This window comes from Doryrhamphus excisus, linkage group LG6, assembly GCF_037039965.1.
Source record: "Doryrhamphus excisus strain RoL-2023G ecotype Guam linkage group LG6, RoL_Dexc_Guam_v1.1, whole genome shotgun sequence".
Classification (NCBI taxonomy): domain Eukaryota; kingdom Metazoa; phylum Chordata; class Actinopteri; order Syngnathiformes; family Syngnathidae; genus Doryrhamphus; species Doryrhamphus excisus.
Window position 1 is genome coordinate 2,956,132 of NC_136362.1, and position 115,133 is coordinate 3,071,264.

General features: G+C 36.0%; 1 protein-coding gene across 1 annotated transcript; it reads left to right on the forward strand.

The window, feature by feature from the left end:
- Positions 1–1,201: 1,201 nt before the first annotated feature.
- Positions 1,202–65,961, forward strand: LOC131138355 (zinc finger protein 536-like). Its single transcript, XM_078791120.1, has 4 exons — positions 1,202–1,587; positions 23,739–25,401; positions 46,076–46,657; positions 65,134–65,961. Exons 2-4 carry the CDS (start codon positions 23,898–23,900, stop codon positions 65,373–65,375), a joined length of 2,328 nt encoding a protein of 775 aa, XP_078647246.1. The 5' UTR covers positions 1,202–1,587; positions 23,739–23,897; the 3' UTR covers positions 65,376–65,961.
- The last annotated feature ends 49,172 nt before the right edge of the window (positions 65,962–115,133 follow it).

Here is a 115,133-nt window from a genome sequence, read left to right on the forward strand (position 1 = left end):
TAATAAAAAACAACTTAGTAATAATAATAATTGTAATAAAATAAAATTATTTTTAGTTATTTTTAAAAGTCACACATATTATAGGAATAAAGTCATAATATTACAAAAAGAATATTTAAGTGGGAAAAAAAACAGCAAAAATGGAAGAAAGAAAGCAAAGAGTGCCAAGTTATTATTATTTTTATTATTTATTATTAGTAGTAATATTAGTTAACATATTAATACATATTAATATTACATATTTACATATTATATGGAGACTTAGGAGAATAAAATCCAAATATTAAAGGAATAAAATCCTAATGAAAAAAGTTGAAATAGTTGAACAAAATTTTTTTTAAAAAATGACATTTTTATGAGAATAGAATTTTTAAAAATTCAGAAAAAGCTACATTTTCTGACATTAAATCGGTACCATGAGGAAAAATAATTTTAATTCAATAAAATTATTTAATAAAAAATAACTTAATAATAATAATAATTGTAATAAAATAAAATTATTTTTAGTTATTTTTAAAAGTCACACATATTATAGGAATAAAGTCATAATATTACAAAAAGAATATTTAAGTTGGGAAAAAACTGCAAAAATGGAGGAAAGAAAGCAAAGCGTGCCAAGTTATTAGTTTTTTATTATTTATTATTATTAGTAATAATATATTATTATATTATAGAAACTCATTATTTTGTACTTTTTACTTTATTATGCTAACTATAACTATAATATAATATAAAACATTATTATATAAACTAATATATTAGTTTACATATTAATTAATATTACATATTTACATATATTATCTTTACATATTAATAAAATAACCTATATTACAATGCTGAGATGTATTTTTTCCTAATTATTATGTTTTACAAAATATCAAAGTAGCCTTTGCATCTTTTCATTTTCATGTGCCCCCCTCCCCCCACTGGAAAAAGTTTGTACACCCCCGAGTCAAGACAATCAAGGTTAATCAAGGTCATATTTATGACGCCAATGATGAAATCCATACCGTCAAATTCTAAACAATAAAACAATAACACGCCATATAACTAGTCATATTATCATATTATTAAATATAGAAATAACCATTCCCATTCATAACCCCCCCGCCAAACCGCCAAAGTGCTGAAAGCCGCCCCTGTCTAACCCCCCCCCCACATACCCCCCCCCTCCCCACGCACACACAAAGCGTCCAGTGTCTCCTCTTATCAAATGTGACATGCATAATAGCTAATTAAATATTCAAATAGACGCAAACAGCGGCATGATGCGCCACGGACGCGCCGCTGCACATTTTTACGCACGGCGCACGTCTCTTCCACTCGCACGTCAGCGTCCACATGAAGGAGACGCCAAAGGCGAGAACAACCTTACGTTAGCTCGCCTTTTTCCGGCGGAAATACCAGGCAGCAAAGAAGAAGAACTGTGCGCTTTCTCTGGTGGCGACATCATTGAAAACTCTTTTTTTTTTTTTTTTTTTTTTTTTTAGGGAAAGATCGGTTCCGACTTCCGTTTCTGAAGCTCGTTTAGTGTCGAGCTCGGCATCAGATCCCCGCGTCCCGGCTGACGACACCTGTCCAGATCCGGTAAGACTCCTGAACGTTTCATTAAGTTGATGGTTGAAAGTTAGTTTTTTTAAAAAGGTGCATTGAACGCAGCAAGTGTGTGGAAGCTTGTTTGGGGGCTTCCTTTATGCTCGGAATTCTGCATGGCGTTCCTGACGTCAATTCAAGTTTGGATCATTTGGGCTCTTAAGTCACGTAAATTATCGGTTTTTATTCGAGTCTTCATTTATTTTGGTCCTTGTTACTGAGGGAGGCTGGATCGATCCATTTATTGATAGTATTGATACCAAGAGCAGGGTAGAGTCCATGTTTTTTTTTTTTAGTTGTGGGCTATATTTATTTTCATAGATTTATGTTTTAGGGTTGGTGTTGCTCATATTGTGACATATTGATGAAAAAAAATATTTTATAAAAAATGTATTTAATTATTTTGTACTTTTTACTTCATTTTGCACATTTTTTTCACCAATAAATGGATTTTTTTCAGTAAAAAAAATTAAACAAAAACAATATAATTTATACATATACATATTGATTATTTTTAAAAAATTTTTTTGCACTTTTCACTTTATTTTGCAAAATTTAATAAAACATTTTTCACCAATAAATATTTTTTTCAGTAAAAAAATAAAAAAAACAATATAATTTCCTCATATACATATTGATGAAATATTTTTTTAATTATTTTGCACTTTTTACTTTATTTTACAAAATTTAATTAAAAAAATCACTAATAAATAGATCATTTTTTTCAGTAAAAAAATTAAAAAACAATATAATTTCTACATATAAATAATAATAATAATAAAAATGTTTTTCACCAATATATAGATAGATAATTTTTTTCAGTAAAAAAAATAAAAAAACAATATAATTGCTACATATACATATTAATGGGAATTTTATTTTTAAATATTTTGCACTTTTTACTTTATTTTGCAAAATTCAATAAAAATATTTTTCACCAATATATAGATAGATAATTGTTTTCAGTAAAAATAAAAAAAAACCCAATATAATTTCTACATATACATATTGATGAAAAAAAAATAATTATTTTTTTTCACCAATAAATAGATCTTTTTTTCAGTAAAAAATAAAAAAACAATATAATTTTTGCATATACATATTGATGAAAAAATTTTTATTATTTTTTTCACCAATAAATAGATCTTTTTTTCAGTAAAAAAATAAAAAAACAACATAATTTTGCACTTTTTACTTTATTTTGCAAAATTTAATTAAACATTTTTTTTCACCAATAAATAATTTCTTTTCAGTAAAAAATAAAAAAAACCAATATAATTTCTACATATACATATTGCTGAAAAAAAATGTATTTTTTTTTTCACCAATAAATAGATCTTTTTTTTCAGTAAAAAAAATAAAAAACAATATAATTTTTGCATATACATATTGATGAAAAAAATTTACATTATTTTTTTCCACCAATAAATAGATCTTGTTTTTTCAGTAAAAAAAAAAAAAAACAACATAATTTTGCACTTTTTACTTTATTTTGCAAAATTTAATTACATTTTTTTTCACCAATAAATAATTTCTTTTCAGTAAAAAATAAAGAAAACAATATAATTGCTACATATACATATTGATGAAAAAAAAAGTTTCATTATTTTGCACTTTTTACTTTATTTTGCAAAATTCAATAAAAATTATTTTTCCCACCAATAAATCTGCTGATATTTTTTTTCAGTAAAAAAATAAAAAAAAACAATATAATTGCTACATATATTTTTTATATATAGTAATACAAATAGTATCCAAAAAAATAATAATTAAAGACAAACAATTCCACAGCTGGATAATATTAGTACGGTATCAATACAGAAATTGTCAGTGTCGCCCACCCCCGCTTGTCACCTGTACAGGGTGGCACGGCCCCCTTTCAAAGCCTCCCTTAGCCTCTTGTCCCCCCTCCCTCCTGTTTCCAAATGCTCTCCTTTGAAGCGATGATGCCCCATCTGTCATATATGAGCAAAGGGAGACCACGCTCTGCTCCTCTCAATTACTGAATTCTCCTCATGCCAGCTCCGCTGGGACAGGGGGAGGAGCAGGTGGGTGGAAGTCAGTGCGATCAATCAACATGAAATATTCAGCTTTGAATACACACATCATTTACTCTGCGACTACTACTAGCGCTGGTGCCGCCCTTGTTAGAACGCCGGTGGCGGCATTTTGGGAAAGTCGTGGCACCTTGTGGGGCCACGTGGGGGGGGGGCCACGTGGGGACACTTCTGATTCTTTTCTGATGCAGTTTTACATCTGCGACTGCGATGAGAGGAAGTAACGCAAGGATGATGTGTCACCGTAGCATCCGTGACAAAGCTGGGGTTCGGGAGCCCCACCGCCCCCAAACCCCCAAGCCCCCCACCCTCCGACGGATACACTTGTTTGAACAGGGCACATGATCAGAATAGCATTTGAACGTTTTGGCACCTGACTGAGTCGGATTTTCTGTTTAGACGTTCAGCAAAGTTATTTGGGGGGGGGGGGGTCAGATTCTCAGATTCTCAGATTTTTATTAAAAAATTGAGAAAAAGAAATGACATGAAAATGAAAATAATTACGCAACCAAAGTGACGGCAACATATTTCAGCAATGACGTAATAGTTTCATCAACCAAAGTGTGGAAGACGTTGCCATCGCAACGAGGACACCAAGCCGAGCCCGGACTCAACCGCCACTAAGCGTGAACGGATAACCGCGAACGGATAACCGCGAACGGATAACCGCAAATGTATAACCGTGAACGGATAACCACAAACGGATAACCACGAACGGATAACCACGAACGGATAACCGTGAACGGATAACCACAAACGGATAACCACGAACGGATAACCACGAACGGATAACCGTGAACGGATAACCACAAACGGATAACCACAAACTGATAACTGCGAATGAATAAGAATGGATAACCGCGAACGGATAAGAACGGATAAGAATGGGTAACCGCGAACGAATAACCGTGAACGGATACAGATAACCGTGAACAGATAACCGTGAACAGATACAGATAACCGCGAACGGATAACCGCGAACGGATAACCGCAAGCGGATAACCTCGAACGGATAACCGCGAACGGATAACGGCGGACACATAACTGCAAACGGATAACCGCAAACGGATAACCACAAACGGATAACCACAAAAGGATAACCGCGAACGGATAAGAACGGATAACCGCGAACGGATACGAATGGATAAGAATGGATAACCGCAAACGGATAACCGCAAACGGATAACCGCAAACGGATAACCGTGAACAGATGACCGTAAACTGTTAACCGCAAACGGATAACCACGAACGAATAACCGTGAACGGATAACCACAAACGGATAACCGCGAACAGATACAGATAACTGCGAACGAATGACCGCGAACGGGTAACCGTGAACGGATAACCACAAACTGATAACTGCGAACGGATACAGATAACCGCAAACGGATAACCACAAAAGGATAACCGCGAACGGATAAGAACGGATAACCGCGAACGGATAAGAATGGATAACCGCGAACGGATAACCGCGAACGGATAACCGCGAACAGATAACCGCGAACGGATAACCGCAAACGGATAACCGTGAACGGATAACCACAAACGGATAACCGTGAACAGATACAGATAACCGCGAATGAATAACCGCAAACGGATAACCGCGAACGGATAACCGCGAACGGATAACCGCAAACGGATAACCGCAAACGGATAACCGCAAACGGATAACCGCGAACAGATGACCGCAAATGGATAACCACGAACTAATGACCGCAAACGGATAACCACAAAAGGATAACCGCGAACGGATAAGAATGGATAACCGTGAATGAATAACCGCGAACGGATAACCGCGAACGGATAACCGCGAACGGATAACCGCGAACGGATAACCGCGAACGGATAACCGCAAATGGATAACCGCAAATGGATAACCGCAAACGGATAACCGTGAACGGATAACCAAAAACGGATAACCGTGAACGGATAAGAACCGATAACCACAAACAGATAACCCCTGAGTCGTCTGTTCGCCACTTACCGCCACGTTGACTCATGTGATCGACATCACCGGGCACCCCCGAAGCGAAGGCATAATATCTGCGCCCCCCGGGGAGCTCGCAAGCTACCTGTTGGAGATCCCCCCCCCCCTCTCCGTAACCTTTCCTCGCCACTCCAACTCTTCAGGAAACTTGTCATCCGACAAAAACGCCTGCTTTGTAGTAATAATGTCTTTAGGATGTAGCCTGGGGGGGTCGGGGGGGGGGGGGCACGTTGGCCCCAAGTATTTGATCTATGAGGCAATAGAGTGAAAAGCATAGCCGCCATGATATGAGAACACAACGGTGAATAATTAATAACCTTGCTCCCAATTCCAGGAAAACAATAGCATATTGTCGGAGCGCCGCGCTCCTTTAAGTGGGAGACACAAAGAACTTTGGGAACGTTTTCCTTTTCGTGGTCACACGGCGGTTTAAATACAGACGTGCGAGCGCCGTACGCCGTCGGGTGTTTGCGTTTGAGACTAATCAGAAGCTATTAGATGCCCCCCCCCCCCCATCTCACCTGCTGGCACCGCGCGAAGGTGGAAGTGCACACGCAGGAAGCTATTTTCCGCAGGCCTCCTCTCCTTGGCTGTCAGCTCCCATTAAATCGGAAGGTGTCATATCTGTAACGCAGCTGAGTGCAGATGGCGGCGGGGATGGGGGGGGGGATTGGGGGGGGGGTGGCCGCCCCGATTTAAACAATGATTAATGAACAGAGATGGAAAACAAATTACATCGGACTATTTGGAGGCAGGGAATTGTTTTTATGGAAATGTTAATTGTTTCTGCCAGGCTCATACACGGAGAAAAGGGAGGGCCCAACCGGGGGCAAATCAGTCCGGGCTACTGATAGGGGGGCGTCTACGGCCCCCCCGGCTCCGTCGTGTGAACGGATAACCGCGAACGGATAACCGCGAACGGATAACCGCGAACGGATAACCGTGAACAGATAACTGCGAACAGATAACCGCGAACGGATAACCACGAACTGATAACCGCGAACGGATAACCGCGAACGGATAACCGCGAACAGATAACCGTGAACGGATAACCGCGAACGGATCACCGCGAACGGATAACCACAAACGGATAACCACAAACGGATAACCACAAACGGATAACCACAAACGGATAACCACAAACGGATAACCACAAACGGATAACCACAAACGGATAACTGTGAACGGATAACCGCGAACGGATAACCGCGAACGGATAACCACAAACTGATAACTGCGAATGGATAAGAACGGATAACCGCGAACGGATAACCGCGAACGGATAACCGCGAACGGATAACCGCGAACGGATAACCGCGAACGGATAACCGCGAACGGATAACCGCGAACGGATAACCGCGAACGGATAACCGCGAACGGATAACCGCGAACGGATAACCGCGAACGGATAACCGCGAACGGATAACCGCGAACAGATACAGATAACCGCAAACTTATAACCGCAAATGGATAACCACGAACAGATAACCGTGAACAAATAACTGCGAACAAATAACCGCGAACGGATAACCACAAACGGATAACTGTGAACGGATAACCGCAAACGGATAACCGCGAACAGATACAGATAACCGCAAACTTATAACCGCAAATGGATAACCACAAACGTATAACCGCGAACGGATACAGATAACCGCGAACGGATAACCACAAACAGATAACTGTGAACGGATAACCCCGAACGGATAACCGCGAATGGAAAAACGTGAACGGATAACCACAAACTGATAACTGCGAATGGATAAGAACGGATAACCGCGAACGGATAACCGCGAACGGATAACCGCGAACGGATAACCGCGAACGGATAACCGCGAACGGATAACCGCGAACGGATAACCGCGAACGGATAACCGCGAACGGATAACCGCGAACGGATAACCGCGAACGGATAACCGCGAACGGATAACCGCGAACGGATAACCGCGAACGGATAACCGCGAACGGATACAGATAACCGCAAACTTATAACCGCAAATGGATAACCACAAACATATAACCGCGAATGGATACAGATAACCACGAACGGATAATAGCGAATGGATAACCACGAACGGATAACCACGAACGGATAACCGTGAACAAATAACTGCGAACAAATAACCGCGAACGGATAACCACAAACGGATAACTGTGAACGGATAACCGCAAACGGATAACCGCGAACAGATACAGATAACCGCAAACTTATAACCGCAAATGGATAACCACAAACGTATAACCGCGAACGGATACAGATAACCGCGAACAGATACAGATAACCGCAAACTTATAACCGCAAACGGATAACCACAAACCACAAACGTGTCTTGAGACACATGCTAACTCGCAAACTAGACCGCTAGCGACCTAAACGGTAGCCTTCAAGTTATTTCCTTTCAACTTAAATCGCCAAAAACTTACCACTTCCACACGGATAGGGAGGATAACTATTAACAGTTATTTAACCTTTAACATGAACATTAATCAAACATAATATTTTTTTCTGGGTACATGATACCATACAGCATCCATATCAAACTTAAACTTTCATATCAAGGCGGGGGCCTCAAAGTATTGTCCTGCGGGCCACATTTGGCCCGCGGGCCGCGTGTTTGAGACCCCTGCACTAGAATGTACAGAAAGACTAGTTGGTAATTATTGTGAGACTATTATGTGTCCGTGGGTTTATTGTATTGTGTAAGGTGTCTAAATAAAGCATTCATTGTGATTAATTAATTACAGTCACAATTAATGCTTTTTTTTATCATATTAATCTATTTTTTATCGCTAACTGAATTTTTTTAATATGTCAACATTTTACAATAATGTCATGAATTTAGAGTTTTTAGGGCTCTGCTGTTTTTTACATTAGATTTTTAAAAGATTAATTAGATTAAATTAATTACAAATATAATTAATCCCTGCGTTAAAATATATATTTTGACGGCGCTAATGTGGTGGTAATTAAGCATTATTGCAATTAATTATATTTAGTTATTTCATTTTTTAATCGGGTTAATCTAAGTTTTAATCAGGTTAACTTCATTGTTTCTGTATGCAAGTTGTTTTTTTTTATAAAATCAGTTTTAAGCATTCCTATAGGGTTTTCTCAGCAACAATTTGGATTAATTAATAAATAAATAAATTAATTAAATTAATGAATCTCTCCATTGTATTAATCTGTATTAATTAAAGTATACACGCCATGGCTACATTGCATGTATTTGCTAATTCTCGTCATCTCATTACAAATATAATTAATCCAAGGCGGGGGCCTCAAAGTAGTGTCCTGCGGACCACATTTGGCCCGCGGGCCGCTTGTTTGAGAAGATTGAAAATCACTGGTTTAATACACAACACCACATTCAAAGCGCTAACGTGCTATAACTTTCAAGGTTTCGTTTTTTTTTTTTTTTTTTTAACGCCAAACCCCGCTAAGAATTGTCGCTCACCGCTCACCGGCCCGACGCACCGATTAGCGTTACCTTTAATAATAAGCGGTTGCAAGTGATGGGAGAAGGCGCCCCTGTTCTAGTTGTAATTATTGCAGGCGGGTGCAGCTGCACTACTTAGGGTGATGATGATAATTATTTGTCTTTTTTTTTTTTTTTATTTCCACCGCGGGTTGATTTTTTAAGAGCATCATACACTCATCAGAGTAATCAGGAGAGAGTGATTAGTGGAAATCCACGAGGCTAACAGCTGCCACATTAAACACTTGCCTCTGTTGCCAACACACCGAGGCTGCACGTCGGACACACAACGACAAGGCACTTCACCTTCGTGTGTTTGTCAGAAAGTCATGGCCGCCGACGCACAACACACACACACACACACACACACACACACTCAATTAGAATAAACAGGGCTCCTCCTGAAAGGCACCAAGGTCGAATTGCAGTGGAGTCCAGGAAGGGAAAGTTGCTGAAATGATACGTAGCTGCCGTTCAGCGACCTTGCCCCCCCCCCCCCAAAAAAAAATCATATATTTCCCATCACTCATAGACTTTGGGTTCAACTTTGAACGTAACTTCAGTCATTTTCCAACTTTAAATCAAATAACACATACGGCTTTCTCATTCGGTGTCATGACAAAGTGTCCAAACTTGTACTTGTACTCCAAATACTGTACTGGCCCATCTCAGATTACTTTATTTTCATTTTGAAGAAGTTTTTTTAAGCCAAGACGACTAAAACATGACAAGAATTAGCAAATACATGCAATGTAGCCATGGCGTTTATACTTTAATTAATACAGATTAATACAATGGAGAGATTAATTAATTAAATTAATTAATTAATTAATTATTAATCCAAATTATTGCTGAGAAAACCTTATAGGAATGCTTAAAACTGATTTTATAAAAAAAACTCGCATACAGAAACAATGAAGTTAACCTGATTAAAACTTAGATTAACCCGATTAAAAAAACGAAATAACTAAATATAATTAATTGCAATAATGCTTAATTACCACCACATTAGCGCCGTCAAAATATCAATTTTTAACGCAGGGATTAATTATATTTGTAATTAATTTAATCTAATTAATCTTTAAAAAAATCTAATGTAAAAAAACAGCTGAGCCCTAAAAACTCTAAATTCACGACATTATTGTAAAATGTTGACATATCAAAAAAAATCAGTTAGCGATAAAAATTAGATTAATATGATAAAAAAACATTAATTGTGACTGTGATTAATTAATCACAATGAACGCTTTATTTAGACACCTTACACATTACAATAAACCCACGGACACATAATAGTCCCACAATAATTACCAACTAGCGTTTCTGTACATTCTAGTGCGGGGGTCTCAAACACGCGGCTCGCGGGCCAAATGTGGCACGCAGGACACTAATTTGAGGCCCCCCTGCCTTGATATGAAAGTTTAATGTTTAAGTTTGATACGGATGCTGTATGGTATCATGTACCCAGAAAAAATTATTACGCTTTAATTAATGTTCATGTTAAAGGTTAAATAACTGTTAATAGTTATCCTCCCTATCCGTGTGGAAGTGGTAAGTTTTTGGCGATTTAAGTTGAAAGGAAATAACTCGAAGGCTACCGTTTAGGTCGCTAGCTGTCTAGTTTGCGAGTTAGCATGTGGCTAAAGACGCTGCAGTTGCGCAATATGTTGTAAATAAAAAAAAAGTATAAATGTGATTATAGTCGTGTTTTGTCATGTCTACAGGGCTCTAATAAGGCTTTGTTCATTTTAATGTGAAAAAAAAATTTGTCTACCCACCAACTATATGTGGTTTCTTAAGTTTTTATTATTATTATTATTATATTTATTTATTACTGATTGATTTTCTTTATTTTTGATTTATTTATTTTTCATTTTATTTTGTGTAGAAAAAAAATTAAGATATTTGAGAAAATCAAAACCAAAGCAAAGTTTATTCATTTTTCTGTTTTTTTTTTTTTTTTTTTTTTAAAACCAGTCTCGCCCAGACCCTAGCTCCAGTGGCCCCCAAGTAAATTGACCCCTTTTCTAGTGCGAAAAAACAAATCAAAATAGCTAGCATATAGCTAATATAGGATGTAGTGACCAGTTTCTATGCCCTAGACTGGAAAATATAACATGGTCGTTTAGCTATGCTAAAGTCCGGGTGCTAATTCTCTTAGCCCAGATGTTGCCCAGGCAAAGTCCTGGGATCCCACTGGGGCTGATGAGCTCAATCAGTGAAATGATGAAAAAATGATTTTTGTCCCTGTAATTACAGTGTATAAACTACTTAGCTAGGATTGCAAAGGAAGTCATTTTCTAATTACGTCGGTACCCCGTTGTCTAATGGCGGATGTTTTGTTGTTTTTGAAAAAGAGAGAGAGCGTGAATCGGAGAGAAAGAATATGCATTTAAGTGTTTTTTTTTTTGTGTGTGTTGTGTGTGGTTAAAAAAAAAAAAAAAAAAAAAAAAAAAAAAAAGACCATCACGAAAGCAAAATGGCTGCCAAATGAGGGCTCATTGAATTATCGGGCCAGTTAATGTTCCTTGGATTATTCTCTTTGTTTGTCATTTTTTTTTTTTCCTGTAGATGCCATAGCTTAATGAGATACTGTAAGTGGCATTACCCGACTCCTGCTGTGGTTTTGTGATGACTCGTTTAATGTCTTTTGTTTTATTGCCTCCGAGTGCTTTGGCAAGCGAAAGCCCCCGCCGCCGCCGCCGCCGCCGCATCTCCAGTTTCCTGCATTTTCGCCACCTCGGTGTTGCTTTGCGAATATCGAGCACGGCGCCTGACGTGATGTAAATCATGTCATTCAAGTTATTTCCTTTAAACTTAAATAGCCAAAACTTACCACTTCCACACGGATAGCGAGGATAACTATTAACAGTTATTTAACCTTTAACATGAACATTAATCAAACGTAATCATTTTTTTCTGGGTACATGATACCATACAGCAGGGGTCTCAAACTCAATTTACCTGGGGGCCACTGGAGCTCGGGTCTGGGTGAGACTGGGTTTTCCAAAAAAAAAAAAAAAATTTATTAAAAATTTTTTTTTTTTTTAAACTTTGCTTTGGTTCCAATTTTCTACAATAAAAGCTCTGATAAAACATTCCACTGTTCTCAAATATCTTAATTTTTATTTTTCTACACAAAATAAGATGAAAAATAAATAAACAAATCAAGAATAAAGAAAATCAATCAGTAATAAATAAAGAAATAAAATAATAATAATAATAATAATAATAAAACAGCAAATAAGAAAAACTTAAGAAACCACATATAGTTGGTGGGTAGACAAATTATTTTTTTCATATTAAAATGAAAATTAAAATTTAAATTATTTCAAATTAAAATTTATACTTTTTTTTTATTTACAACATATTGCGAAACTGCAGGGTCTTTAGCCACATGCTAACTCGCAAACTAGAGCGCTAGCGACCTAAACGGTAGCCTTCAAGTTATTTCCCTTCAACTTAAATCGCAAAAAAACTTACCACTTCCACACGGATAGTGAGGATAACTATTAACAGTTATTTAACCTTTAACATGAACATTACTCAAACGTAATATTTTTTTTATCTGGGTACATGATACCATACAGCATCCGTATCAAACTTACGCAGGGCCGCGCTAACATTAAAATTTCATATCAAGGCGAGGGCCTCAAAATAGTGTCCTGCGTGCCACATTTGGCCCGCGGTCCGCGTGTTTGAGACCCCTGCAGTAGAATGTACAGAAACTGTATTTGGTAATTACTCTGCATTATGCATTGGTAGTGTCTGTTTTTATCCACCTATTGCGTTGCTGCGATAACTGCGAACGGATACGGACAACCGCGAACGGATAACCGCGAACGGATAATCGCGAACGGATAACCGCGAACGGATAACCGCGAACGGATAACCGCGAACGGATAGCCGCGAACGGATAGCCGTAAATGAATACAGATAACCGCGAACGGATAACCGCGAACGGATAACCGCGAACGGATAACCACAAAAGGATAACCGCGAATGGATAATCACGAACGGGTAACCGTGAATGGATAACCGCGAACGGATAACCACAAACGGATAGCCGCGAAGGGATACAGATAGCCGCAAACGGATAACCACAAACGGATAACCGTAAATGGATACAGATAACCACAAACGGATAACCGCAAATGGATAACCACAAACGGATAGCCGCGAAGGGATACAGATAGCCACAAACGAATAACCGCGAACGGATAACCGTAAATGAATACAGATCACCGCAAACGGATAACCGCGAATGGATAACCGCGAACGGATAACCACAAAAGGATAACCGCGAATGGATAATCACGAACGGGTAACCGCGAACGGATAACCGTGAATGGATAACCGCGAACGGATAACCACAAACGGATAGCCGCGAAGGGATACAGATAGCCGCAAACGGATAACCACAAACGGATAACCGTAAATGGATACAGATAACCACAAACGGATAACCGTAAATGGATACAGATAACCACAAACGGATAACCGCGAACGGATAACCGCAAATGGATAACCGCGAACGGATAACCACAAACGGATAGCCGCGAAGGGATACAGATAGCCACAAACGAATAACCGTGAACGGATAACCGTAAATGAATACAGATAACCGCAAACGGATAACCGCGAATGGATAACCGCGAACGGATAATCACGAACGGGTAACCGTGAACGGATAACCGTAAATGAATACAGATAACCGCAAACGGATAACCGCAAATGGATAACCGCGAACGGGTAACCACAAACGGTTAACCACAAACGGATACAGATAACCGCGAATGGATAACTTTGAACAGATAACCTTGAAAGGATAACCGCGGACACATAACCGCGAAAGGATAACCGCGAACAACAAGAACTTTCTACAAGAAGTGCCTGTTCTTGTAGTGTCTTTTGGGAATTTCGCCCCATGATTCACAATCAAATTCAATGATTGAATGTATAAAAACAGACACTACCAATGCATAATGCAGAATAATTACCAACTAGTGTTTCTGTACATTGTAGTGCATGGGTCTCAAACATGCGGCCCGTGGGCCAAATGTGGACACTACTTTGAGACCCCTGATGTAAATTCAAAATTCAAAAGCGCTTGCTGTGTTCATTGAAATGATGACTCCATACCGTGTCTTATTGCCGACCGACCCCCCCCCCCAGAAAGATCCAAATTCTTTGGAGATCTGTGTGAGTTCTGCTGGAGTTGGCAGCCGTTCTGCAAGGGGGGGGGCCCACAACCATCTGATGCGGTGCCCGGCATCACGCGGATTGGCTTGTCTTGCGCAAGGCGTCCCCTACGCACGGCGCTTTGTTTGTGTCCAGGAAGAACAGGTGGCCTGTGCAAACACCAGCAACTGTTTACACATGAGTGATTTAAAATACATTCTATATACACATGCTTGTGTGTGTGTGTGGGGGGGGGGGGGGGCATGGGGGGGTGCACAAAGACACAGTTTGATGAGGGAGTATTAAGGATTACAGTGTTTGTATTACTTTATGCGAGCGCTATTGCAGGCATCCCTGGATGCTCCTGAATGCAACGTTTACATTTGACACACTGTTGCAAAATTAATACGTCATAATTTATCTTTAGTTTTTATTTTTACAATAACGTCATTTTTAGGGGAATAACAAACGCATTTAACAACGCAAACTATCATAGAATATAATATGGGATAATAGCTATAAAAAGCAATCTTCACTGGCTAAATGTACTGCAAAAAAAGGCCAGTAAGGATAATTCATAATGCCGCCTTTCAGAGAACATACTAACTCCTTATTTCTAAAACGACAAATACTTCAACTTGCTGATATAGTTCATGTTCAAACAGCTAAAATAATAATACATAAGGCTAAAAATAACCAATTAGCTAAAAAAACTATGGAATGGATTGAGTAAGGGAATCGAACAATGCGCAACGACGAGCCAATTCAAGAAACAATACAAGCAGTTGATGTTTGCTAAATATGAAGAGATAAATGAAGACTCTTGAACAGTTTTAATTTAATTTAATTTAATTTAATTTAATTTAATTTAATTTAATTTAATTTAATTTAATTTAATTTAATTTAATTTAATTTAATTTAATTTAATTTAATTTAATTTAATTTAATTTAATTTAAAAAAAATGAAAATTAAAACTAAAAAAACCCATAAAACTATATTAGGAAAGCAGGAAGTGAACAAATGTAACAGTTACTGATTGTAAAAGTACCAGATGGAAGGGTAGGATTTAATAAGCTTTGCTTCTTCCTACTCCTTTTCGGACATGTGGAACTGGGAACTGATTATGGGATGCACTCAATTGGAATCTGTAATAAAAACCATTACCATTAATAGTGACTGAGAATCAAACCCAGATCTTATGCCAGAGCAGTTGGGAACAGGGATGAAACTGAACTAAACTAAACAAAAAATTTAATTTAATTTAATTTAATTTAATTTAATTTAATTTAATTTAATTTAATTTAATTTAATTTAATTTAATTTAATTTAATTTAATTTAATTTAATTTAATTTAATTTAATTTAATTTAATTTAAAAACCGAAAATTAAAAGAAAAAACCCCATAAAACTATATTAGGAAAGCAGGAAGTGAACAAATGTAACAGTTACTGATTTAATAAGCTTTGCTTCTTCCTACTCCTTTCGGACATGTGGAACTGGGAACTGATTATGGGATGCACTCAATTGTAATCTGATGCATGTTCAAATGAAATTAAACCATTACCATTAAATAATGGTAATTATTATTATTATTTTTTAATAGTGCAAAAGCATCAATTGATTGCATCCTCCACAAATGTGTGTGTATTCCTTTATGAGTTCTTTAGCTATTACTCACAAGGAGCTAGTTTGTCAGTGCTGTGTGTGCTCTTTCTGTGCTCCCCCAGTAATGAATGGCGCTGGTTAGACTATTCTATCTCCGTCAGGCATTTGGGGGGGTCCTACAGAGAAGCTCCTATAGGCTTTCATTAATCTGCCTGTCAGAAAGTATATGGCTGCTATCTTTTTGTCCGGGTCGGGCACGGGCAGCTGCGTTACTACTGGCCCTCAGAACCCTGACGGGACGGTACACAGCCTGGTGGGATGGCGGGGACCCTGGGAGGGGCGGAGGGGGGGGGTGATATATGGCAGCCTGTGTAGGAGTTGTCTTTGTAATTCTTGGTAAAAACACTTGTTAAATAATGACAGGGCAGGCGCATCAGTGGGCTTTTATTCTCAATTGGAGTTTGCTGGATCAACGCATGTAGCAGCTGTACCCTAAAATGTAGCACCTGTACTATAAAATGTAGCACCTGTACTGTAAAAAGTAGCGCCTGTACCGTAAAGTGTAGCGCCTGTACCGTAAAGTGTAGCACCTGTACCATAAAAAGTAGCATCTGTACCATAAAAAGTAACGTCTGTACCATAAAGTGTAGCACCTGTACAGTAATGAGTAACACCTGTACCGTAAAGTGTAGCACCTGTACCGTAAAGAGTAGCACCTGTACCTTAAACGGTAGCACTTCTACCGTAAAATGTAGTACCTGTACCGTAAAGTGTAGCACCAGTACCGTAAAGTGTAGCATCTGTACCATAAAGTGTAGCACCAGTACCCTAAAGAGTAGCACCTGTACCGTAAAAAGTAACACTTGTATCGTACAGAGTAGCACCAGTACCATAACATGTAGCACCTGTACTGTAAAGTGTAGCACCTGTACCTTAAATGTAGCACCTGTACCATAGAGTGTAGCACTTGTACCTTTAATGTAGCACCTGTACCTTAAAGTGTAGCACCTGTACCGTAAAAAGTAGCGCCTGTACCGCGAAGTGTAGCACCTGTACTGCAAAGTGTAGCACTTGTACCGTAAAATGTAGCACTTGTACTGTAAAGAGTAGCGCCTCTACCATAAAGTGTAGCACCTGTACCATAAAGTGTAGCACCTGTACCGTTGTACTGTAAAATGTAGCACCTGTACCGTAAAGAGTAACACCTGCACGGTACAGAGTAGCACCTTAAAGTAGTAGTAATACCTTAAAGAGTAGCACCTGTACTGTCAAATGTAGCACCTGTACCTTAAACGGTAGCACCCGTACCATAAAGAGTAGCACCTGAACGGTACAGAGTAGCACGAGTACCATAAAGTGTAGCACCTGTACCGTAAAGTGTAGCACCTGTACCTTAAATGTAGCACCTGTACCGTAGAGTGTAGCACTTGTACCTTAAATCTAGCACCTGTACTGTAAAGAGTAGCACCTGCACCGTAAAGAGTAGCACCTGTACCTTAAATGTAGCACCTGTACCTTAAATGTAGCACCTGTACCGTAAAGAGTAGCACCTGCACCGTAAAGAGTAGCACCTGTACCTTAAATGTAGCACCTGTACCGTAGAGTGTAGCACTTGTACCTTAAATGTAGCACTTGTACCTTAAATGTAGCACCTGTACCGTAGAGTGTAGCACTTGTACCTTAAATGTAGCACCTGTACCGTAGAGTGTAGCACTTGTACCTTAAATGTAGCACCTGTACCGGAAAGAGAAGCTACACAGACAGTCCCATTATAATGTGTTGATATGATGGAGACGGCCATGAATATTCCAATATTCCATATTTGACTCTCATTTCCTGAAATTGTAACGATCATGCATCCCATATTTTCCACGGCAAAGCCGCTTCACGGAAACATGATTAGATTCCCAGATTTTGTGTCAGCAAGTCTTGATTGACTTGAGCGTGATTTTGAAAAAAAAATAAAAAAAATAATAATAATTGCTTTTCTTCATAAAGCTTTAATTTCTATGCGTCATTTGCATTCCGCCGTTTACAGAAGCAGTTTTTACGGTGCATGTTGTGTTCTGCTCCACCAACCAAGCGAATTATTAATGCCTCGCATCTGCTGGTTTAAAAAAAAAAAAAAAAAAAAAAAAAGAAATATGCACTTCTGATCTATAAATTTTCTTCATGTGCTTCAGCGTTGTCACCTCACTATGGATTTACAATATCGTCCATCCATCCTCGCTGACAATATTCCACGGCAACAAAGTTAAAAGATTACATCTCCACTTGCTTGTTGATTAAATAGCTTCCAGATTCCTTCGGCTGACAGCAGTAAAAAAAAAAATAATAATAAATACGGCAATTTTTTGATACGCCGAGAACTAAAGTCATCTCCTGTCGCTGGTTTAAATTCCTCTTTTCCCTCTTTATTGCCTGGCATGTAATCGCACCTGCTCCTTGTTCGTCAATGCGCCGCCATGCCTGAGCGGTGCTGCTGTGAGATGATGTTTAATAGCGTTCAAGCGCTCCGTGAATGTGCTTCCAAAAAAAAAAAAAGAGACTAATTCGTACTGACAGAAGGAAAAACACCTGATGGCTTCTCGCTATTCTCCGTACACGAAACGCTTTTACTTTGGCGGGTGAGGATCGTTTTTTTGGAAAGATGAATTATTTGTTAATATTGTATTTTTCTGTGTCAGATGTGATTTGGTGGGGGGGGTGTGTATTGATTTCATATTGCAGCAGAGACCGGGGGATTTTATGTATGTGCAGGACCGTCAAGCGGCGGACAAAAAATTTTTTTGTTTTAATTTTTTTGTATTTTTTTTTGTATTTTTTTTTTTTATTTTGTATGTCGCATTGCTTTTTACGGGCCTGTGGTACCATCTAAAAAAATAATTGAACAAAAGACCCTCCCCCAAAAACAGCAAAAAAAATTTTTTTTTACAAGAATTTCACAATTTAACAAAAATAAAGTCAAAATATTATGAGAAAAATGTAGTAATATAACAACATATTATACATTTCAAAATAAGATCATTTTAGTGGCATAAAGTTAAAATATATATATATAAAAAAATACCTAGAATGAAGTCATAACTATGAGAAAAATAACTTAAATATTTGGAAATAAACTATTACATAAAAAAATATTCTAACCACAACAAAAGTTGCAATTTTATGGCAATAACCTTGTAATTTTGTTTGGAAAAATAGTTTTTTTTTAGAAATACAAAGTTTAAATAATAAATAATATAATATAATAATATAATAATTCATAATTAATTAAAGAAAAAGTTTTATATTTTATAAAAATAAAGTCAAAATATTAAAAGAAAAACGTGGAAATATTAATAATAAATATAATAATAAAATAATAATTAATAATAAAGAAAAATATAGTTTTTTTTTGTAAAAATAAACAATATTTACATAAAATTACATGAAAAATATTCTAACGAGAACAAAAGTTGCAATTTTATGGACCTTGTAATTTACTGTGGAAAATGTGTTTTTTTTAGAAGCACAAAGTTGAAATAATAAATTAATATCTTAATAATAATATAATTATAAATTAAAGAAAATATAAGTTATTTTATAAAAATAAAGTCAAAATATTGAGCAAAAAAACGTGGTAATAATATGACAACATATTATACATTTTAAAATAAGATCATTTTAATGGCATAAAGTTAAAATATATATATTTATATAAAAAGACCTAGAATGAAGTCATAACTACGAGAAAAAAAAAACTGAAATATTTGGAAATAAACTATTACATAAAAAAAATATTCTAACCAGAACAAAAGTTGCAAAAGATCTTGTAATTTAGTGTTGAAAAATAGTTTTAGAAGCACAAAGTTGAAATAATAAATTAATATATTAATAATAAATTAAAGAATGTTTTTTTTAAAATAATAAAATAATAATTTAGTGTGGAAAATTCGTTATTTTTAGAAGTTTAAATAATAAATTAATATATTAATAATATAATAATATAATAATATAATAATATAATAATATAATAATATAATAATATAATAATATAATAATATAATAATATAATAATATAATAATATAATAATATAATAATATAATAATATAATAATAATATAATATAATAATAATATAATAATAATATATATAATATAATTAATAATAAATAAAGAAAATAGATGTTTTTTATAAAAATAAAGTCAAAATAATAATTTAGTGTGGAAAATTTGTTATTTTTAGAAGTTTAAATAATATATTAATAATAAATAATAAATAATAAATAATAAATAATAAATAATAAATAATAAATAATAAATAATAAATAATAAATAATAAATAATAAATAATAAATAATATAATTAATAATAAATTAAAGAAAATAGATGTTTTTTTATAAAAATAAAGTCAAAATAATAATTTAGTGTGGAAAATTTGTTATTTTTAGAAGTTTAAATAATATATTAATAATAAATAATAAAAAATAAAAAATATAATAATATAATAATATAATAATATAATAATATAATAATATAATAATATAATAATATAATGATAATATATATAATATAATGATAATATATGTAATATAATGATAATATATATAATATAATAATAATATATATAATATAATAATAATATATATAATATAGTTAATAATAAATTAAAGAAAATAGATGTTTTTTTATAAAAATAAAGTCAAAATAATAATTTAGTGTGGAAAATTTGTTATTTTTAGAAGTTTAAATAATATATTAATAATAAATAATAAATGATATAATTAATAATAAATTAAAGAAAATAGATGTTTTTTTATAAAAATAAAGTCAAAATAATAATTTAGTTTGGAAAATTTGTTATTTTTAAAAGTTTAAATAATATATTAATAATAAAAAATAAATAATATAAATAAATAATATAATATATAATAATAATATATAACAATAAATAATATAATAATATAATAATATAATAATATAATAATATAATAATATAATAATATAATAATATAATAATATAATAATATAATAATATAATAATATATATAATATAATTAATAATAAATTAAAGAAAATAGCCATTATTTTATTCAAAGTTAGTAAGAAATAGGTTGTAAAAAATAAGTTTATGAAGAAAATGAACAGCCAAAAATGTTATGAATCAAAGTAGCTATAAGTTTATCATCCAAGTGGCCATATGTGTGTGCGTGCACGTGCATGTGAGTGTGCACGTGGACATCCCCGGTCCATCATGGGTTGTCTGAAGGAACATCTGCGAATCTCCTATTAAAGCAATCATAAACGCAGCCGAGCCGCGTTTTCATGACAAAAAGCCCAACCCGACTTTAATCGATATTATTGATCGGGGTGCAGACTTCAGATTGGATACACTTCAGCACGTTGCGTGTCCGAGTCTGCGGTCTTGTAACGATATTAATAGAGGCCTCGGTTGTAATAATTAGCATTACTGTAATCCTTATAAGGTAAATATAAGGTGAAATAACATCCAATGCGTTCCTTTTTGTTCCTGCCAGATATTCCGAGATGACGTCGTCACGGTTACATAGCTCGCTGATCGATATTTGGGTGCAGTCGTTGCTGCTCTTCGTCTTCCTCGTCCTCGTCGACAGTGTGGTTTTTGTGTACATCATTTTCACGAGTGACTGAGGTTGCGCTTCGGGATGATGTAATCCTGCGTTCATTCACCACGGACACTGAAGTCTTTGTTCCGCGGACTTTGGCGCTCGCTTATGTGACCCCGACCATTGTGCTAGCATGTGAATTTCAGGCTTTGTTTAGCGGTCGGGGGAGGAAAAAAAAAAATTAGCTTTTAATTTGAATACACCCCCTCACCCCCCCCCCCCCCCCGTCCTCTCCTTTTAAACTGAGTTTGCATTTTTTGCATCATTAAGTTGTTTATTTTGGTTGCTACTCCTGCGTCTTGGCTTTAACTCTTGTACTTTAATCTTTCTTTTTCTAAGCGTTTCGGTTATTTGGGAAATGCAAAGAAGAAGCGCTTAAGTAAGAAGAGGCCAGACTTTGAAGTGGGAAGCTGGTGTGGTTTGTTGTGTGTCAGTGCAAAATAAGATAAAGATTTCCATCTCCCCCCCCCCTTCTTAGTGGAGCTGACGTGTTTTTTGTGGTCGGACTTAATCAGCAGTTTCGCCATCTCTAACGTTAATGCACTAAAAAAAAAATCACAGGCTTTTTGACTTTGTCAGGAAACTTTATTTCAACAAAATAAAAGCAAAAAAATATATATTTTTTTACTATATATTTTTTTAAATGGTCTGGTTGCAATTATGACTTTTAATTTAATTTAATTTAATTTAATTTAATTTAATTTAATTTAATTTAATTTAATTTAATTTAATTTAATTTAATTTAATTTAATTTAATTTAATTTAATTTAATTTAATTTAGAAAGCAGGAAGTGAACAAATGTAACAGTTGGTTACAAGGATGTATAGTCTTGAACCAGTCATGATGTGCTATATATAATAATAATATAATATATAATATATATATATAATATAATATAAGAGATGATACCAGAAAGCTAACACAAGAGGAAGGTTAATGGGGTGCTTTTAAATTAAATTAAATTAAATTAAATTAAATTAAATTAAATTAAATTAAGTTAAGTTAAATTAAATTAAATTAAATTAAATTAAATTAAATTAAATTAAATTAAATTAAATTAAATTAAATTAAATTAAATTAAATTAAATTAAATTAAATTAAATTAAATTAGATTAAATTAAATTAAATTAGGGCTGCAATTGTCCATAATAATAATAATAATAATACATTTTCTTCTTATTATTATTTATTAATACATTTAGTGAACCATGATTTTATTTTATTTTAATACCATAGGTTATGAATGTGAGTGTGAATGGTTGTTTGTCTATATGTGCCCTGTGATTGGCTGGCCACCAGTCCAGGGTGTACCCCGCCTCTCGCTCGAAGACAGCTGGGATAGGCTCCAAATGAATGATTAAATTAAATTTAATTAAATTAAATTAAATTAAATTAAATTAAATTAAATTAAATTAAATTAAATTAAATTAAATTAAATTAAATTAAATTAAATTAAATTAAATTAAATTAAATTAGGGCTGCAATTGTCCATAATAATAATAATAATAATACATTTTCTTCTTATTATTATTTATTAATACATTTAGTGAACCATGATTTTATTTTATTTTAATACCATAGGTTATAAATGTGAGTGTGAATGGTTGTTTGTCTATATGTGCCCTGTGATTGGCTGGCCACCAGTCCAGGGTGTACCCCGCCTCTCGCTCGAAGACAGCTGGGATAGGCTCCAAATGAATGATTAAATTAAATTAAATTAAATTAAATTAAATTAAATTAAATTAAAATAAAATAAAATAAAATAAAATAAAATAAAATAAAATAAAATAAAATAAAATAAAATAAAATAAAATAAAACAAAACAGGAAGTGAACAAATGTAACAATTACTGATTATAAAAGTACCAGATGGAGGGGTAGGATTTAATAAGCTTTGCTTCTTCCTACTCCTTTCGGACATGTGGAACTGGGAACTTATTATGGGATGCACTCAATTGTAATCTGATGCATGTTCAAATGAAACCATTACCAAAAGCCAAGAAGAGGGTTCATGTAAAACCACAGGTCTACTTAACAGGATGAGAAGAGTCATAACCTACTTTGCTTTATTTCCTGACCTATTTGACGTGAATCATATTTGCACAATAATTAGTCACTTTTTTTTTTTTTTTTTTTTTTTTTACTTATGAATGCTTTCTTTGTTTGTCGACATTTTGAACGCACTTAATGTTCCCTTTGTTCTCTGTTTAGGTCTGAGCCGCCATTTCATCTCGTCAGCATGAATCCACATCCTGTTTTAACGTGAATACTGCAGATCTTCCAAGCACCCGCCCCCCCTTTCTTCCCCCCCGACCACCGAAGTCTGGAACCGAAAGGACGGATTCATTAGACCGCCCAATTAGGAACCAGATGGCGCTTCTAGCTAATCAAATCATGGACGCGAGAATTTTCAGCAACATGAACGGAAGACTCGAACTCTCGCAGTTTTTGAGGGTAACCAATCAGAGCGTTGTTAACCAAGTCAACGCCGCTCAGGATGACAACCGCAAGAACAGGAAGTACCCCTGTCCGCTTTGCGGGAAGCGCTTCCGATTTAATAGCATCCTTTCGCTTCACATGCGAACGCACACCGGCGAAAAACCATTCAAGTGTCCGTACTGCGACCACCGAGCCGCGCAGAAAGGGAACCTGAAGATACACCTCCGGACCCACAAGCAAGGCATTCTGGGTAAAGGCCGAGGTCGAATCCGTGAGGAGAACCGGTTGCTACATGAGCTGGAAGAACGTGCGATACTTCGGGATAGGCAGATGCGAGCCGGTCACGTCGGGTCTACGACGCAAAACCCGTCCCCGAGTACCCAACCGGTTGTGTCGCCGAAAGTACCGATGATCCACGAAGAGACCGCGCAGCCTCCGGTTGCCGGGTTCCGTTGCTCGTTCTGCAAGGGCAAGTTCAGGAAGCAACAAGAACTTGAACGCCATATTCGGATCTTGCACAAGCCGTATAAATGCACCTTGTGCGAGTTCGCCGCCTCGCACGAGGAAGACCTCATCGGGCACGTTGAAACCACGCACATAACCACCGATTCAAATCCGGGACAGAAACCTTCAACCGGAACCAACGACAAGGCAAAAACCGTCGGCGAATTCCCGTGCGATGTTTGCGGTCAAACCTTCACCCAAGCCTGGTTCCTCAAGGGTCACATGAGGAAACACAAGGACTCGTTTGAGCACTCCTGTCAAATTTGCGGCCGTCGCTTCAAAGAACCCTGGTTTCTCAAGAACCACATGAAGGTGCACCTGAATAAGTTAGCCTCCAAGGGGAACCTCCCGCCTGACCACGACAACGCCGCTAAAATGCGGCGCCCGACAGAAGACCACCAACGCAGTCTTTACTCGCAGTACATATCCCGCCTTCAAGACCGGTTCCTCACTTCCGAGAGACCTGAGCAGTCGGACTACAGCCAGTTACTCGCCACCGCCGGTGTTGATTTGAAGGTTCTTGAGATGTTAAGTCAAGGGGGTCTCGGTCCCTCGACCGGTGCTAAGAACTCATCCATGTTGGCCTTAAATCAGCTTCACTCTCCGCTGAGTTCCGCCAATGTGGACTATCTCCAGAAGGTCATTTCCACTAGAGAAACCGTGAGGTACCCAAGCTGGCACATGATGGCGCCGGCGCTGCAGGTTGAACATCAGTACAGCTCCTCCTACCTGCCCGAGCGACGCCTCCCATTGGACGAGGGCACGGCGGGTCTTGCTGACCAAGACGCCAACGCCGGGAGCCGACCCAGCAGTAAAGGTAGTCTGAGTCATCACGGGACCACCGAGGTCACCCCCCCGGAGACCGGGAACACCCACTCTGGAAATGTTCTAGAACGCCGACCGCGGTCTTCTTCTCCAGCTTCAGCTGCAGGTAACTTAGTTAGGACCAATAGAACCAATAAAGACGCCTATAGAACCAATATAGACGGCCAAAGAACCAATAAAGACACCTATAGAACCAATAAAGATGCCCAAGAACCAATAAAGATGCCTATAGAACCAATATAGACGCCCAAAGAACCAATAAAGAACCAATAAAGACGCCTATAGAACCAATATAGACGCCCAAAGAACCAATAAAGACGCCCAAAGAACGAACAAAGACGCCTATAAAACCAATATAGACGCCTAAAGAACCAATAAAGATGCCCAAGAACCAATAAAGATGCCTATAGAACCAATATAGACGCCCAAAGAACCAATAAAGAACCAATAAAGACACCTATAGAACCAATAAAGATGCCCAAGAACCAATAAAGATGCCTATAGAACCAATATAGACGCCCAAAGAACCAATAAAGAACCAATAAAGACGCCTATAGAACCAATATAGACGCCCAAAGAACCAATAAAGACGCCCAAAGAATGAACAAAGACGCCTATAAAACCAATATAGACGCCTAAAGAACCAATAAAGATGCCCAAGAACCAATAAAGACGCCTAAAGAACCAAAAAAGACGCCTATTGAACCAATAAAGACGCCTATAGAACCAATAAAGACACCCAAGAACCAAAAAAGACGTTCAAGAACCAATAAAGATGCCCAAAGAATCAATAAAGAACCAATAACGACGCCTATAGAACCAATAAAGACGCCCAAGAACCAATAAAGATGCCCAAAGAACCAATAAAGACGCCTAAAGAACCAATAAAGAACCAATAACGACGCCTATAGAACCAATAAAGACGCCCAAGAACCAATAAAGACGCCCAAAGAACCAATAAAGACACCCAACAACCAATAAAGACGCCTATAGAACCAATAAATACGCCCAAGAACCAATAAAGACGCCCAAAGAACCAATAAAGATGCCCAAAGAACCAATAAAGAACCAATAAAGATGCCAAAAGAACCAATAAAGACGCCTAAAGAACCAATAAAGACGCCCAAGAACCAATAAAGACATCCAAGAACCAATAAAGACTGCCAAAGAACCAATATAGATGCCTAAAAAAACAATAAAGAACCAATAAAGACGCCCAAGAACCAATAAAGACATCCAAGAACCAATAAAGACTGCCAAAGAACCAATATAGATGCCTAAAAAAACAATAAAGAACCAATAAAGAAGCCCAAGAACCAATAAAGACACCCAAAGAACCAATATAGACGACCAAAGAACCAATAAAGAACCAATAAAGACGTCTAAAGAACCAATAAAGAACCAATAAAGACCCAATAAAGACGCCTAAAGAACCAATAAAGAACCAATAAAGATGCCTATAGAACCAATATAGACGCCCAAAGAACCAATAAAGAACCAATAAAGACGCCCAAAGAACCAAGAAAGATGCCTATAGAACCAATAAAGACGCCTATAGAACCAATATAGACGCCCAAAGAACCAATAAAGACGCCTAATGAACCAATAAAGACCCAATAAAGACACCTAAAGAACCAATATAGACGCCCATTGAACCAATAAAGAACCAATAAAGACGCCTATAGAACAAATAAAGACGCCCAAAGAACCAATAAAGAACCAATAAAGAACCAATAAAGACGCCTATAGAACCAATAAAGACGCCTATAGAACCAATAAAGACGCCTATAGAACCAATAAAGACGCCCAAAGAACCAATAAAGAACAAATTAAGAACCAATAAAGATGCCCAAAGAACCAATAAAGAACCAATAAAGAACCAATAAAGAACCAATAAAGAACCAATAAAGAACCAATAAAGAACCAATAAATAGGCCTATAGAACCAATAAAGACGCCTATAGAACCAATAAAGAACCAATAAAGACGCCTATAGAACCAATAAAGACGCCCAAAGAACCAATAAAGAACCAATAAAGAACCAATAAAGAACCAATATAGATGCCCATAGAACCAATAAAGAACCAATAAAGAACCAATAAAGAACCAATAAAGAACCAATAAAGAACCAATAAAGAACCAATAAAGAACCAATAAAGAACCAATAAAGAACCAATAAAGAACCAATAAATAGGCCTATAGAACCAATAAAGACGCCTATAGAACCAATAAAGAACCAATAAAGACGCCTATAGAACCAATAAAGACACCCAAAGAACCAATAAAGAACCAATAAAGAACCAATAAAGAACCAATATAGATGCCCATAGAACCAATAAAGAACCAATAAAGAACCAATAAAGAACCAATAAAGAACCAATAAAGAACAAATAAAGAACCAATAAAGAACCAATAAAGAACCAATATAGATGCCCATAGAACCAATAAAGAACCAATAAAGAACCAATAAAGAACCAATAAAGAACCAATAAAGAACCAATATAGATGCCCATAGAACCAATAAAGAACCAATAAAGAACCAATAAAGAACCAATAAAGAACCAATAAAGAACCAATAAAGAACCAATAAAGAACAAATAAAGAACCAATAAAGAACCAATAAAGAACCAATATAGATGCCCATAGAACCAATAAAGAACCAATAAAGAACCAATAAAGAACCAATAAAGAACCAATAAAGAACCAATAAAGAACAAATAAAGAACCAATAAAGAACCAATAAAGAACCAATATAGATGCCCATAGAACCAATAAAGAACCAATAAAGAACCAATAAAGAACCAATAAAGAACCAATAAAGAACCAATATAGATGCCCATAGAACCAATAAAGAACCAATAAAGAACAATTTAGTTCTTTAGTTGAGTCCAAATTCATCGGAAGAAGACAGAAGAAAGTAGAGCGAGACCAATAAGGTGTAATAAAAGTCCAGGACAGATGTTCCTGTGATGCGTGTCACAGCTTGTAGACCCTTCCATGGTATCTTCACGTTTGTGGCAAGTCTTTAGCACGCCTCTTCCTGTCTTCCTCTTTGTCATCACCAAATCATGTGACATTATAGCAGCCATCTTGGACACGGAACGCCGGGTCAGCAAATGCAGCGTCCTCCACAAGGCCTGCGTCTTCTTTTGAAGACAAAAGGCATGATGGGCATGGGCGGGGTAATTAGTAGGTTCTATTTTATCCCCGGCATATCCCCACCCGATTGCCCCCGGGGGCACAAGATGTTAATGCACGCCATCTGGCGTTTTTAATGATTTGATATATACCACCCAGCCATTTTTATGATTTCATCTACCACCTGGTATTTTTATTGATAGTCTTCTGTTCCACCTGGTGCTTTGGATCATTTGGTTCTCTGGGTAAATGCCGTTCTTGTCATAGCATCCTGCTAACATGCTATCATGGGGCTAAATGACTGCCATAACACTTACGAGAAGAGAAACTAAGCCGTTTTTTTTTTTTTTTTTCGTTTTTCAGCTCATAGTCGATGGAGTCTTAAACACGAGGAAGTCCGATGTGGTCTGTCAAGGACCGGACTTGATCTAAATGGATCAGGTCTAAGTTCAAGCGTTTGTTTTCGCTTCTCGTCCAAAGTGCGTCCCGGGGGCCATTTGCGGCCCGCCAACATTGTAAAAATATAATTTAACAAAAAAAAATTATTACTATTTTACAGCAAAAAAGTCAAACATTTTAAGAGAAATGTTGGAATCTAACAACAATGTTATCATTTTAGGAGAATAACATAATATTATAATATAATAATATTATTTAGGAGCATAAAGTTGAAATATTAAGGTGTAATTGGAGCCTATCTCAGCTGACTTTGGGGGAGAGGCGGGGCCAACCCTGGCATATGGTGTCCCTTTTATTTATTTATTTATTTTTATTTATTTCGTCCCTTTTTTAATATATTATTTATTTTTTTATTTTTTTTTATTTTATTTTTTGCATTTGTATCCCTTTGATTTATTTTTATTTATTTATTTATTTTAATACTTTTTGCATTTGCGTCCCTTTTATTTATTTTTTTATTTCTATTTATTTTTTTGCATTTGCGTCCCTTTTATTTATTTTTTTTATTTCTATTTATTTTTTGCATTTGCGTCCCTTTTAAAATTTTTTTTTTTATTTTTTATTTTTTGCATTTGCATCACTTTTTTATTTATTAATTTTTGTATTTTTTTGCATTTGCGTCCCTTTTATTTCTTTATTTATGTTATTTCTTTCTTTATTTTTTTTATATTTTTTGCATTTGCATCCCTTTTTTATTTATTATTTTTTGTATTTTTTTGCATTTGCGTCCCTTTTATTTCTTCATTTATGTTATTTCTTTATTTATTTATTTTAAATATTTTTTGCATTTGCATCCCTTTTATTAATTTGTTTATTTCTATTTATTTTTTTGCATTTGCGTCCCTTTTATTTATTTATTTTTACATTTTTTTGCATTTGCGTCCCGTTTATTTATTAATAAATTTTTTTTATTTTCTAATTTTTTTATGTTTTATTTTTTTGCGTCCCTTTTATTTATTTATTTTTACATTTTTTTGCATTTGCGTCCCGTTTATTTATTAATAAATTTTTTTTATTTTCTAATTTTTTTATGTTTTATTTTTTGCGTCCCTTTTATTTATTTATTTTTACATTTTTTTGCATTTGCGTCCCGTTTATTTATTAATAATTTTTTTTTATTTTCTAATTTTTTTATGTTTTATTTTTTTGCGTCCCTTTTATTTATTTATTTTTTGGCATTCATGTCCCTTTTTTATTATTTTTTATTTATTTTTATATTTTTGCATTTGCATCCCTTTTTGCGTTTCAAAGCCCCCGGTGGTGGGATGCCACATTCAGCATCAGACTCTAATTTCAGTCAATATTAAGCATGGAAACTAATTCATTGTAAAGGTCAGGCGCCATTGCTTTAGTCAATGATGAATCCGGGCAGCCTCCCTCTCTCTCTCTCTCCCCATCCGCCCGCCCCCACCCGGGGGGTGCCTTGCCCTCTTCTCTGTGTTCTTAGTTAGTGTAATGCTAGACTCACTCGGGGGGGGGGCTTAGCGGCGCATTGTTTGCCTGTGACAATATATCCCTGAGACCTCTGCAGCTGCTCCCTGCGCTCACAATGACAGATTCATTAACACAATCACCAAACTGCTGGCCCGGACTCAACACTCAGGTCTGCTGCAGGACTGATAGGTAAATCCTCCACATATGGCAACGCGCACCACTTGATGAGGCTTTCATTACGAAGGACATGGGGGGGGGGCGGGGGTTCGGAGATGCCGAGAAAGAATTACCACTGCCAGAAAAAAAATTGTCAATTCACGAGAAAAAAACTTATAAATTTATGAGTAAAAAATATATAGAAATTTTACCCCCCCCAAAAAACTCATAAATTTATGAATAAAAAATATAGAAAATTTACAAGGAAAAAAACTCATAAATTTATGAGTAAAAATATTTACAAGAAAAAAACTCGGGAATTTATGAGTAAAAAATATAGAAAATTTACAAGAAAAAAACTCGTAAATGTATGAGTAAAAAATATAGAAAATTTACAAGAAAAAAACTCGTAAATTTATGAGTAAAACATAGAGAAAATTTACAAGAAAAAAAACTTGTAAATTTATGAGTAAAAATATTTACAAGAAAAAAACTTGGGAATTTATGAGTAAAAAATATAGACAATTTACAAGAAAAAACTTGTAAATTATGAGTAATAAATATAGAAAATTACAAGAAAAAACATGTACATTTCAGAGTAAAAAATATAGAAATTTTACAAGAAAAAAAACCTCGTAAATTTCCGAGTAAAAATATAGAAAATTTACAAGAAAAAAACTCGTAAATGTATGAGTAAAAAATATAGAAAATTTACAAGAAAAAACTTGTAAATTCAAAATTTAAAATTTACAAGAAAAAAACTCATAAATTTATGAGTAAAAAATATAGAAAATTTACAAGAAAAAACTTGTAAATTAATGAGTAAAAAATATAGAAAATTACAAGAAAAAAACATGTACATTTCAGAGTAAAAAATATAGAAAATTTACCAAAAAACCTTGTAAATTTACGAGTAAAAAATGTAGAAATTTTACAAGAAAAAAAACTCGTAAATTTATGAGTAAAAAATATAGAAAATTTACAAGAAAAAAACTTGTAAATTTATGAGTAACGAATATAGAAAATTTACAAGAAAAAATAGTACATTTATGAGTAAAAAATATATAAAATTTACAAGAAAAAACTCGTAAATTTCCGAGTAAAAAATATAGAAAATTTACAAGAAAAAAACTCATAAATTCATGAGTAAAAAATATAGAAAATTTACAAGAAAAAACTTGTAAATTTAAAATTTAAAATTTACAAAAAAACCTCGTAAATTTATGAGTAAAAAATATAGAAAATTTACAAGAAAAAACTTGTAAATTAATGAGTAAAAAATATAGAAAATTTACAAGAAAAAAATCGTAAATTTATGAGTAAAAATATAGAAAATTTACACAAAAAACATGTACATTTCCTAGTAAAAAATATAGAAAATTCACAAAAAGACTTGTAAATTTACGAGTAAAAAATATTGAAAATTTACAAGAAAAAAACTCTTATTACTTATATTTTTTATAAGTAAAAAATATAGAAATTTTCCAAGAAAAAAAAACACTCAGGTCTGCTAGGTAAATCCTACACATATAGCCAACACGCATCACTTGATGAGGCTTTCATAACAAAGAAGGGGGTGGGAGGGGGGGTTCGGTTACCGATCAAGTCTCCCTGTTTGGATGCTCACACACGTGAAGGAAGTGAGAAAGTGTTTTTCTAATTCAGGAAAGCGGAGATGCCGAGAAAGAATTACCACTGCCAGATGTTCAGCTTGAGGAACATTGATTAGTGCGGAATTACTGACTGCATTATTCATCCTACAGCCTATGGTGGTCATGATGTTATTGATGTTCTCAATATGGATGGCAAATATAGTACAGTCACGGCTGTCACCGAGAGAGACGGCTGCTTTTGTTTGATTCCGTTCCGATACCCGAGCTGGATTTAGATTCCCGGCGACAAATAGCGTCTTAAATTAGGAATCACTGTCTGCCTTCAATAGGAGGCAAATTGCTTCTCTCAATATCTGATCGGGGGCAGATTTGAAAATGCACATAGGAGTAACGCTTAGGATGATGGACTAATGAAGGATGCGTGCTTAAGGCTGCTGACCTACATTGGTCCGGCTTAGGGGGGAAGATCTCCAAACAAGACCAAAATGTTTTGGCACGTCATAATTAACGTCTTTTAACCTCAAGGTCATTGAGAAGACGCCATCGTCGTGTATTCGCATGTCTTCGGTGTCCAAAGTGCGGCCCGCGGATGTTTTTTATTGGTCCGTGACACATTCTAAAAAGTTGGACATGGAACGCAGGGTCAGCAAAGAACCAATAAAGATGCCCAAGAACCAATAAAGACGCCCAAGAACCAATAAAGAACCAATAAAGACGCCCAAGAACCAATAAAGACGCCCAAGAACCAATAAAGACACCAAAGAACCAATAAAGACGCCTATAGAACCAATATAGATGCCCAAGAACCAATATAGACGCCTATAGAACCAATAAAGACGCCCAAGAACCAATAAAAACGCCTAAAGAACCAATAAAGACGCCTATAGAACCAATATAGATGCCCAAAGAACATATATAGACGCCTATAGAACCAATAAAGACGCCCAAAGAACCAATAAAGACGCCCAAAGAACCAATATAGATGCCCAAAGAACCAATATAGACGCCTATAGAACCAATAAAGATGCCCAAGAACCAATAAAAACGCCTAAAGAACCAATAAAGACGCCTATAGAACCAATAAAGACGCCCAAAGAACCAATAAAGACGCCCAAGAACCAATAAAGACGCCCAAAGAACCAATATAGATGCCCAAAGAACCAATATAGACGCCTATAGAACCAATAAAGATGCCCAAGAACCAATAAAAACGCCTAAAGAACCAATAAAGACGCCTATAGAACCAATAAAGACGCCCAAAGAACCAACATACACGGCCAAGAACCAATAAAGACGCCTATAGAACCAATAAAGACGCATATAGATCCAATAAAGATGCCCAAGAACCAATAAAGATGCCTAAAGAACCAATGAAGATGCCTAAAGAACCAATAAAGACGCATATAGATCCAATAAAGATGCCCAAGAACCAATAAAGATGCCTAAAGAACCAATAAAGATGCCCAAGAACCAATAAAGATGCCTAAAGAACCATCAAAGACGCCCAAGAACCAATAAAGACGCTCAAAGAACCAATATAGACGCCCAAAGAACCAATAAAGACGCTCAAGAACCAATAAAGACGCCCAAAGAACCAATATAGATGCCTATCGAACCAATAAAGACGCCCAAGAACCAATAAAGACGCCTATAGAACCAATAAAGACGGCCAAGAACCAATAAAGACGCCTATAGAACCAATAAAGATGCCCAAGAACCAATAAAGATGCCCAAGAACCAATAAAGACGCCTAAAGAACCAATAAAACCCCCTAAAGAACCAATAAAGATGCCAAAGAACCAATAAAGATGCCCAAAGAACCAATAAAGAACCAATAAAGACGGCCAAGAACCAATAAAGACGGCCAAGAACCAATAAAGACGCCCAAAGAACCAATAAAGACGCCCAAAGAACCAATAAAGACACCCAAAGAACCAATATAGACGCCCAAGAACCAATAAAGATGCCCAAGAACCAATAAAGACGCCCAAAGAACCAATAAAGAACCAATAAAGACGCCCAAGAACCAATAAAGACGCCCAAAGAACCAATAAAGAACCAATAAAGACGCCCAAGAACCAATCAAGAACCAATAAAGAACCAATAAAGACGCCCAAGAACCAATATAGATGCCTATCGAACCAATAAAGACGCCCAAAGAACCAATATAGATGCCTATCGAACCAATGAAGACGCCCAAGAACCAATAAAGACGCCTATAGAACCAATAAAGACGCCCAAGAACCAATAAAGATGCCCAAGAACCAATAAAGACGCCTAAAGAACCAATAAAAACCCCTAAAGAACCAATAAAGACGCCAAAGAACCAATAAAGATGCCCAAAGAACCAATAAAGAACCAATAAAGACGCCCAAGAACCAATAAAGACGCTCAAAGAACCAATATAGACGCCCAAAGAACCAATAAAGACGCTCAAGAACCAATAAAGACGCCCAAAGAACCAATATAGATGCCTATCGAACCAATAAAGACGCCAAAAGAACCAATATAGATGCCTATCGAACCAATGAAGACGCCCAAGAACCAATAAAGACGCCTATAGAACCAATAAAGACGCCCAAGAACCAATAAAGATGCCCAAGAACCAATAAAGACGCCTAAAGAACCAATAAAAACCCCTAAAGAACCAATAAAGACGCCAAAGAACCAATAAAGATGCCCAAAGAACCAATAAAGAACCAATAAAGACGGCCAAGAACCAATAAAGACGCCCAAGAACCAATAAAGACGCCCAAAGAACCAATAAAGACGCCCAAAGAACCAATAAAGACGCCCAAAGAACCAATATAGACGCCCAAGAACCAATAAAGATGCCCAAGAACCAATAAAGACGCCCAAAGAACCAATAAAGAACCAATAAAGACGCCCAAGAACCAATAAAGACGCCCAAAGAACCAATAAAGAACCAATAAAGACGCCCAAGAACCAATCAAGAACCAATAAAGAACCAATAAAGACGCCCAAGAACCAATATAGATGCCTATCGAACCAATGAAGACGCCCAAGAACCAATAAAGACGCCTATAGAACCAATAAAGACGCCCAAGAACCAATAAAGATGCCCAAGAACCAATAAAGACGCCTAAAGAACCAATAAAAACCCCTAAAGAACCAATAAAGACGCCAAAGAACCAATAAAGATGCCCAAAGAACCAATAAAGAACCAATAAAGACGGCCAAGAACCAATAAAGACGCCCAAGAACCAATAAAGACGCCCAAAGAACCAATAAAGACGCCCAAAGAACCAATAAAGACGCCCAAAGAACCAATATAGACGCCCAAGAACCAATAAAGATGCCCAAGAACCAATAAAGACGCCCAAAGAACCAATAAAGAACCAATAAAGACGCCCAAGAACCAATAAAGACGCCCAAAGAACCAATAAAGAACCAATAAAGACGCCCAAGAACCAATCAAGAACCAATAAAGAACCAATAAAGACGCCCAAGAACCAATATAGATGCCTATCGAACCAATGAAGACGCCCAAGAACCAATAAAGACGCCTATAGAACCAATAAAGACGCCCAAGAACCAATAAAGATGCCCAAGAACCAATAAAGACGCCTAAAGAACCAATAAAAACCCCTAAAGAACCAATAAAGACGCCAAAGAACCAATAAAGATGCCCAAAGAACCAATAAAGAACCAATAAAGACGCCCAAGAACCAATAAAGACGCTCAAAGAACCAATATAGACGCCCAAAGAACCAATAAAGACGCTCAAGAACCAATAAAGACGCCCAAAGAACCAATATAGATGCCTATCGAACCAATAAAGACGCCCAAAGAACCAATATAGATGCCTATCGAACCAATGAAGACGCCCAAGAACCAATAAAGACGCCAAAAGAACCAATAAAGACGCCCAAGAACCAATAAAGATGCCCAAGAACCAATAAAGACACCTAAAGAACCAATAAAAACCCCTAAAGAACCAATAAAGACGCCAAAGAACCAATAAAGATGCCCAAAGAACCAATAAAGAACCAATAAAGACGGCCAAGAACCAATAAAGACGCCCAAGAACCAATAAAGACGCCCAAAGAACCAATAAAGAACCAATAAAGAACCAATAAAGACGCCCAAAGAACCAATATAGACGCCCAAGAACCAATAAAGATGCCCAAGAACCAATAAAGACGCCCAAAGAACCAATAAAGAACCAATAAAGACGCCCAAGAACCAATAAAGATGCCCAAAGAACCAATAAAGAACCAATAAAGACGCCCAAGAACCAATCAAGAACCAATAAAGAACCAATAAAGACGCCCAAGAACCAATAAAAATAATAATTTGTTGGAACATTAAAGAAAATCAAAATGTGTAATATTATGAGATACAAATAAAAGTTGCCATTTGTGGGAAAAAATTATAATAAGTAAAAAAAATTCTAAAAATTATTTCATAAGAAAATTATATTATTAGAAATATTTGGAAAAATAAAACAAACAGCAAAATATACTTTTGTTTATACTTATTCATATACCTTCTTATCATACAGTATGTACATGCATTGCTTTGTGTTACTACTGCACAGGAAGCTAAATAGCTAGTCAGATGGACTCCTGCTGAGGAAAAGCTGCTGTTAGGGTCGTGAACGATGCCAGCAGGTATCCGCTTTGACAGGCGAGAGATACGGCCGCATCGCTAGCAGCCTCCCGGATCCATAAGAATCGGCCGTAAATCCGCGGATCAATCCATTGTGGAGACATGCACCAGGTATCGCAAGACTAGCAACCGCTTGACGCCGCATCTTTCTAATACCGGCCAAAGGATTGTATTGTATTGATTTATGAGTTAAAAATATAGACATTTTACCAGAAAAAAAACCTTGGAAATTTATGAGTAAAAAAATATTGAAAATTTACCAGAAAAAAACGTGTGAATTTATGAGTAAAAAATATAGAAAATTTACAAAAAACTTGTAAATTCACGAGTAAAAAATATAGAAAATGTACAAGAAAAAAACTTGTCAATTTATGAGTAAAAAATATAGAAATTTTACAAGAAAAAAAATCGTAAATTTACGAGTAAAAAATATAGACAATTTACAAGAAAAAAATCGTAAATTTATGAGTAAAAAATATTGAAATTTTACAAGAAAAAAACCTTGTAAATTTATGAGTAAAAAATATAGAAAACGTACAAGAAAAAACTCATAAATTTATGAGTAAAAAATATAGAAAATTTACAAGAAAAAACCTCGTAAATTTATGAGTAAAAAATAAAGAATATTTACAAGAAAAAAAACGTACACATTTACGAGCAAAAAATATAGAATATTTACAAGAAAAAAATATTGTAAATTTATGAGTAAAAAATATAGAAATTTTACAAGAAAAAACCTTGTAAATTTATGAGTAAAAATATAGAAAACGTACAAGAAAAAACTCATATATTTATGAATAAAAAATATAGAAAATTTACAAGAAAAAAACTCATAAATTTATGAGTAAAAAATAAAGAACATTTACATGAAAAAAACTTACACATTTACGAGTAAAAAATATAGAATATTTACAAGAAAAAAATATTGTAAATTTATGAGTAAAAAATATAGAAATTTTACAAGAAAAAAACCTTGTAAATTTATGAGTAAAAAATATAGAAAACGTACAAGAAAAAACTCATAAATTTATGAGTAAAAAATATAGAAAATTTACAAGAAAAAAACTCGTAACTTTATGAGTAAAAAATAAAGAACATTTACATGAAAAAAACTTACACATTTACGAGTAAAAAATATAGAAAATTTACAAGAAAAAAACTCGTAAATTTATGAGTAAAAAATATAGAAAATTTACAAGAAAAAATTGGTAAATGTATGAGTAAAAAATCTAGAAAATTTACAAGAAAACAATCATGTAAATTGATGAGTAAAAAATATGGAAATTTTAAAAGGAAAAAAAACTTGTAAATTTATGAGTAAAAAAATATAGAAAATTTACAGGAAAAAACTTGTAAATTTACGAGTAAAAAATATAGAAAATTTACAAGAAAAAAATGGTAAATGTATGAGTAAAAAATATAGAAAATTTACAAGAAAAAAACATGTAAATTGATGAGTAAAAAATATAGAAATTTTAAAAGGGAAAAAAAACTTGTAAATTTATGAGTAAAAAATATAGACAATTTACAAGAAAAAACCCTGTAAATTTATGAGTAAAAATATAGAAAATTTACAGGAAAAATCTTGTAAATTTACGAGTAAAAAATATAGAAAATTTACAAGAAAAAAACCCGTAAATTTATGAGTAAAAAATATTGAAAATTTACAGGAAAAAAAACTTGTACATTTATGAGTAAAAAATATAGAAAATTTACAAGAAAAAAACTCGTAAATTCATGAGTAAAAAATATAGAAAATTTACAAGAAAAAATTGGTAAATGTATGAGTAAAAAATATAGAAAATTTACAAGAAAAAAATCATGTAAATTGATGAGTAAAAAATATAGAAATTTTAAAGGGGAAAAAAACTTGTAAATTCATGAGTAAAAAATATAGACAATTTACAAGAAAAAACCTTGTAAATTTATGAGTAAAAAATATAGAAAATTTACAGGAAAAAAAACTTGTACATTTATGAGTAAAACATATAGAAAATTTACAAGAAAAAAACTCGTAAATTTATGAGTAAAAAATATAGAAAATTTACAAGAAAAAAATGGTAAATGTATGAGTAAAAAAATATAGAAAATCAACAAGAAAAAATCATGTAAATTGATGAGTAAAAATATAGAAATTTTAAAAGGAAATTTTTTTATGAGTATTAAATATAGAAAATTTGCAAAAAAATTTGAGCTAATTGGTTATTTTTAGCCTTATGCATTATATTAGCAGTTTGAATATGAACTATATCAGCAAGTTGAAGTATTTGTGATTTTAGAAATAAGGAATTAGTATGTTCTCTGTAGGCGGCATTATGAATTATCCTTACTGGCCTTTTTTGCAGTACATTTAGCCAGTGAAGATTATGTGTTTTAAATTGTAGTGCAATGCTTTATTATTCTGGATATAGTGTTGTCGTATCATAAAATCATTATGATATCAGTGCTGATGAACGAATGAATGTTTTTTTCCTTCGCCTCAACAATGTATGCATTTTTTTTAAATCAGATCCGAAAGGTGTTATTCTTCTTTTTCCTAAATGTCAGTCAGACCGCTTTAAGCAGCCAGATTACCTGTTGGCTTTCATCGTCTCAGCCTCACTTCTGTCATTTAATCCTCTTTTTAATTATTATTGCAGATACGAGACTCAAATTAAGCTCAAAATGCTTGTTTTCCTAGCATGCAGATAAAAAGATTTACCCTGGGAGTTGTGAACACCTGCCCTGAAATATTGTTTCCACTGTACCCTGAATGCCACGCGGCTTAATTGACTTGGAAACGTCCCAAATGCGTCATTGACTATGTGCTCTAATTAATATTAATAATATATGCTATTATAAACATCAAAGAACATCTGGCGCCCCTGTTTTTTCCCTCACCAGTCTGGCGTGTGCGACTCTCACTCTGTTTCATCTTAAACCGAGCCAGCCACCATGAAGAACTGTTTTGCATCTCAGGTGCTTGATTGCACGTATAGAAAGCGCCACACGCTTTGATGCTGACAATATAACTGCCAAACGGCTGTGTAAGCATATAGAGTATATATACGTATACGCAAGGCTGTGATTGCATTGATGGGGATGTATGGGGATAAATCTTAAAGCCAATTTCCATATGAAATGAATCACTTGCCAGACACAGTCTGGTTGCCCGCTTTTTCCGCAGTCTTTTATATCATTATTTAGAGCCGGGGTCTCAAACATGCGGCCCGCGGGCCAAATGTGGTACGCAGGAGACAAATTTGAGGCCCCCCCGCCTTGATATGAAAGTTTAATGTTAGTGCGGCCCCGCGCAAGTTTGATATGGATGCTGTATGGCGGGGGGGGGGGGGGGGGGGTCTCAAACTCAATTTACTTGGGGGGCCACTGGAGCTAAAGTCTGGGCCGCATCAGGTTTTCAAAAAAAAAAATTAATCAATAATAAATATAATAATAATAATAAAACGGCAAATAATAAAAAACACATATAGTTTATAGACATAAACGGTAGCCAAAAAAATTACCACTTCCACACGGATCGTGAGGACAACTATTAACAGTTATTTAACCTTTAACATGAACATTAATCAAAGGTAATAATTTTTTATCTGGGTACATGATACCATACAGCATCCGTACCATATTTGGCCCGCGGGCCGCGTGTTTGAGACCCCTGATTTACAACATATTGCGCAACTGCAGGGTCTTGAGACACATGCTAACTCGCAAACTCGAGCGCTAGCGAACTAAACGGTAGCCTTCCAAGTTATTTCCTTTAAACTTAAATCGCCAAAAACGTACCACTTCCACACGGATAGGGAGGATAACTATTAACAGTTATTTAACCTTTAACATGAACATGAATCAAACGTAATAATTTTTTATCTGGGTACATGATACCAAACAGCATCCGTATCAAACTTGCGCGGGGCGCGCTAACATTAAACTTTCGTATCGAGGCGGGGGCCTCAAAGTAGTGTCCTGCGTACCACATTTGGCCCGCGGGCCGCCTGTTTGAGACCCCTGATTTACAACATATTGCGCAACTGCAGCGTCTTGAGACACATGCTAACTCGCAAACTCGAGCGCCAGCGACCTAAACGGTAGCCTTCCAGGTTGTTTCCTTTAAACTTAAAAATGACAAAAACTTACCACTTCCACACGGATAGCGAGGATAACTATTAACAGTTATTTAACCTTTAACATGAACATTAATCAAACGTAATAATTTTTTATCTGGGTACATGATACCATACAGCATCCGTATCAAACATTAAACTTTCATATCAAGGCGGGGGCCTCAAAGTAGTGTCCTGCGTACCACATTTGGCCCGCGGGCCGCGTGTTTGAGACCCCTAATTTACAACATATTGCGCAACTGCAGCGTCTTGAGACACATGCTAACTCGCAAACTCGAGCGCCAGCGACCTAAACGGTAGCCTTCCAGGTTGTTTCCTTTAAACTTAAAAATGACAAAAACTTACCACTTCCACACGGATAGAGAGGATAACTATTAACAGTTATTTAACCTTTAACATGACCATTAATCATACATTCACCATACAGCATCCATATCAAACATTAAACTTTCATATCAAGGCGGGGGCCTCAAAGTAGTGTCCTGCGTACCACATTTGGCCCGCGGGCCGCATGTTTGAGACCCTTGCTGTATTGTATCATGCACCCAGAAAAAAAATATTACTTTGATTAATGTTCATGTTTAAGGTTAAATAACTGTTAATAGTTATCCTCCTTATTTGTGTGGAAGTGGTAAGTTTTTGGCTATGTAAGTTTAAAGGAAATAACGTTTTTTTTTTTTTTTTTTTTTTATGGAAAACCTGATGCGGCCCAGCCTCGCCCAGCCCCCCAAGTAAATTGAGTTTGAGACCCCTGATTTAGAGTTTTCTCTGTAAGGTCAGATAACGCATATGCATGGTTTTATTAGAGTCTCTGTGTTATGCGAGAGAGGCGTCGGCTTGTAATGATGCAGTAATTGGACTTTTGCTTGATAAATCTAAGCTCTGAAATGACTCCCCTCACATATTGTGAGCCTCGACAGTGTAAGTAAATCTTAAACTGATTAAGTTAGCATGAACCAGGCAATCACAAAGATGGCACCCGTCCAAAGGAAGCGGGGGTTGGGGGGGGGGGGTGCTTTGAGTAGAATCCTCAGCCTTTATGTTGTTTTACTGCTCCCATGTTTAGTTCGGGTAAATGGCTTTCGGGACGCTAAAAGATGAGGTCAGATGTGTGTTTTCCTGCAACTGGCAACGTCGTCGTAATTTAAACCGCAAAATAACTAATATATATGGAGCATCGGGAAGAGTTCCATTAAGCAGGCGGGATTTCGGGAGACGCGAGGGTGTGGCATTGTGGAAGCATCTTTCCCGCTTGTCTACATCCATGATACATGTCTCTGTGTACATTTCATATATCCATATATATATATATATATATATATATACACAAAATGAAATAAAACAATTTTTATATTCTACACCGGCGACCGGTGGTGTCCAAAGTGCGGCCCATTGGCCACATGCTGCCCGCAAGTGCTTTGTTATTGGTTCGGAACACATTCTAGAAATGTAATTTAACATGAAAACCCAACTACAGCAAAAATTTAAACAGTAATTTTAATAGAATAAAGTCAAAACATTATGAGGAAAATGTTTTAAAAAATTAAATTATTAAATAATTTAATTTCACGCTATTTAATAATGCTGAGGAAATATTATGTTAATTTAGCAACGTAAAGTTTAAATATTAAAAATAATTTAAATTTTTTTTAGTAATATACAAAATCAAGTCATAATTTTTAGAAAATCATATTGGGAAAATTTTTTTAATATCAATGTAATAATGTCAACATTCCATGGGAATAAAATCAGAATTCTGAGAAGAAAAAAAAAAAAAAACACTGGAAAAAAATATAATATCATGAAGAAAAATAATGTCATTTTCATAGTTGAGAGTTCAAATACTCAAGAAAATATATACAAGATATATATTGTGCGGCGTCCCCCAGGGGTCAATCCCGGGACCAAAACTGTTCAATATATACGACATCTGTTCGGTCACAAAATACTTGAATTTAATATTACTTGCAAACAATACAACACCATTTTTTCTGGTTATAGCACTCAAGAGCTAATAATAATAATAAAATCATAAATTATTTTAGTAGTTGAGAGTTCAAATCCTTAAGAAAAAAAATGAAGAATATTTTTTTTTAAATTGTAATGATAAACAAAGCAAACAAGTCTTGAATCAGATTAAAAGTTACTCAGGAAACAGTAGCCCTATATACCTGTGAGCTTAAATATATCATGTGGCGTCCCCCAGGGGTCAATACTGGGACCAAAACTGTTCACAACATCTGTTAAGTCACAAAATACTTAAATCTAATATTACTTTCAAACACCATTTTTTCTGATTATAGTACTCAAGTAATCAAGTACTAGCACTCAAGAGCTAATAATAAAAAAATCATAAATTATTTTTGTAGTCGAAAATTCAAATACTCGAGAAAAAAATGAAGAATAAATATTTTTTTAAATTGTTATGATAAACAAAGCAAACAAGTCTTGAATCAGATTAAAAGTTACTCAGGAAACAGTAGCCTTATATACCTGTGAGCTTAAATATATAATGCGGCGTCCCCCAGGGGTCAATACCGGGACCCAATAATAATAATAATAAAATGATGATTTTAAAAGTTTTTTGCAAAAAAAGTTTTTAAATTCTGTCTTAGATTTTTACATGTGACTCTCGGTGGTCCTTGCGGTCCCTGTACTACACCCCCCCCGTATCGGGTTGCACCAAATACTGCGTCTTTACTTCAAGGACACGTTGATATTTTATGGTTTTCTACATATGAAACATAAAAGAACTAGCCGTCCTTTTATTGCCGTTCGCTTCACAATTGTAGTTTTTCTATTAAAGTTCGAAACAAAGTAAAGCGCCGACTTCAGATCATTAGATCTGGAGAATTACCTCAGGGTCACATCTTGAGGGGTATGAAATTGATATTTCTCTGGCGGGGATGAATCACCGCTGTAACTCAGATATTAGTCCATTAAAGAAGAACAATAAGGCATCAATATGCATGGAATTAAATTAATGGTGGTGGGTTTATCTGCCTATCCCAGACGCATCCCTAAAAGACACAGTATAATGTATGGCCTGACCTTCAAATGCCAAGAGAGTGTTGGGCAATAAACTGCCAATATTTGTGGCTTAATGGCGTCGGATGACTTTTACTGTAATTGGAATGGCGGCGAAACAGCTGGGCTGTTTAAAGACAACGCGAGGCTGACGATCTCTTCCTTCCAAACGGTCACACTGAAGTGTGTTTAACCCTGGAGGGTGTTTCCGTCATCGCCGGGACCGTTACGTTGTGTGTAAACACAAGAAGATGTTAGGAACGACACATCATTCACAGATAAACAGGATGAAAGCAAAAGAAGACGGGATTATTGCACTTTTTTTTTTTTTTAATCTTTCGCTTGTGTTAGCTTTCTGGTATCATGTCTTATGCTAACGGGTCGGTTTTGACCCATGAAAAATTTTCATTAAGAAGCTATTGACCCACTTATGGAAGGTTGGGGTAGTAACACAAAAACTAAAATTTCTTAAAATTTCTTAAAAATGTGAAAAGCATGTTTTTTGAGGAATACCTGGAATATGAAATGATAAAAAAATTTCATTACAAAGATATTTCAAGAAAACACCGGGTCATTTTTGACCCACTTATAGAAGGTTGGGGTAGTATTAAATTAAATTAAATTAAATTAAATTAAATTAAATTAAATTAAATTAAATTAAATTAAATTAAATTAAATTAAATTAAATTAAATTAAATTAAATTAAATTAAATTAAATTAAATTAAATTAAATTAAAACAAAACAAAACAAAACAAAACAAAACAAAACAAAACAAAACAAAACAAAACAAAACAAAACAAAACAAAACAAAACAAAACAAAACAAAAACTATAAAACTATAAAACTATATTAGGAAAGCAGGAAGTGAACAAATGTAACAGTTACTTATTGTAAAAGCACCAGATAGAGGGGTAGGATTTAATAAGCTGAGAAGCAAATTTGATGATAACTATTATTATTTTTTTGTGTATTTTATAGCTGATTTAATATATGGGTCAAAACCAACCTGTTTTACAAATTAAATAAAATTAAATAAAATTAAATAAAATTAAATAAAATTAAATAAAATTAAATAAAATTAAATAAAATTAAATAAAATTAAAAGTATATTAGGAAAGCAGGAAGTGAACAAATGTAACAGTTACTGACTGTCAAAGTACCAGATGTAAGGGTAGGATTTAATAAGCTGAGAAGCAAATTTGATGATAACTATTATTATTTTTTAGTGTATTTTATAGCTGATTTAATATATGGATCAAAACCGACCTGTTTTACATATAAAATAAAATAAAATAAAATAAAATAAAATAAAATAAAATAAAATAAAATAAAATAAAATAAAATAAAATAAAATAAAATAGAAAGTATATTAGGAAAGCAGGAAGTGAACAAATGTAACAGTTACTGACTGTAAAAGTACCAGATGTAAGGGTAGGATTTAATAAGCTGAGAAGCAAATTTGATGATAACTATTATTATTTTTTAGTGTATTTTATAGCTGATTTAATATATGGATCAAAACCGACCTGTTTTACATATAAAATAAAATAAAATAAAATAAAATAAAATAAAATAAAATAAAATAAAATAAAATAAAATAAAATAAAATAAAATAAAATAAAATAAAATAAAATAAAATAAAATAAAATAGAAAGTATATTAGGAAAGCAGGAAGTGAACAAATGTAACAGTTACTGCTTGTCAAAGTACCAGATGTAAGGGTAGGATTTAATAAGCTGAGAAGCAAATTTGATGATAACTATTATTATTTTTTAGTGTATTTTATAGCTGATTTAATATATGGGTCAAAACCGACCCGTTAGCATAAGAGATACCAGAAAGCTAACACAAGAGGAGGGTTAATCGTGGCGATGTTTTGCAAATTTGACTCTTGTGTTATTTCTGTAGGAATCACGTTGAGCGTTAGCATCTTCGGGTGTATTTATTATTACGTGGCGGCGGCGGCCATACTGTAAAATGATGGATCGCTGGAGCTGAAAGCTGATTACAAGCTTGATTTACTGCAGGGCACCGCTTAAATCATTCAGCTCCGTGTGTGTGTGTGTGTGGGGGGGGGGATTGCAACATTTTTCACGTTTGAGAACAGTCGTAGCTCGGCGTGCCTTGCTCGGAAACAAAGTGCTTACTATGCTTTGGGAATTTGATTTGCATCCTGTGTTTTGTTGCTTTTGTGTGTTTTTAGGCGACAATTCCTACAAGTGTGTACCCGCCGTCGGGTTCCAGCTGGAACGCTACCGTTTCCCGTCCTGGCAGAACAGCAGCGGGAGTTCCAGTCCCAATCCAAACCCAAAACTCAAACCCAGGAGCCCAGGAAGTAGTCAGTACCTTTCTGCTGAGAACCACAGTGACTGTGCTAGTCCTTCATGTGTAATAACGCCCAAGTCCCAGTATGAGCCTTTGGACTTGTCGGTGTCCTCGCACCCCACCGTGACCCCCGCTTTGCTGCTCCATATGTCCGACATGTTCAGGAATGGACCCCCGCCCCCTGCGTACACGTGTGACCTTTTGGGGGTAAAAGAAACCGTAAGCGTTTCTGCAGTTGATGTTGAGAAAGCGACCCCAAACGGGGTGGAAGTGCTGACAAACGGGGGTCAAGCCGACAAGATGGGTCAGTGGGCGGCGGCGCCCGATAACGCGACGCCGGAACCGATGAGTCCGTATCCGCAAGTCGGGCTTCTGTCGCTACTGCGGGCTCAGAAGACCCGCGGCGGCGTGCATCGGAACGAGGTGAACGGCGGCGGGAACATGAATAACGGGACAGCAGGTGAGCATACGCTGACGGGTCGTACATGGTAGGTCAGGGGTGTCCAAATTGGGATCCTGGGGCCATTTGCGGCCCATGGTGCATTCTAAAACTAGGATTTAGAAAGTCCTTTTCGAAAATTATATTGGGGAAAAAGTTATTATTATTATTATTGTTATTGTTATTGTTATTGTTATTGTTATTGTTATTGTTATTGTTATTGTTGTTGTTGTTGTTGTTGTTGTTGTTGTTGTTATATAATATAATATAATATAATTATATATGATATATACTATTAATATATTATTAATATTATGCGAATAAAGTCAAAATAGTATGAGAAACAATTACAAATTTATTATTATTATTATCATTATGTATTAATAATATATAATATAATTATATAATTAATATATTATATATGATATATAAATATTAATACATTCTTAATATTATTAAAGTCAAAATAGTATGACAAAAAATTAAAACTTTATTATTATTATTATTATTATTCTATATTTATAATATAATATAATATAATATAATATAATATAATATAATATAATATAATATAATATAATATAATATAATATAATATAATATAATATAATATAATATAATATAATATAATATAATATAATATAATTATATATGATATATAATATTAATATATTATTAATATTATGCGAATAAAGTAAAAATAGTATGAGAAAAAAATACAAATTTATTATTATTATTATTATTATTATTATTATCATTATGTATTAATAATATATAATATAATTATATTATTAATATATGATATATAATATTAATATATTATTAATATTATTAAAGTCAAAGTCAAAAGTCATTATTAAAGTCAAAATAGTATGACAAAAAATGACAACTTTATTATTATTATTATTATTATATATTAATAATATAATATAATATAATATTGTCAAAGTCAAAAGTAATTATTAAAGTCAAAATAGTATGACAAAAAATGACAACTTTATATTATTAATATATTAATAATATGTGAATAGTCAAAATGGTATGAAAAAAATTACAACTTTATTATTATTATAATATATATTAATAATATAATATATTATATTCTTAATATATTATTACATATGATATATAATATTAATATATTATATTATGCAAATAAAGTCAAAATAGTATGACAAAAAATTACAACTTTATTATTATCATTATTTTATTCTTAATATATTATTATATATGATATATAATATTAATATATGATTAATATTATGCGAATAAAGTCAAAATAGTATGAGAAAAAATGACAACAATTACTTGAGAAGGTTGAAATATTTGGAAAATTAATTAAAAAAATTGACCAAAAAAAATAAGATGCAGTTTTTTTCTTGAAGTATCCATAACTTGTCAGCAGATATCCATATTTTTTTCAATATGTTCCATATTTGAAGTTAGCAACATGAAGCCTCATATTTGAAAGCTTATACTCCCACCTAGTGGACAAATAGCTTCAATGCCCCCCCCAGGTTTTTTTTTTTTGTTGTTGTTTTTTTGGGGATGGGGGGGGGGGGTGGAAGAGTGTTTTATCAGTATCACATCCTGCTTCCTGTGTCATGTGTGACTTAGTGTGACTTAGTGTGACTTAGTGTGACTTAGTGTGACTTTGTGTTAGATGCCCCCCCCCCTCCCCCCCCTTCTAAAATATTTTCGGCTGCAGATCCCGAGCCATCATCACCTGACTGGGAAGGTGTGAAGCGTGCATGTGAATAAATCCCGCCAATTATACACACGTGGTACTTCACTGGTACTTCAAAAAAACTTTATTTATTTCCTGTTTTTTTTTTTTTTTTTTTTTTTTTTCGGTTGGAACTTGGAAACGGAGCTAAGGAAGACCCCTGATGATTGGACCAGTTGAGCCCCCCCCCGTGTCCCCCCCCCCCCTCCCCCCCCCCCCCGTCCCCTGGTAGAGAGGCTGAGTGCAGATTTAATAATGGCGTCTCTCCCCGGGGGGAGGGGTGGATGCAACAGCTGGGGTCTTTGATATGCATGTATTATGAGTGCAACATGACCCCCCCCCCCCCAAATTGTGACCCCCCCCCCTGCCCCGTACACTTTTTCTTAAATTCTGGAACTCAATATGTTGCATATGAAAGACAGGGAAGTGGCTGTCAACTCCATTAGGGAATCACATCTGTTCCCATTTCTTCCCGATTGTGGAACAGTAAGTCGGGATGGTGCGGCGTCATCGTGCACAGATGGTTATGACAATATTCCGGAAAGGCGAAAAAGGCGACTCTCGCACTTATCACGACGCCGTAATTGCACCTAATGACGTTTGGATTCGTCATATTCCAGAACCTTCTGTAGCGACATTCCCGTCTCTGTGGATCAAAGGTCAAACTCAGGGGGTCGGAATCGGTTCTTGGAATTGTTATCTCATATTTATGACTTCCAATCGGGATCATTTTCGTCAGTGGTGGAAACGGGCTTCCACCACATTAATATTAATATTGATATGGATATTAATATGAATATCAATATTAATAATTAATAATAATAATTAATTAATAATAGTGGTGTAATGTAAGTTGATATCGTTATCACATCATATTGATATTATCATGAAAAATGATATTGGCTTTTTTTGCTAATATAATAATCCAGCTCACGTGACTTATTGTTTTGTTGTGGGAACTTCATTTTTTAGGTCAAAAAATATGAATATGAATATGAATATCAATATCAATATCAATATCAATATCAATATTGTAATATTTAATATTAATAATCCAGCTCACGTGACTTATTGTTTTGTTGTGGGAACTTCATTTTTTAGGTCAAAAAATATGAATATCAATATGAATATCAATATCAATATCAATATTATAACAGTTTTATATTATTTTAATATTTAATATTAATAATCCAGCTCATGTGACTTATTGTTTTGTTGTGGGAACTTCATTTTTTAGGTAAAAAAATATTAATATCAATATCAATATTATAACAGCTTTATATTATTTTAATATTTAATATTAATATTAATAATCCAGCTCACGTGACTTATTGTTTTGTTGTGGGAACTTCATTTTTTTAGGTGAATTAATATTAATATTGATATTGATGTTGATGTTGATATTAATATCGATATCGATATAATATTATTATATTTGTTTTATTTATTATTATGATTATAATATTATATTATTATATATTATTATAATATTCATATTGATGTTGATATTAATATCAAAATCGATATAATATTATTATTTATTTTATTTATTATTATTATATTATTATATAATATTATATAGTATTCTAATATTAATATTATTATTATTATTGATGATTATTATTATTTATTTTATTTATTATTGTTATTATAATATTATTATATAATATATATTATTATAATATCAATATCAATATTAATATTATAACTGTATTATAACTTTTTGCTCAAATAATTCCAACTTTTTCTCCTTAAAAATGTATTTAGTTTGTTGGCTTAAAAAAATGAAATTATTATTAAATTAAATTCTTTTCTTTTTATGATTTATTTTAGTAAATTATTTAAATTAAAATAAATTATTATTATATAGTAAGAGATACAATATTAAAATTTTATTCGTCTTTTTTCGCTCAATATATTTACTTTATTGTCATAAAATTGCAGCTGTTTTTTTTTTCCAAACTATTTCATTTTTGTTAAAAAACTTTTTTCCTGAATTTTTTTTAAAGTAAATTCTTACATATTAAATATTTTGGGATTTCGCCTGTATGCAGTTTTTTTCTTGAAATATATTGAACTCCTTGTATTATATGAAATATATGAAATATTAAATATATTATATTATATAACTTCTAAGCATCTCCGATATGGGGAGGGTAATATTTACATTTGGGCACCCCGTCTAGTCAGTTTTTTTTTGCATTCTCTATCAGGCCTGTCAGTCAAACAGACGTCCATTGCTGATTGACATTGAGGATACGTGGATGTCCTCCAAAAAGCGAATCGGAGCAGGTGGTCCCCCCCCCCTACACACACCCCCCTCCCGCCTGTCCCGTCCTCAGCGATGACCAGGTGGCTTTGTCACGGCTCTGTCTTTTTCTGTTCACCCCCCCCTCCCCCCCATCTTTTCCACGCTGGATGATGATGGCATGTCGAGTGGCACGCTGACATATTGCCGGGCACTTTGGACACGCGAGTGATGCGTTTTGCGTTGACGGTTCGGGTCGACTCCGATGTGGCGGTGGTAGTAATTGGCCAGATGGTGACCCCGTCGTGAACCCTTTCTGCATGCCCATTTAGTCTCCATTGGAACATCCCTTGTGTTTTAAAGCTGGCTTCAAGTCACTTGCAATAGCAAAGTTCAGCCACAAGATGGCGACATTTACCACCATAAAATACAATATTTTTTTTCAAATTACAGTTTTTAAAAACATAGATGCCCTTGAATAACTTTGAAGCGCTTCATAAATGAAATGATAAATCCCGGCTTCTCACCGTGAGCATAAGATCTATACATAAATGATTAAGAACCAGAACCAGAACCAGAAAGGTCATTATCTTATTGTTTGACCTCCGAGTCCCCTCAAAGATGAGAAGCAAGAAAAGATGGCCGCAGATGGAGATGAATGGAGTGATGGCAGTAGCGCGTTCGTCTCCGTGAGCAGATGTCGTGCGAGGGCAGCGAGAGGGCAACGCGGCCGTCTTTTGTGCCGTTGCTTCTCCTCATGGAGATAATGAAGGGTGGAGCGCCGGGGAAGGATGTGCGGTCATCACTCACTGTCTGGAGGCCATCAGAGCTCGGCGCTGTGTCATCCGTCACCATTCAGCTCCTCTGGCCGGCCCCCCCCCCGTCGGGCCCCCCCTGCCGCTGTCATCATGGTCATTATCTCACGCTCGCACACACAAACGTGCGCTTGGTGCTGAGGCGGGGTCATGATCGTCCTGATCGTTTTTAGCACTTTCACGCTGCGGCTGCTTCGCTTTCGGGCCCCGCGGCGTCGCCCTTTTGGTACTTTAACACAACCAAAACATGTCAACGTTTCAGAGGACAGGATCTGGCTTCAAAGACAAATATCACAGTAAAGACAGTAAAGACGGTAAAGACAGTAAAAACAGTAAAGACAGTAAAGACAGTAAAGACAATAAAGACAATAAAGACAATAAAGACAATAAAGACAATAAAGACAGTAAAGACAGTAAAGACTGTAAAGACAGTAAAGACAATAAAGACAATAAAGACAGTAAAGACTGTAAAGACTGTAAAGACAGTAAAGACAATAAAGACAGTAAAGACAGTAAAGACAATAAAGACAGTAAAGACTGTAAAGACAGTAAAGACAGTAAAGACAGTAAAGACAATAAAGACAATAAAGACAGTAAAGACAATAAAGACAATAAAGACAGTAAAGACAATAAAGACAGTAAAGACAGTAAAAACAGTAAAGACAATAAAGACAATAAAGACAATAAAGACAGTATAGACAGTAAAGACAGTAAAGACAGTAAAGACAATAAAGACAATAAAGACAGTAAAGACAGTAAAGACAATAAAAACAGTAAAGACGGTAAAGACAGCAAAGAATAAAGACAGTAAAGACAGTAAAGACAGTAAAGACAATAAAGACAGTAAAAACAGTAAAGACAGTAAAGACAGTAAAGACAGTAAAGACAGTAAAGACAGCAAAAACAGTATAGACAGTGAAGACAATAAAGACAATAAAGACAATAAAGACAGTAAAGAATAAAGACAGTGAAGACAATAAAGACAATAAAAACAGTAAAGTCAATAAAGACAATAAAGACAGTATTGCTGTCATTCCCGTGTCACGAGCCACAAGCCTAATAGATTTGGATTTGGCAGCTTTGACTTTGACTTTGAACACATTTTTTTCTACAAATAAGTAAAAACAAAAGAGAGGGAAAATGCCACCGAAAAAGGGACCTGCTCCGGAGGAGTTTGAGGAGATCAGGAGCGCACTGGACTCCCTGGGTGCCAATGTTAGCAGGGTGCTAACACAGCAGGAGCAGCTACTACGGCGGTTCGGAGCTATGGAGGAAGAGATGAAAAGACTGAGTGCTAGAGACGCCGAAAGGGAGCAAAGGATCTTGGAGCTTGAACAACGAGTGGACGATCTGGAGCAATATACAAGATCAAATGACGTCGTAATCACAGGTATCAAGATTCGTCCGCGCTCGTATGCTCGGGCTCTTGTACCTGAGGAGAGAGGGACCGGCGAACCGAGCGATTCTGAATTGAGCTCAGTTGAGCAGCAGGTGATGACCCAACTGCACAACTTGGGAATTAAACTGGAAACGGAACATATCGAAGCTTGTCACCCCCTGCCTACACACGGAAGACCACCCGCAGTAATAATTAGATTCACCAACAGAAAGGAAAAAACTGAACTGCTAAAACAAGGACGCAAACTTAAAGGTACTGATATCTACATTAACGAACACTTGACAAAACGGAACGCAGACATCGCAAGAAAAGCACGCCAACTAAAGAAACAAGGGAAAATTCAGCAAACATGGGTCCGGAATTGCAAGGTCTTCATAAAACAAAATGGGGCACCAGAAGAGGCAAGAGTGATGGTGGTGAGGCAAATCCATGATCTGGACAAGTATTAGGAAACATAATCAACACATCATACCATAATGACAGATACATATGGACAATCGTCATCAAGTAAGCAACTACAATCATTAATTAGAAAATATCAAAATATTGAGCTTAACCCCTTTGAGAGCCAAGAGTATAGTGATTTAGAAAATGAAACAAATATAGACCCTGACAATAATCTTTTCAATAATATAAACATAAATAGTAAATACTTCACTGCTGAACAATATAATCAATTAGATAATGAAGGCAAATTCAGTATAGTTCATTTTAATGCACGCAGTTTGCTTTCCAATTTTTTGAGTATTAAAAACTTCATAAGTGAATTTACACAGCCGTTCAATATTATAGCAATAACTGAGACGTGGTTAAGACCAGACATAGAAAATCAATTTGACATAGAAGGATACGAATTCATTCATCAAGATAGGAAAAATAAAGGAGGAGGAGGAGTTGGCTTGTATGTGAACAGGGATCTAAATTATAAAGTCATAAATAACATGTCACTAACCATAGATAATTTAGTAGAAAGTTTAACAATTGAAATATTTAATGAAAAAGACAAGCGTGCACTTGTGAGTTGTGTATATAGACCACCGTCAGCAAATATTGAACAATTTAAGGAATGGATGGAACAAACATACTCACCGAAAGATCATAAGAATTTATTCATATGTGGAGATTTTAATATTGATATTCTAAAAACCGGTCATGACAAGACAATAGACAATTTCGTAAACACAGTATACAGTATGCATTTGTACCCATCCATAACCAGACCAACTCGAGTTACAACTCACAGTGCAACACTATTAGATAACATTTTCATAAACAATTTTACCAATAGCCTGGAAAGTGGGATCTTCTTGAGCGACATCAGCGACCACTTACCAATTTTTTTATTATACGACACTAATTATAGAACAAAATATTGCAGCACATCTAAAATATATTACAGAAGAATCAAAGATGATAACTCACTTAACAAATTGGAAAATGAATTGAAAGCAGTGAACTGGGATTTGGTATTATCAGATAATGATGTGGACAGTGCATACAATAGATTTCTGAGTGTTTTCAACACTATATATAATGAGTGCTGTCCAATCAAAAAACATTGTATAAAAAAAAATAATAATCCATGTCCATGGATGACAAAAGGTCTCCAGAATGCTTGTAAGAAAAAAAATGCACTTTATAAAAACTTCATCAAACAAAGAACACAGGACGCTGAAAGTAGGTATAAATCATATAAAAACAAATTAACTTCCATTTTAAGGAAAAGCAAACAAGATTATTACAGTACTGAGTTAGGAAAAAGCAGAAATAATATGAAGGCTTTTTGGAGTATTCTAAAAACTGTGATAAACAAAGGAAAAAAATCTAATAATTACCCCAATTTTTTCCGCATTGCAGGCAAAGAATGTTTCGATAAAAATACTGTGGTAAATAAAATAAATGAATATTTTGTAAAAGTGGGACCAACACTGGCCAGGGAAATACCAGATCCAGTACTCCCCTTAGGCTGGAAAGAAAATTTAACAGAACGTAATACCTCATCCATGTTTATATCCCCAGTCGAACCAAATGAAATTATACAAACAGTTAACAAATTCATCAGTAAGAAATCAACAGACTACAATGATCTCGACATGTCAACAATTAAATCCACAATTAAACATATAGCTCTGCCACTGACACACATATGTAATTTGTCTTTCAGTTCAGGTGTATTCCCCAGCAAAATGAAAATAGCCAAAATTATACCAGTATACAAATCAGGTGACAAACAGGACTTTAATAACTTTAGACCTATTTCATTATTACCGCAGTTCTCAAAAATTCTCGAAAAATTATTCAATAATCAATTGGAAAAATTTATGAACAAACATTCACTACTCTCCGATGCACAATATGGGTTCAGATCCAAGCATTCAACAGCCTTAGCACTCATGGACACTGTAGAAACAATATCATCTGCTCTTGAAGAAAAAAATCACTCCATTGGAATATTTGTGGACTTGAGCAAAGCTTTTGATACCATTGATCATGATATTCTACTGAGGAAACTGGACAGATATGGAATAAGAGGATTACCATTAAAATGGATTCGAAGTTACCTAGACCGAAGAGTACAGTATGTTAGTATGGAAAATTATAACTCGGAACATTTACAAGTAACCTGTGGGGTCCCCCAGGGCTCTGTGCTAGGACCCAAATTTTTCTCATTATATATTAATGATCTGTGTCATGTGTCAGACTTTTTAAAACCAGTTCTTTTTGCCGATGACACTAGTTTGTTTTCTTCAGGAAAAAATCTTGATGAATTGATCCACAAAATAACATCGGAATTTTTCAAGATTAAATTATGGTTCAATTCAAACAAATTATCACTGAACATGAACAAGACAAAATGTGTATATTTTGGAAAGCAATTAAAAAACAAAGAGATTAAAATTTCAATTGGTGGAACAACAATCACACAAGTTAATGAAATCCGATTTTTAGGTGTAATTCTCGATAGCCAATTAAATTGGAAATCACATATTAACTACACAGCAAAAAAAATGGCAAAAAATGTTGCAATTCTCAGTAAAGCAAGACATGTTTTAACCAATAAATCTCTTCACATCCTATATTCCACACTTGTAACGCCATATCTGACTTATTGTTCAGAGATATGGGGAAACAACTTCAGAACCAATCTGCAACCTCTGGTCCTCCTGCAAAAAAGAGCAATTCGGCATATACATAAGGTAGGTGTCATAGAGCATACTAATCCATTATTCCTCGAATCCAAAATGCTCAAATTTGCAGATATAATATCCTTGAAAACCTTACAGATCATTTATAAAGCTAAACATAAACTCCTACCAGGAAACATTCAAAGTCTGTTCAAGGAAAAAGAAATATCCTATCAATTCAGAAATCCAAACCATTTTAAATCTGAAAGTTACCGGACCGCAAGAAAAGGTTTTTGTGTTTCCAATTGTGGAATAAAGCAATGGGAGAGTTTGCCGTCGGAAATTAAGGAGAGTAAAAGCATACCACAATTTAAACGAAAATATAAAGATTGGATTTTATCAAATTATAATAGCGACATTATAAGTTAACCCAATTTCACCATCAGTAAAACGACACTAAAAAATCTGACTACTTGATGCAGGTCATATTAGTTTGGAAACGTGTATATAAAGTTATATTGCAGTTATGTTTACCCTCAATATTTTATTTTTGTACATGTGCATATGTATGTATGCATTTATTTGTAGATGTGTATATGCATATGCATGTGTATATGTGTATGTGTATATATATATATATATATATATATGTATATGTGTATGTATATATATATGTGTATGTGTACGTATATATAAATGCATATATTTTTCTCCCCTTTCTCCTCTTTAAATGTTACTCATTATTTTGTTTGCTTGGTTGTCGGTAGCCACAGAAAAAAAAAAAAAAAGAAAAAAAATGTTAATTTTGGGGGAGAAAAAAAAAAAAGAAAAAAAAAGTGTCTACATTGGTGGCACTACTGAATTTAATTTAGTTGTAAATTCGATGAAATGTGACACAGGATAAGCTAAGTGTCTGTTTATAAATATAAGTGGGAATAGTATTTTAATAATGATCATTCTACTGTCTTGTCATCTCTGCTGGAATCTCTGATTGACTGATATGAGAAATGTAAGAATATTACCTTAATACCTTTGTAACTATAAATTGTTAGAGGTACCTAGGCTAACTTGCATAAATATAGAGGTAGTGATTATCATTATTATTATCATCATTAATTATTATTAATTATTACTTTACAATAAATAGTAATAATGGACAGCAAGACATCACTGCTTAAAAAATTGGTTTGAGCACAGACCTAAAACCTGCTTCCTAATGCACAAGACTAGACACACACAAACTAATAAACACGTCTAAAAACCTCAGGTAGGGTTTAACAAGAAGAAACTGATGTTTGGGTTGGTCACCTGTCCAGACACAGTCTCAAGTTCTTGTTTTTTAATGCACAAGATTAGACACATGCAATCCAGAAAATAAGTAAATGTCACAAAAAAGTGGGCTAATAAATTGACACACAAAGACTGGAGATTTCTGAAAATAAAACAGAAGAAATTTCTACACTGTACAAGAAGCAATGAAGTCTGTAAAATTAAATAATTACAAATAAAAAATCACAAAATCTTCAACTACAATGATGAAAATAATAATATTAGTGATGATTATAATGATGGTAATAATGATAAAGATTATAACAATAAGGATAATGATAATAATAATAATAATACAATGATAATAATAACAGGGGAAACAAGACAGTGGCATGAACATAATTATATCTTGCAAAAAGGGGTAGGCATTTATAAGCTTTTGCTTCAGCCTACTCCTTTTGGGCTTGTTATCAGATGGTTGAATACAAATGTAAATAATGGAAAGTTATATTTTGATTTTGATTGATGTAAGAAATGCACTGTTATGATTCATATATTTGCCCAAATAAAGCGGAAAAAAAAAAAAAATAAATAAAGACAGTAAAGACAGTAAAGACAGTAAAGACAGTAAAAACAGTAAAAACAGTAAATACAGTAAAGACAGTAAAGACAGTAAAGTCAGTAAAGACAGTAAAAACAATAAAGACAGTAAAGACAATAAAGACAGTAAAGACAGTAAAAACAGTAAAGACAGTAAAGTCAGTAAAGACAGTAAAGACAATAAAAACAGTAAAGACAGTAAAGACAGTAAAGACAATAAAAACAGTAAAGACAGTAAAGAATAAAGACAGTAAAGAATAAAGACAGTAAAGAATAAAGACAATAAAGACAATAAAGACAATAAAGACAATAAAGACAATAAAGACAATAAAGACAATAAAGACAACAAAGACAGTAAAGACAATAAAGACAATAAAGACAACAAAGACAGTAAAGACAGTAAAGAATAAAGACAATAAAGACAGTAAAGTCAGTAAAGACAATAAAAACAGTAAAGACAGTAAAGAATAAAGACAATAAAGACAGTAAAGACAGTAAAGACAATAAAGACAATAAAGACAGTAAAGACAGTAAAGACAGTAAAGACAATAAAAAAAGTAAAGACAGTAAAGAATAAAGACAGTTAAGAATAAAGACAATAAAGACAATAAAGACAGTAAAGACAGTAAAGACAGTAAAGACAATAAAGACAATAAAGACAGTAAAGACAATAAAGACAATAAAGACAATAAAGACAGTAAAGACAATAAAGACAATAAAGACAGTAAAGACAATAAAGACAATAAAGACAATAAAGACAGTAAAGACAATAAAGACAATAAAGACAATAAAGACAATAAAGACAGTAAAGACAGTAAAGACAATCTGGCAACAATCTGGCAACTGGTGAGAAATGAATCCTGGAACTTTGCTATATGAGAACATGACGTGGATTTGGTTCCTTAAGAGTACAAAAAGCGACATCATAGTAGTTATAGTACATTATTATATTATAATTATAGTACATTCTAATCTCCTGATAGTGTGGTTAGAAGTAGCTTCTTGGTTGCCAGATGCATTCTCAAGATCTTTGTATCTTACTAAACGCGACCCTGGTGGGGAAAAAGCGGTAGAAAATGAATGAATGAATGAATTTAGAGTTTTTAATCTAAAAAGTAGCTTCTTGGTTGCCAGATGCATTCTCAAGATTTTTGTATCTTACTAAACTCGACCCTCGTGGGGAAAAAGCGGTAGAAAATGAATGAATGAATGAATCTAAAAAGTAGCTTCTTGGTTGCCAGATGCATTCTCAAGATTTTTTGTATCCTACTAAACTCGCCCCTGGTGAGAAAAAGCGGTAGAAAATGAATGAACGAATGAATTGAGAGTTTTTAATCTAACAAGTAGCTTCTTGGTTGCCAGATGCATTCTCAAGATTTTTGTATCTTACTAAACTCGACCCTGGTGAAGAAACGCGGTAGAAAATGAATGAATGAATGAATGAATGAATGAATGGAGAGTTTTTAATCTAAAAAGTAGCTTCTTGGTTGCCAGATGCATTCTCAAATTTTTTGTATCTTACTAAACTCGACCCTGGTGAAGAAACACGGTAGAAAATGAATGAATGAATGAATTAATTGAGAGTTTTTAATCTAAAAAGTAGCTTCTTGGTTGCCAGATGCATTCTCAAGATTTTTGTATCTTACTAAACTCGACCCTGGTGAGGAAAAGCGGTAGAACATGAATGAATGAATGTAGAGTTTTTAATCTAACAAGTAGCTTCTTGGTTGCCAGATGCATTCTCAAGATTTTTGTATCTTACTAAACTTGACCTTTGTGAGGAAAAACGGGAGAAAATGAATGAATGAATTTAGGTTTTTAATCTGAAAAGTAGCTTCTTGGTTGCCAGATGCATTCTCAAGTGTCATTTTAAACATAATACAGGTCAGTGTCAGCAATCTTTACTATTGGAATATCATTTCTCTTTCTGTCAGTCCCTCCTTTCTCATTTCCCCGCCATCCTAGTTACGGCGATACGTGTGCATGTGCATGTAAAGGTATAGCATCACATGCACACGCGTGTACATTGTGTGCGTGTGCATGTATGAATAGAGGATCACGCAGCGAAGAGATGGATGGTTCCTGTCTCCTCTAATTGTAAAATATTAGTTACATTAGATTCTGCTTGGTGATTAATGGAACTTATTTGGAGGTTGCCCTCTCCTGGACCTCCCCTGTGGGAGGGGGGGGAGGGGGGGGGTCCGAAAAACACGAGCGCGGCGTGGACGTGAAAACCTTTTGACTTCTTTTAACCTGACTTTTTATAAAGATGGCGTCCGTTATGTTTTTATTTCATAATTTCCCGGAAAAAAGTTATTGTTTTTGTTTTCACTGACACACACACACATATACACACATATACACACATATACACAACCTTGTGTAGTATTATGATGATATTCACGTGTCAGGTGTGTGTGTGTGTGTGTGTGTACTTTAGTGGCCATCAGGTTATTATACACCAGCAGATGGAGCATTACCTTTTATTGCTTACACCTTCTGTGAGTTTGCCCAAATTTCGCTCCCAAAACGCATTTTTATGTAGATGCACGGAAGAGTGTTCGATTCCTGCAGATGTCCTACTGGGGGGGGCGGGAGGACAGGAGGACAGGAGGACAGGAGGACAGGAGGACAGGAGGACAGGAGGACAGGAGGACAGGAGGACAGGAGGACAGGAGGACAGGAGGACAGGAGGACAGGAGGACAGGAGGAGGACCTGCGACGTCGCTAAGCCTTGGATGAGATGTTGGTGTCATCCGAGATGTCCTTACATCCTTACATCCTTACATCCTTACATCCTTACATCCTTACATCTTTACATCCTTACATCCTTACATCCTTACATCCTTACATCCTTACATCCTTACATCCTTAAATCCTTACATCCTTACATCCTTAAATCCTTAAATCCTTACATCCTTACATCCTTAAATCCTTACATCCTTACATCCTTACATCCTTACATCCTTACATCTTTACATCCTTACATCCTTACATCCTTACATCCTTACATCCTTACATCCTTACATCCTTAAATCCTTACATCCTTACATCCTTAAATCCTTAAATCCTTACATCCTTACATCCTTAAATCCTTACATCCTTACATCCTTACATCCTTACATCCTTACATCCTTACATCCTTACATCCTCACATCCTTACATCCTTACATCCTTACATCCTTCCACCCTTCCATCCTTCCACCCATCCACCCTTCCATCCTTCTACCTGTCCATCCTTACATCCTTACATCCTTAAATCCTTACATCCTTACATCCTTACATCCTTACATCCTTACATCCTTACATCCTTCCACCCATCCACCCTTCCATCCTTCTACCTGTCCATCCTTCCATCCTTCCATCCTTCCATTCTTCCATCCTTCCATCCTTCCATCCTTCCATCCTTCCATCCTTCCATCCTTCCATCCTTCCATCCTTCCATCCTTCTACCCTTCCATTCTTCCACCCATCCATCCTTTCACCCTTCTACCCTTCTGTCCTTCCACCCTTCCACCCTTCCCTTCTTCCACCCTTCTACCCTTCCACCCTTCTACTCTTCTACCCTTATACCCCATCCTTCCAACTTTCCACCCATCCATCCTTCCATCCTTCCATCCTTCCATCCTTCCATCCTTCCATCCTTCCATCCTTCCATCCTTCCATCCTTCCATCCTTCCATCCTTCCATCCTTCCATCCTTCCATCCTTCCATCCTTCCACCATTCCAACTTTCCACCCTTCCACCCTTCCACCCTTCTACCCTTCCATCCTTCCACCCTTCTACCCTTCCATCCTTCCACCCATACATCCTTTCACCCTTCTACCCTTCTGTCCTTCCACCCTTCCACCCTTCCACCCTTCCACCCTTCTACCCTTCTACCCTTATACCCCATCCTTCCAACTTTCCACCCATCCATCCTTCCATCCTTCCATCCTTCCACCCATCCATCCTTCCATCCTTCCATCCTTCCATCCTTCCATCCTTCCATCCTTCCATCCTTCCATCCTTACATCCTTCCACCCATCCATCCTTCCAACCTTCCATCCTTCCATCCTTCCACCCATCCATCCTTCCAACCTTCCATCCTTCCATCCTTCCATCCTTCCATCCTTCCATCCTTCCATCCTTCCATCCTTCCATCCTTCCATCCTTCTACCCTTCCATCCTTCCACCCATACATCCTTTCACCCTTCTACCCTTCTGTCCTTCCACCCTTCCACCCTTCCACCCTTCCATCCTTCCATCCTTCCATCCTTCCATCCTTCCATCCTTCCATCCTTACATCCTTCCACCCATCCATCCTTCCAACCTTCCATCCTTCCATCCTTCCACCCATCCATCCTTCCAACCTTCCATCCTTCCATCCTTCCATCCTTCCATCCTTCCATCCTTCCATCCTTCCATCCTTCCATCCTTCCATCCTTCCATCCTTCTACCCTTCCATCCTTCCACCCATACATCCTTTCACCCTTCTACCCTTCTGTCCTTCCACCCTTCCACCCTTCCACCCTTCCACCCTTCCACCCTTCCACCCTTCCACCCTTCCACCCTTCTACCCTTCTACCCTTATACCCCATCCTTCCAACTTTCCACCCATCCATCCTTCCATCCTTACATCGTTACATCCTTACATCCTTACATCCTTACATCCTTACATCCTTCCACCCTTCCATCCTTCCACCCATCCACCCTTCCATCCTTCTACCTGTCCATCCTTCCACCATTCCATCCTTCCATCCTTCCATCCTTCCATCCTTCCATCCTTCCATCCTTCCATCCTTCCATCCTTCCATCCTTCCATCCTTCCATCCTTCCACCATTCCAACTTTCCACCCTTCCACCCTTCTACCCTTCCATCCTTCCACCCTTCTACCCTTCCATCCTTCCACCCATACATCCTTTCACCCTTCTACCCTTCTGTCCTTCCACCCTTCCACCCTTCCACCCTTCCACCCTTCCACCCTTCTACCCTTCTACCCTTATACCCCATCCTTCCAACTTTCCACCCATCCATCCTTCCATCCTTCCACCCATCCATCCTTCCATCCTTCCATCCTTCCATCCTTCCATCCTTCCATCCTTCCATCCTTCCATCCTTCCATCCTTACATCCTTACATCCTTCCATCCTTCCATCCTTCCAACTTTCCATCCTTTCACCCTTCCGTCCTTCGGTCCTTCAGTCCTTCAGTCCTTTGGCCCTTCCATCCTTCCACCCTTCCCTCCTTCCATCCTTCCACCCTTCCCTCCTGCCACCCTTCTTCCACGACTCCAATGATGAACATGATAGAGAGGAAAAAAAGGGTGAGAAGAACGCAAGGGAGGGGGGAGGAGGGGGGGGGGTACAAACATTGAGACGGCCCTCGGTTTTTGGGAAGTGATGTCAAACGACTTCATGACATCACAGTTTACTGTAAGGATGAATCACACATTGAAGTGTGAGACAGACAGGAAAAAGTCGTTTTTATGAGCTAATTCGTCCGGAATAGTCCCCCCCCCCCCCCCCCGGCGGCGGCGAGTGAGGACACATGACCGTCAAAGCATAAAGGTGCATGAGTCATCGGCGTGGTGCTGATTTTTTTGTTTTACATTACGGTTTGATCAACTCATGGAAGCTATTAGCTGCTTTGTTGTTGGCGGGGGTTGGGTTGCACGGGACAGACAGGAAGTGCTGGCATTCCTTTCCTGTCTCAGCTGCAGACGTCTGTCATTCCTCAACTCAACACTTGTGTGTGTGTGTTTATTTATCCGTGTGTGTATTAATAGCCAGCATTCCATAAAGTCGGAGCCAAAACTCATATTTTGAAATGGTCATATTATACTCATTTTTTTGTGGACTTCTATAGAGCAGCGACACACAATATCATTTTTATATTTTATTTTACATTTTTATATATAAAAATATACAGTCTAATGCAGGGATTAACAAACTGTGGTGCAGGGACCCCAGGGAGTCCTTGGAAAATTTCAGCTAACCAAATACCGTATTTTCCGGACTATAAGTCGCACTTTTTTTCGACCTAATTATTCGTTTTTGGCCTTGAGCGGCTTATAGTCCAGAAAATGCGGTATATAACATATTTTCTGGACTATAAGTCGTACTTTTTTTCATAGGTTGGCTGTTCCTGCGACTTATACTCCAGAGCGACTTATGTTATTTTTTTATAAATTACCTTAAAAAATTCGAAAAAAGTGTTTATGTTACATAAACACTGGACACCTTTTCTGTTTATTTTTTGTGTAGCTGAATAACCATTGTTAGCATATGTGTTAGCATATGTGTTAGCATATGTTAGCATATTTTTTTATTGTTAGAACTTGCCTTCCAAAGGGAAGTAATGTCTGTTTTGGTTAAGTAGTTAAAATAAATTACCTGAAAAAATGCGACTTATACTCCAAAGCGACTTATGTTATTTTTTTATACCTAATTATGAATTTTTGGCCTTGTGCGACTTATACTCAAGAGCGACTTATAGTCCAGAAAATACAATATATACTGTATTTTCCGGACTATAAGTCGCATTTTTTTTCATAGGTTGGCTGTTCCTGCAACTTATACTCCGGAGCGACTTATGTTATTTTTTTTATACCTAATTATGCATTTTTGGCCTTGTGCGACTTATACTCCGGAGCGACTTGTAGTCCAGAAATATTTTCCGGACTATAAGTCGCACTTTTTTTTCATTGGTTGGCTGTTCCTGCAACTTATACTCCAGAGTGACTTATGTAATTTTTTTTTATACCTAATTATGCATTTTTGGCCTTGTGCGACTTATACTCAAGAGCGACTTATAGTCCGGAAAATACAATATATACCGTATTTTCTGGACTATAAGTCGCATTTTTTTTCATAGGTTGGCTGTTCCTGCAACTTATACTCCAGAGCGACTTATGTTATTTTTTTTTATACCTAATTATGCATTTTTGGCCTTGTGCGACTTATACTCCGGAGCGACTTGTAGTCCAGAAATATTTTCCGGACTATAAGTTGTATTTTTTTTCATTGGTTGGCTGTTCCTGTGACTTATACTCCAGAGCGACTTATGTTGTTTTTTTTATACCTAATTATGAATTTTTGGCCTTGTGCGACTTATACTCCGGAGCGACTTATAGTCCAGAAAATTACAATATATACTGTATTTTCCGGACTATAAGTCGCACTTTTTTTCATAGGTTGGCTGTTCCTGCCACTTATACTCCAGAGTGACTTATGTTTTTTTTTTTTTTTTGTTTTTTTTTTTTTTAAACTGTGGAATATTCCTCGACATATTTCTGCTTTGTTAACCGTTGTTCTTTTTTTTCTCCATTTTATAGCTCGGAAGCCGTTCCCGTGCCGATACTGCCCCTACAGTGCCTCCCAGAAGGGCAACCTGAAGACTCATGTCATCTGCGTCCACCGCAAGCCCTTCGACAACAGCCTGTACCCCGACCGCCGCCTCCGCCGCTCGCACACGCCCCAGAGGTCCTCCAAATCGCCTCCGAGCACGGCGGAAGATAATCGGGTTGCGGGTAGAGAGCAGATGAACGCGGCGGCGGCGTCGCTCTGTGGGACTTGATGTTGTTGTCACGGCAACCACGGATACAGACAGTTATTATTATTATTGCTTTGGTTAAATAGACCGAGACGTTAAGGGGTCTATTATGCACTTTCTTACGTTCTATGATAATATTACACTTTTTGGGTGTCGGCACACTCCACTTCCTGCCGAAAAACTGCCGAAAATGAGAAATGGGGATATGTACGGGGGAACCAGATCCCGTTTAACGGCAAACTTTGATGTACATTCCAGTGTTTCTCGAAAATCCGCAGTATGTATTTAACTGTAGCAATGAAGTTGCATATAATAATAATAATAATAATAATAATAAAGTCCACTGTGATGTGAAAGTGTAACAATAGCATTACATTTTGTCTCCGGGTTACGTTATGGTTGCTATGGTTACCACAGCTTTGCCCGAATTGACCATTTCTGAATGGTCATGAAGTCACGAGCCGCATTTATTAAATTTATTTTGATTTTTTAAAAAATATTTTTACACTTGTATTTAAGTCAGTTTCATTTGTATTTATTTGTATTATTTTTCTATTTTCATTTGAGTCATTTTAAAAATGCTTTCATGTAATTTTATATTTTTCCTTTTTTATGTAAGCGATTTTTGTATTTTTTTAATTTTGTCTTACACTGTCAATTTAGACTTTTATAATGTGTATTATTTATTTTATTTGTCATTATTAATACATTTTTTTTACATATTTAAGGCATTTGTTCTTTTTTAAATTTATGTTACTTATTTTGAGTTTCTATTATTTTTATTATTTTTTACATTTAAGGTCATTGTTATTTTTATACAATTTAATTTTTTTATTTTAAATTGTTTATTGTTTAAGTTATTTTGATTTATATTCCATTATATGATTCGTATATTTTAATTTAAGTCATTTTGATTTTTTATTATTTTTCATATTTTTTCAAGTCTTTTTTAGTGATTTATTTTTATTTTTTACATAATTTTTATTTAACTTTTTCACACTTAAGTCATTTTTATATTTATTATTTTCTTACACTTTTATTGAAGTCAATTTGATTTTATATTTTTTTATTTTTATTGTATTTTTGCATTTTAGAGTAATTTATTATAGCATTAATGGCTCCTATAGAGCAGCGACACACAATATCGGATATGTCTTTTTTTTTTTTTTTTTTTGGCAAACTGTGGTGCGGGGATCCCAGGGAGTCCATGGAAAATTTCAGGTAACCAAATATCGTATTTTCCGAACTATAAGTCGCACTTTTTTTCATCGTTTTTTTTTCATAGGACTTAGAACTCATTTGTCATTACTTCAAGGATCCAGAGTCGGAATTATTACAACAAGGATACATGGAACGCCATTTCTCGACGTTCCTCGTCAGCTCGGAATACTCTGGTTTATTATTTTTACAGAAATCAGTCCATACTAATCGACGACCGAATCATGGACCCATCGGTATTTTTGATGTGTATTATTTCCAGGCTTTTTCAGGGCAAATTTGGCCCCAGGGCCTTGACTTTGACACCTGAGCACGTTTGTTCATTCATGCAACAAACACGCCGTGTAACGTCGTCTCTAAATATCCCTTGATTTTTCCCTTCCGGTTCGCAAGTCTTGTCTATCCGTCAAGGATGTGTTGCCAGATGTTGGGGCTTTCATGGCGGCAGATGTAATGAAGTAGAATGTTGCACATCACAGATTCCATTTGTTCCGGATTCCACTCCAGGGAGAACGGTTCTCTCACATATAATTATTGCCCATTAACTCCTATGCCGGAATAATGCTCAATTAAATAGAACCAGGAAAACCCAACGACCGGATTTTTGAAGTGATATTGAGAAAAATGTCGTGGTCAAAGTCCGGTTCCGTTTGTGGTCATTTCAGCATATGATCCGATCTGCCTCGGCGCTCCCGTGCCAACATTCCCCCCCCCCCGTATCCGCGGATCACCTTGGGCAGCTGCGCCTGTTCACATGATGTGACTTTGACTGACAGTCGTCCTGACAACTCCATTCATGCGCCACCTGCTAGCTGTCAATCAGAGTGGCCGTCCCGCGGCTATTGACGGCGCTGTCAGCCCGTGTGAGATGTGTCTGTCAAAGCCCACCCACTCTTCCACCGCGCGCTTGCCCGCCACTTTATTTACCGTCCTCTTTCCTTGAAGTGTGTCCTTCCCTTCAGAGACACCTCACCTCCTTAATCCCTGATCCAATCACAGATTCCCCGGATCCGCATTTGTCACCTTTTTCGGGATGGAGCGCCACAGAAACAGTACCGCAGCTGACTCAGTCTCGCTACCTGACAAGTGACAAGGTCTGGGACTCTAGCTGACTAGCTAATCGGAGGCCTGTGACACCTGTCAATAACTTTCAGAACCAGAACCGACACGTTTTTTGGCGTTTTGAAATGATCCTTGCCTTGTTCCCCTGAAATGGGTTTACGAGATGTGGGCGTTATTCCTGTCAAAGCTCCTAATTAGGCGCACTATCCCTTAAAGCAACAGCCTTTAATTAATACAAGGGATTAATTACTCCTAATGGTGATGAATGTTCCAGTGTGATGCCGAAGCCATTGAATTACACTCGACTGTCTTTCCGAATTAAATGGTTTTTTTTTTGTTCTCACATTTTTTTCCCAGATATTCCGATGTCATAGGACACCGAGGTCCACCAGTTTGGAATTGGTAGACCTACCTCCATGACATCACCGGTTTGTAGTTGACTACTGTTATTATTAGTACAACAAATGCATATTTAAATGCATATTTTGCGTAAAAACGCTTAAAACAATTACACTTTTAATGCATAAAACAATTAAAACTACCGAATTAAATTAAATTAAATTAAATTAAATTAAATTAAATTAAATTAAATTAAATTAAATTAAATTAAATTAAATTAAATTAAATTAAATTAAATTAAATTAAATTAGGAAAGCAGGAAGTGAACAAATGTACAAAATGAAAGAACATTTTTTAAACTATATTTGGAAAGCAGGAAGTGAACAAATGTACAAAATGAAAAAAACATTTTTAAACTATATTTAGAGAGCAGGAAGTGAACAAATGTACAAAATGAAAAAAAAATTAAACTATATTTGGAAAGCAGAAAGTGAACAAATGTAACAGTTACTGATTGTAAAAGTACCATTACCAAATAAAACCATTACCATTACCATTACCAAAATTACCAAAAACAGTTTACATTAACCCTCTTCTTGTGTTAAATTAAATTAAATTAAATTAAATTAAATTAAATTAAATTAAATTAAATTAAATTAAATTAAATTAAATTAAATTAAATTAAATTAAATTAAATTAAATTAAATTAAATTAAATTAAATTAAATTTAAAAAACTTGAACTATATTAGGAAAGCAGGAAGTGAACAAATGTAACAGTTACTGATTGTAAAAGTACCAGATGGAGGGGTAGGATTTAATAAGCTTTGCTTCTTCCTACTCCTTTCGGACATGTGGAACTGGGAACTGATTATGGGATGCATTCAATTGTAATCGGATGCATGTTCAAATGAAATAAAACCATTACCATTACCATTACTTTATGGACAAAATTAAATTAAATTAAATTAAATTAAATTAAATTAAATTAAATTAAATTAAATTAAATTAAATTAAATTAAATTAAATTAAATTAAATTAAATTAAATTAAATTAAATTAAATTAAATTAAATTAAATTAAATTAAATTAAAACAAAAAAAACCTATAAAACTATATTGGGAAAGCAGGATGGGGTAGGATTTAATAAGTCCTCCATTCGTTATCCATATCCAATCGTCCAGTCCAGACATTTTGTCCGTATTGTGTCTGTCTTGTCCGGCCTCCAAGACATTCATCTATGCCGACGTCCATTTTTCTTTCTTTCCATCAGAAAACCATCTTTCCTTTTCTTTACGCACATCCCTTCATTATCATCTCATCAGCGTCTCATCTGCGGAATCATGCTTGAGGTCTTTCTCAGCCTCACCGAGATAGACGGGCCATGTTCGCCTAATCAGGCTCAATAAGGAACGGAAACAGTTTGACAGGTCAGGTAATGAGAAGTAATGAATCGCTAATCACGTTCTCTTACAACCCTCGGAGCACAGATGAAAAATTAAAAGTAATTAGCTTTGCACAGTTGTGAAAACAATATTTAAGTTGGCGTCACGTGACTTAACAGATCATGACCGGGATGATTTTTTTAGTCTTGCATTGTTTCTTTAAAAAAAAATCGTGACGTCATGTCATGTGATGAGCTCGACGGGCGGAGTGAAGGATGCTTTGACGCAGGCCCGCATGAGCCTCAAAGTACGGGATTCAGACATGGCCTGTCAATCAAAGCTAGCCCATCTCCCGGCTGAGACGTGCCCAGTTTAGTCACACTTACAATGGAACTAATAGGCGTTAACTGGAGCAAGGCACACATATGGGCTCGGTAGATCCGTGTTGTCCCGAGGCTGGGATTGAACGGATGCCAAGGAACATAAGCTCCAGATATAAAAAAGAATTACAAGGGGACAAATAAAACACGGGGATTATGTCAGTGCGAGAAAATGGAGGCATTGTTATTCCGAATGCGTGCAGGCTTGCTTCTCTTGTTTCGGATTCCATGGCCTTTCGGCAGTCCTGCACCTGCTTGGGCCGTCCGGGAGCTTCGGAAGCACAATGGAGACCGGGATGGTGTTTCCTGTGGAAAATCAATAAGGGGCAAAGACGAACACGGCGGCTTGAGTGACAGCAGATAGCTGTAGCTGTCACTCAAATGCAGATACGGTACCTGGCGTCTGCGGCGTGTTGATACAAGCGGAATGCCGACGGTCCGGTATCGTGATCTTTTTCCCATTTTGCCGGGCTTGATTATGCTAGAGCATCACGGTTCATTCATTCATTCATTCATTCATTCATTCATTCATTTTCTACCACTTATCCTCACTAGAGTCTCTGGGCGAGAGGCGGGGTCCAATTTAATTTAATTTAATTTAATTTAATTTAATTTAATTTAATTTAATTTAATTTAATTTAATTTAATTTAATTTAATTTAATTTAATTTAATTTAATTTAATTTAATTTAATTTAATTTAATTTAATTTAATTTAATTTAATTTAATTTAATTTAATTTAATTTTCATAAGTATCATAATCATACATACACCATACACCATATTGGTGCTTCACAAACGGTGTCCCAACTAGTCACTGTTACATTTGTTCACTTCCTGCTTTCCAAATATAGTTTAATTTTTTTTCTTCGTTTTGTACATTTGTTCACTTCGTGCTTTCCTAATTTAATTTAATTTAATTTAATTTAATTTAATTTAATTTAATTTAATTTAATTTAATTTAATTTAATTTAATTTAATTTAATTTAATTTAATTTAATTTAATTTAATTTAATTTAATTTAATTTAATTTAATTTAATTTAATTTTCATATCATAAGTATCATAATCATACATACCCGATGCCCGATACCATATTGGTGCTTCACAAGCGGTGTCCCAACTAGTCACTGTTACATTTGTTCACTTCCTGCTTTCTAAATATAGTTTAATTTTTTCTTTGTTTTGTACATTTGTTCACTTCCTGCTTTCTTAATTTAATTTAATTTAATTTAATTTAATTTAATTTAATTTAATTTAATTTAATTTAATTTAATTTAATTTAATTTAATTTAATTTAATTTAATTTAATTTAATTTAATTTTCATAAGTATCATAATCATACATACACCATACACCATATTGGTGCTTCACAAACGGTGTCCCAACTAGTCACTGTTACATTTGTTCACTTCCTGCTTTCCAAATATAGTTTAATTTTTTTTCTTCGTTTTGTACATTTGTTCACTTCGTGCTTTCTTAATTTAATTTAATTTAATTTAATTTAATTTAATTTAATTTAATTTAATTTAATTTAATTTAATTTAATTTAATTTAATTTAATTTAATTTAATTTAATTTAATTTAATTTAATTTAATTTAATTTAATTTAATTTAATTTAATTTTCATATCATAAGTATCATAATCATACATACCCGATACCCGATACCATATTGGTGCTTCACAAACGGTGTCCCAACTAGTCACTGTTACATTTGTTCACTTCCTGCTTTCCAAATATAGTTTAATTTTTTTTCTTCGTTTTGTACATTTGTTCACTTCGTGCTTTCCTAATTTAATTTAATTTAATTTAATTTAATTTAATTTAATTTAATTTAATTTAATTTAATTTAATTTAATTTAATTTAATTTAATTTAATTTAATTTAATTTAATTTAATTTAATTTAATTTAATTTAATTTAATTTAATTTTCATATCATAAGTATCATAATCATACATACCCGATACCCGATACCATATTGGTGCTTCACAAACGGTGTCCCAACTAGTCACTGTTACATTTGTTCACTTCCTGCTTTCTAAATATAGTTTAATTTTTTTCTTTGTTTTGTACATTTGTTCACTTCCTGCTTTCTTAATTTAATTTAATTTAATTTAATTTAATTTAATTTAATTTAATTTAATTTAATTTAATTTAATTTAATTTAATTTAATTTAATTTAATTTAATTTAATTTAATTTAATTTAATTTAATTTAATTTAATTTCAAGACTGGACGAAAGGGAAAAACCGGCAATACGGAGTTATTCCAACAAGTGGAAGTAAAACTACATTTTACTGGGCATGCCCTATTGACTATTCTGTTTATTCTGATTATAGCGGCGCATGTAAACAGGAGATTGGAATATTCCTTTCCATGGATACCATTGCTTTCGGAAAGATTCCCTTGGGAAAGAAAAAAACGTGGCTAGTGTCGATATGTGGCTGAAATTCCCACAAAACTGCCCACGGAACGCTTAGTAAGTGAATCCATTTATTTTCCTGATATAAAATATTGTATTAGCGTAGCCACGCCTTCGGTTCATACACATGTTCAGCTAAATGGCGGCGACAGGACGTGACAAAGTGTAACACCCGCTCGCCCGCTTTGTATCGTGTTATCTTTCCTTCGCTCTCCTCATCCTCCCGAGAAGACCTGTCTGGCATAACAAACAATGGCGCCAAAACTCCATTAAAATCATTTCATGGAGATGCGGGAACGCTGGAAGTTAAAGGCTGTAATTGAAAAGCGGTTTGACAAACCGTGCGACCAACCAAGGCGGCGACAGACAAGCTTGCGATTCTCACCTGAGTTATTTTGCGGGAATAATCAGCATCATTTCATTGTGCTCCCTTTAGAACCTGCTTGGATAGCACGTCAAACGCTGATCCTCACTTTTGTTGCTGCTAATGGTCTTCAGATGGATACACGCCCAGATAATGATTTTCTTCTTCACAGTGTGAGTCACCGCAACCTGGCCACGCTTTTACAATCATCTATCTCACGAGGCCGACGCTCAAAACGACTGATTCGGATTTTTGGTTTATTATTCTGGCTTGGGTTGAGTATCATAATCATACATACCCGATACCAAATTAATAGTAATAATAACAATTTATTTAGTTTTTTGTTTTTGTTTTAATTTAATTTAATTTAATTTAATTTAATTTAATTTAATTTAATTTAATTTAATTTAATTTAATTTAATTTAATTCATATTATTTTAATTTAATTTAATTTAATTTAATTTAATTTAATTTAATTTAATTTAATTTAATTTAATTTAATTTAATTTAATTTAAGTATCATAATCATACATACCCGATACCCAACTAATAGTAATACTAACAATTTATTTATTTGGACATTTTGGTAATGGTAATGGTACTTTTACAATCAGTAATTGTTACATTTGTTCACTTCCTGCTTTCCAAATATAGTTTAATTTTTTGTTTGTTTTGTACATTTGTTCACTTCCTGCTTTCCTAATATAGTTTAAGCTTTTTGTTTTTGTTTTTGTTTTTGTTTTTGTTTTTGTTTAAATTAAATTAAATTAAATTAAATTAAATTAAATTAAATTAAATTAAATTAAATTAAATTAAATTAAATTAAATTAAATTAAATTAAATTAAATTAAATTAAATTAAATTAAATTAAATTAAATTAAATTAAATTAAATTAAATTAAATTAAATTAAACATACCCTATACCATATTGGTGCTTCTCAAATGGTGTCCCAACTAGTAGTAATACTAACAATTTATTTATTTGGACATTTTGGTAATGGTAATGGTAATGGTTTTATTTGGTACTGGTACTTTTACAATCAGTAACTGTTACATTTGTTCACTTCCTGCTTTCCAAATATAGTTTAAAAAATGTTTTTTTCGTTTTGTACATTTGTTCACTTCCTGCTTTCTTAATTTAATTTAATTTAATTTAATTTAATTTAATTTAATTTAATTTAATTTAATTTAATTTAATTTAATTTAATTTAATTTAATTTAATTTAATTTAATTTAATTTAATTTAATTTAATTTATTATTAATTTTATCCATAAAAGTAATGGTAATGGTTTAATTTCATTTATGAGTGCATCCCATAATCAGTTCCCAGTTCCACATGTCCGAAAGGAGTAGGAAGAAGCAAAGCTTATTAAATCCTACCCCTCCATCTGGTACTTTTACAATCAGTAACTGTTACATTTGTTCACTTCCTGTTTTCCTAGTTTAATTTAATTTAATTTAATTTAATTTAATTTAATTTAATTTAATTTAATTTAATTTAATTTAATTTAATTTAATTTAATTTAATTTAATTTAATTTAATTTAATTTAATTTAATTTGTTCACTTCCTGCTTTCCAAATGTAGTTAAAAAAAAATTTTTGTTTAGTTTTTTTTGTCACATACCAAAGTACGAGGTGATATGACCATACATGACCATACTTTTACAATCAGTAACTGTTACATTTGTTCACTTCCTGCTTTCCATAATACAGTTTAAGGTTTTTTTTTTGTTTTTTTTTAAATAATGCACCTAGTACCGAAGTACAAGATGATATGAGCATACAATGACATAATAGGTACCATAGTAAGTGTGGTGACGGCGGTGTGTTCAGGTTCAAAAAGAACACCGTAATGAGGCATCGATAGTTTTTCCATGCCGGAGTTTTGATGTGCACATCAACAAAGATGCCGAAACAACACTTCCTGTTTTTTGTGCGATACTCCAAGAGCCCAAGAAGTGGAAAACCTCCACGGCGAGAGGACCTCGTCCTCTGATTTGAAGTGACAGCTCCATCCTTGACAAACACACCTGTCATTGTTCAAGTCACATCACATTTACACTTGCATAGACAGGTGTGTGTGTGTGTGTGTGTGTGTGTGTGTGTCATAAAGTTTCTTGAGCCCTTCAATTCCACTTTTTAAGGACAGACTCTCTTCTCCAGCTGTTCCACAGGAACCCAGCCAGCTTCTTTCATTGGCGATGTTTATGAAAAAAGACATCTGGCTGTTTATTTTCCAACATGCATCAAAAAATGGATTTTCTGTGCCAGAGCTTGCTGACCATCGCTCTGTGAGCCTCTGCAACAGGGGTCTCAAACATGCGGCCCGCGGGCCAAATGTGGCACGCCGGGGACTACTTTGAGGCCCCCGACTTGATATGAAAGTTTAATGTTAGTGGCGCCCGCGCAAGTTTGATACGGATGCTGTATGGCAGGGGTCTCAAACATGCGGCCCGCCGGCCAAATGTGGCCCGCAGAAGACTACTTTGAGGCCCCCGCCTTGATATGAAAGTTTAATGTCAGTGCAGGCCCGAGCAAGTTTGATACGGATGCTGTATGGCAGGGGTCTCAAACACACGGCCCGCCGGCCAAATGTGGCACGCAGGACACTACTTTGAGGCCCCCGCCTTGATATGAAATTTCAATGTCAGTGCGGCCCGCGCAAGTTTGATATGGATGCTGTATGGCAGGGGTCTCAAAAATGCGGACCGTGGGCCAAATGTGGCACGCAGGAGACTACTTTGAGGCCCCCCCGCCTTGATATGAAAGTTTAATGTCAGTGCAGGCCCGCGCAAGTTTGATACGGATGCTGTATGGCAGGGGTCTCAAACATGCGCCCCGCGTGCCAAATGTGGCCCGCAGCACACTACTTTGAGGCCCCCGCCTTGATATGAAAGTTTAATGTTAGTGCAGCCCGCGCAAGTTTGATATGGATGCTGTATGGCAGGGGTCTCAAACATGCGGCCCGCCGACCAAATGTGGCCCGCAGAAGACTACTTTGAGGCCCCCGCCTTGATATGAACGTTTAATGTCAGTGCGGCCCGCGCAAGTTTGATAAGGATGCTGTATGGCAGGGGTCTCAAACACGCGGCCCGCGGGCCAAATGTGGCACGCAAGACACTACTTTGAGGCCCCCGCCTTGATATGAAAGTTTAATGTTAGTGCAGGCCCGCGCAAGTTTGATATGGATGCTGTATGGCAGGGGTCTCAAACTTGCGGACCGTGGGCCGAATGTGGCCCGCAGGACACTACTTTGAGGCCCCCCTCCTTGATATGAAATTTTAATGTCAGTGCGGCCCGCGCAAGTTTGATATGGATGCTGTATGGCAGGGGTCTCAAACACGCGGCCCGCGGGCCAAATGTGGCCCGCAGGAGACTAGTTTGATACGGATGCTGTATGGTATCATGTACCCAGAAAAAATTATTACGTTTTAATTAATGTTCATGTTAAAGGTAAAATAACTGTTAATAGTTATCCTCCCTATCCATGTGGAAGTGGTCATTTTTGGGCTATTTAAGTTTAAAGGAAATAACTTTTTTTTTAAATAAATGCGTTTTTTTTTGGAAAACCTGATGCGGCCCAGCCTCGCCCAGACCCTAGCTCCAGTGGCCCCCCAGTTAAATTGACTTTGAGACCCCTGCTCTGCAATAATAAGCAGATTTTAATGATTTACTATAAATCAGCCGCCGAGGGAGGCCTCCGATGGGGGGAGACCGAGGGGGATGACAGCCCCCTGACTCACCCGCCTCGCAAATGCCTCGCTGATGATGTGTGTGCATTTCGGGGTCGTCAATCACTGGCACGCACGCGCATATGCAGCACTTTTATAAAAACATGCTTTCAACACACGTACGCAGGTGTACACACACACGCATGTTTCATGTCTAATGTCTCCTCTGAGGTGGCGGGGGACAAATCAATCACGGGTACAGAAGTTCAAGGGGGTAAGAGATTGTCTATTCCCTTTTTTCCGATGCTATTGATCCCATTTTACCGGCATCATCGCCAAGGTGTCTCATGGCGAAGAATGGAAAGTGAAAGATTGGGAGAGGAGCAGAAAAACAGAAAAATATACAAACTTTTTCAGTGCTTTGGTTCTGATTTTCCACAATAAAAGCTCTGATAAAACATTCCACTGTTCATAAATATCTTAGTTTTTATTTTTCTGCACAAAATAAGATGAAAAATAAATAAATCAAGAATAAAGAAAATCAATCAATCAGTAATAAATAAATATAATAATAATAATAATAAAAACTTAAGAAACCACATATAGTTGGTGGGTAGACAAATTATTTTTTTCAGATTAAAATGAACAAATCATTATTAGAGCCCTGTAGACATGACAAAACACGACTATAGTCACATTTATACTTTTTATTTACAACATATTGCGCAACTGCAGGGTCTTGAGACACATGCTAACTCGCAAACTAGACAGCTAGCGACCTAAACGGTAGCCTTCAAGTTATTTCCTTTCAACTTAAATAGCCAAAAACGTACCACTTCCACACATATAGGGAGGATAACTATTAAAAGTTATTTAACCTTTAACATGAACATTAATCAAACGTCACCAGTCATGATGTGTAAAATAAAATAAAATAAAATAAAATAAAATAAAATAAAATAAAATAAAATAAAATAAAATAAAATAAAATAAAATAAAATAAAATAAAATAAAATAAAATAAAATAAAATAAAATAAAATAAAATAAAATAAAATAAAATAAAATAAAATGAAATGAAATGAAATGAAATGAAATTAAATTAAATTAAATTAAATTAAATTAAATTAAATTAAATTAAATTAAATTAAAACTATAAAACTGTATTATGGAAAGCAGGAAGTGAACAAATGTAACATAACAGTTACTGATTGTAAAAGTACCAGATGGAGGGGTAGGTTTTCAGATCGCAGAACACCTCACGAAAATAAAATAAAATAAAATAAAATAAAATAAAATAAAATAAAATAAAATAAAATAAAATAAAATAAAATAAAATAAAATAAAATAAAATAAAATAAAATAAAACAAAACAAAACAAAACAAAACAAAACAAAACAAAACAAAACAAAAGAAAAGAAAAGAAAAGAAAAGAAAAGAAAAGAATAAAAAAAAGAAAACAAACCAAAACAAACCAAAACAAAACTAAACTAAACTAAACTAAACTAAACTAAACTAAACTAAACTAAACTAAACTAAACTAAACTAAACTAAACTAAACTAAACTAAACTAAACTAAACTAAACTAAACTAAACTAAACTAAACTAAACTAAACTAAACTAAACTAAACTAAACTAAACTAAACTAAATTAAATTAAATTAAATTAAATTAAATTAAATTAAATTAAATTAAAACTATAAAACTGTATTATGGAAAGCAGGAAGTGAACAAATGTAACATAACAGTTACTGATTGTAAAAGTACCAGATGGAGGGGTAGGTTTTCAGATCGCAGAACACCTCACGAAAATAAAATAAAATAAAATAAAATAAAATAAAATAAAATAAAATAAAATAAAATAAAATAAAATAAAATAAAATAAAATAAAATAAAATAAAATAAAATAAAATAAAATAAAATAAAACAAAACAAAACAAAACAAAACAAAACAAAACAAAACAAAACTAAACTAAACTAAACTAAACTAAACTAAACTAAACTAAACTAAACTAAACTAAACTAAACTAAACTAAACTAAACTAAACTAAACTAAACTAAACTAAATTATAAAACGGTATTATGGAAAGCAGGAAGTGAACAAATAAAACAGTTACTGATTGTAAAATAGCAGCTAACAGGCCATGCTTGTCCACTGACGTCAACATCCTGTCCTGTCCTGGCCTCACTTTTAGTTTTGGGAACCACAAGTAAAATAAAAACCCGAGTACCCCGTATTGTTGTCATTTGATACGTCATCTTTTCCAGTGTCTATTTTTAGTCATCTTACATTGCACATCCATGCATTTGTAAAAACAAGGTTAATAACCAAAGACCAATCCATATAATAATCATAATAAAGCTGAAATTGTTTACCTTCAGCGGTACAATGCAAACATCAGGCTATGATTTAGCGGAAATCCTTCACTCCACTATAAGCATCAGTATATCATCAGGCTGCCTGTCAGGCGCTTTATCACATTATGTTTATCATGTTATGATGATGCACAAGTTTAATTACGGATAGATAGATGCTTCATTTATCTTTCCCCGCCGCTGACGTTTTGATTAAAATGTTTAAAGGATTATCCATAGTGCTCCTATTTGTGTCCTTGTGTTTGTCTTTTCAACTTTCATGCACTCATGTGATTTATTCCCTCGTCTATAAATAAGTAGACGGCGTCCATGTTGATGGATTGGAGTGTTGACATTGTAGCAACTGCAGGTAAACAATTACTATTCAAGCTTCATCGTTGCAGGATCTATACCAGGATGCCGCCACTTAGCCGGGGGGACAAAAGGTTAGCTTGCCAGCTATTGTTCCGTCGGCGCTCGCAGATCATTGCATTTATATTAATACGCAATTCAAGAAATAACTATAAATAAAATTAAAATATAAAATATACAAAGTTTTTCAGTGCTTTGGTTCCGATTTTCTACAATAAAAGCCCTGATAAAACATTCCACTGTTCTCAAATATCTTATCAAAATAAGATGAAAAATAAATAAATCAAGAATAAAGAAAATCAATCAATTAGTAATAAATAAGTATAATAATAATAATAAAACGGCAAATAATAAAAACTTAAGAAACCACATATAGTTGCATTAAAATGAACAAAAAATTATTAGAGCCCTGTAGACATGACAAAACACGACTATAGTCATATTTATACTTTTTTTTATTTACAACATATTGCGCAACTGCAGGGTCTTGACAACACATGCTAACTCGCAAACTAGACAGCTAGCGACCTAAACGGTAGCCTTCAAGTTATTTCTTTTAAACTTAAATCGCCAAAAACTTACCACTTCCACACGGATAGGGAGGATAACTATTAACAGTTATTTGACCTTTAACATGAACATTAATCAAACGTCACCAGTCATGATGTATAATAATAAAATAAAATAAAATAAAATAAAATAAAATAAATTAAAATAAAATAAAATAAAATAAAATAAAATAAAATAAAATAAAATAAAATAAAATAAAATAAAATAAAATAAAATAAAATAAAATAAAATAAAATAAAACGTAATATTTTTTTCTGGGTACATGATACCATACAGCATCCATATCAAGGCGGGGGCCTCAAAATAGTGTCCTGCGGGCCGCATGTTTGAGACCCCATGATTTACAGTTTACGGCCAACGAGTGTTTATTCAGGGTCCGGCATGGCTTCAAATCCCAAACCCCGTGGGCGGGATCCTGCTGTGGTTCTAATACTGATAGGAACCATGAGTCACCGGGATAAAAAAAAAAAAAATCAGGAGAAGATGGGGTTAAATCTCTTCCTCGGTGTGTGTGTGTACTATGTGTGTGTACTATGCGTGTGTAGTACATTGTGGGCCTACATCTGTCAGAGTGCGATTACAGTGTTAGGAGTTTATGAGACAGTCTCTGTAGCAACAATTATTCATGTCCCTCAGGCCACCGGAGTGAAAGGCCTTTCCCAGACGAGACTGGGAGGAAGAGGATTAGGGGGAATACGAGGAAGATGTGTGACACGGGAAACTATGTTGTATCATGGTGACATTTTTTTTTTTTCCCCAGAAGGGTTATTTATGGTTTGTTGCATCAGATACATAATTTGCAAATGTTTTTTTTTATTGTGAGTGATGGCAGATACTATGATAAAGTTATACCCCAAATGTAATGGTAATGGTAATGGTTTTATTTCATTTGAACATGCATCAGATTACAATTGAATGCATCCCATAATCAGTTCCCAGTTCCACATGTCCGAAAGGAGTAGGAAGAAGCAAAAATTATTAAATCCTACCCCTCCATCTGGTACTTTTACATTTGTTCACTTCCTGCTTTCCTAATATAGTTTAAGTTGTTTGTATTTATTTTTTAAATTAAATTAAATTAAATTAAATTAAATTAAATTAAATTAAATTAAATTAAATTAAATTAAATTAAATTAAATTAAATTAAATTAAATTAAATTAAATTAAATTAAATTAAATTAAATTAAATTAAATTAAATTATGACCATCCAATGCCATAATGGGTACCATAGTAAGTGTCAATATAATGATATATATAGCACATCATGACTGGTTCAAGACTCTTCATCCTTGTATTTAGCAAACATCAACTGCTTGTATTGTTTCTTGAATTGGCTCATCGTTGTGTATTGTTTGAGTTTTTATTTTATTTTATTTTATTTTATTTTATTTTATTTTATTTTATTTTATTTTATTTTATTTTATTTTATTTTATTTTATTTTATTTTATTTTATTTTATTTTATTTTATTTTATTTTATTTTATTTTATTTTATTTTATTTTATATAAAGGTCCAAATCTTTCCAAAACCGTGGATTCATGATGATTCATGAATCATGATAGATTCATGAACTCCACACAGAGATGGCCGAGGGTGGAATTGAGCTCGGGTCTCCTAGCTGTGAGGTCGCCATCATGAGAGCGGAAGCAGCCGTGCACGAGGAGTCACGTTAGCAGACGGTGACAGCAGCAGGCAGCTGTTTGGAGTTGTGATGGAGGGGTTGAAGCAGAAGGGGTGGGGGTCGGGGGGGCGCTAAGGCCTGTGCCTCATCGTCCGAGACGTGACCGGTCCGTTTCCTCCAGAGTCGCCGTCACCTGACACTGTGCCGCTTTGACACGCCGCACCACCTTGTTGTGGTGTTCGCAGGACGCTGAGTCCACGCGCCATCAGCTTCTTTTACTCGGTTCCCTTGATGAATGGCCTCTCGCCCACTGGGTCTGCGGCACAGCGTGTGTCATGGAAAATCACTAACCTCCGAGGAGGGGTGACTAAGTCTGAGCTGACGGACAGGTCAGCTTCATGGCAAAGAGCCATGTTACATTGTTCACTTCCTGCTTTCCTAATATAGTTCAAGTTATTTTATTTTATTTTATTTTATTTTATTTTATTTTATTTTATTTTATTTTATTTTATTTTATTTTATTTTATTTTATTTTATTTTATTTTATTTTAGTTTAGTTTAGTTTAGTTTAGTTTAGTTTAGTTTAGTTTAGTTTAGTTTTATTTTTTATTTTATTTTAGTTTATTTTACAAGGTGATATGACCATACAATGACATAATGGGTACCATAGTAACTGTCAATATAGTGATATAGTCTGAACTGACGGACAGGGTCAGCTTCATGGCAAAGAGCCATGTTACATTTGTTCACTTCCTGCTTTCCTAATATAGTTTAAGTTGTTTTTATTTATTTTTTAAATTAAATTAAATTAAATTAGTGAGGAGTGAGGACAAGCAATGAAAAACAGGAAAATATCAATGGATAGTTTTCATAATTAGAAAGATTAACTTCAAAGATCCGAGTACCCAAGTTCAGCAGGTTTTGGGTTTCAAGCTAGTATTTGGGAATTAAATTAAATTAAATTAAATTAAATTAAATTAAATTAAATTAAATTAAATTAAATTAAATTAAATTAAATTAAATTAAATTAAATTTAATTTAATTTAATTTAATTTAATTTAATTTAATTTAATTTAATTTAATTTAATTTAATTTAATTTAATTTAATTTAATTTAATTTAATTTTACGAGGTAATATGACCATACAATGACATAATGGGTACCATAGTAACTGTCAATATAGTGATATGGTCTGAGCTGATGGACAGGGTCAGCTTCATGGCAAAGAGCCATGTTACATTTGTTCACTTCCTGCTTTCCTAATATAGTGTAAATTGTTTTTATTCATTTTTTTAAATTAAATTAAATTAAATTAAATTAAATTAAATTAAATTAAATTAAATTAAATTAAATTAAATTAAATTAAATTAAATTAAACTAAAGACTGTAGCATATAGCTGTGGTCCAAGTGAAGGACAGGAAAATATCAATGCATAGTTTTCATGATTAGAAAGATTAACTTCAAAGATCCGAGTACCCAAGTTCAGCAGGTTTTGGGTCTCGAGCTAGTATTTGGAAAAGATAGCAGTCTGTCACCATGAGTGTCCCCGCACCATTTAGTGTTTGCTGATGTACGACTTGGTAGTTGTTGTTCTGCTGCCGTGAGGACGGACCTGGAAGCTGTGACACAGGATTTAGAAGACCATTTCTCACGTTGTAAATATTGATTGAGCTGTAGTGGACCGCAGGGAAAACATTCAAATGGTGCGAGTGAGCCGTAAAGTACTGTTTGCTCTAGCGTCAACCTGCTGAATGTGTCAACTTTTGGTGCTTCCCGGTATTGTACATCTGTTTCCTGTCTTTATTATGGATACCCGTCGAGATTTACAGTTTATCTATTGTTGTATTTTACCAGCTAATGAATTCACCGCGTGTTTTGGCTCGATTTATAAACTTAATGTGTATGTATGCATGGACGCATGTCTATAAACACTATCTTGGATCAGTTCCGTACTCCTCCATTCTCGCTCCTTCTCTGACCCTCAGAAATGGAAGACATTTTTTTTTTGAGAGAACAGAGCATTCATTATCTGCGGTGTCAACGTGGAAAGGAAGCGATGCGTTTTGTTTTATCATCTCTCCGCCCGATGTCCCCCGAATGACCCTGGACGATTTGGCCTAAATGGACCTATTGTTGCTCTTGTGTTCAAGCAAACATTTCAATCATCTTTTAGCTTAAAAAAAAAAACAAAAGTACCACTTACTCTGTCAGGAGCATCGGGGTGAACACAAGCGCTCGTCACCATCTAATTCCTGAAGGCAACAATTGATGAAGTATATCCCGAGTCCGAGTAGAGCTTTAAAATGTTTCTCCTTTGGTCTGGCTTGACAACAGGGACTGAATTACCCTACTGGGGTGCAAGTTTGGGTCAATTACTGTCAATAGCTTCAAGTGTGCAAAGGCTGGAGGGAAGAAATGCTTCTTACTGCTCTTTAATAGCTCTTAAGTTTGTAGCACACCCCTTATTTCAGGGATTTTTTTTGAAATTTTACATAGAAATGTCATGTTTGGAATAAGGGTATCGCTACTGTTTGACGCCTTTGCACAACCTGAAGCTCCATTGTTTCATTGAACAAAAAGTTAAATTGACTTATTGTTGCTCTTGTGTTCAAGCAAACATTTCAATCATCTTTTAGCTTAAAAAAAAACACAGGACCACTTACTCTGTCAGGAGGATCGGGGTGAACACAAGCACATAAGCGCTCGTCACCATCTAATTCCTGGAGGCAACAATTGATGAAGTATATCCCGAGTCCGAGTAGAGCTTTAAAATGTTTCTCCTTTGGTCTGGCTTGACAACAGGGACTGAATTACCCTACTGGGGTGCAAGTTTGGGTCAATTACTGTCAATAGCTTCAAGTGTGCAAAGGCTGGAGGGAAGAAATGCTTCTTACTGCTCTTTAATAGCTCTTAAGTTTGTAGCACACCCCTTATTTCAGGGATTTTTTTTGAAATTTTACATAGAAATTTCATGTTTGGAAAAAGGGCATCGCTACTGTTTGACGCCTTTGCACAACTTGAAACTCCATTGTTTCATTGAAGGAAAAGCTAAATTGACCTATTGTTGTTTTTGTGTTCAAGCAAACATTTAAATCATCTTTTAGCTTAAAAAAAAAAACCAAAGGATCGGGGTGAACACAAGCACACAAGCGCTCGTCACCATCTAATTCCTGGAGGCCACAATTGATGAAGTATATTCCAAGTCCGAGCGGAGCTTTAAAATGTTTCTCCTTTGTCGCTTTCTCTTTGCTGCAGCACCGAAGGGGGGGGTCTGGCTTGACAACAGGGACTGAATTACCCTACTGGGGTGCAAGTTTGGGTCAGTTTTGTCAATAGCTTCAAGTGTGCAGAGGCTGGAGGGCAGAAATGCTTCTTACTGATCTTTAATAGCTCTTTAGTTTGTAGCACATCCCTTATTTCAGGGATTTTTAGAAGCATAAATTTGAGATAGTAAAGAAAACATTATTTTTTTAAATAGTAATTATGTTTGTGCAGAAGTCAAATTTTGTTTGTAATTTTTACAATTTTTGTCACACTTGAATTGACTCTCAGGTCCTAAGAATGGAAGAACTTTCTGAATTTAGTAATGATCTTTATTATTTTTCCTATATTGGGCAAGTCATTATTTTGTGGCAAGTCATTACTAACAATATGATTGATGTAATTTTTAGAAGCATAAATTTGAGATAGTTAAGAAAACATTATTTTTTTAAAATCGTAATTATGTTTGTGCAGAAATAAAATTTTGTTTGTAATTTTTATGATTTTTGTAACACTTGAATTGACTCTCAGGTCCTAAGAATGGAAGAACTTTCTGAATTTAGTAATGATCTTTATTATTTTTCCTATATTGGGCAAGTCATTATTTTGTGGCAAGTCATTACTAACAATATGATTGATGTGATTTTTAGAAGCATAAATTTGAGATAGTTAAGAAAACATTATTTTTTTAAAATCGTAATTATGTTTGTGCAGAAATAAAATTTTGTTTGTAATTTTTATGATTTTTGTAACACTTGAATTGACTCTCAGGTCCTAAGAATGGAAGACATTTCTGAATTTAGTAATGATCTTTATTATTTTTCCTATATTGGGCAAGTCATTATTTTGTGGCAAGTCATTACTAACAACATGATTGATGTGATTTTTAGAAGCATAAATTTGAGATAGTTAAGAAAACATTATTTTTTTTAAATCATAATTATGTTTGTGCAGAAAGAAAATTTTGTTTGTAATTTTTATGATTTTTGTAACACTTGAATTGACTCTCAGGTCCTAAGAATGGAAGAAATTTCAGAATTTAGTAATGATCTTTATTATTTTTCCTATATTGGGCAAGTCATTATTTTGTGGCAAGTCATTACTAACAACATGATTGATGTGATTTTTAGAAGCATAAATTTGAGATAGTTAAGAAAACATTATTTTTTTTAAATCGTAATTATGTTTGTGCAGAAATCAAATTTTGTTTGTAATTTTTATGATTTTTGTAACACTTGAATTGACTTTAAGGCCCGAAGAATGGAAGAAATTTCAGAATTTAGTAATGAACTTTATTATTTTTCTTATATTGGGCAAGTCATTATTTTGTGGCAAGTCATTACTAACAATATGATTGATGTGATTTTTAGAAGCATAAATTTGAGATAGTTAAGAAAACATTATTTTTTTAAAATCGTAATTATGTTTGTGCAGAAATCGAATTTTGTTTGTAATTTTTATGATTTTTGTACCACTTGAATTGACTTTAAGGCCCGAAGAATGGAAGAAATTTCAGAATTTAGTAATGATCTTTATTATTTTTCTTATATTGGGCAAGTCATTATTTTGTGGCAAGTCATTACTAACAATATGATTGATGTGATTTTTAGAAGCATAAATTTGAGATAGTTAAGAAAACATTATTTTTTTAAAATCGTAATTATGTTTGTGCAGAAATAAAATTTTGTTTGTAATTTTTATGATTTTTGTAACACTTGAATTGACTCTCAAGTCGCAAGAATGGAAGAAATTTCAGAATTTAGTAATGATCTTTATTATTTTTCCTATATTGAGCAAGTCATTATTTTGTGGCGAGTCATTACTAACAATATGTTATTTTTTAGTGCGCCATCATTTGACATAAAAATACGGCTGCCATTTTGGCCTCTCGGACAACTAATTAGCCAAGAAAGTAAAGTGCGAAAACCTGCATTGCTGAAAGGTTTGAGAGGAACCAAACAAGAACGCTTTGGCGGACGTTATCGATCGGGAGTCAAGCGGCAGGGATCAATGAAAAGAAACAGACGGAGACAAAGAGTGGCATTTAAGGGCGGGGGGGAAAAAAAAAAGCTGACATTTTCTCCATCACTGTCACAAACGCGGCCATAAAGCAGCAGCAAATATTAAAACATTTCTCATACGCGTGGGAGTATTGGCAGCAGAAATTGTTTTCTCCGCGGTGTGATACTCGGGCTGAACTCCCGGTAGAAACCCCCCCCCCCCCTTTCGGGAGTGCAGATTGGTGGCGGTGACATATTGGCGCCGGCGTTTACACACAGCTGCCACTCACTCTTTGAATACACGGGAACGGGGCTGGAGAGGGCAGATAGCGGCGGCGGCGGCGGAGGAGGAGGATGGCGGCGTTTGGACCGCCGTCAAGGTGGGTCGCCGTGGCGGAATCCATCACTGATAACACGTTTATACTTTCACGGGCACCGCTTTGCTCTTATGCATATGTAATGTATACGTGTGAATGGCGTTCCTTATCTGCGTCGCCGAGCACAGTACGGCGCCGAGCCCAGTACGGCGCCCGATGATATTAATTGCGCGCCGTGTCCTTTCAATGCACTCGCCGTGCGGTCTTGAACTCCGAGTGACACGGTTATTGCAGGGTCATACGTCTATTTGTAGGATAAATGATATTACGCTACACTAAGAGAATTACAGAGGATGTCCCTTGGCGACACCGGGCCCGAGTGATCAGTCATGGTTACTTTGTGTAGCCCCTCTATCTGTACTTATGCGCTGGTCTGGAACGGGTGTTAAATGGCCGCTCCGGCGCATCCCGTCATTATGAGATGATTATCCGAGAGAGAAGAAGAACAGAGATGGTTGATATTGTGCGTTTCATTACGCCGTTTCCTCCTTTTTTGCATCACATCCGCGCGAGTTTTCCCCTTTCGACTTTGTCATCTTATCTCCAATCTTTTGTGTTTGTGGTACTTCGGCTGCAGTTATGAATACAATAGTGTGTACTTCCTTTAAAACACTACTTGAGACTAAATTAATATACTTTCACTTTTCGAATGAAAAGTTTTCGTCAGTCCTCCGTCAGGAATTTCTGTTGATACAAAAACCACGATCTTTCCACCGAAAAAAAAAAAAAAAAAAATTAAACTATATTATGGAAAGCAGGAAGTGAACAAATGTAACAGTTACTGATTGTAAAAGTACCAGATGGAGGGGTAGGATTTAATAAGCTATAGTCTGAGCTGACAGACAGGGTCAGCTTCATGGCAAAGAGCCATGTTACATTTGTTCACTTCCTGCTTTCCTAATATAGTTTGTAGTTGTAGTTAGTTTGTATTTAATAAAATAAAATAAAATAAAATAAAATAAAATAAAATAAAATAAAATAAAATAAAATAAAATAAAATAAAATAAAATAAAATAAAATAAAATAAAATAAAATAAAATAAAATAAAATAAAATAAAATTAAATTAAATTAAATTAAATTATTCATTTTTTACCGCTAGAATTTTGGTCAAAACAACTAAGTTTGCTACACTGTAATAAACCCGAATAAGTTAGCAGAACTCAAAAAAGTGGGTACCACTGATGGGTACCATAGTAACTGTCAATATAGTATATATCCTATACAATATATAGTCAATATAGTCTGAGCTGACGAACAGGGTCAGCTTCATGGCAAAGAGCCATGTTACATTTGTTCACTTCCTGCTTTCCTAATATAGTTTAATTTGTTTTAATTTAATTTAATTTAATTTAATTTAATTTAATTTAATTTAATTTAATTTAATTTAATTTAATTTAATTTAATTTAATTTAATTTAATTTAATTTAATTTAATTTAAGCAGTGTCAATAGAATTTTGCTCAAAATGCTACACTGTATAATAAACCCGAATAAGTTAGCAGAACTAAAAAAAAAAGTGAGGCAATCAGTTGCCATATTTTTTTTGAGTTCATAAACTCAAACATTTGAGTATATTAGAGCTTTAATATTTGGAGTTGATATTAGATTTTAAATTTTTTTTTTAATTTTGGGGTGAAAGAGAGAAATAGCTTTCTTTTTCTTTCATTTTCGTTCTCATTTCAACTCATTTCAACCTACACAGTACAAATCTAATTATTCTTAATTGATTATTGCTTTGATTTATTCATGTTTAATAAATACTTTTTTTATAAATACGAATTCTTCATATTCATATTGCATCACCTCCACGCAAGTCTTCAACTTTGTCGTCTTATCTCCAATGTTTTGTGTCAGTCGACTTTCCTTTTCTCTCCTTTCCCTCCCTCGGCGGCATTCGATGGCAGTAATGCAGGAGAGCAAACAGCAGGTGAACCCGCTCTGATACTCAGTTGTGCCATCTGCTGCAGTCACATGACGCCACCGTGCCCCATCATACCTGACACATCCATCAATCAGCGGCAAAGAGCATCGCGGAGAGAGAGAGGATGAGTCAGAGAGGAGGACAAACATTGTAACGATCGCGCCCTCCTATAGAGGTACGAGGCTACAACGCAAAAAGGGAAGGTCACGGGGGGAGCGGATATCAGCTGTAAGAAAAAGGAAGGACTGTCGAAAATGTTGGGTAGCCACACCACGGCAGTTTAATTGCACCAAAACAACCCCGCATGTCATCCCCTCCCAACCAACCTAACTAACTAACCCCCTAACTAACTAAACATCCCACCCGGCAACAAAGACAATCATGAAACACCCAAATTAATCCCGAAAGTTTACCCCCCCGCCCCGCAAGTGTCCAAAAGTTCCCGAAGAGTCAGTGCTCATTCACAAAACGGTGGCGAAAGCCGCGGTTCCACTCACGACCACGCATCCGCTTGTCCGTCCGATCCCGGGTCCGGAACCTTGCCCACGGTCCAATCGCTCAAGCCAGGAGGGAAAAGGAAATCCCGTCAGGTGTCGCTTGACAAAGTTGGTCCTCGTGGGTAAAACGCCGGCTCTCAGCATCCATTTGCGTGTGTGACGTCACAATTGTCTCTCTTCCTCCACACCCCCTGGCGCGCTGGAAGAGCCTCCTTAAATATTCGCCACCTACAGGCGAGTCTGCTCACTGCAGTCGCTCTTGCAGATGAGGAGGATGCATGATAATGATGATGATGCTTGTATATATGGTCCTGTACCTGTTCCCCCGTACACAGATCATGACCGTAGTTTTTTTTTTTTACAGCTGAGTATCTTGTAGCAACGCACTTATGGACCCCACTACCTCAGCTGATGGACTTTGTGGCCATTACATTCCCCCCCCCCCAGCCAGCGGCTTACCGGGGCCGTAATAGGGCTTCATGTCTACCACATTTATAGTGTCCACCTTTAACTTATCTGTCATCCACCGAACACTATAGTTTACAGGACCCAATTTTTTCTCTACCCGAGCAGGACCTACCCATCTGGGAGCAAGTTTGGCAGAGAACTTTGCTGAAGCTTTGGACAGTGGGTGTGCCCTAACCCAGACCAGATCCCCGACAGCAAAGTGTACATCTCTGCGACGTGCATTATAATATCTGGCTTGTCGAGCTTTGGCCGCACCAACATGTCTCTCCACTTCATTGTGCAACTGTGTGTGTGTATGTATTGTGTGGTATGCGGATGTGTGTGGTGATGGAGCTTTGTGTACTAGTCGTTCCAGCGGTCCCATCAAGTTTCTACCAAGGGCCAACATGGCGGGAGTGGTGCCTGTTGTCTCGTGGACTGCTGTGTTGAGAGCAAGCCGAAACTCAGGCAACCATCCATCCCAGTCTTGATGATGGTTCCCCACAAAGGAGGCAATCATTGTCTTCAATGTCCGATTGACTCTTTCAGTCATGTTTGTTTGGGGGTGGTAGGCTGTGGTCAGCTTATGGGACACTCCCCAAGCTTCACACAACCGGGACATCAACTGACTAGTGAACTGGGGGCCACGGTCGGACACCATGTATTTAGGAACTCCCCATCGGGTGAAGATGTCGTTCTTCAAGATTTGGCATACCTTGGGGGTTTTAGCATCCCTCAGTGCAAAAAGCTCCACCCACTTCGAGAAGTAGTCCACCACCACCATCAGTACCGCGTTCCGGGCCCTGCTGAGTGGGAATGGCCCCATGAAGTCCACTCCAATCATCTCCCCAGGGGCCTTGACCTCAGGGGACTGAAGATGTCCGGCAGGCTTGCTGTTAGGGCTTTTGTACTGTTGACATGTACTGCATGCCCTGACGTGGCTCCAAACATCTCCTCGGACCGTGGGCCACCAAGCCACTTCCAGAACTTTTAGGAGGGTCTTTGTCCTCCCCAGATGGCCACCGAAGGGGCTGTTATGGAAGTAAGCCAGGAACAGCGGTACCAGGGCACCAGGCACTACGAGTTGGTACTTGAAGCCACCGTGCTTTGATGGTATTCCTCGGTACCACACACCTTGTTGAAGTTGATAGTGGATGCGTCCCGGCTTAGGATGGTCAACCGATGGTCCACACTCCAGGCAAGTTGGATCCATTTTCTGGGCTTCCGCAATGTCTTGGAGCGTACCGGGGAGGTCCAACCAGTAATTCTTCGGGACGGCTAGACATACTTCCCCTTCTGATGACTGGGGTGCACGGGACAGGGCATCGGGCACCACATTGCAGCATCCTTTCTTGTAATGGACCCTAAAGGAGAAACTTTGCAGCCTCAGAGTCCACCGTGTAAGCCGAGACGACGTCTTGGGGCAGTTGAATGCCCATGAGAGGGCGCTGTGATCGGTGAACACGTCGAAGGTGGTCCCCTCAAGGAAGTGTCTCCACTTTTCAACAGCCCAAACAACAGCCAGGCATTCCTTTTCCGCAGTGGAATAACGTACTTCCGCACCATGGAGGGCTCTGGAGGCAAAAGCAATGGGCCGTTCCTCGCCTTCCACGCCCTGCATCAGGACAGCTCCCAGGCCTACGTCGCTGGCATCACAGTGGACCTGGAAACTGACATGTGGATGGGGTTGAGCAAGGACTGGCGGTGACTGCAGCAAGGCTTTGAGGTGGTTGAAGGCCTCTTGGCAGCTTGGGCTCCATTCCCAAGGCACATCCTTCTTTTTTAGATGGTTTAAGGGCGCTGCGAAGTCAGCCAGCCTGGGGATGAATTTGTGGTACCAGCCCACCAACCCCAGAAACCTCTGGAGACTTTTCAGGTCAGTTGGAGGCGGGTAGGCAGTAATAGCCGAGATTTTAGCTGGATCCACCTCCACCCCTTTCCCGGAAACCAGATGTCCCAAAAAGGTGAGCTGGCGTTGGAGCAAGTGACACTTTTTTACGTTGAGCGTTAGGTTTGCTTGATGTAATTTTGCAAACACAGCGTCAAGGTCGCGGAGATGTTGTTCCTCTGTCTTCGAGAATACAATGATATCGTCAATGTACACAAAACAGGTCCTGCCCCTCAGCTCCCCCAAGACGGTCTCCATCAACCGCTGGAAGGTAGCCCCGGCGTTCCGCAGTCCGAAAGGCATAACCTTGAACTGGAACAAGCCAAGGTGGGTGGTCATGGCAGTCTTCTGCTTGCCCTCCACATCCATGGCCACTTGCCAGTATCCGCTCTGCAAGTCTAGGGAGCTGAAATAGGTGGCGCCGAGCAGAGACTCCCATATCTCATGGACCAGGGGCATGGGGTACGCATCATGCAGTGTTTTGGCATTGAGGCCCCTGTAATCCACGCAGAACCGGGGTGTCCCATCCTTCCGGGGAGTCAGCACTACAGGAGATGCCCACGGCGATGTTGATGGCTCAATTACTCCATCGGCCAACATTTTTTTGATTTGCTCTCCGATTATTTGCTGTTTTTGGCAGGACACCCTGTAAGCCCTCCGCCTCACCGGCACCTCATCGGTCGTCCTGATTTTATGGGTAATGATCCGGGTGGCCCCAGTGGTCTCAGTCCAAACGTTTGGCCACTTCTGCAGCAGCGGCCTCACAACTTCGGGCTGAGCCTCAAGGAACGGAATGTTGGATGGGTGGCTTTTGGGCTCCTCGACAACAGCCATGTAAAAATTCACAGAAGACTGAGTATGACTCCAGTGGAGTTTATCTCGGGTCTTGTTGAGAAATCTAAACTCCTTCCCACCTGACATAGCATATTTGCGGAGATGAGGTTTCAGTGTTATCTCAGTCAGGGCCATGAAGTCAAGACCTAGGAGCAGCGGCATACACAAATGATTGTCAGGCATCACATGTACTATCAGGGTGCCGTGGAAGTCCTGCAGGGTGAGGAGCAGGGTGGCTTTTCCAAGGGCCCTGTTCTCTTGCCCATTGGCCATGATGAACCTTGGAATTCCGCTTGGCTCTAGGATTTCCCCCTCCTTCCTTATCGCCTTCCACAAGGAGTGACTCATCAGGGAGTAGGAGCACCCCGAGTCAAGGACTGCATCCCCATGCGAACCTCGCAAGCTTACAGGCACGACCAACAGTGCTTGTTCTCCCACTGCAAAGGCGAGGTCAGCTGCTGTGCCTCGGCTTGACCCCTGCTCCGCCTTCTTGCCCGGCCTTTTCACTGGGTTAGCCTGCTGTACACGACTCCAATAGTCCTTGGTGTTACTCCAGTCCCTCTCAATCAGGGAGCCAACCTTAACCATCTGGTCCACTGTGGATACGATACCCCGCAATCCGCTGGCCAGCCTCGGGTTACAGGCACCGAGTATGCGCCGCACGATTTCCTCTTCCACCATGTCAGGTCTCCATTTTAGGCACAGGGCGCGGTAATCGTATGCAAAGTCACGCAGACATTGATTGGGGGTTTGCACGTTGGAACGGAGCTGCTCTTCGATCTCCGATTGGTAGTCGGTGGGTAAAAAAGCCTCAAGAAAGGACTGCTTGAAGGTAGCCCAGCATGTTATTTTACTGCGGGCAGCCAACCACCAGCTCCGTGCAGGTCCCTTTAGGACGGCATTGAGGGTTCCCACCAGTTCGGCATCACTCAGAGGCCTGAGAGCCAGGAAGTTCTCACACTGCTCAATGAATTCCGTTACATCAGCAGAACTCCTGGACTCTCCAAACTGGGGAAACTCCATCCTTATAGGGGGTCGCGCTGTGACCGCCGGCGGAATGGGAAAGGTGGCATCGATGGCGGGTGGCTGGTTGCTGCCTGATGCTGGAGGTGCAGGGGTGGAGAAGCTAGCAGGTCTCCAAGGCAGGCGACTCTTGGTCAGGGTCTTCTTAAGTGCTTCGTCCCACCTTGCATCTCGGCGTTTCAAGCAGGCTACGACAACTTGATCAAAATGTTGTAGTTTGGTGTCCACATATGCCTTTAGTTCTGCCGTCATCGTCTCCATCGCCGCTCTAAGCCCCTCCTCTCGACTGAGTGTGCTGTCCACGGCCTCCTTGAGCCTATTCTCCAACACGTCTACCTTTTGTTGGAGGGCTTGCAAGTGTTCCACGTACAGCCCGGTTTCGTCATCGCCCTCATCAGCCTGTGCAGCGTCCTGATCTGGCTGGTCCAAATACATGGACCCTAACAGGCTGGATAGTTCGGTGACTGCTGTGTGGCTATGCCTGTAGGTGACATGTCGGCAGGGCTCAAGGAGCGGCGTCAGGTCCTGGGCTGCTTCAGCCCCGTCCACTCTGTCGTCCTCGTCTGACCCCTGCTGGCTGGAAGCTGACATAACTCCGGTTTATGTATGCAAATGTATATGCTGTATGTTATGCTGTGTGTAAAAGTAGATGAGTGACAATATGCTGGGATGGAAAAAAGGTGGAAATACCTAGGCCAAAATTGTTTACTGTATAAATTACTCTTGCGCAAAATGCGCGTTCCGGTGAATGAGGGCGCTAATGCCCGTGTGTGCGTGCGTGCGTAAATGTGCGCGAGCCGATCTTGTTCCAGCCCACAACTTGTCGGAACGCAGCGCGCGCGTAAAGTTTACCCTCCCCAAATGTATATACCAGAAGCACTGGAAAAACTTATGAAACGCCGATATCAATACTACAACAACCCCGGTACCCCCCGTACTAGCCACCACTCTGTAACGATCGCGCCCTCCTATAGAGGTACGAGGCTACAACGCAAAAAGGGAAGGTCACGGGGGGAGCGGATATCAGCTGTAAGAAAAAGGAAGGACTGTCGAAAATGTTGGGTAGCCACACCACGGCAGTTTAATTGCACCAAAACAACCCCGCATGTCATCCCCTCCCAACCAACCTAACTAACTAACCCCCTAACTAACTAAACATCCCACCCGGCAACAAAGACAATCATGAAACACCCAAATTAATCCCGAAAGTTTACCCCCCCGCCCCGCAAGTGTCCAAAAGTTCCCGAAGAGTCAGTGCTCATTCACAAAACGGTGGCGAAAGCCGCGGTTCCACTCACGACCACGCATCCGCTTGTCCGTCCGATCCCGGGTCCGGAACCTTGCCCACGGTCCAATCGCTCAAGCCAGGAGGGAAAAGGAAATCCCGTCAGGTGTCGCTTGACAAAGTTGGTCCTCGTGGGTAAAACGCCGGCTCTCAGCATCCATTTGCGTGTGTGACGTCACAATTGTCTCTCTTCCTCCACACCCCCTGGCGCGCTGGAAGAGCCTCCTTAAATATTCGCCACCTACAGGCGAGTCTGCTCACTGCAGTCGCTCTTGCAGATGAGGAGGATGCATGATAATGATGATGATGCTTGTATATATGGTCCTGTACCTGTTCCCCCGTACACAGATCATGACCGTAGTTTTTTTTTTTTACAGCTGAGTATCTTGTAGCAACGCACTTATGGACCCCACTACCTCAGCTGATGGACTTTGTGGCCATTACAACATTAAGTGCTATCGCTGCAAGGTGCAGGGTATTGGGTAAAGTACCGTTTGGCCGACACGCCCTGGCCGCAGTGAGTGAAACTCCATTTTTAGTTCATTACAAAAAAGTCCGTAAAAAACACAATTGTGAATAATTCATTCATTTTCTACCGGGAATGGAATCGAACTCTGTTCTCCTAGCTGTGAGGCCTACACGCTAATTTTATGTGACTCAGCTCATAAGAAATACAAAATACTAAATAAGGTTCTAACATTGTTAGAGCCCTGTAGACATGAAATAACACCCCTATAGTCACATTCATTATTACCCAAATGTCTTAGATATGATAACAGGAAAAAAAAGTCAAAAAAAAAATCAAATTTTATTTTGTTTTGTCTTTTTATTGTAATACTAAGACTTTTTCAAAAATTTTATTTTAGAAAAAATTGCATATATTGTTGTGATTATAGATGCAATATTAATATGAACTTTTTCATTTTTGCTGTTTTTATATTTTATATTTTTTAAATATTAAATAATCTTTGTAAATGTCTAATAATATTTTGACTTTATTCCCATACTATTATAAGTTTTTTCCCAACCAAATTTTTGAAAAAAATATTATTATTATAACATATTATTAAAATAAAATATTATTATTAACTTTATTTTGTTGTGTCTTTTTTCATAATATTAAAACTTTTTCAAAAATGAAATTGTAGAAAAAAATAGCATATATTTTTGTGATTATAGATGCAATATTAATATACAGTTTTTTGCTGTTTTTATATATTTTTTTAATATTAAATAATCTTTGTAAATGTCTAATAATATTTTGACTTTTGAAATTTTTGAATTTTTTTTACTTTATTTTGTTGTGTCTTTTTCTCGTAATATTCAAACTTTTTCAAAAATGTGATTCTAAAAAATGGCATATATTTTTCTGATTATAGATGCAATATTAGTATAAATTTTTTGCTGTTTTTATATTTTTAAAATATTAAATAATTTTTGTAAATGTCTAATAATATTTTGACTTTATTCTAATAACATTAGAATAACAAGTTTTTTTCCATCCTAATTTTCCAAAAAAAATCAAACTTTATTTTGTTTTGTCTCTTTCTCAAAATTTTGAGACTTTTTCAAAAATGTGATTCTAGAAAAAATTGATAGATTTTTGCTGTTTTTATATTTTATATTTTTTTAATATGAAATAATCTTTGTAAATGTCTAATAATATTTTGACTTTATTCCCATAACATTATAAGTTTTTTTCCCAACCAAATTCCGAAAAAATCAAACTTTATTTTGTTTTGTCTTTTTCTCGTAATATTAAGACTTTTTCAAAAATGTGATTCTTGAAAAAATGCTATAAATTTTTCATTTTTGCTGTTTTTATATTTTATTTCATTTTTTAAATATTAAATAACCTTTCTAAATGTCTAATAATATTTTGACCAAATTTTTGAAAAAAATTTAACTTTATTTTGTTGTGTCTTTTTCTTGTAATATTAAAACTTTTTCAAAAATGAGATTGTAGAAAAAATTGCATATATTCTTGTGATTATAGATGCAATATTAGTATAATTTTTTTTGCTGTTTTTATATTTTATATTTTTTAAATATTAAATAATCTTTGTAAATGTCTAATAATATTTTGACCAAATTTTTGAAAATATTTTAACTTTATTTTGTTGTGTCTTTTTCTCATAATAGTAAGACTTTTTCAAAAATGTGATTCTTGAAAAAATGCCATAAATTTTTCATTTTTGCTGTTTTTATATTTAATTTCATTTTTTTTAATATTAAATAACCTTTCTAAATGTCTAATAATATTTTGACCAAATTTTTGAAAAAAAATTTACTTTATTTTGTTTTGTCTTTTTCTCGTAATATTAAGACTTTTTCAAAAATGTGATTCTTGAAAAAATGCTATAAATTTTTCATTTTTGCTGTTTTTATATTTTATTTCATTTTTTAAATATTAAATAACCTTTCTAAATGTCTAATAATATTTTGACCAAATTTTTGAAAAAAATTTAACTTTATTTTGTTGTGTCTTTTTCTTGTAATATTAAAACTTTTTCAAAAATTAGATTGTAGAAAAAATTGCATATATTCTTGTGATTATAGATGCAATATTAGTATAATTTTTTTTGCTGTTTTCATATTTTATATTTTTTAAATATTAAATAATCTTTGTAAATGTCTAATAATATTTTGACTTCATTTATAAGTTTTTTTTCCCAACCAAATTTTTAAAAAAATTTTTACTTTATTTTGTTGTGTCTTTTTCTTGTAATATTAAAACTTTTTCAAAAATGAGATTGTAGAAAAAATTGCATATATTCTTGTGATTATAGATGCAATATTAGTATAATTTCTTTTTGCTGTTTTTATATTTTATATTTTTTAAATATTAAATAATCTTTGTAAATGTCTCATAATATTTTGACTTTATTTATAAGTTTTTTTTCCCAACCAAATTTTTGAATTTTTTTTTACTTTTTTACTTTTTTTGTAAATGTCTAATAATATTTTGACCAAATTTTTGAAAAAAATTTAACTTTATTTTGTTGTGTCTTTTTCTCATAATAGTAAGACTTTTTCAAAAATGTGATTCTTGAAAAAATGCCATACATTTTTCATTTTTGCTGTTTTTATATTTAATTTCATATTTTTAAATATTAAATAACCTTTCTAAATGTCTAATAATATTTTGACCAAATTTTTGAAAAAAAATTTACTTTATTTTGTTTTGTCTTTTTCTTGTTGTTTTGACTTTTTAAAAAATGTGATTCTAGAAAAAATGGCATATATTTTTGTGATATAGATGCAATATTAGTATAATTTTTTTTGCTGTTTTTATATTTTATATATTTTTTTAATATTAAATAATCTTTGTAAATGTATAATAATATTTTGACTTTATTCCCATAACATTTTTTTCCCAACCAAATTTTTGAAAAAAATTTAACTTTATTTTGTTGTGTCTTTTTCTCGTAATATTAAGACTTTTTCAAAAACGTGATTCTAGAAAAAATGTCATAATTTTTTCATTTTTGCTGTTTTTATATTTTATTTAATTTTTCAAATATGAAATAACCTTTGTAAATGTCTAATAATATTTTGACTTTATTTATTTGACTTTATTCCCATAAGATATTTTTCCCAAACAAGTTTTTCCCCAACCAAATTTTTGAAAAAAATTTAACTTTATTTAGTTGTGTCTTTTTCTCGTAATATTAAGACTTTTTCAAAAATGTGATTCTTGAAAAAATGCCATAAATTTTTCATTTTTGTTTTTATATTTTATTTCATTTTTTAAATATTAAATAACCTTTGTAAATGTCTAATAATATTTTGACCAAATTTTTTTTTTTAAAAATTAACTTTATTTTGTTGTGTCTTTTTCTCGTAATATTAAGACTTTTTCAAAAATGTGATTCTAGAAAAAATGGCATATATTTTTGTGATATAGATGCAATATTAGTATAAATTTTTTTTGCTGTTTTTATATTTTATATATATATTTTTTAATATTAAATAATCTTTGTAAATGTATAATAATATTTTGACTTTATTCCCATAACATTTTTTTTCCCAACCAAATTTTTGAAAAAAATGTAACTTTATTTTGTTGTGTCTTTTTCCTCGTAATATTAAAACTTCAGGTTCGCCCGAGGCCAGGTTGCGGAGAACACGATTGATATGTCTGACTTTTTGACTTCCACTTCCCAATAAAGCGGTATAAACACTTCCATCGTCATTCCCTGACACCCACCCACTTTTCCCTACTTTCCCTTCCCGTGTAATAATACCATAGATAGCGTTGACGTCCTAAACAAAGTCCATGTACTTTATTCCATTTCAGGTGCAAAACGGAAGATAAAGCAAAATGCCCCCCCCCCAGTTCCCAGTTCCCAGTTTCAAAGGCCCCCCTCCCTGTCGTGTAGTCTTTGGTTCCGTCTCCTGCCCCCCTTCCCTGTGTCCTCTTGATGTTTTATTTGATATCCCACAATAAAGCCCCCCTTTGAAGCTCCATCAATTGTGTATGGATTTTTCCCCTCTGAGGAGAAACAGAGAGCCGTCTGAAAAGGTTCCATTCCCGCAGGCTGCCTTCATATTGATGCAGAGGAGTATTGCCATCTTCATTGCTGGATCAATCACTCACGTCGCTGCTGTTTTATGGCCGGGGCCGCTTCACAGACAGGAAGCCTGACAACATCACAAAAAAAAAAGCCATACGGCGCTTGATGCTTGACGAGGGCGGGGAAAAAGGGAGGTGGAGGCTTTCGGTGGCAAGAGGGGATGAATTTAGATTTGGGAACTGTCGTACCCCCCCCCCCCACCCCCATGCCACCCCCCCCCCACCCCAAACACACACTGCTGGATCATCTGGCATGGTTAAACGGAAAGCATCTAAAAGATTTTTGGTCAAGTTGGAGCAGGTCAGGGTTTGGTTTAGGTTTGGGTTAAGTTAGGGTTAGGTTAGGGTTAAGTTAGGTTAGGGTTAGGTTTGGGTTAGGTTTGGGTTAGGTTAGGTTAGGGTTAGGTTAGGTTAGGGTTAGGTTAGGGTTATGTTAGGGTTATGTTAGGGTTAGGTTTGGGTTAGGTTTGGGTTAAGTTAGGGTTAGGTTAGGGTTAGGTTAGGGTTGGCTTAGGTTTGGGTTAAGTTAGGGTTGGGTTAGGGTTAGGTTTGGGCCAGGGTTAGGTTTGGGTTAGGTTTGGGTTAGGTTTGGGTTAGGTTTGGGTTAGGTTAGGTTAGGGTTATGTTAGGGTTAGGTTTGGGTTGGGTATGGTTAGGTTTGGTTTAGGGTTAGGGTTAGGTTTGGGTTGGGTAGGGTTAGGTTTGGGTTAGGGTTAGGGTTAGGGTTAGGGTTAGGGTTAGGGTTAGGGTTAGGGTTAGGGTTAGGTTTGGGTTGGGTAGGGTTAGGTTTGGGTTAGGTTTGGGTAGTTTAGGGTTGGGTTAGGGTTAGGTTTGGGTTAGGTTTGGGTTAGGTTAGGGCCAGGGTTAGGTTTGGGTTAGGTTTGGATTAGATTTGGGTTAGGTTAGGGCCAGGGTTAGGTTTGGCTTAGGTTAGGGTTAGGTTAGATTTGGTTAGGTTAGGGTCAGGTTTGGGTTAGGTTTGGGTTAGGTTTGGGTTAGGTTTGGGTTAGGTTTGGGTTAGGTTTGGGTTAGGTTTGGGTTAGGTTTGGGTTAGGTTAGATTTGGTTAGGTTTGGGTTAGGTTTGGGTTAGGTTTGGGTTAGGTTTGGGTTAGGTTTGGGTTAGGTTTGGGTTAGGTTTGGGTTAGGTTAGATTTGGTTAGGTTTGGGTTAGGTTTGGGTTAGGTTTGGGTTAGGTTTGGGTTAGGTTTGGGTTAGGTTTGGGTTAGGTTAGGGTCAGGTTTGGGTTAGGTTTGGGTTAGGTTAGAGTTAGGTTTGGTTTAGGTTAGGGTCAGGTTTGGGTTATGTTTGGGTTTGGTTAGGTTTGGTTTAGGTTAGTTTCAGGTTAGGGTCAGGTTTGGGTTATATTTGGGTTAGGTTAGGTTTGGTTTAGGTTAGATTTGGTTAGGTTAGGGTCAGGTTTGGCTTAGGTTAGGGTTAAGTTTGGTTTGGGTTGGGTTAGATTTGGTTAGGGTCAGGTTAGGGTTAGGTTAGGGTTAGGTTTGGGTTAGGTTAGAGTCAGGTTTGGGTTGGGTTAATGTCAGGTTTGAGTCAGGTTAGGGTCAGGTTAGGGTCAGGTTAGGGTCAGGTTAGGGTCAGGTTAGGGTCAGGTTAGGGTCAGGTTAGGGTCAAGTTTGGGTTATGTTTGGGTTAGGTTAGGGCCAGGGTTAGGTTTGGTTTAGGTTGAGGTTAGGTTTGGTTTGGGTTGGGTTGGGTTAGGGTCAGGTTAGGGCTAGGTTAGGGTCAGATTTGGGTTATGTTTGGGTCCTTCTTAGGACCTTCCTCTGCGTGTTTTGGCATCGCTTTTTTTTTTTGTTGGGTCTGAATGAACGCCACAACAGTAGAGCAACTTTTGGCAATAAAGAGTCGACCTCAAGCGAACGAGGGGCGGATGAAACCGGCTCGGAAGAGAGAAAGGAAGCGCTCAAGTCTGGTGAAGGGCCCTTTAATTTCCTCCCTTGACAGAACGCAATGGCGGCCCCGGAGGAGGGTCAGGACACCAGTTGGCATGAATAGACACATTTTTGTATCGTCTCCAACTTTCTCCATGGACTGTAACGTGCCACCCCCTTCACCCCGTCGCCCCCCTCCCAAGATGGAATTCTCCACAGCCATCTTTTTGTTGTTTTTTTTTTCTCTCTTCACTTGAATAGCAAACATTGTGATAAAAATGCGTATAAAAAGTCCGACTTTGTGAACATGACAGCCCGGATGACTGCGGTCATTTTAGCGGGATTCATTTTTCCTCTGTTTCATCAGGCGGGGGTGCATTCATCCATTCAGGATAGACTGAAGCACTAGCCTTTAATAAAGTCACCAGGCTTGAAAATATATGAATAAAATGACATCCGCTGCCTCGGATGGATCAAATTGACTTATCCTGTAATAGCCCAAGGATAATGTGTGCATGTGTGCGAGCAGACTGCGTCTCCGTCACTGTGGAGGATAACATAGAAAAAAAAAAAGAAGATGAATATAGTGGAAAGACAAAGGTAGGAAAGTGGAGAAAATCAGAGAAATAAAACACATTCCGCCTGCGGGGACACAACGACGCAATGAAAGCCGGAGCCGGACTTTGAATCTCATTTGTATCGGTGAAAACATTGATAACGATGCTGGGAGGGAAGGAAAACAAAGCCGTTAAAGAGGAGAAGATTACACAAAGAAGAGTGACAAACCTGATCCTAACCAAGTTAAAAGGCTGCCTGACATCAAATATCAAAATTATGAGTCCAATTGTTGCAATTGAGGAACAATTTGATGGCTCGGCGCCGCAGAGGACGTCCCAATCCAATGATAAAGTCTCCATAATAATGTTTAGGAAGCTTTCATATTTCAGTCAATTAGAGGAACAACAAATAAAAATGCAATTTCGCTTGGTGTCCCATCATTCCTCTGGTGGGAAGGGACGGCGTAGGCATATAATAATAATGGCATATATTTTTGTGATTATGGATGCAATATTAGTATGAACTTTTTTTAAAATTTTTGCTGTTTTTATATTTACTATATTTATTATATTTATTATGTTTTTTATATTTATTTTATATTTATTTTATATTTATTTTATATTTATTTTATATTTATTTATATTTATTTTATATTTATTTAATATTTATTTATTTTTATTTTATATTTATTTATATTTACTTTATATTTATTTTATATTTATTTATTTTATATCTCTTTCTCGTAGACTTTTTGAAAAACGAGATTCTAGAAGAAATGGCATATATTTTTTTCATTTTTGCTGTTTTTGTTTCATTTTTCAAATATTAAATAATCTTTGTAAATGTGTAATAATATTTTTACTTCATTCCCATAAGATTATACATTTTTTTTCCCATTTTTTTTTCATTTTTGCTGTTTTTATATTTTATATTTAATATTTTTCAAATATTAAATAATCTTTGTAAATGTCTAATAATATTTTGACTTTATTCCCATAACATTATACATTTTTCCCAATTTTTTTCATTTCATATTTAATATTTTTCAAATATTAAATAATCTTTGTAAATGTCTAATAATATTTATTAATATTATTATTTATTATATTATTAATATTAATATTTATTAATATTTATTAATTTATTAATTTTCCGCCAACCTAATTTTTGAAAAAAATCTAACTTTATTTTGTTGTGTCTCTTTCTTGTAATATTAAGACTTTTTCAAAAACGAGATTCTAGAAAAAATGGCATATATTTTTGTAATTATAAATGCAATATCAGTATTAACTTTTTTTTCATTTTTGCTGTTTTTATATTTTATATTTATTTTTTAATTATATTTTTAATATTTATTTCATATTTATTTTATATCTCTCACTCGTAATATAAGACTTTTTCAAAAACAAGATTCTAGAAAAAATTGCATATATTTTTTTCATTTTTGCTGTTTTTGTTTCATTTTTCAAATATCAAATAATCTTTGTAAATGTGTAATAATATTTTGACTTCATTCCCATAACATTATACATTTTTCCCAATTTTTTTCATTTCATATTTAATATTTTTCAAATATTAAATAATCTTTGTAAATGTCTAATAATATTTTGACTTTATTCCCATAATATTATATATTTTTCCCCAACCTATTTTTTGAAAAAAATCTAACTTTATTTTTTTGTGTCTCTTTCTCGTAATATTAAGACTTTTTCAAAAATTAGATTTTAGAAAAAACTGGCATATATTTTTGTGATATAGATGAAATATTAGAATGAATATTTTTTTCATTTTTTGTTGTTTTTGTTTCATTTTTCAAATATTAAATAATCTTTGTAAATGTCTAATAATATTTTGACTTTATTCCCATAATATTACATATTTTCCCCCAACCTAATTTTTGAAAAAAAATCGAACTTTATTCTCTTGTGTCTTTTTTTTCCGCAATATTAAGACTTTTTCAAAAATTTGATTTTAGAAAAAATGGCATATATTTTGTGATATAAATGCAATATTATGTTTTTTCTCATTTTTGCATTTTTGTTTCATGTTTCAAATATTAAATAATCTTTGTAAATGTCTAATAATATTTTGACTTTATTCCCATAATATTATATATTTTTCTGCAACCTAATTTTCCGAAAAAATCAAACTTTATTCTGTTGTGTCTTTTTTTCGTAATATTAAGACTTTTTCAAAAAATTGATTTTATAAAAAATGGCATATATTTTTGTGATATCAGAGTTATATTAGAATTAATGTTTTTTTCATTTTTGCTGTTTTTCTTTCATTTTTCAAATATTAAATAATCTTTGTAAATGTCTAATAATATTTTGACTTTATTCCCATAATATTATACATTTTTCCCCAACATAATTTTCCGAAAAAAATCAAACTTTATTTTGTTTTGTCTTTTTCTTGTAATATTAAGACTTTTTCAAAAATTAGATTTTAGAAAAAAATGGCATATATTTTTGTGATATAGATGCAATATTATGTTTTTTAAATTTTTGCTGTTTGTTGTTTAATTTTTCAAATATTAAATAATCTTTGTAAATGTCTAATAATATTTTGACTTTATTCTCATAATATTATACATTTTTCCGCAACCTAATTTTCCGGAAAAAAAAAAAATCCGCTAGTGGGAAAACCACGCTAACGCCAGTCATTCCGGATGTCCGTACAAGGAGACACATGTCTGTTCTCTGCTCTTCAAATGTCCGACTTAAACTCCTGCTATGTGTGAATAAAGAGGACAGGAAGTGGCAGTTTGGCAGCTCCAACCAGGAGTGTCACTCTCAATTGCGTCCCCTGCCAACTCCAGACACATTGCACGGCCGAAGAGGTCACGGGTCTGGCTTTTGTTTTTTTTTTTTTTTTTATTCCTACCCTTTTTCTTTCTCACTATTCCTCACTCTGGCTCTTTTTTCCAATTGTTTCCACGACATTCCAAACCCGGTGCCACCCCCGCCACGCATAGCAGTCAAGGAAAAGACAGAATAAAGCTCTTGAAGACCCGAGCGGCGTATTTTGCGAGCGCCGCCATGCAACACGAAGCTTGTCTCGTCACATTAGCGTGACGCCATGCGTCAAAATTCCCGGCTACGTCTCGCCGGAGCAGGGAAGCACATGTCCTGAGTTTGCCTTCCGTCTCGGGACGGAGCTGTCAAGACGTCCTCGTTAAGAACACTGACGAAGGCGAAGAAGGAAATAATTTTTTTTGCTCTTATAATGCTCAAATTTTAATAACGAGATCCAATAATAATCCAATAATTCAATAAATTCAATGAAAAAAGTAAATGTTGAAACCAAAAGTCAGGTTTCATGGGTTCTTGCTCAGAACCCAGAGGGGACACACACCGGTCATACTAGATAGGACAGGTCTAGTCTGAGAACTTGGTGCAAGATTAAATCTATTTATAATCTAAAGGAGGAGGCAGGTCCAGACTTGAAGGATTTGGTTCTATAGTGGTGTTAAAGGGGACCTATTATGCTCATTTCAGCTCTGGAGTCTGGAGTCTGGAGTCTGGAGTCTGGAGTCTGGAGTCTGGAGTCTGGAGTCTGGAGTCTGGAGTCTGGAGTCTGGAGTCTGGAGTCTGGAGTCTGGAGTCTGGAGTCTGGAGTCTGGAGTCTAGTGTCTAGAGTCTAGAGTCTAGAGTCTAGAGTCTAGAGTCTAGAGTCTAAAGTCTAGAGTCTAGAGTCTAGAGTCTGGAGTCTCTGGAGTCTGGAGTCTGTAGTTAGTCTGAAGTCTTTAGTCTGTAGTCTAGAGTCCAGAGTCTGTAGTCTGTAGTCTGTAGTCTGTAGTCTGTAGTCTGTAGTCTGTAGTCTGTAGTCTGTAGTCTGTAGTCTGTAGTCTGTAGTCTGTAGTCTGTAGTCTGTAGTCTGTAGTCTGTAGTCTGTAGTCTGTAGTCTATAGTCTGTAGTCTGTAGTCTGTAGTCTGTAGTCTGTAGTCTTGAATCCGGAGTCTGTAGTTTTAGTCTGTAGTCTGGAATCCGGAGTCTGTGGTTTTAGTCTGTAGTCTGGAATCCGGAATCTGTAGTTTTAGTCTGTAGTCTGTAGTCTGTAGTCTGTAGTCTGTAGTCTGTAGTCTGTAGTCTGTAGTCTGTAGTCTGTAGTCTGTAGTCTGTAGTCTGTAGTCTGTAGTCTGTAGTCTGTAGTCTGTAGTCTATAGTCTGTAGTCTGTAGTCTGTAGTCTGTAGTCTGTAGTCTTGAATCCGGAGTCTGTAGTTTTAGTCTGTAGTCTGGAATCCGGAGTCTGTGGTTTTAGTCTGTAGTCTGGAATCCGGAATCTGTAGTCTGTAGTCTGTAGTCTGTAGTCTGTAGTCTGTAGTCTGTAGTCTGTAGTCTGTAGTCTGTAGTCTGTAGTCTAGTCTGTAGTCTAGTCTGTAGTCTAGTCTGTAGTCTGTAGTCTGAAGTCTGTAGTTTTAGTCTGTAGTCTGTAGTCTGTAGTCTGTAGTCTGTAGTCTGTAGTCTGTAGTCTGTAGTCCGTAGTCCGTAGTCCGTAGTCCGTAGTCCGTAGTCCGTAGTCCGTAGTCCGTAGTCCGTAGTCCGTAGTCCGTAGTCCGTAGTCTGTAGTCTGGAATCCGGAGCCTTAGCCTTAGCTTTAGCCTTAGCCGTTATCGTTGCCATAGCTTTAGCTTTAGCTTTAGCTTTAGCTTTAGCTTTAGCTTTAGCTTTAGCTTTAGCTTTAGCTTTAGCTTTAGCTTTAGCTTTAGGTAGCATGGACAATGCCCTTAACTTTAACCTTAGCTGCCTAGCTCTTTTCTCTAGGTACTGTAGCCTTAGCCTTAGCCTTAGCCTTAGCCTTAGCCTTAGCCTTAGCCTTAGCCTTAGCCTTAGCCTTAGCCTTAGCCTTAGCCTTAGCCTTAGCTTTAACCTTACCTTTGGCCTTGGCTTTAGCCTTAGCTAAAGCGCTACCTTTTGCTATCAGTTTGATGTGTAAAAAAATAATAATAATAATAATGCTGACAGGATGAAAAAACATGCGTGTGCCATTAGCGGGGTTGATGTCTTGGGGAGAAGTGGAGCTGTCTGTCTCTCTTTGTTTTCCTGTCTTTGTATGTACAGCTCTCACACTCGCCCGCTCATCCCGGCTACGCAGCGCAAAATAAATGCATAAACAATACATCTACATAATGGCCTGCATTGTTTACTTAGCTCTGAAAATGTATTTGTGCAAAACCCTGAAATGCATTTAGGAGGAATCAGTCACGGCGTGTAAAGCCTGGCTGACATTGGCGTGTTCTCTAACACACACCGAGTGTCATAACAGCGTCATATATCTTGCCATCATTTCCAATAAGAGGAGCCTCTGAGTGACGCTACATCAGGGGTCTCAAACAAGTGGCCCGAGGGCCGAATGTGGTCCGCAGGACACTACTTTGAGGCCCCCGCCTTGATACGAAAGTTTAATGTTAGTGCGGCCTCGCGCAAGTTTGATATGGATGCTGTATGGCAGGGGTCTCAAACACATGGCCCGTGGGCCAAATGTGGTCCGCAGGACACTACTTTGAGGCCCCCGCCTTGATACGAAACTTTAATGTTAGCGCGGCCCGCGCAAGTTTGATATGGATGCTGTATGGCAGGGGTCTCAAACACGCGGCCCGCGGGCCAAATGTGGTCCGCAGGACGCTAGTTTGAGGCCCTCCCGCCTTGATATGAAAGTTTAATGTTAGTACGGGCCGCGCAAGTTTGATATGGATGCTGTATGGCAGGGGTCTCAAACACGCGGCCCGCGGGCCGAATGTGGCCCGCAGGACACCAGTTTGAGGCCCCCGCCTTGATACGAAAGTTTAATGTTAGCGCGGCCCGCGCAAGTTTGATATGGATGCTGTATGGCAGGGGTCTCAAACACGCGGCCCGCGGGCCAAATGTGGTCCGCAGGACACTACTTTGAGGCCCCCCGCCTTGATACGAAACTTTAATGTTAGCGCGGCCCCGCGCAAGTTTGATATGGATGCTGTATGGCAGGGGTCTCAAACACGCAGCCCGCGGGCCGAATGTGGTCCGCAGGACACTAGTTTGAGGCCCCCCGCCTTCATATGAAAGTTTAATGTTAGTGCGGCCCGCGCAAGTTTGATACGGATGCTGTATGGTATCATGTACCCAGATAAAATTATTACGTTTGATTAATGTTCATGTTAAAGGTTAAATAACTGTTAATAGTTATCCTCCCTATCCGTGTGGAAGTGGTAAGTTTTTGGCTATTTAAGTTGAAAGGAAATAACTTGAAGGCTACCGCTTAGGTCGCTAGCGGTCTAGTTTGCGAGTTAGCATGTGGCTAAAGACCCTGCAGTTGCGCAATATGTTGTAAATAAAAAAATATATAAATGTGACTATAGTCGTGTTTTGTCATGTCTACAGGGCTCTAATAATGCTTTGTTCATTTTAATATGAAAAAATAATTTGTCTACCCACCAACTATATGTGGTTTCTTAAGTTTTTATTATTTGCCGTTTTATTATTATTATTATTAGATTTATTTATTACTGATTGATTGATTTTCTTTATTCTTGATTTATTCATTTTTCATCTTATTTTGTGTAGAAAAATAAAAAGTAAGATATTTGAGAACAGTGGAATGTTTTATCAGAGCTTTTATTGTAGAAAATCAGAACCAAAGCACTGAAAAAGTTTGTATATTTTTTTGTTTAATAAATGCGTTTTTTTTTTTTTTTTTTTAAATGTTTCCCAGTCTCACCCAGACCCTAGCTCCAGTAGCCCCCAGGTAAATTGGTAAATTTGAGACCCCTGCATTAGTTTTTTTTTTTTTTTACACACCAAACTGATAAGAAAAGGTAGCACTTTAAGTGACACAAGGCAGGATCTAATGGATTGATACACAGGTTTTGACATGCTATTTGAGCAAGGAGCTCCCTATAATTGGTGATGTCAGTGTGCATTAAACTAACGACATATAGAGAGGAGCCCTGAGAAGAGTGTCTACAGCAAATCTGTCACATATCAAAGCAAAACCACTTTGACGGCTAGCTGGGGCGCCCACTGGTGAAGGCGCTTTTGGAAATAAGCCCAACTCAAACTCTTTACCTCTCTTTGTCCGTCCTCATTTAGTTCTTGTTTGTTTCCATTTGGATGGACGGCGGTACGCGTTTGCACTGCAGCATTCATGCAAGAAAAGCTCTTATTTTTGTTATTTCGCTCCAAAAATAGGCAGGAAATAGATTTCATTCACAGTGAGTTGGATTTGCAAGCGGCCATTTCCTCCATTTTGGTGGCTAGGCCGATCACATGTCCTTACTTATGCAATCAAGCTAAGGCTAAAGCTAAAGCTAATGTTAAAGCTAAAGCTACAGCAAAGGCTAAAGCTAAAGCTACTCCACAGCTAAAGCTAAGGCTAAGGCTAAGGCTAAGGCTGAGGCTAAGGCTGAGGCTAACGCTAATGGTATGGCTAAACCTAAGGCTAAGGCCAAAACTAAGGTTAAAGTTAAAGTTAAAGTTAAAGCTAAGGCTAAGGCTAAGGCTAAGGCTAAGGCTAAGGCTAAGGCTAAGGCTAAGGCTAAGGCTAAGGCTAAGGTTAAAGTTAAAGCTAAGGGTAAGGTTAAAGCTAAAGCTAAAGCTAAAGCTAAAGCTAAAGCTAAAGCTAAAGCTAAAGCTAAAGCTAAGGCTAAGGCTAAGGCTAAGGCTAAGGCTAAGGTTAAAGTTAAAGTTAAGGCTAAGGCTAAGGCTAAGGCTAAGGCTAAGGCTAAGGCCAAAGCTAAGGTTAAAGTTAAAGTTAAAGTTAAAGTTAAAGCTAAGGCTAAGGCTAAGGCTAAGGCTAAGGCTAAGGCTAAGGCTAAGGCTAAGGCTAAGGCTAAGGCTAAGGCTAAGGCTAAGGCTAAGGCTACAGCTACAGCCACGGCTAAGGCTAAGGCTAAGGCTAAGGCTAAGGCTAAGGCTAAGGCTAAGGCTAAGGCTAAGGTTAAAGTTAAGGCTAAGGCTAAGGCTAAGGCTAAGGCTAAGGCTAAGGCTAAGGCTAAGGCTAAGGCTAAGGCCAAAGCTAAAGCTAAAGCTAAAGCTAAAGCTACAGTACCTAGAGAAAAGAGCTAGGCAGTCAGCCATTGTTAAAAGAGCAACGCTAAGGTTAAAGTTAAGAGCATTGTCCATGCTACATAAAGCTAAAGCTACAGCTAAGGCTAAAGCTACAGCTACGGCAATGACAACGACGACAACGACAACGGCTAAGGCTAAAGCTAAATAAATATAAATAAATAAAAACTTGAACTATATTGTGCGTTCAAGGTGAGAATAAAATAAAATAAAAAAAATAATAACTTTAACTATATTAGGAAAGCAGGAAGTGAACAAATGTAACAGTTACTGATTTACCATATTGTGGACTCGAGTCAGGTGACTTCGGACTCTGACATCAGATCCTATTTTGTCATGATTTGAAAACAGTCTTTGTTGTGTATTTAGCATTTTCATTTAGCATCATCGCGTGACTCCTCCCATACTCGGCAGAACCGAGGTGAGAGGTCGGAGGTCAAGCTTGCTACAACTCCGTTTGAAGCTGTCATAATCCATCATGTCACCTTTTGAACATGGAGGCTACATGAGCGAACGACTCTTCCGACTCGGTTACGTTACTGTATCGTATTTTATATGTTTATTTTTCACCGATTTTGTTGTGTGTTCCGACAGCCATTTTGTTCTTTGCGGGGCGCTGTCAGCCACTCGACTGTGATTGGTCTGACGGGGCTTGATGCTCATCACTCTGTCAGACCCGGTTCGCCTTTCATTAGTCCGGGCCCCCCTTCCATCCGCCACATTCGCACAAATCACATTGACATCCAAACTCCTCACAACCACGGAGCAATTTAACTGATATTCATTAGAGGGATGACAAGAGCTGATGGGAGATCTGCGGAATGGGGGGGACGGGGACGGGGACGGGGGGGGGACTCTCACTTCTCCTCCTATCCTATCCCCCCATCCTTTTTTCTTCCCTCTCGCTGCCGCTGACTTTGTTTTAGGAGCATCGAGGCGCATCAGCGTCTGTAACGAGCCGACCCGTCAAGTATAGTCGAGACAAAAGAACAACGGATAATTCGTCTAATCTTCATTTTATTACGTTACGACGGAAAAAAAAACACACAAAAAAAAAAACAGCTCCAATGTCAAAAGCGCAGCTACAACGCCGCCAATCACGTTCATTCAAGCGGAAGTCCGCTCGTTTAGCCGTCTCCCCCTTCCGGCCCCTCGTTAACCCCCAAAGTGTCAACAATCTCATTAACGCCTCCGAGCATCTTCAACTCGTGCACATCGCTTAGTTTTCCCAAAAAAACCCCCAAATTTATTAAAAACAAACTTACCACTTCCACACAAATAGTGAGGATAACTATTAACAGTTATTTAACCTTTAACATGAACATTAATTAAAACGTAATAATTTTTTTCTGGGTACATGATACCATACAGCATCCATATCAAACTTAAACTTACATATCAAGGCGGGGGCTTCAAATTCGTGTCCTGCGGGCCGCATGTGGCCCGCGGGCTGCGTGTTTGAGACCCCTGATTTACAACATAATGCGCAACAGCATTGTCTTGAGACACATGCTAACTCGCAAACTAGCGCGCTAGCGACCTAAACTTAAATCGCCAAAAACTTACCACTTCCACACCGATAGGGAGGATAACTATTAACAGTTATTTAACCTTTAACATGAACATTAATTAAAACGTAATAATTTTTTTCTGGGTACATGATACCATACAGCATCCATATCAAACTTAAACTTTCATATCAAGGCGGGGGCCTCAAATTAGTGTCCTGCGGGCCACATTTGGCCCGCGGGCCGCATGTTTTAAACCCCTGCCATACAGCATCCGTATCAAACTTGCGCGGGCCGCACTAACATTAAATTTTCATATCAAGGCGGGGGCCTCAAAGTAGTGTCCTGCGGGCCACATTTGGCGCACGGGCCGCGTGTTTGAGACCCCTGCCATACAGCATCCGTATCAAACTTGCGCGGGCGGCACTAACATTAAATTTTCATATCAAGGCGGGGGCCTTAAACTAGTGTCCTGCGTGCCACATTTGGCCCGCGGGCCGCATGTTTGAGACCCCTGCTATAAAGCATTCATCAACACGTACAAGCCTGCAAAAAAAAAAAGTCCATTATATCCGACATAATTGAACGCTTGTGAAGTAATCGCGGATAACACCAACGATATTCAATAAAGCGGCGGCGTTTTTTTTTTTTTTTTTTTTTTATTCATTTGCGTTATCAATGGCGGCCGTTCCGAGTTCTGAACGCCATCTTTCAATTATCATTGATTGTTAAGGGTTTTATTCTGCTTGTCAAAGCGGGAGTCATCGCCGGCTTCTCCCACAATGTTGAACCAACGTATCCTAAACGTTGGAAGGCCGGGAGCGAGTCTGAGGCAGTAATGAGTTTGTGTGAGAAGACGGGGTCACGACACAGTGTGTGTGTGTGTGTGTGTGTGTGTGTGTGTGTGTGTTAATTAATCTGTTCCCGGGTGGGAGGAACTGAAGCGAGATGATGAGATTTAAGAGAGTAAATGGGCGCACTGCACTCTCGCTGTCCTCTGTTGAGTGAGCGAGCCGGGGTTAGAGGCTGGGCAAATGGCCGTCACCATGGTAACCAGATAACTTCCCCGGGTCTGTCGTTCACGTCAATCAGTCATTCGGTCATGACAAGAAAAAAAAAAGAACACATCGTCCCCACCCGCTCCTTCTCGCCGATGCACTAAAACAAACGTGTGCTTTGAGGGAATCGCACCTGTCAGCTCGTCTGCAGCATGGGTCTCAAACAAGCGGCCCGCGGGCCAAATGTGGCACGCAGGACACTACTTTGAGGCCCCCGCCTTGATATGAAAGTTTAAGTTTAAGGTATCATGTACCCAGAAAAAATTATTACGTTTTAATTAATGTTCATGTTCAAGGTTAAATAACTGTTAATAGTTATCCTCCCTATTTGTGTGGAAGTGGTAAGTTTTTGGTGATTTAAGTTGAAAGGAAATAACTCGAAGGCTACCGTTTAGGTCGCTAGCTCTCTAGTTTGCGAGTTAGCATGTGTCTCAAGACCATGCAGTTGCGCAATATGTTGTAAATCAGGGGTCTCAAACACGCGGCCCGCAGGACACTAATTTGAGGCCCCCTCCTTGATATGAAAGTTTAAGTTTAAGGTATCATGTACCCAGAAAAAATTATTACGTTTGATTAATGTTCATGTTAAAGGTTAAATAACTGTTAATAGTTATCCTCCCTATCCGTGTGGAAGTGGGTAAGTTTTTGGTGTTTTAAGTTGAAAGGAAATAACTTGGTGTTTTATTATTATTATTATTATATTTATTTATTACTGATTGATTGATTTTATTTATTCTTGATTTATTTATTTTTCATCGTATTTTGTGCAGAAAAATAAAAATGAAAATATTCTGAAATCGGAACCAAAGCGCTGAAAAAGTTTGTATATTTTTCTGTTTTTAATAAATGTTTTTTTTTTTTTTTTTGGAAAAACTGATGCGGCCCAGCCTCGCCCAGACCCTAGCTCCAGTGGCCCCCATGTAAATTGAGTTTGAGACCCCTGGTCTATAGCATCCATTTTATTTTTTTACCAAGGGACAGTCTTGGAGTACAGGTGTGTGCCAGATTTGCTGTCTGCGCCCGGGGCTCCTGATGGCACCCAAGCCCCCGTGGTAATCAGCTCACTCCGCCTGCTGCTGCGGCACCTCCTCCTCCTCCTCCTCCTCCTCCTCCTCCAGTGACTCGTTTCAGAAACATCTGGTGGTTTACATGCAGCGCACACCACCTGCCAGACGCCTTGCAGGCAGTGGCACCGCTTGCACCTCCCTAGCCAGACCCGATGAGGCGACAAAAAAATCAGATATTTACAAAAAAATCTTGAATTAGTTTCAACATGTAGAATAAAAAACACTATTGTCAATCAAAAATAAAACAAAACTAATATTTTATGCAGCATTAATTCAGTTTAATAATAGAAGCACAAGGCATTAACATAGTTGTGTGTTTTTTTTTCTTTATCAAATAACATTTATAAAACTAGTGTGCAAAACATTGTCCTTTTATTCTTCTTCAAGGCTCTGCACCAGTGGATAGTCATAGTCCTTTTTAAATTAAGAAATATAACAAGTATGCATAATTTAAACAGCAAGTTGTAAGCATATAATACACTTTATGTACATTTTTTTTACACAAAACAAATGAAGAATAAAATAAACATTGTTTACAATCAAATAAAAAAATGACACTTGGATATTATTTTTTTCGGAATCATGAAATGTTGCTGTTTGGCAATTTTTTTTATTTTTTTTTTTTAGAGTATTTGGTTGTGGGAAGATGATGCAATGACCAAATAGAATATGTATATTAAAATTTGGGTAGAACAGGACAGAACTGTACAAATGTAAGAGTTGATCATGCATTCTACCACAAAATTAATTAATTCATTCATTTTCATGAAGGTCGCAAGGGGATGCTGGAGCCTATCCCAGCTGTCTTCGGGCAATTACAGGAATAAAATTGAAAAATTATTTAAATAGAAATTTGGAAAAGTAAAAACAAAAAAAAAGTAAAAAAAAAAGTAAAAACTAATTAAAGTTGCAATTTTGGCGAAATTAAGTTGTGGAATAAAATCCAAATATTTCAGGAATAAATTTGAGAAATTATTTAAATAGAAATTTGGAAAAGTAAAAACCAAAAAAAGGGAAAAAAAAAACTAATTAAAGTTGCAATTTTGGCAAAATTAAGTTGGGGAATAAAATCCAAATATTACAGGAATAAATTTGACAAATTATTTAAATAAAAATTTGGAAAAGTAAAAACAAAAAAAGGAACAAAAAAAGTAAAAACTATTTAAAGTTGCAATTTTGGCAAAATTAAGTTGTGGAATAAAATCCAAATATTACGGGAATAAATTAGACAAATTATTTCAATGGAAATTTGAAAAAGTAAAAACAAAAAAAGAGGGAAAAAAGAATAAAAACGAATCAAAGTTGCAATTTTGGCAACATTAAGTTGTGGAATAAAATCAAAATATTACAGGAATAAATTTGACAAATTATTTAAATACAAATTTGGAAAAGTAAAAACAAAAAAAGGGAAAAAAGAATAAAAACTAATCAAAGTTGCAATTTTGGCAAAATCAAGTTGTGGAATAAAATCCAAATATTACAGGAATAAATTTGACAAATTATTTAAATAGAAATTTGGAAAAGTAAAAACAAAAAAAGAGGAAAAAAGAGGAAAAACTAATTAAGGTTGCAATTTTGGCAAAATTAAGTTGTGGAATAAAATCCAAATATTACAGGAACAAATTTGACAAATTATTTAAATACAAATTTGGAAAAGTAAAAACAAAAAAAAGTAAAATATAGTAAAAACTAATTAAAGTTGCAATTTTGGCAAAATCAAGTTGTGGAATAAAATCCAAATATTACAGGAATAAATTTGACAAATTATTTAAATACAAATTTGGAAAAGT

Coding starts and splice junctions, on each gene's coding strand:
- LOC131138355 (XM_078791120.1), top strand. CDS start 23,898: ATGGCGCTTCTAGCTAATCAAATCATGGACGCGAGAATTTTCAGCAAC. Junction 25,402..46,075: donor TTCTCCAGCTTCAGCTGCAG/GTAACTTAGTTA, acceptor GTGTGTTTTTAG/GCGACAATTCCTACAAGTGT. Junction 46,658..65,133: donor CATGAATAACGGGACAGCAG/GTGAGCATACGC, acceptor TCCATTTTATAG/CTCGGAAGCCGTTCCCGTGC.